We start from the raw sequence: 113,534 nt of genomic DNA, 5'->3' as shown, positions 1-113,534 counted from the left end.
AAAGGCAAAGTAAGCATAGCTGCAATGCAGCCAGGTGGAAAAATAACACCCAAACAGTGATCAATAGACTAACCATCAGAATCAAAACATGACAACATGACTACAACGATTACAACAATGGAACACACACACACACACACACACACACACACACACCATGCACACACACCACGCACATGCGCACGCCAGTAAGAGGAGGATACTGGTCAGTTTCCGGACGCTGGAAGCACTCTGGGAGGAAGGCTTCATACAGACGGCGGGCCTTGGCGTTCCCCATCTCCTGGACACACTGCGGGGCACACAGCCAGCACCATTACAGAGAAACCAGCCAATGAGCGCACAGACACCACACACATCCACACACTCACCACTAATTCACATTTAGTCTCCCCAAAACACCTATTTTAGAGTTGGAACACTCATAAATTTAAGGTGTTGGTCTTTCCCAGCTTGTGTCATTTGGGGCTTTCCTCAGCTAGTTTCATTAAAAAGTGAACGCCCTAAAACCCGAGTTTTCAACAGGGGGTCCTTGAAAATACTGTAGGGGGTCCCAGGCCAGACATAATATACAACGTCTATATATAGAGTTTTGAAAATATTTTTAAAAATATAAAATTCATTAAAAAAAAAAATATTACCCTTTGTAACTTATGATTGGGGTCCCAAGGACGCCTTAGAGCCTGAGTGGGGGGGGGGGGTTTGGATTGAAGCCCTAAAGGACTTTAGAGACCAGTCATCTGGAAACATGTGCAGAGCACAAGCTAGCCGAAACATTTTCGAATGGTTCGTTTACAATTCAACTAGAGGTCACTTGCTTCCTTTCGAACTGCAACAACCCAATTTGCAACCCGCCGGCAGTCAGCAGGTCTCATTTGCAACTTGGTGCCATTGTGTCTCATAGACAAGCCGAAGCAGACGTCCGCTCAAATCAAACAGTCAAACCAACTAGAGGGGCAAATGCCCTCAGCATCTAAGGTCACATGCTGTGTCTCTTTAACATTCGCATCACAGTGAGAGCCCCTCTGCAGTGCAGGTAGGAGAGTTGTCATGTAAGCATTTGCTGATCAGCCGAGCAGTGCCTGCTGAAGAGCTGCAGCTGTGCTCCTCAGACTCACCTCCTGTCTCCCGTCTCATGTACACACTGCATGTACGCAAGTCCTCTTACTGAGGAAAACAACACTGACCTGAACTCAATTACCTTCCTATTTTTTTTTTTTACATAATACTGATGTATAAATAAAAGCAAAGGTTGTTTTTTTTTTAGTTTATTTCAGGTTTGGCTGAAGTCAAGGACAAGTATTGATTAAACCAGGACACTGTCTTCTCCATACCATCCACAGGGTACTGCATAGACCCTCTGATAGGCCGAGTGGCAAGGGAGTCGCAATCCTATGGGTGGACAGGTGGCTAAGAAATTATTTATACAGGGACCACTAATTGACCTCTGACTGACGGTGCAGATTGACCTCTGACCTGGATCTGCTCATGGGTCCACTGGTCCAGGTTGACGGACTTGACCCGGGAGATGTGCACGCCCAGGTTGCGGTGGATTCCAGCACAGCGGATGCAGATGAATATTCCCAGATTCCAGGAAGCCCATCGAGGACCTGAGCAGAAGGGAGAGAGAGAGAAAGGAGGGTGAGGAAAAGAGACAGACAGAGAGGGAAAATGATAGAGGGAACGGGACAGGACAAAGAGAATGGTCAACAAGAGAGTGCAAGAAACCGAGACGGAGAGAAGGGCACAGAATGATTAAGTGTAGCTGCTTTTTATAGCAATTTGAGAGTTTAAATTCACTGTTTGATGAGGGTTGCATCTGGAAGAATCTGCAATTCCAGAGAGATCTTTAATCCCAAATAGGATAGCAGAACACACAAACACGTGCACACACAGACATGCACACACATGCACGAGACGCACAGGGAGACACACAATTAGAGAAAGATAATTAGGTTGCTTCTCCTTCCTGCTCCCAACAGATAAAAGAGCAATCAAATTCTGGGTTAATCTAAAGCGGGATCAGCCACGTGCCCTAACCGCAGGGGGCACTGAAACCGCCAAACTCCCTCTACAGAAAGACTTCCCAGAACTACCGGCCATAGAATACCCACTGCCCTGTTCAGCCCAGCGACAATGAGGCCAAACCACACAGCTGCAAGTCTTGCTCCTGAGCAACGCAGCTCAGGGCAGAGCTACTGGACAATGCAATACACTGTTTCTGAACAGAACACAGTGCAGTCACCATGTTTGTCAGGTGATAAGAAGTTGAGCTATGTTAGGCATGGATGGTAGACACAGATACTGGCAAACAGTGAAAAGGGCAAAAAACATGCAGCTAATTCACCTCAGAAATATGCAGGCTGCAAAGTGGTTTGGTTAGATCTGCCACACAATGCAGTGAGTCTGTTCTTCTGGTGAGTAAATATTTACACAATCTAGTGAAACTAAATCGAATAACTTGGCTAGAGGTTTAGTAAATCCAAGTTTTCTGTTTAAAACATTTGTTCGTTCTACGGGGTAATGATATTAATCTTTTGTTAACAAAAATGAGCACTGCGAACAGACTTTTAACTGAAAATTAAAATGACACAAATCAGAAATGGCCTTATCTCTGAATAGGCTCTAGTCCCTGGCAGAACAGCTGCCGTGTTGAAAAGTCTAAAACAAACACACATTTCAAACAATGTTGACTTGGTAACTGCGGCCTTGCCATTGACACAGGTGGTGCAATCAGTGCAGCTGCAATTAAAACAGGCTGTGTGATCACTGCTACAACAGTGCATGACACAGGCCTAAGTAAGCAGCAGCATTAACCAGGGATAAATACATTCTCTGCATAGTTTATTTCGGTTTCACCATCTAACATATTCTGGGGGGGGGGGGGGATAAGGTGTGGGTTTAACAAAGTTAAAACATTTGTCCTTGTCAGAAAGCTGGTCTGCTTTGCATGGATCCCTGCTCTGAACGAGAGACCTCCCTGGGAAACAAACATGAAATTCCTTCAATTTTTCTCATTTCTGCATAACCTTCTGTGACCTTGCAGGACTGGAATAACTGCCTGAATTTAAAGCGACTGTGAGCTCGCTCTGCGTCTTGCAATGAAAAACAGCAACCACTGGGTGGCAGCAGTATGAGGGAAGCAATGTTTACGGGGACTCCATCTCCAGCCTTCTACTCGGCTTACAGCTATTCCCTGCAGATTCAACCTCTCAGGACAGTCATGTTCAATATGTATAAATGGGGGGAGGGGAGAAAAAAAAATCACAAATCCTTATATTTAAAGTTATTTCAGTACTTCTGCGGGAACTGAGAAGAAGCGAAAGATTGTGATGTTGGTTTGCGGTAGGCTTTAAACAGGTGTGTATACCTTTGGTGTACCAGCTGCATGAAGTCTTTTTTGAAATGTGTAAATGACCATGTTAGTTACGTGCATACACTGTGGTGATTTGCTGGACACGACAACAACGAATGGCTAAAAGAGTTGACACTTAAACAAGGTGTGAGATGAGCACCACCGGTCAGTGCAGTCCGGACCATATAGGCCTACGCTAGCTCTGATTAATGATGACACACTTTTGGCCCTAAAGCACATGCACCTAGAGACTGATCTATGATGTCCCACCTGCCTGCCCTGCATGCGGCACTGGCCAGCACGTGCGCTAAGTATAGCAGCGTAACGCGGCAAAGCCTATTTCCTCATAAACGCCGCAGCCACCCCCGCCATCCTCATCCCTACGACCCCGCCTCTGTGACACGACCACAGTGGGACTGTAGTTATAAAAAGTATCCATCGCAATCACAGTTTTTAGACACATTTACTCATCTCGTTTTTTTGTCCCTATAGGTGGAGTTTTTGTGCTTTCGAGGTCCAATTAGTGAGCTACACATTTCCATCCCAGTTACACACCTCCTTCACTTCCTCTGCACTGCTGCCTTCTGTTCCCCCATCTTTCTCTCTCTCTCTCTCTCTCTCTCTCTCTCTATAATCAGCTTGCTGGGTCTTAGTGCTGGAGGGACAGGGCACATGTGTGTTTGACACTTCCCTTATGAGGAAGGGATAAACAGTAAACAGAGGGGGGGCAGATAGTCAGGGTCAGGCGAGTACAAGAACACAGCAAAGCATGCAGAAAACAGGTCAATGCACGCGGGGGTGCCGGCACGCAAACATGGAGATAATACCATTACATTTCTTTTTTTAATTTAGCAGATGCTTTTATACTGAGCCCATAAGTGCACTCACTTGATTTATACGAGCAATCACGCCAGACCTGGCTAACAACATTCCCAAACAAGTGAGTGTCAAAGCTGAAACACTACTGCAAATAAACCACAACACAATTCCAGAATACAAATGCAATTTTTATGGTTATGAAACAAACCAAAAACTGTCGAAGTGAACTGAATTACATCCCCAAACAGTGACTACATGATGGCAGAGTATCAAAGCAGGAGCACAAAGCTGAGACTATACTAACAGGGTACAGGCTGAGTGACCACACTGTGGCGACTGAAAATAATAAGTGCTAAATGTCATGGTTCCTCACAGTAAGAGAGGAGAGACAGGCATGCACCTTACTCTTTCACTGTGAACACACACATAATCACAAATATGAAAAGATTACTTCAGTAGGCTATATTTTCTGAGCAATGTCTTACAGCACAGCTAGTCACAACATGAGGGACAGTGAGTAACCAACAGCAAATATATTAAATATGACATTGTGTCATAAATATCCGATTCATTCATTTTAGTAAATCCTTTTTTCATTTTTAAATGTTAACGTTACACTTGATTGATAAGTTAAACATAGCCCATTGTTTATTTGCTTTTCTACACTATTAGCTGTAGGTTCTGCTTTGGCTATGTTCACCATTGGTATTTCACGTTTGCTGAAGGAGAACCGTAAAAATAATGAAAAAATAAAATAATTGGGAAAGACAACATGAGTCAGTCAGGCCAATCAGGCGACTGCATCTGTGCATCTCTCTCTGCCCCTCCCCATTCTCTGCAAAGTGAGGCCTCAGTGCCTTATCAGAGCCAGGCAAGGCAACTGTGACCACAGCAGAATCAAGCACCCAGCATGGGCTACCCCCCGTATGACCGTGCGTAACCCAGTTACCCGATCACCGCCCCGTTAGTGCTGCAGGACAGCGGCCGCCAGGCGCGCGTGGGTGGGCGGGCCCAGCGCTGGCCCCGCCCCTCTGCGTTTACTGCACCGCGCCGACTGTTTTACACAGGCGCTGCGGGGCCTTCCACCGCACAGCCTGTTCCGCCATGACGGACCCCTGGGGGACGCGCCGAGCGCCTGCCGCCGTTTTCAGCAAAACACCCCCCCCCCCCAGGGCCACCCCCCGAGCGTGTGTGCACCTGCCCGCCCCGCCCCTGCCCACCTCGGGCAGCGAACAGCCTGTCGCGGGGGAGGGCGAGGGGGGCTTGTTTTACTGAACAATGTGGTTGCTCAGCACTGTGGAACATGGCAGAGAATAGGGTTTGTAACCTGAATGTTGCGTTAAATCCTGTTTGGGATGCTGTGCGCGGTGCTTAACCTGAACCGCTTCTGCAAATCCAGTTGTATAAACGGATGAAATGAAGACCCTGCGTGTCGACCTGGCGGCATCTGCTGAACAGGTACATGACCCACTGTGATCCTCGCCCCCAGCAAAGCATCTGCGATGCGTCAGGAGTACAGATCAGGGCACCACTGACAGGACATTTCCCAGCCTGACACTTAGTCTATGACAAGCCCCTCCCCTGGCCATTCATTATAAGCAACACTTCACTTCACTTGCTGCAGCAACTGAATCCCCTGCCATTCTCACATTCACACTTTCCACCTCATAGACTGGATTATTTTTTAAATGCAGTACATACCCCTTTACTGCGATATTAACTGAAAATCACATCATAATGCTCATCTTCATTATCAGCCTACGCCTCCATTTAGACGCTAAGCCTGGGCAATATTTGCTATTAAGAAACCAATGTGTCTCCTAAACTGCAAAGCTCAGCTGTAATTTGGCACCATCTCATGATTTCCTCATTTAGGCCGAACCACTATCCAAACTACAAATCCCAGCGCTGTTTCTGTCTCTTCACCTCCTACAAGTATTAAATGTATGAGAGGAAAACTGGATGGACCAAAAACTAACTGACCATAAAAGATTTATAATAACGTGTGAGGAAATACTGGATGGACCAAACACATTTCAGTCAGGAAGTGAAGTACAGATGTCCATCCTTCCTGACACTAAATCAATGCTTATTGTACACTGTGTTGAGTGTTGACAGAAAGAGAGAGAGAGAAAGACCTTTCGCAAGTTCTGTGCATTGCTGTAAATTTGGGTGATGTTGCAATTAACTTCCTGTTTTTTTGAAATAATCATTGTGTATTTCCTCACAAAGGAAATTTACAAGATTGCAAAGAAAGGGGAAGGCCCATTATCTTTAATGGTGACACTGCACCATTTTAAATTTACCTGGACTTTTACCAATGTGCCCAAAGCAAAATAAGACAAAAGAAATTAAATGGCTGATTCACAATGCCAACTGACTGCTATAAAAGTGCATTAAATTGGTGGCACCTCCTAGAACTTCTGTGATTTGGGCGAGTGAAGCCAAAAGTGTGTCACCCTGGAGGTAAAAAAAAATGATATAATCAATGTATCCAAACACTGTGACTAAGATATGACTTGTTGGGCGGGCAAGGTGGCATAGTGGTTAGCACTGTCGCTTCACAGCAGGTCGTGGGTTTGAATCTCGGCGTGGGGCCTTTCTGTGCGGAGTTTGCATGCTCTCCCCGTGTTCGTGTGGGTTTACTCTGGGTACTCCACTTTCCTCCCACACTCAAAGGCATGCATGTTAGGTGTGCTCCTGCAGGTGCCCTTGACTAAGGCCCTTGCCTCAGAGCTGGAGTTGGTCCCCACGCGCAGCACAAGAGAGGCAGCTGCCCACTGCTCCCAGGTAACTAAGGATGGGTCAAACGCAAAAATTACCCCACGGGGTTCAATAAAATATATCTTCTTCTTCTTCTATCTTCAAACTCAAAATAATTGTGACTCCAATTCAGGGACATCAGTATACCTACTGTAGAATACCGAAAAATGAACAGTAAATGCTGACTTCCTGGCTAAAAACAGGAAAAGAAAATGTTTTTTTGTGATAACTAACAGCAGTCCTGTTGTTTTTACTCATTATAATGCCATTGTTTCGGCAATCATGCAATTCTGTGGTCATGCCAATAAAGTACATTTGCATTTGAAAGCAAATGTTCGTTTGAAGGTGGAGAGCAACAGCCTCGCTGGTCTGATGGTAGAGCTGTGTCAGGCACAGAGAAAGAACCCAACACGCAGGACAGAAAGAGGCCCATAAGCCTATTCACTCTGGAGCCTGGTTTACAAGCCCAACACGTCTGGGGACAGCTGTTCTCTAAACTGAGATAATGTATTCACAATGGGCAGGCAATCAAAACAAGTGGCTGATAACACTCACTCAATCAGAGCACAGTAGGTGCCCCTCATTGAAATTCAACGCGTGTCCAATTGAATCCCGCTCGGTTAAAAATACAGAACAGCTGGGCAACAAGCGAGACTCCTCCCTTGCAACTGGCTGCGGTCTGCGCAGCTCTCCCAGCTGATGTTACGCTGAGGGGAAGGGAGCGCCCAGGGACCAGACCAGCAGAACAGGCACATGATGACATAATGCTCTCATCACCTGTTGGGTGTTACTCAGACAGGGAACATAAGACTCAGTGGAAAGCAGTGTTTTCAGCTTCGGCTTCTCATTTACATTCAAACAACGGCTAAATAAATTACCCAATCTGCGGTAATGGAAATACCTCGCCAAAGTACATTTATTTGCTACAAGCAGACCTTCAGTCACTCACTCACACATTTTACACACACACACACACACACACTACATGCACACACACAAATCTTGTGCACACAAACATACACACACCTGCATACACATTGAATACGCACACGTGCATGCACACACACACACAAACACATACACCCACATACATATATCACGCGCACACACACGCCCACACACACACACACAGCTCAGCCTCTTACTGCACAGCTCACCGCTCAATAAAGACTACCTCCAGACACTGCGCCCTGCCCCTGAAGCCATGAATCATCTCACCAGACCAAAGCGCTCGATACCAGCCACGTAAAACAATCACCATCCCTCATCATCTCTGAGCGGTTATTGACAATTCTTCACCAGCGATGGAGATTAAGAGTGGGCCGGCCATCCACTTCCCTAGCCCGTGGTGTCATCGCTCACTGAGCTGAGCCAGTGAGCACTCTCAGGACCTGTACTGCTGCACTGTGATTGGGCCAGGGCCATGCCTGGCAGTCTCTGTCACCTTCTTGGTTTACTGTTGGAAAAACAGACTCTGAAAGCAGTAAACCCTCTCAGCCGAACAGATGGTGCATGATTGATTTATTGGATACAATCACAATTCCTCACCATTCCCATCCCTTTGACAAGGGCTTTACTTCACACATTTATCAGAGCAAAAGCCGGCATTTAGCTGGTTCTTTTGTCAAGCTCATAGAAATTTTTTCAGCAATAATGACAACCATAAAACTAACAACAATACTTAATAATCATATGGGTGCTGGCATACCCCTTCAGAGCATCAGGCCCGAGTGAGGAAAGCCAGCCATCAGCTCCAGCTTGTGAGGACATACACACTCATGACTCCTCTTAACAGGGACATGGTGAGACCGCCTGCACCGAAACACGGCTGAGCGAAGCGCCTAACAGGTGCCGCCCATCCCACGCAAGCAGACATTCCGGCACCATCCGCGCCACTAAATAATCACACTAACTACAGACACTGTGATCGCTTCTCAGAGTCCTGTGCAGAAACAGAACCCCCACCTCAACTACTGACACAAAGCACCCGTCTGGGTGATAAAAAAAACAGCCAATGGGTCCCAGGACACCTATCACAAATTGATTGAGTGGTGCAAATGTCCAGCGCCCAGACATGGATTTGCTGATTGGCTTTGAGAAGACAACCAATGTTCTCTTGGGATCTTCAAAAACCAAGGGAAGCTGGAACCTTGGTTTATCGTCTCAGCTCATAAATGTGGTGAAAAATCAGTCCACAGATTGAGTGTTTTACATAACTCTCCGTTGCAGCTACCCTCTTCTGCTTAGCATAACCCCCTCATCAGTCAAAGCAGAGATTCGGAGAGCGAGCTGCCTTCAAGAGGCACCACGTGACACACCAGCGACCATCGCTGTCCCCCTGGCCCACGGCCCGCCTTACCGTCCAGGTGCTGTCTCCATAGCAACCACAGAAACCAGTCACTGAACCGAAGAGGTCGTGGTGCCAACAGCTTCATTATAGCTTTTCTTTTCAACTCCTCTGACCCCTGCTCACACATTTCACTTGGTGGAGAGAGGACCTGACACTTAAGGGTCATAGGCTGGAACCCCAGTTAGCACACAGCAGATGCACCCTTAAATAAGGTTAGTTTAATGGTGACAGGTTATGGATTGTTTTGAATGCTCACTTGTAAGTACGGCAATAACAAATCTGTATTTATAATACAAGGAACTGCAGTATTATCTGTGAATCAATTGATGTAAGACAGCACACAGAGGAGCTTGTTCTGCATTTTTAAATACACCACAAACCAAAAGTCATCAGCCTGTTCATGTAAACATGAGCAGAACAAGCCTTCCAGCATGCAGAACAGGCTCTCGCATCATTTTATTCCCTTATATAACTTTGAAAGCATCTGACGCCTTGTCTGGTACATAAGTAGCATTGATAGTTATGTCATCTATCCAGTTATGAGTTACTAAAAGATAATATGAATGCATCAGTCAGCCACCAGTCCTTGTTTGAACTCATCCAAGTACTGCATTACTGCGTGTGACCACAGCTCAGTCACTCAGCATTCCCATAGTAGTTCCCACCTCCATTTGTGTGAATAGGCGAGAAGCTTTTTTTTGTAGTGATTCAACAGAGCTCTGTGCTGAAAATGAGAAAGAATAAGCTCACTAATTAAATGTCAGCGGTGAGATAGCCGACAGTCCATCTCGGACACCTTGTGTCAAGCCCTCCCAACAGGCCGCAGTCCGCTATTACCACCCCCGCCCCCCCTTTCCTGCTCACTTGTTTCAGGAACAGCGATGTGACTGCGGCTTCCAGCCTCTAGTTCCACATCCCTCCCTCACTCAGTCTTCCTGTAGGCTCGTTACGCAAGTCCAACAGCGGTGAGACTGAGTGCTACAGCACACTCGGAAACCAGGAAAGCATCCTGATACGTTAGCACAAAAAAAGGCTGGAGTTAGCCAGCGGGAACGCCTACGCAGAAGCAAGTACACTACTCAGCGTGAGTCACCGTCCAAGGTGAGGTAAGGAACAGAACCTGTAAGGGCTGCGGCAGAACCGGGGGCTCGGCCCACAGACCAGTGAGGGCACTGCAGCTCAAACGGAGGGAAAACATCCCTGTGTTTACTCAGTTAATGTTTAATGGATGCAGCACAGGACCTGCTGACAACACAGGACCTGCTGACAGCACAGGGAGCTTCCATCTTTTCAACACTCTGCCACTTTAGGGCGAAGGTGCAAAAACACTCAGTAGTAAAAGCTCAGGAAAGTTGTTATTTGAGAGAGTGAGGAAGTAAAAACAAGAGAAAAGTTTACTTATTTTCCCTCCAATAACCACATTTTGGCTGTCTAAAAATATCAACATTTTCAGGCTTAGTAGCATGTAATAATCTAGTTTAAGCAACAAGCAACTTTTACGTGAAATTCAATGATCCTGTTGTTAGTCCCAGACCTGACTAAGAAAGACTGGGGTTCTGGCTTTGGTCACTGGCCGAGCAGCACCAAAGGCTTTGAGAATGGAACCCACTGGCTCCCTGCTTGACACTCGGTGTTACAGAGACAACTGCCTTGAATGGCCCATATTGGGGTTGCATACGGTCCCAGCAGAGGGCAGGGATTTGGGGAGGGAGGTGTGCTTGTATGTCAAGCTGCTACGTACCGCAACATTTGAGTGTGAATCAAGAAGCCTCAGGTTTGGAAAAGGCTATCCTACATCCTTACAAACTACTGCAAGCATAGATTCTGCTTTTACTAAGGGAATAAGGTGCTAAGATGATATTTTCTCTCTTCAGTAAACATGAAGCAAATAAAATGGATAGCCTTTAAAATCATATACGCAAGACCTTGGTGCAACCCAGCTAACACGAAACGTTCTCACAATGTTGCCGCCGCATACTGGCAATATTATAACACTGACAAAACATTCCACTAACATTGTGAGAACATTTTGTGTCAGCTGGGTAGGGAATCCACTACATAATCACACCGTGCATTGTAAAATTGGGTTCTGATAGAACCTTTGACAATTGCACACCATGGTATAGCCATGCTATGAACACACACACATCAGGTCAGCACATAGCCTAGCGCACGGACCCCACACAGCCCTGCATGGTGGAAAACAAGCCTGGACCTCTTTCAAGGCCCGCATCTTCACCACCTCAGGGTCTGTTCCCGTTTCAGAGCCGGGCACAGGAAACCATCTGTTCCACAGCAAATGGACAGAGGGCATGTACCGCGGGCAAAAGGAGATGAGTATCTGGGGGACAGGCTGGCACAGTGAGAGCAGCGCTCGTTGCTAAGCACGACCTGGGGTATCTCTAAAGCACCCAGGAAACACAGAGAGCCGGGACACATGGAGGAGCCCACCGCACAACCCAGAGCCGCGCAACCGAGCCTCTGAACGGGCTCAGGTGAACGCTTCCCGCTTAACGTAGCGCCTGGCTAGGCCTCCTTAGGGGACAGCGCCTATTCCAGCTGCCTGCCAGACAAGGAGGGAGGGGTAGGGAAAGTCTGCATCCAGCCAATGGGGTGGCAGTGCCTTTTTTTGTTGTTGCAGAAAACAGGCTTGGCCAAGTCCGCCAGAGGGTGAAGGTCATATAAAGCAATCTTGCAAGCACAGGGTCAAGAGACCATTAGGGAACCAGGAGTTCCAAGCGCTTTTATGTGCGGTGAGCAAATCTGACCTGGAGTCAAAGTGTATCATCAAACACAAATACACACACAAATGGGAATAAACATTCCAGTCTTTGATAAAACCGTACTACAAATAAAAAGTTTATTTTCCATAGCATACACAAAGGCAATGTGTTAACCCTTTGGTTATGTACTGCATTTGCTACAGCCCCGTCAGACTGGTAACATAGGCCGGCGGCAGCAGCATTGCCGAAAGGAAGACGCGCTACAGAATCAGCGACAGTTTCGACACCTTATTATTAAGTGTATCAGTGGTGTTTCTATCGAACCTGGGAGCTAATATTATTTATTTGCCTACCTCTGTTTTATAATTATCAACATAACTTCAATACATTCGCAAATGTGATTGAAACGTCCTGTTGGTTTATGGAAACGGGCTTATCCACGATTCACACACCAGGCTATGGCGTCTTTGATGATGGATTTTGCTTTAAAACGTTGCACGTCAAATATAATATCGCTGGCCGGTAACGTTGCTTTTAACTTATAATGTTGCCCGTATAATTCATACGCAAGTAGTTATAACCGAATTAGGTTTCCATACTTCACAGAAAGCTCCGTCTCATCGCCTCCGAATCCATCACATCATCCAAATACTTCTATGTAATCAAGCAATTCAGCAAGATACCTTACGCATGATCTCCATACATCCCGCTCTAAATGTAAAATTTTGCATTTCTAGTAGACAGACTTGTTTAGTTAATGCAGCTAGAAAGCATCTCATGCAATTAATTGGTGTGCAGACAATGTAACATTTCTGGTACGAGAAAAAGTAACTTTTATCGACATTTGGCAAGAATAGGCTACTCGTCATAAGCATAATGATCAATGCAGGGGCGATAGAGTTGACGGTATAACATCATGTCGAGTGGAACGCGCTGGAGGAAAGGGGTGGTTGTGAGTCACCGAAGAATCCACAAACACCAATTTGTATCTGGCTTGCACAGTTCGGTGAAACATCACGATGCCTTAAACGCTTACCTTTGGCTTGACAATCAGCGCAGAATTTATTTTCCTCCTGCGAAAGGAGAGAGGTGAGCACAGTCTGGTATCTGTCGATGTCTTTCACTGATTTCCCCGTCATTTTCGGTTATTATACGTTTACCACTTTCCCTCCAATGGTCCTTATTTTTTTTTTTAGCAAACTTCGTTTCCGCAAATGATAAAATGGAAACAGGCAAACAAAAAAATATATAGCTAATGTAGCTACCTTACTTCCTCTTAAACTAGAGGGAAGTGTTTTGAACCAATGAAAAAGGACGAAACACACGAGCGTGTGAACCGCTGTTTTTGGTTATTTAGTACCCTGTCCCTTGTTGTATAAATAAAAGTGACTGATTCGGGCAACAAGCCACAAAGACTAAAATATTCTGGTCACAAGCGCACGTGTCGTTTTTCCTCGGAATTAATAGAAACGATGCATTAATTTTAAACAGCATCCGATCGTAGTTCCCGTCTGGCCGTTCTCATGACAAACCTGACTCTGGTTAAACTGCCGCACATCTCAAGTGGATTTCCTGTTTCCGGCGCCCCATCACCCTTTAAATTCATCATAATTATTTGGTAGGTTTGGTCCCTGTCAATCTTCCCTACGTTGGATTTAAGATCCCTCCCAGCCTCCTTCTTTTATCACTGAAAGCTTTCCCTAGTTTTCTTGGTGTGTAACATTCAAGCACAAATTTAAGCCGAGAATGGCTCTTCTTAAAACACCGCAATAAAGGTTTCACCGTATAATTTCAAATAAATGCGCACACCGAGAATAACCTGAACAAGATTATTTTGTGAAAATGTGCCATCTACCGGTCAAATTCAGTTGCGACAATTAATTAAAACTATTTTGTTGCATAATTATTACAAATCAAGCAGGTAGCCTCAACAAAGTCTAAAGTTACTTATTTGCTCAGCCTGCAATAGGTCCGTCCATATAGGACAACAGATGACAAAAGTAGACCAAGGCACCTGTTTGAGCCTTCAACTTCCTCTTCACATAACAGGTTCCTTATAAGTAGAGGTGTACAATCCAGGTTCAGAAAGTAAAAGTTCATCCCAGGATTTTGTTCCAGTCACCTGGATTTGCTAATGAGCACCATTCTTCAGCCAGGAGGTAGAGCTAAATCAGATCGCTGAGTTCAGGGGTGGATGATATACATGGCAGGACTTTTACCTTCTGACCCCTGGAATGTCCACCTCTACTTATAAGCTACAAATGTGTGCAATGTAGGCCTAAAACAATTGGTGGAAGTATATACAGTTCAAACTGTTTTCTTAAAGTATAGCGAGCTGTGTATTTTGCTGAGGAGTCGTGGTGCATGCATAGGGTAATAGACATAGCCTATACATAATCTGAAGAAAAACGCATTTTCAACATACAGAAATGCCAAGTTACTCACACATACAAAGTACTGTCTACAAGTCATTATTTCAAACTTCCCAAAATCTAGGCCTGAAATTTAAAGTATTGAAATCAAAATTACGCCAATTTACAAACAGTATTGGTTATTTTAGCTCACACAAATTTAAAAAAAAATAGATATGGTGAATTATTGAAAATCTCTACATTTTTTCATTTTAGGGGAACATTGGTGGGGATGCAAAGGTTGTGAATTTGATCCCCACCTGAGACTTACAGAAATCTGATTAGATGGATCATACAAACTCTTTCTCCTTTGTTATTTTATACTTTATTTTGTAATTTATTGAAAACTGACTAAAAATAAGAAATGTTTAATGTGTATTGTATAATAAAGTAGCCCTAATGTGTTCCCTTTGATTAAAAGTAAAGGTTATTTTAATAAACAATTAATATCTATCAACTATGTGAGAAGCTAAACAAGTTAACAAAGTTAAAAAACTTTGAAAAAATAAATTCGAAAACACAGTAGGCTATATCTATTAAACAAATTATAACCACAAATATATAACTATAGACAACAATATAGCATGGACAGATCTTATTAAATTACACAAAGTTTTCATAACAGGATTCATTTCAATCTATTCACAAGTTTGACTTAAAAAAATGCTATATACAAAGATTTCATACTAAATAATATAAAGTAACAATGTACCAATATTATTTACAAAATGGTACAAACAAGTTCAATTTTTTAAGTTTCTTTTTAATGTCCTCCATTCACTCTTTTTTAAACACAGTCTCTGTGTTTGGGCAGTATATCGTGCCTTTGTACTGGCTGTGCCCTGTTGCCTCAGTTCTGAATTGCTCACATTTTCTCCAGGAAATTTCAGGAAGTCTTTCTGGATGACAGGAGGATTACTCTGCAGCAAATGCACTTTAGGGTAAGCACAAGCTAGTACCGGCCGATGTCCTCTGTGCTCTGGTGTGGGACACTGATTGTGGATCAGGTGGTTCATACCACAGCTTCAGGTCACTTTGCAGCCCTGCTATTCCCACAGTGTATATGCAATCGTCTTCTGGTCTGCCAGCAGGATGCCTCGCCTTGTCTCTGCGGGCAATCAAAATGAATTGCTTCCAGAAGCCTGGAGAGGGGACTGAGCCAGAGGATCAGCTGAAGCCAGCAGGACAGCACAGAGAATGATCACATGCAGGATGGCACAGGGAATGATCACAGGCAGGGTGGCACAGGGAGTGATCACAGGCAGGGCAGCACAGGGAGTGATCACAGGCAGGGTGGCACAGGGAGTGATCACATGCAGGACAGCACAGGGAGTGACGACACGCAGAATGGCACAGAGAATGATCACAGGCAGGACAGTACAGGGAGTGACGACACACAGAATGGCACAGAGAATGATCACAGGCAGGACAGTACAGGGAGTGATCACAGGTAGGACAGCACGAGGAGTGATCACAGGCAGAGCAACACAGGGAGTGATCACAGTCAGGGCAACACAGGGAGTGATCACAGGCAGGACAGCACAGAGAGTGATCACAGTTAGGGCAACACAGGGAGTGATCACAGGCAGGACAGTACAGGGAGTGATCACAGGCAGGGCAACACAGGGAGTGACGACATGCATAACGGCACAGAGAATGATCACAGGCAGGATGGTACAGGGAGTGACGACATGCAGAACGGCACAGAGAATGATCATAGGCAGGACAGTATAGGGAGTGGTCACAGGCAGGACCGCACAGGGAGTGAGCATAGCAGGGCAGCATAAGGAGTGATCACAGGCAGAAAGGCACAGGGAGTGATCACAGGCAGGGCAACACAGGGAGTGATCACAGGCAAGACAGCACAGAGAATGATCACAGGCAGGACGGTACAGGGAGTGACGACACACGAAACGGCACAGAGACTGATCACAGGCAGGATAGTACAGGGAGTGATCACAGGCAGGATGGCACAGGGTGTGACTACAGTGCTGGGGAGAGCAGGTGCAGGACCAGCAGCAGCAGATCCACTCTGATAGTATAGGGCATACAGTGTGGGACAAACACACACATATGCATGCATGCATGCACACACAAGCACTGTCAGTTGAAAAATAATCCAGGTCTTCCATTTTACAGCTGCTTGAAAGGAGACTAAAGATAAACTTAGAGAACTGGAAGTGGCAGAGGTCAATCTTTTGGTCCTCACGGAGGCTGTAGAGGAGGGGGAGACGAAGAAATGGGAAATGGTCTGGATGAATTTTGCAGGACTAGACCAGAGCTTGTGTGCAGGAGTGGTTGAACAAGGTGCGGTAGTGGCAGTGCTATGGAAAATGCTATAAGTGAAAAGTTATACAAATGCAATCACACTGAAGTTAATGTGATTAACTTGTCTTGTTATGGTGGTTTCAATTATACTATATAAATGAATCAATATATGATCCAAAAATAAGTAACATTTAATACAACACCATTAAATTGAATCATGTGTACTAAAACAAACCTGAGCAGACTTCTTGGCCAAATTAAAGTTTGGATTTGCAACAGCACTACAGTATATGTCCCTCCAAATCAAGGTTTCACAAACTGGGAGAGAATGACATGTCAGTATAAGGGGAAAAAAACTGAAAAGCACCATTCCAAATAAAAAATAAAAAATTGTAGTTCAGTTTAGTGTCATGTTAAAAAAAGAAAAAAGTAAAGTGATCAGAAGTAGGAAAATGGTAGGCCAATATATTTACCATTCCTTAATTCAGTGTTGGCTGTGAGGAGGATGTGTGTGAGGCAACTACAGTGGAGACAGAAGGAGCAGGAGCTGCAGCAGGTAATCTGACTTGATTTATATTCAACTTATGTCAGTTTAACAGGGAATCACTGTCAGTCCAAGGAACTTAATTTTTATCAGTCTGTGTTTACTGTACTATGCAACTACTGTTTCTAGAACAAGACATTGCTTCACAAAACATCATAATAATAGCTAACACATTAATAGTTAATAACATAATTACATCATGGGGTTAAATGACCTGATCTTTCAGGTATATTTTCGTTAGCTACCTAGAGGTTAATATAATGTTAACTTCCTAGTCCAGCTAAATTATTATCAGAGACAACAGAAGAAGTAAGACATGGACCAGCTGAAGGAGACTTGATTCGTAAAAAATGGACAGCAGAGACCAGAGTACTTGATTGGAAAGAAATTGGATTTTCGGGCGCTAGACTCTCCTGCTCTGGGTAACACCAGCACCCAGTATTTAGAGGCCAGGGCCACAAAGTTTTTGTTTTTTTTGGAAAAAGTGCACTTCTATATATGTCCATTATGTGTGTGTATCCAATGTTTTTATAAGCTGATGTACCTAAGTGTCCAATCGGGAGACGTATTCTTTGTGGGCCTGGATCATTTGTGATGATGTAATCCGCAGGGGAAAAAAGAAGAAGAAGAAGAAGAAGAAAATCCATCCACAAAGTTTGGGGCTTTATTGTGTGGACATATGATGTTGTTTGTGAATTCTATTTGTTGAAATGAGCTCAAAATGTTGAGAAATTAATGTTTTAAGTGCTGAGAGTCTGTGGTAATTTCTGTAGGGTATGGGGGATGCTGCCCCGCCAAGATGTACCTTGGCTTGATGGCATACCTGCCATCCCAATTCGAATATTTTAAGTTGCTATTCAGATCTCCAATACAATATTTTTGAGTTGTGTAGTATCTTCTGTTTCGTTCGTTTTGTCGTTTTGTCATTGATTACATATAGGTTAGCCTGTACTGTATGCAATGTCCCCGAGTAATGGGGGCAATTCTGTTCCTCTTCGCAGATTTTGTTCACAAATGTTTCTGGTCAGCGCTTGTCATTTAAACACATTTTAAATCATAACCTGTCAATATATTTTGGAAACTGCATTTAAGGTTGCATCTGAGAGATATTTGCTCTGACAACTGATGGCTACTATACTGATGGGATTGTCCGATGTTGGTCGAATTCTTGAATATGAGATCGATCTATCATTAGGCCTGCAATAGACACAGCAACAGAAGAAGTATGAGAGGTTTTGGGTGCTAAAGGTTTTGGGTGAGCTAGTCATTACAGTGTACTAGTCATATCAGAAATCTACATTGCATGTTCAATGAGGATTTTGACTGTTGGCTAATTAATTTTTTGTCAAATATAATCTTTAAAATCAAACCGATGAACTAATGATTCTTGTTTGAAAATGCGCAGGGTTTGGCCAGTTTTTTACGACAACTCTATTGTTCGTGAAACAGGAATGCACCCAGGCACAAGTCCGGCAGAGGAAATACAAAAGATTCAGTTGCAAACTGTTTTCTTTATTACTGCAGAAAGACGATACATGATTGGCACGGTCTGTGCTGAACAACCACGGTGACCTGATTGTTAGCTTTTTGCGTGATGCGGTGAAAATGCTGTGACATTTTGTATGTCCGCACTGAATATTTGCACCGAGCAGACGGGCGGCTGGTAGTTTGCTCGCATTCCTGGTTCCCCCGAGAGAATTCAGCAAACTGCAACACCACAGTGTGAATTGATGGATGACAGAAGTAACACAGGTGTTAAGAGGAGCGACATCTTGAGTTTTTCATCTTGAGTCTTGCGTCAATGATAAAACGAAAATAGTTGAGATCAGCTGGCTTCTATCGGAAGGTCAAATTTAAAAAATTTACAGGATTGCAAGCAATCCGATTTCGCAAGGAACACAATCTAAGTTGTCATTTTATTTGGTGCTTTCCGGTTTTTTGATACAAGTTACATGCTCAGGGTCCCAGAATTCTGAGGTCCCAGAATTCTACATAGGAATGTTCATAAAATGTGACGCGCAATTTCGACAATTCTGAAATTCATGAAAAGGCGAGTAAATGCTACGGTCCAATGATTTTCGTCAGAACCGGTGTTCAGAGAATATTCATGAGGTACAGAGTGCTGGCCCCTCCCAATGTGCTAGTGAGAACTCCTTTGGTCTGTCAGGTCTTCAGTGCAGGGGACTGAGATCTCCCTGTGTGCTCAGGGGCTGGCTGTAGGGCTGGGTTACACTCTCGTCCTTTAATCTCTCCCCTGGTTTTTTTTCGGATAGCGCGCCTCATTGCCCCGGATCCCCCCGTCCCAGCACAGAGGCCAGGCAAGGAGAGGAGCAGCTTGTAGTTTGGAGACTCTTTTGGCCCTGGTCATGGCTGGACACTTTGCAATGCTCAGGGGGTTGGTCCTTCTCCCGATGGTGTGCCTGACGCTGGCCCAAGTGGTGAGTGAGGCGCGGGTCTCTCCCTCTTGTCCGGAGCCTGGGTGTGGGGACAGTGGGGTCCTGCGGTGGGAGCAGACAGGGGGCAGGAGGGACTCGGTTTCCCACCCCAGCCAGAGTCTGGAGTGTGAGGTGCTGTGGAAAGTGGCAATGGAAGGGCTACTGATGGTCTTGGTCACTGTGACTCCTGTCTGGAGATGGGCTGGTGTGCAGAAACATTGCTCGCTGTGTTGGTTTTCTGAGTATGAGATGCGAGGGGTTCTTTTCTTTTCTTGATGTGTTGTGCCAAGTGAATTATGTCATTTCTGTCTTATATATGTGAGCAGCGCCGTCTGCATCCAGAGAACATTGGACATAGTGTGCTTGCTTTAATTCAGAATTATGTGCCATGCACATTCAGCGCAGTCCTGCACTGCAGGAGGATGGGATTTTTTGTAACATAATTAGAATGAACTCTGCTCGTTTCATTAAAATAAATTGACTGATTTGAAAGTGACGGCTGTATGAATCCTTAAACAGGCAGCGAAAAGGAAACAATAAACGAGTTGGAAAGGGAATTAAGGATCAGAATTACAGAGTGGCCCAGAAAATGGGAGAATGGAGAGAGGGGAATGGAGAGAATCAGATGTTTGTGTTCAGCATTCTCAGGGTCTGGAGTGGAAACACAGCCACCCTACAGGTGGTGCTAGGTTGTGAGCCATTAGACGAGATAGCAGATTCCGGTTTTAATTACAGAGATATGTGTTACGATCATTTGCAGTAATACATGGGTGAACATGAAGAGCTCTGTTTCCTTTGTTTGTTTTCATTGGCTCATATTACAAAATATGGAATTGTGCTTTTGACTGGCATGTCTCTGCTCTGATCTTACAGATTTGATTCATCAATTAAATTTTACAGGACAGTTTATTGGTGAAAGAAGGCCCTGGTCAACACTACTGGCCTTTTGACCCCACCCCCTTTCCCCAACCTACCATTATTTAGTTTATTCTATTGTTTCATCAGCAACCAATCAATAGGCCTTGTAAATTAAATACATTTTAATATCTTTTCCCCTAAAACTATGGAACTTGGGACCTCCTAGCAATTTTATCCAGTTGTCTAACATGTATCTATACCAACTAAAGAATCTGTTTTTGTTTTAAGGTGAATCTGCACACAAATTTGGAACACAAATAGAACTGCACTTACATCTGAGTTTTCTGCCATGTCTGTTACTAGTGGATGAATAAACATTAAGATGCAGACACATTCTGTGCTATTATCTCTGATATTGAGAGCTCCATTGTTAAAATATGAAGAAAAAAAAATCTTTTGTACCCGTTTTCAATGTACCCGCTTTGAATGTTGTGCTTGTGGTTTTCTGCAATTGTGTTTGAGTGGTGCCTTTCAATTTTGTCATACTTATTTCGACATAATTATGCATTATGAAGACTGTTAAATAATTCAGAATAATTTGCAAAGAAATAGCATCTGTTTAATTGTCAGGATAATTGCAAATGGCATTTCTTTTAGGATATTCTTTCTTTCTCCCTACAAAAGCTTTTATACTGAAAATAACCCCATTCACTGGCGGTAATATAGACCCAATGAAGTGATAGTTTCTGAATAAACGTATTTTTCATATTAAAGTGAGATTTATTATATTTTATTTCAGAGCGGTCCACCAGGAGGTCTGGGTCCACTTGGTCTCCCAGGCCCACCTGGTCCATCCGGCGCCTCGGGCACGCCTGGGTCCGATGGCATCGATGTGAGTATCGCAGTCATTCCGTACACCAGTCGCGAAATGCGGGACAAAGACCAGCATTGTATACTCGGGGCTTCTAGTGGCTAACTGATGTAATATCGCAGTCATACCACCAGAGGGCGACCAAAATGAAAACATCGAAGTACAAAAAGAGCTCTGTTTCCTGCAGTGAGATTTTCTTTCATACGCTCTTCTCCAGGTTGAGACATCCTGCGACCTTTCATTAATTCAGTATGGCGGTAATTTGACGCCACTTATGTATATTAAGACTTGCTGGTAACTTTGTGAAAGAGCTTGGTCAAGCGTTCTGTGGTACTTTGGAAATAATTTGAAAGGTTGCATAATGTTAATATGCGGGAAATATTAGTTCAGTGTGTATATCAAATGAATGTCTATTTTTTTCATAAAAACGAAATGCGCATAGCATGTTTCACATTTTTTATTCAGTGTTGTGTCAAAAATAGACTTACATTGCTCAAAGTTGTGCCTTTGAAAACCTGAGTTCGGTGGCTGCTTTGTGAGTTTGGTCAGTATCCTTCTGTAATGGTGGTGTGGCAGGGCAGACATACCAGGGGAGAGAAAATGTAGTCGGGGATGGTTTGTTTGATGATGATGTGCTATGAACCCATTTAGGGGTGGAGCTTACAGGAGAGTCACAAGGTACTGCTATGTGTTACCTCCACCCCTTCTTCAACAGCAGGTACCATCAACCAATAAATAGGAAGTTCCCACAGTAATGCGTGTTATAACTAAGGCCATTATATCATTGCACATGCCTGCGCTTTCCCATAAGTATTGCTTGTTCATCCTGCTGGCAATATTTTACTAGCCTGTCATACTGTAATGCGCACATTTGAATGAGCTACAATAACTGGTATAGTATCACATGTCTATGCAAACATACACACATGCACACACAAACACAAACACAACACACACACACACTTGACAAAATTATTTTAGTCCGGCTTCAACACTAGTTAACAAGAGACTTGTTAAGGCTCTTTAATGTAGTCAGGCTGTTATGCCCCAGTGCCGAGTTACAACCAAGGTAACAGGATATTTCCTATATACTGCTTTATGATTTTACCCTGCTCGAACCCTGTCAGGTAACAAGTGCTGTTTCCCTTGTGATGCCGGAGAGCTTCAGCAGTCTATTTAGTGCAAAAGACTGTGTTACAAGTTCACTCTCATGAATAAACCAAGAGAACATGCTCCCTTCAAACCACATGGGGATGAATAGCAGTGCAGCTTCAAACAATAGACAATGTTTCTGTGATTCTTCAAGCACAGCAGTATGTTATTGTACTTTTAAAGAAAAAGGCCTTTGCCTTTAATTTTCTTCTTCTTCTTCTTCTATCCTAAAATAGGGAGACAAGGGGCCCCCAGGAACCCCTGGAACTCCAGTAAGTACCGTCTCCTCTACTGAAGATTTCCACCACTTTTCAGTGCTACTGTATGCTGTGTTATGTTTGCCATGTAAGTTTTGTATATGACCTCCAATTCCCAGGCAGTCTGTTTTTCAGTGTACTGTGTGCATTCACAGTATGTTTCACTGACCTGTCACTGAGTGCCTCTGCCCTGGTGTGTGTGTGTGTACCTGCCCCTTTTTCTCCAACTGCCCCTAGTGCCCAACATGGCCCTTTGATTTGATTTTTAAAAAATGAATATTTGCATTTATTTTTGTTTTCATTCAATCAATTTGGTGAAATAGATTCTGTACAATAACTGGGTGTCATAAAAGTTTTTCTTGCACCTGCCCCTCAAAAGGTCTCTGCACAGCCCTGTGTGTGTATATAGGTGTGTGTGTGTGTGTGTGTGTGTGTGGGTCTCTGCCCTTCATACGTGTGGCTCCTATTTCAGGGGGCCAAAGGAGAGCCAGGAGAGCCCGGTCCAGATGGGCCCCCGGGGGAGAATGGAATTGATGTAAGTCACTGTAGAGGATTCCTCAAAGTGCTCAGCTCAACTGAGCACAGTGTTCAGGGTTCTGTAGAGAAATCAGAGCATGGAGCTGCTGGGCTATTAGTGCGAGGCCTGTGGTAAACAAACCCCCCACTTCCTCATGTAAAAACATACATTCATGTTTACCGATGTCATTGTCGGGTTTGAATAAGCCTCGAAACGGAAAGGAAAAAAGAAAAATCCAATGTTGCTACTCATGTTTTTTGGGCAGTAATATGTAACAATTGTTGTTAAACTAGTAAGAAAGCTCAGTAATGTTGACCTTCCCGTGTGGCATTGCAGTTCTGTTGTATTTCCTGCTGTGGGTTCTCTTGAGCTGTATCACCACAAGTAATTTATTTAGCCTTTTGAATTCATAAAGCATGGCATTGCACATGGCATTACACATGGCGTCTGCTCTGGTTGTCTTGCGCTTTTGCTGGGGTGAATGGCACATGTGTGGGCGAAGTCTGGCCAGTGTGAGTTCAGTGCTGCTGTTAGTGGTGGAATGCCTCGGCTGGCCTTTGTGCCATGGCTGTGTGAGCAGAGAGAACGGTAGCCTCCTCTCAGTCACATGCAAAGGAAAAACACAAATTCCACAGGGATTTGTCGGCTAATCTGATTTGGAATTTCGGTCCGAGTTTTCTCATTACCCCGAAATGTCAACATGTGTTAGGGGCTTTACCCATCTCAATGTTTTTGCTAAAACAGTTACACTTTTTATGCAATGGCGTAGCCTGTATTTTTTTAATATGCCATCCGCAGAGAAATAAATGGGCAAAAACCATAACTGAATAGTCCAATGTTTTACTGCTCCGGCTAATTAGTTTTTGATGTAAAATAGAGGATAAGATCAAAGAGAGGAGAAGATGGCATGAAATGAGTGAAATGAGGGACCATAAATAAATGAAAAGCCAATGAGGCAAAAGAAGGGATTTATGGTCCAAAAGTGTATAAGAAAGCCAAGCCACAAAGAAGCAGTGTCCTCCAGAACAGCCTAGTCTGCTAGTGGAATAAACACATTTTCTGTAGGGTTTTCACTGTAGTATGTTTTATGAGGGCAATGACCTCTCAAGTTGATATATTCTTCCCTTTGGTTGTTTCAGATACGGCAGTAAGTGAATCACGACATAAGTTTTGCCCAAAGGACATTTTGTAGTTTACCTCTTTGTGTCTGAGGTGATCGCAGTGATAAAACATGATTTTATATTTGTCTCCTTGCATTTCATACATCATACAGTGGCTGTAATATTCTGATCTCTTCATACCTCTATCACTCTCCACTTAACTCTTTCTCTCTCTGTAGGGTCTAATTGGAGCAAAAGGAGACAGGGGGCCGATTGGAAATCCTGGACCTAAGGCAAGAGGACAAGAGAACCCCACTCAACCCACATCTCCCTTTCTGAAGCAGTCCTACAGTTTCTTACTGCATGGCACATGATGTAACTAACCAAGAATATCACCCCCTCCCCCACCTAAAACAAAAAAGAAAGGGGGAAAAACACACCAAGGGTTCTACTGTAGGACATTCCAATTCTCACTCATTCACCATTCCCAACCCTCTCAGCAAAAAAACGTCCTTCCTCAAATCAACAGTACTTAACAAATAACAGTGTCATGTGTAAACAGTACTGTCCCTGTCCCCCTGAAATAACCTCCCCTATTCCACAAAGTCCCCCCCTCCTCAAATGCCACTCTTGAGCAGAGCAACTCCCCCCTCCCCCCTGCTGATGGCCTGGGTTTGGTTTGTCTGACCACCCACATTTGTAATCAAAACAATTTTACATTTGTCATCAAATGATTTGCTTGTGGTTACAGTGCAGATTCCCAGCTTTTATTAAAATATATTTCTATACGTTTTAGTATCATGTAGAAATTACAACACTTTTTATACATAGCCTCCCCATTTCAGGCCACCATAATGTTTCAGAAATGGCTTCACAGGTGTTTCTGATTAGTCAGGTGTGTTCAGTTGCTTCCTTAGTACAGGTATATTTCAATATCTAGTCTTAATTCTAGGCTTTTGATTGAGTCTATTACTGGTGTTTGTCAACATGGGGACCAAAGTTGTACCAGTGAAAGTCACGGAAGCCATTATGTGGCTAGAGAAATAAAAATAAAAAACCCATCAGAGACATATGCAAAACCGTAGGCTCATCAAAATCAACAGCTTGGAACAACATTAAGAAGAAAGAGAGCACTGGTGAGCTCAGTAATCGCAAAGGGCCTGGTAGGCCAACGGAGACCTCTATAGTTGATGACAGAAGAATTCTCACCATAATGATGAAAACCCGCCAGACAGATCAGTGACTACTGTTCACTGAAGACTTAACAAACAGAACTACAGAGGTTAAACTGCAAGATGAAAAGCACTAGTTAGTTGCAAAAACTGGACGGGCAGGTTGCAGTTTGCTAAGAAGTACCTAAAAGACCCTGCAGAGTTCTGGAAAAAGGTCTTGTGGACAGATGAGAAATTTCATTTGTGAAACGTGGTGAGGGTGTTATGGTTTGGGCGTGTATGGCTGCCACAGATACTGGCTCACTTGTCTTCATTGATGATGTAACTGCTCATAGCAGCAGCAGAATTAATTCTGAAGTGTACAGAAGTATCTTATCTGGTCAGATCCAAGGAAATGCTTCCAAACTCTTTGGGCAGTGCTTTGTCCTATAGCTAGAGGATTCCAGTTTCAAAGCCAAAAACTGGAAATATTCTTGACTGGCCAAGTCATTCACTCAGTCTGAATCCAATTGAACCCGTGTTTCATATGCTGAAGAGAAAACTGTCAACTGGCCCCAAAACAGGCAGGAGTTGAAAGTGGCTGCAGTACAGGCCTGGCAGAGCATCACCAGAGAAGAGCCTCTTCATCTGGTGATGTCTGTGTGTCACAGACTTCAAGCAGTCATTGGATATGCAACAAAACAAAATGTGCAAAGTACAAAACATGACTAATTTCATTTACATAGCATTATTGTGTCCCAGACATTATAGTGCCCTGAAGTGGGGGGCTTGTGAAATGTAAAAATATGCTTACATAAAAGCTGAGAAACTGAACTTTAACCACATGTGAATTTGATCGATTACAAATGAAAAATAGTGGAGTATAGAGCCTAATGTGTAACTATACCTATCCTCTGTGGTCTTGCTTTTTAGGGTCAACCCGGACCAACTGGCATAGCTGGACCACCTGTAAGTATATCTATAGCTTATTGCTACAAACATTTGCCTTTGAATTGGTGTTCCCCTAAATAATCATTACCAAAGCACTAGAGGGCACTGTCTCACCATGCTCAGCAAACATCAAGCTGCTGCATACTGCTAGAGTAATGAATAAATGTTGGCCCTTTTTACTCTGTGGCTGATTTATACAGTGTGCAGTGGAATCATTTTGATAAATATGAATCGTTTTCCTCTATTAAGTTTCTTTGGTTTGTTTTTATAACCACCTATGCCTCATTTGCATTGCCGTGGCAATATTTAAATGCAATACACTACTTACTTGTGCAATAGCAGCGTTAGTAATGTCTATGTCTATGTCGTTTACCGCATTAGCATATTAGTATTAATAAGTCGCATCTGTCGACTAATTAATCTGTACAGTTGTGTCATGACTTTTGTGTGTTAATATCACATTATAACTGGACAACTCTTCTGCTCTTTCTTAGGGACCGGGTCTTCTTGGACTTCCTGTATGTATTGACCCAACCTGAGCTTTTGGTTATACTCTGCCAATTCTAAAACAGAACCAGGGTGATCATGTCACCTAACCAAACCAGAATCGGACTGAAACAAAACTAGTATGCGTTGATGACCTCAGCTTAGGGACAAAATAGAAATGAATAAAGATCAGGTCTATGTCCTTCCTGATACAAGTACACATGTTGGATTGTGGCCAACCCTGAAGTGGGACAAGGACAAATGTTTTTAGAAACACTTTCCTTCACTAGTAACAACAGTGTTTACGGGGTCATGGTTTTCAGATTTAACGGGTTCATCCGCAGACTCAGTCCATCTCACACTGATACGTACAAACCCACCATACTGCTGGAGCTGTACTCATCCTCATAAAAATGTGTTCACAAGGATTTAAGTAACAATACGCATGATAAAAAACACTTCTTGTCTTCAGATAAAGAGATAACATGCCAACTAGCCTTTTGCTAAATGCATGCTGGGATAGGCACCAGACCCCCCTCACCCCCTTTGCAACCCTGGCCAGGTATAATCAGGTTATAGAACGGATTGATGGATATTCCAGTTATGCTGAATCGCACAGGTGATGGAACGGCTTGTACTGTTATTTTGTTTTGCAGCATAGCCTTCAGCCTCCACCCTCGGGAAACATTAAATATATTTCTGGCACTTTCAAAACATCTTTTAATAGTATGTCTTCACATACAGCTTGATGTTTCTTCCCGTATAATAATTTGTGGAATTCATGTGTCAGCGTGTACCCATAAATGCAAATTCTTTAATGTAGTGAATGACTTTTCTTCGCTTGAAAATGGTTTTCAAGGTTGCAAAGCTCCTTGAAATGGTGATTGGTAACATTTTTGTTTTGACAGGTTTGTTAGTATAGTGAGGCAGATTCAGTTTTATGCACTCAAATAAATAAATAAATGTGTCCACATTTCATGTTAACTCAGGACTTTGTGAGTCTGTGATTCAGGTGGTGCTACACTACCCTTGGTTATAATAAGCATTCACCACACACAGGCGTTGTGCAACTTAAGGAGGTTTAATAATCCTGCTCTCTTTGTACTTCACCTGCAGGGGGCACCAGGTCCAATCGGACTCCCCGGTGAGCTGGGAAAATCCGGACCCAAGGTAGGACCATAGTTTCATCCTTGATTGAACCGAGCGTATCTGCCAGCACAGTGTTTCTCCATCCCGCAGGTCTATAAATCCATCTTCCTCTTCATCTTCCTCCTTTTTACCCCAGGGCATAATGGGACCACCAGGACCTCCAGGAATACCAGGGGCCCCAGGGAAACCAGTAAGCCTAGCCAGCTCGCCGAGAGAGACCATTACATGCTTTCATTTCTACATTAATGAAATGTTAAATTGCAATATACCATAAAGCATTATTGGTTTACAATGAATGGTCAATTAAATTTCCAAGCGATGGAAACCACTAAATGTCTAGAAAGCCTCCAGGCTTTCTGTAATGAACACGGTCCTAATAAACTGACAGAGGCAAGTAAGAGAGCTGATTATGTGAGACAGATATTAACACTAAAGAGCAGACGGCCACTGGGCCAGTACACAGTAGAACTTTATGAGGTCAGAGAACACTGAATTATAGCGCTAGACAGGGTAACCAAACTAAATGCAGTAGACCTGTCCTAGGTCACAGAACAGCATGCGGTTAAGTTGAGGTGTATCGAGTCGGAGAACATTAAATAACCGAACTGCACAAGGTGACAAAACTGAACATTATAGATTGCTTCATGGGACTGTAATTTATACTGCCATTATAGTGCCAGTTCACAGGACTATTAATTCTACAACATTAGCAGGTCACAGAGCAGACAGAACATTACAGAACTGTTCTGGGTCAGAGAACAGCATGCGCTGCACTAGTTATAAAGAGATAAGGCTATCAGGGGTCGTGGATGTAATACTACAGCTAGTGAGATCCTGTTTGCCCATACCTGAGTGGGACTTCTGGCAACATAATCTGCTTGTATCATCCCTGATGTCCTGATTGGGAATTCTAGCAACATCATGTGACCTGCTTCGGGTCTAAGGTCACTTGTTAGTGCTCCAGTTAGAAAGAGGTCTTATACATGTGCCATACAGGGCATATAAAGGGTCTGCACCTTCTCCTTCCAATAATAAATCATCCACCCCATTAAATTAGCATGCAGTTCACCTCATTTCATGTCTGATGACTGGCGTGGCTTCCCTCGGAGGTCACTTGACTTTTGACCTGTGACTGTGATGTCATGATAGCCCAGTCCCCAGGAACAGGATGGGTGGTAGCTCTTTCATGGAGCCTGATCCATATTCATGAACTATTTCAAGCAGCTTTACATAAAGCAATGATTGCAACACTGGGGAACATAGTTATTTGCTTGGTGGGTGTTATTGAGCAAATATGTTTGAACAAAATCCACTGTGCCCGTCTTATCTTACTGCCGGAGTCTGCAGTGCATTTGGAAGCGGAACTTATTTTATTCCATCTCAGCTTGAAAGCAGCAATAGTTTTGCTGCTACATCTCTATCGTACACCACAATCTCCCCTCATTTCCTCTCTCTTTCCCTTCCCTCCTCTAACTTTCTTCACCAGGGTCCTCCGGGAAAGTTTCTTGGGGAGGAGGGCAGTGCTGATTTCCAGGCAAGTGCACCTAATCACAGAGTGGACAACCAACCTTCTTTTCATATTTTTCACCTTATTCACAGAGGGGGGAAGAAGAGAGGGTAGCAGATAGAAAAGGGTGAAAGTATCATGGAGGGGACTGAATGTGGCTTGAGAGTCAGTCACCCTGTGAAATTATTCACCGTAATACGGCACCCATGGTTTTAGTGAAGGTCAATTTAAACTGTTAAATTTAAAATGTCATGTAAGAAGGTATATTACACTGAGAGAGCAAGGCATCAACGCAACATGTTATCCTACTTACTTTGGTCTTCCTCCCCTCTCTCTATGCAGTGTCCAACTAACTGTCCAGCAGGCCTGAAGGGACCCCAGGGTCTGCAGGGAGTAAAGGTGAGCCTTCCTGGTGAAAGCATAAACAAAACAACAGAAAAACAGTACTGTCTCACAGCAGTGTAGAGAAAATGCAGAGCTAATCGGTCTCCGTCTCTTCTGTTGATAAACAGTGTGCACACTCATTCTGTCATATTCCTTTTATCTCATAATTTGTATAGTACATTATTTTTATGTGTTGTTTCCTGATGGAATCCTTTTCTTACCAGCATACTGTGCTTGTGAAGTACTCCATTGCCATTCATTGGTGTTGTAAATGAGTTTTTGTGGGTTGATTAATATCTGAATGGACTTCTCCGTGTCTCAGGGACACAAGGGACGTGCTGGCATACTGGGAGATCCAGGCAGCCTGGGAAAATTGGTATGTACTGCGCTCTGTAGTGAAGTGTCTCTGTAGTGGAGACCCTGCCCTTGCTCTCATATGACACCACCACACATGTTTAGCCAGTGAAGTGTCATCCAATTACCTATAACCAGTTATCACACTAGAAAAAAGACAAACCCTCCGCAGCCAGTCGCCATACTGGACACTGGCTTTTCACCCAAAAACTGTACTCATGACCTGACAGAGTTCACTAAATATACATATATATGCATTCAGAGAATCTGTGAAGAATTTGTGTGCAAATGAAAGAGCTGCACCCATAAGTAATTCAGCAATACCTTATCATTTAATTCAACTGTCATTTGATCTAACCTATAAGCTGTGTCAAGATTGTAAGTCATATAAAAAAATGCACAAAAATATGAAAATTAGACTTACAAGGTTGGTGTTTTCATTTCAAATTTTGTTTTTATATTCAACGTGGTGAAATCTTTTTAAATCTTTTTTTACAAGTACTCTGCACATCCACTTTGAGTTTTTCTAAATGCATTGTATGTGTAAAAGTTTTATTTTTGCACAGAAAATCCTAAAGACAAGTTGGTCTAATAAAGATGTCAGCGCAAACTCTGCAACATGACAATTAGGAAGGGCTGTGCTCTGCGTGTGCCAGTCAGATGGATTATACATTCTGCTGCATAATGGGAAGCCATGCCCGCTAATATGACCAACACTAAGCAGCCCCCCTCAGCCCGCCTCTTCCCACTGTGTTCTAATGATGTCAACCAGCAGAACAGGATTAGTACTTAATGAAGTCCCCCGTGGCATGACTGGCACTAATCTGGGTGCGATTAGTCAGCCCTGAGCCCCGGCCCAGGCAGAACACGACGACCCACATGAAAGGAGACGAGAGTCTGCCAGGTACAGCGGGGGAGAGAGTGATCGCCACGGCGATGTGAATTAATCAGAGTTAACGAGCGCCCGGCAGACGCGGGCGCCGGCTCGATAGGGAAACTGGGCTGTGGCGTTCGCCCGCTGCATTGCGGCTGTCCGCGCTCAGAGAAAACGCGCCGCTGTGTCAAAGATAATAGAAATCACTATCCGAGAAAAGATCTGTCACGCGCCACCGCCGTCTGACCACTTCAACAGCTTTGTATAGAATGGTGTATATTTCATATCCTAAAGCAGGCACTGCTGCACTTAATAAAAGACAGCCAGGTACATGCCCTTCAGTGCTGCAGTCACTGTTTGTTACTGGGAAGAGCTTTCTTTTATAGAAGTGTCCAAGTTTAGCCTAACGGTGATCCATCATTAGTTCTATTAATGTCTGCGGCAACAATGCTCTGTACTGTCCATCAAATGTCTTTCAGTAATTGCCACATACAGTAAGTACAATGTAGCTTGTATTAACTGTAAAATGTTTCTGAACTCCCTCTATATTACAACGTATACAGGGGTAGGTGCACATGGATGCAAAATAGGTGTAATCCAAATTCTGCCCCCCCATTTTTAGATTTTTGTAGAGTATATACACATACCAAGTAAAATTCCTAGGAACAGAAAACTAAGCCATTGGGGATCTATCTAATTCGTGAAGCAAACGTCCACATCTCTCTCACCTCAGGGAGGCCAGGTGGTCACACATTGAGGCGGAATAGGTTTTGTCAGGGTGACATAGATCCTCAATTATCCTTCTTCCTCCTTCCTCTCCATCCCTCGCAGGGCACCAAAGGAGACGTGGGAATCTCCGGGGAGCAAGGCATTCCCGGTCCTTCGGTGAGTCATTCTTTCCTGTCTCATTTACCCCTGTCTCTCCGCGCCTTCCTTTAAATCAATGCAAGGGTGATGTGCATGCTGGGTAACTCTGGGTAATTATTGATGGGTGTGCTCTGCTTGTACAGCTACAGTATCATTATAGCTATTCGCTGTTATTAAAGGAAGTTTTACAATCATTTCAGTGAGTACACATAAAATAATGTATATTTAACATATATTTAAATGTGTATAAGCAGTTGCTCTCCCGTTTTTGGCTTCATGTGCATGCTGGGTAATAATGGCCATGGTGGCCTTATGACACATCCTCTCTTTATGTTTCCAGGGCCCCCGGGGGTTGAGGGGCTATCCAGGGATGGTGGGGCCCAAAGGGGAAGCAGTAAGTACCGCACCAAGGCACCGCCCCACACCCCCTGTCTGTACGTCTCATCACTCACTGTTCAGACCAATGTACGGAAACACGATCCTTCACAGACATAAGGAAGAGGAATGCGCTTACAAATCCTTTTAGTGAGAGGCGGCTGCTTAAGCCCGTCTTCGCGCCCTCTGCACCCTCAACCCCCCCCCCCCCCCCCGCCGCATCTGCAGTTAATGACCCCGAAGCACCATCCGTCTTAAAATGAGCGTGCTCACTGCGCACCGAGCTATCGCTGCGTAAATGTTATTAGCGTGGCTAACTGTGCGCCATCTTTTAAATCACAGCGTTTAGTGCGCCGCGGCTGTTCAGCCTCCTCACCTGCTCCGGTCTGCAGATCGCTGGCTCAGCGTTCCTGAGACGGGCTTATTGACTTTAAATCGGAATCAGAGCAGATCTTAAACGTCCTTTTGACTCAGCGAGGAGCTGGTACAGACTAATACTGCTATATCTGTGTATGGATCTTATTTGTATGCATTTGTGGCCTGGTTAGCTTCATCCCCACTAACTACTCTTTGGATTTTCTTGGTGGTAAATGTTTTTGGTTGTCACCCACCACAATGTCATGTTTCCCTCAGGGTCCCCGTGGTTACAAAGGTATTACCGGGCCTATCGGAATCCCTGGACTACCAGTAAGTGGCAGCTACAATTATCTCCAGCCCAACCACACAGTCCACTCACACTGCATGTTTACAGCACAGACTCCTTCACAATTATTTACCCTTTGAATCCGGTCTCATTGGAATCCACATTAAGCCGCATTTCTTCAGGGCTGAAAGCTTTCGGAGACGGCCTCCTTATCCTTGCACACATAATGCCATTTCTGAAAATTGCCTGCGAGCCTACAGCGAGCAAACCTGGTTAAAAAACAGCTGGGGTAATGTTGACACATTACGCTCCTTCGTGGTTAATTCCCTCAGTGCTTATGAAATGCAGCTCATGAAAAGTTTAACACTGGATTCCGGCTCTTAAGGTATTCACGGGAGCAATTATCGCCGCTTTTAGGCGCTGGCTGTCTGAGGAATAAGCCGAGGTGCGGTTGCAGCATGCGCGTGCCGATTTCCGTCAAGAGTCACTACATTCCAGCTACATTCAGGTTTAAACTGTAATGCGTTAAAAATTGCGGTTTAAATTGTAATCATCAGAACTGTTCCTTCTGAAGAACCTTTGTCAACTACTCGTAGATAAGGACCATATGCACATGACACTACTGACTAAGGGTGCATGATGCAGACAGCGTGAAGGTTATAATGGCATCGCTCTACATCAGGTGACCTGTATGTTTTGGAATTCCTCCATCCGCCCTCCCCCCCATTATTCTGATGGAAGATGTGCTTGTCTTTACCGTCCCTTAGGGGGAGGAGGGGCCCCGGGGTCCCCCGGGCATTGCGGGCGAGAAAGGGGACGTGGTGAGTATTTCACTCTCTCTCTCTCTCTCTCTCTCTCTCTCTTTCGCTCCCTGTCTGTCCCTCTGTTTCAGTATTGCCTCCTATGCACTTAATGGGTGACGACATTGTGGGAAACTGCTTTGGTTATTCAGACCCTGCTACGAATTAATCTCAGCCTCCTGGAGCTAAGACCATAGAGCTCTGTTGTGAAGCTGCCATGCAGATTCTTAAAGAGAAAGTGCAGTTTTATATGCAATAAACAATCAACTAAATGACTATTGCGTGCTGTTAAAGTCTCATTGAGCGGCATTAAGTAATATTCTGGTTTTCATCAACTTACTAAGGCAGGATATCATTGAGCATCTTCCTGTTCACAGATAACTAGATTTGTTGATTTATCCCAGCTCCTAAATCCACACAAATAGTAGAATTTGATTACTAGGGATTATAGAGGTTTATTAAGGAAAATCACATACTAACTGGTTTCACTGTTGTTTTGTTTAACGAGGCATGTATAAATGCATGAGCCCATTCTATTTCCACAGCATGATGACATGGTTTTTTTCTTGTAATTGGATGGTAGTGAGATTTTCTGACAGGTGATTGGCTTGTTCTCTTCAGGGTAGCGGAGGTATCAAGGGTCCACAGGGCGGAGTTGGCAAGAAGGGAGAGAATGTGAGTAAAAGTCACTTTTTTTTTTTACTTCTGAAATGTATATTCATGTAAGACCTGTGTATGTAATTACAATCTAAATGGGTATTTTCCTACAAAATAGCGTCTTCTTGTTGAGCGTTGCCTGGTGGCGTATCCAGCTAAAGCACAGGGATCGCAGTCATTTTCCCTATAGTCTAGAATGGGATCCTGGGACAGGAAGGGCTGGTTTTATTTGGCATGGTATGACCCACCTGCACATTTAAAACTCCTGTGGTCAATCAGGCGCCTGTTTGTCTGTCCGGCCCTCTGATGCAATGGGAAGAAAGGATTTATTTGTCTTTAAATGACAATCATTGTCACTGTAATAATGTTTTATTGGATTTTCAGGGCCTACCTGGAATTGATGGGAAAGATGGCACACCTGGCATTCCTGGAATGAAGGTAGAGATGAAAATGTCCACATCTGGAACCTGGATTTACACCTGATACCAGATTTCACAATACAAGCCTCAGTGTCTTTATCAGAGTCCTGAAGATACACTTTGTTTCCCTCTCTCTGTAGGGTGCTCCAGGGCAGGCTGGTATGCCTGGACCTCCCGGCCACCAGGGGACAGCAGTGAGTGTCTCCATCCTGTTGTACAGCTATAATTTACTCAGCCTTGTGCTTGTGCCGCCGTGCACGTCCATTCTCTTCCTGATCACGTAAAGCAATGACCCGCTCTCCTTTCTGCTTGACCTGCTGAAAACAAGGTGGTAAATTATGGGTGTTCTGGGCTCGGGTCCAGCCCGACCTTCTACCTCTACCTGGATCAAAATTTAAACCACCTTGAAAATTGCTCTTTCTCTCCCTATGAACAATTCTTCATCATCAAAAGTGACTCTTTGTCCTCCTACCTCTGGGTAATGGAGCGTGTGAGATATGATGCACCATCAGAGCACGTTCATTGCAGCCGTTATTATCAGCATAAACTGCATTGTGAGTTACTGGGCAGACAGATTCCAGGCCATGCCAGGCAACGGAATAACCTGACTGGGCCAGCGCTGACCTGTCTGACCTTTCACTTCCTGTCTCTTTTAGGGTTTGCCGGGCAGCCCTGGCACCAAGGGTGGAGCTGGGCAAAAGGTGAGTCCCCTTAGCTCAACTGCCGCCTATCAGTGATGTGTCTTCAACCTTTTCCGGATGATACAACGTCTGCTTTTCTGTCTGGGAAATATGTTTCCAATTCCTCGTTTGTCAGGTTATCTAATTGGCAGCCTATATATTTTTATTCTGTTCTACGCTCTTTCAGGCTGTCAGACTGCCTCGCTTGCCAGCCTTGTCACCAGTCATACAGGGCTGATTCCTTACGTCCTGTCATCTTAAAAATGCCAGTGTTTTTCATGTTCACAGCAACAGGCGATGTAGAGCCTCACGCATGGAGGACTAAATAGAATAACGCACACTGAACTGTGAAAGTCTACCTTGCCCAGCTGTGTCATGCCATGCATCAGGACTGTACGGTGCCTTTGGCTGTGACAAATTGCATGGTTGTGGCTACAGTGGAGAACATCTGTAGAAATCTATGTAGCACCTCACGTATATTAACGGGTTCACACCATAAAACTGTAATGTTTGTATTCATAATTTATAAGCTTAGATTGTGGGACAGAATAGCAATGACAGGACCAGTGCCTGTGTCATTCAGATGACAACTTCTTTCTCTCTCCTTAGGGTGAGCCTGGGCCCAGGGGCATGGTGGGAATGTCCGGTCCTCCAGGACCTCAGGTAGGTCCCCTGACAGACACAATATATGTCTGTTCCACCAAAGGACATCCTTTAGTTCACCTCTCTGCGTTTGAAAGTGTTGACAATGACAAATGCTTTTAAATTTATCTACTTATTTATATGTAAACACTCGCTAGAACACCTTGTTCTCTCTCTCTCCCTCTGCCTCGCCCTCCCTTTTCCATTCTCTCTCGTCCTTTTTCTCTCCCTCTCTCATAGGGGGAGCCTGGTCCTCCTGGTGAGGCTGGAATGGAGGGGGTACCAGGACCAAAGGTGACATGCACACACCTCAACTTAGACTTAAATCATAGGAAAGGTGCAATCCTGCTTAAGCACACAAAAAATACAACCCATGCTAGCTTTGTGACTCCTCAGCTGCCATTTTCTTCATGATTCCTGTTCTCTCTTTTTCCCTCCTTCTACAGGGAGACAGGGGTGAGAGAGGGGCTGTTGGGCCCCAAGGAATTGTTGGCGAAGCAGTAAGTTGCTCTTATGTTGCATGTTTGTGTTTGTCTTTCTGATTGAAAAAGCTTGAAATGTCGTTATGAATGTTTACTGCTATGTGAATCTGTCTGAAATGTAAAAGGGTATTATTTGGGGGGAATACATGATTGGACCATTTGGTTGAATGCATCTGACATTGTTCTCTGTCCGCAGGGTATCAAAGGTGAGAGAGGGCCAATGGGCATTCCTGGGGCTCAGGGCATTTCAGGAACCAAGGGCGATAAGGTGGGTAGCCTGGTTAGAGTGTGCTTATCTGGGATCTGTAACACTGTAATTTGTGGAATAGTGCAGTACTGTGTTGTAGCCACCTGATGGCACTGTGTATCTTCAGCTCTTTGGCATTCTTTGCTGTAAAGCTGCTGCAGTGAATATTTCTGTAGAATTCTTAAGGGTAAAGCTTTGTGATGGCCACTCATATCGCTGGTTTTATCTGCAAATTGGTGTGTGTGCATGTGAGTGTGTAGGTGCCTGTGTGTGCTTGTGTGTGTACGGTAGTGTCAGTATGTATGTCATTTTATGCCAAATGGGAATTCAAAATTGAGGTGTAACAAGCACATCCAGAGGTCTGTGTTTCGCACATTGAGCCTTTGAAAGGTGAAAAGCATTAACAAACCATTCATGGTATTATTGACATTTTGTTTTTATCTTTGACCATGCTAGAATGCTGCTTTTTTGTTGTGTTGCAGGGTATTTTCTCACTTTTTGTTCTTTTTATCCTGTATTGATATTTTGTTGTGGTATATGTATACATTTTACCACACCATTATTATTGTTGATGTATTATTATCTCTAAAGTCAACAATCTTTGTTTTACCAGGGATTCCAAGGAAAACCCGGGATGAAGGGAGACTTTGTGAGTATGCAGCATTAATGGACTGATTTATATTCACAGTATGGTAGAATAGTATTTGTCTACTGTTATAATGCAATTGTTTTTGTGCTTACCTGTGCTTACCTGGACACCCCACATGTCTTTTCCAGGGGGACCCAGGTGTGGAGGGTTTGGCTGGAGAGAAAGGAGAGAAGGTGAGGAGGACTTGGATGTTTGGGAGATTTTAAAAAAGCACCAGAAAGAGGAGGCCTTATAGTATTATGTGACATAGCCCGCTGTTAGCAACGTGTACTGCTTAAAGCTACTGGTAGAAAACTTGGAGAAAGTCTGAAATGCAGAACGATGCTTCCTGTGTGCTGGTGCAACTCTTAATTGAGTACTGTGGCGATTTATGCCTTATTGCCTCTGTGAGATTTGTCATTAGTTCAAAAGGGTATCAGTAAGTCACAATGTCCCAAAATGGCTTCGTAAACACAGCCATATATTCAGGTTCAATTTGTACCCTGTGAGAGGGCTGTATTTCAGGAGTTGAACCTGCTGCTGCCTGAAGGTTATGTGTTTGCATCCCAGACAACACTGCTGCCCCTGCGAGGAATTTATAAATGGACTCATTTTTTCTGCTTCCTTTAACAGGGGTTGTCTGGTGAGCCGGGACCAAAAGGACAGGTATAAAACCAGCTGTCACTCTTGTAACATAAGCCACTGCTCCACTGCCTATGCTGTACAGTTGAGTACTGTATGATGAAAAGTAGCAGTATTGGCATGCATTGTTTTGTAGTTTGACAAAAAAAAGCAAAACTTCATCTTGAATACCAAGACCTTGCAGCACCATTGTTTGTTGGTTGGTTAGATCTATGTTGATTTCCCCTGCAGAAGACAAGCAGTGATAATGATTTGCCATGGTGTGCCTTGGTGCCTATGTGGAGTCTAAGTAATGGCCAGCTACCATGGCCCTGTGGAAAACTAATCTCCTTAAGGCGTACTTGTATGTGAAGCTACTTCTCAGAAGAGCTAACAAAATAAGATCAGACACCAGAGCTCTTAAGTATGTCTGGCTGGAAAGAACCCTATTTGTTTCACAAACTCGAACAACTTGAACTGTATGAGGAATTTCAGGGTTTTGGTTTGGGCTGAATATGGAATGTCTTTCTTCCATTTCATCCCCCCCCCCCCATACAGCAAGGAGTGAGGGGTGATCTGGGTTTCAATGGGCTTGCGGGAGACCCAGGCAAACCAGGAGACCAGGGCCCTCCAGGACTTCCCGGGCCCCGGGGCCTCAATGGAGAACGAGGGGTACCTGGCATGCCTGGGAGACAAGGAATTGCTGTGAGTCACACACACACACACACCGTATACGCACACACACACATACACACGCATCATCACCAGCCAAACCAAACACAGTACAGTTAAGGGAGAGGGACCAGCACATGTCCCCCTAGGTCATATTTGCTAACAGCAAGAAAATACAGAGTGCCATGAAGACAAGCAGTAAAAAACGCCCTCCCTGTCGCACTACAAGATGGAGATGTGCTGGGGAAGCTGAGCCTCTGCTAGCACACCGTGGCACTGCAGTAATACCCGCCCTGAACATGTATATGCCCTGCCCAGACCTATATGAGAGCACCTCTGTGTGGCATCCATTTTATCCTCCACTTGTCTCATATTGACCCTTCTGTCTGTTCCCATTATTTTGCCTCTTCTGTTCCTCCTGTCCCCTTATTTCTATCATTCCTCTCCTCCTCTCTTCGCCTCTCTTTACCTCAGGGCCGAGATGCTTCAGATCAGCATATTATTGAGGTGGTGTTGAAAATGCTGCAAGGTGAGTTGTGCTGTTTTTGAGGCAGATGCTCCACTGGGTCAATGTTCAAATGCACTGAGGGCGTTTTTCCCGATAATATAAAACCCAGAGAAGTATGTTTTGAAGTATCTGGCGTACAGGCCTCGTAAAGACAACTGAACCGGCGAGTTCAGAGCTCAGCACTTACTTTCTGATACGTTGGCAAATTCTTATGTTTCTTTTTTGTTTTTGCCTGGAAAACATGTTTGTTTTGTTATCGCTTTCCATATTCATGTGGAATAATTGTAAACTGTAAGATTTTTTGTGCTGCCTGGCCTCGGTTGCCCTCTTCATCTCGAGAGTCATTATGTCAGGAAAGCAGATGTCGAAGAATGTTTGGCAGGCTCAGGCTGAATCAGCTCTTTTTTTCTCGAAGCGCATTAGAGATCCAACCCCGTTCAGTCAATTGTAATGCAGAGCTGCATGCCGGAAAACATGCTGGCTAACAAAATATAAACACAAGGCCTACCTTTTCTGCATGCTGAACTAGTGCCAGCTGCAACCCCCTCAGGAAAAGATCGGATTTTCAAAAGAACCGATCAACAGATTTTGCCGAAGTGATACGGAGGGTACAAACGCCCAATTGAATAGAAATGTTTGTGTCCTTCTTGTGGTGTGATTTCAATAAATATTAACTGGAGAACATTCTTTATACAGATGCTGATGTTTTTACGACAGCATAATAGATAGCATTTTTTGTGCGCAATTGTTGAAGACAACAAACATTTCCTTCATTAAAAAAGCATGGCTGAAGAAAATACACTGCATAAAAACGAAATTAATATCGCAACTAACTTCAGACTCCATTTGTGTGCTGTCATTTGTAAACCTTGAGCAACCTCCTCCACCTGCATTAATCCCCATTGTACGCATCCAACTTCATTTGTTTTCATTTATGTACGACAAAAATCTGTGACACAAGTCGATCTGGATGAAGATAACTGGGAAGCGTCTTTTGTTTCTAGAGCGGTTGGCGGAAGTGGCGGTGAGCGCTAAGAGGGCGGCTCTGGGCGGAGCCGGTGTCATGGGCCCGCCTGGCCCACCTGGACCACCAGGAGCACCAGGACCACAAGGGGCACATGGGCTCACCGGGGCTCGAGGAATTCCTGGCATGATGGGCGCCTCTGGACAGATCGGCAACACTGGACTCAAAGGTAGATGAGATATGTGGAATGAGGATCAGACCATACTAGGCGATCACTGATTGCACAGATGAATTCCACCACACATCTCTCGTTCACAATTAGCATTGTATCCATGTGTCTTCCAGGCAATGTCAGTCAGGCTCAAATATAGCTTGCATTCAGTTGATAACAGCCAAGCACTGCTAAAAAACTAAATTTCACTTGCTGAAATTTCAGGGCTCACTTACTGATAAACTATTCAGCTCAATGCATGCTGGCTAATATTTCTCCATTAAACTTTGCTGCAGTTATACTTGTACTACTGCAGCTTGGTTGGTGATTATACATTAGCATTAGCATCAGATGCTAATCCATCTGAGCAGGGACAGCCAGCCCATCACTAATCTGCATGTAACAATATTTTTTTTGCATTAAAGGTTGTTTTTCCCGAGGTTTCACGTTTATGCAGGAGTCCCTATATTAATTCTGCTGGGAACGTGGTCAATTTTGCCCAGACATGATCGATTCTGTCTGGTTATTCAAATGCACCAGCAACTCCAAAAATTCAATCATTCTTCTCCTCTCGCAGGGTAGGAGATTGGAAAGCCTGATGAGATAATAAGGCGCAATCGGACTGAGGGTCCGCCTGCTGTCTGGTGATAGCTCTCTGTGTCTCTCCTGTGGATATTGAAAACGGCGCCGCGTCCTTTGTGTGGATGATGCTGTTTTTTTCTACCATTGGTGAAGTCATGCTCATTGCTCTCATCTTCATCTCTCCTCCAGGAAAGAGGGGTGCGAAGGGTGATAGAGGGGATCCTGGCCGCCCACACGCCGGCCAGCCCGGACCACCTGGAATCCCAGGTGAGATCACATCTCCACATCAACTTACAGCAAGTGGCTATCTTTAACCACACAGACCTCTGCGGTCATACTGTTATTTACTCCCCTGGAAATCACAGGAGCATGGGCCGTTGGAGGCATGAAATCATAATGTACTACAACTCCCAACAGACATTGCCGCTTGGCCCAAGCACCAGTCAGCTAGCTAATTCGGTGGTCACTGATCTGCTCTGTTCCCCACTCCACCTTTATCCACAGGTCCGCCGGGTATCGATGGGGTCGGCCGGGACGGGAAGCCAGGCGAGAGGGGACCACAGGGCATCGCGGGTGATGCGGGGCGTCCTGGTAAACCCGGTCCTGCCGGCCTGCCAGGGTTCTGTGAACTAGCCGCATGCCTGGCTGCCTCAGCTTACACCTCCCCCAGGCTGCAGCAGGCTGGAACCATCAAGGGGCCCTCCTTTTAAGGCTAGTGCTGTAGGGGTTCGTCAACCCCCAGGGAGAGAGTCAGTAAAAAGAGCAAGAGAGAGAGAGACTGGTGCACACTCCTTCCCTCTAATGGTCACCACCTACGAGTGGGAGGGGAAGTCCACCGTGACTGACGTTAGACCCTGAAACCAATGCCTAGTCTGGTGAAAGAGCACAGCATTGTTTTAACCCTTCAGCATGAACACCATCTGCTTCTTGTGAGACTTTAAGAGCTGTGGTTGATAGTTTGTGACGCCAGTCACTGTGAACCTGTCCCCTCCCCTTACTTCAGAAAGACAACATCATCAGTGACATCATTGATGACATCATCAACACGAGCCCTATGAGAACAGAAGAGACTATGCTTCCAACTATTGGTGCTTTTCATTCATATTGTGGTGACTGTACATTTTTATTTTAGTTTTTGCCTTAAGGGTTAAAATGATTTTTATATCAGGAAAGTCAAACTTACCCCCACCTCGAGACAAATCATTTGCATGTATGACAGCAATACGACCAATAAAATTTTAAGTATGAATCCCTAGTCCACACCTTGTAAGATCTATGGTTAATTATCCAAGAGGTAATAGACATAGCTCTTGGGAAAGACTTCTTTATTTTATGTTTTGTTTGTACATTGCCACCCCTTTTTACAATGTTTAAATTTATGAACAAATGAACTCCTTTAATGCGTCCTCTTGTTGCCAAGCAAACCCATGTGTTCTGACATTCTCATTTCTCATAATTCAGTGCTGTAAATCTTTGTAAATGTGTGTTGATTTTATATTAAATGAGTTTTTAAGCTGAAAAAAATGAACAGGAAACCCATAGTGTTAATGAACCTAATCAGCTATCATTCTCTGAGCCCACAATACAGAGCAGACTGCCTCACAACCAATCAGAAAGCCAAGCAAAGCCACTTTCGTACTAAGTGTCATCCGACATCGCAAACTAAAGAGGAAAACTGATTTCTTTCATTAACAGAAACTATTTATTGACCTTTTTTGGGTTCAACTGTAAAGACCTTATTTTTCTGGTTGTTCAGTGCAGCCTATTTCAATAAAGAGGATCGTTTTGTAAAAGTGAATGTTCTTCTGTATCATCTGGGAAATCTCAGTCAAAAAAAAAAAGAATCATTTCACTTTTTCCGCCCATACACCGTTTCTTACATAATTCTCTCTGTGTAATAAAATTTCTTTGTGTACCCGTATAGATGCTCCATATTTATTGGACATTTTTTGATCAGACAAATACAGAAATGGGACCTGTGTGCACACAGAAATCTAGAACTGCTAGTTTTTAAAAAAAATTTTTAAATCCTCCACAGACTTGCTGATAATTAACCCACTGAAGGTCTTTTGGAAATCTTTTTTTTCCATATTCTAAATCATTGTTCTAGAACTCCATCGCTTCCGGTTACCGGAATTTAGATCCTTACGGTTCAATTTAGATCATTCTAATCACATATTTGTGATCTTACATCTTAATGGGTTAAATCATGCTATTAGCTTATTGTGATCACTAAGTCTACAACATCAGTCACATCAACATACTATAGAGATCAATGAGTCTGCACTGTATCTGGAAGGAATATCAGTGCTACTGCACAACTACAAGGAAAACTGAACTTTTTCTTTCAGTCTAATCATCCATTGCACACCCTTTATGTCGACTTTACTCTTATGATGGTAGTAATATGGTTGTTATGGAATCCCACCCTCCTTGTTCTGACTTTACATGTCCAGCCATTGAGAGGAATGACCTTGTCTACATTTTTATATTTCATTTTACTGAAGATCTGACCCATTTTTAAAGTTGCGAAATAAAAATTACTGTCAGTGCCCAGAGTCATCTAGAACATCTGCACAAATATCAGGTGGCAATAGCAATTGGCATGTTTACCATGGATTCAAGAACCCCAGTGGCATTTTTGTCATTTCCAAACCAATGCATTTTAGTAGATATCCTGCTTGGTCTTTGGTACCTGATTTCATGAACCTGCAACTAGCAGAGTCAAAATAAAAACCACTGGGTGTCCTGGTCCTCAGGGTAGCCATTTTGTCAGGGCCATGGTTAGCATTGAGGAAGGTGAAGGAGTGCTATGGCAATGAGCTAATGGGATCTCTTCTCCACAACAAGGAACTGAAGTACAGGTCTGCAAAGCCTACAGTGCAGTACTGTTAAGAACAATAGACTGTAAAGTAGACCAGTGGCACCGATACCAGTGCTGAGATGTGCCTCCTTATCCTTCCAGACAGCTGCCTCCATCTCCACACGCCTCTCTCTGCACGGCACTGTGGGAGAGCAACGGCAGGCCTTTCATCGCATAATGAGACACGGACCCGACGCTGCTTCAAAATGTTTATTTGCTTTTTTTTTTTTTTTGGTTTCCATAAAAAAAAAAAAAATCTCTTTGGCGCACGATGGCTTTAACGTGACTGACAAACAAAGACACGCTGAAAGAAAGGAGGGAGTGCGGGGCGTCGTGTCTCAGAGACGGCTCCACGCAGAGAGGGAGCTGGGGGGATGCGTGGCGGTCCGAAGGAGCGGTAAAATATAGCGCTTTAGGACGGGGGGGGGGGGCTGATGACTGGCTGTGCGGCGCAAATGAGGAGGAGAAATTGCTCCCTTTTTGAAAATAACGCGGAAGCGAGATGCAGAGATTACAGTGACACGGGGTTACAGTACATCAAAAAAAAAAGCACCAGGCCTAATAGAGAATAGATAAAGTGCTGATAAAATACACTGAGCCGCAAAAGCACGGTCATAACGGAATGATCATTAACAACATCGCTGACTCCACAGGCAGCATATTTCAGGAGATGAAAGCAACAAAGCGCTCTTACAACATTCCTAATGTGTGCAGGTAGGAACGACGTAGCACTTTTATGAGCCGGCCACCGAAAGGCACACAAAGAAACTGCACTTCTGTCGGCTGAAAGAGACGGTAGCGAAGACTCTGCAAGATGGAAGCTTTTTTGGTTTGTGTGTTCTGTGCATGCAAGGCGCAAGCGAAACGAAGCATTTCAAGTTTAAATATTGCTTAGAGATGCAAATAGAAAATAAGAGCTTAACACCAAGGTATCTGAATTCAGACACCCCCAGATAGAAATCACTGTAATGTCTGTAAAAATATCTGTTCAAGCTTGATTTTCAAAAATAAAACTCCCAAAAACAATAAATGACAAATGAAAAGTTTCCTCTCCCTTTTGGAACTGAATATTTGTTTAAAGTGAAGCCATAGTACAAAATGCACAGTTCTATCCAAAACACTGAAATATTATATATGTTTTTACAGACAAATCAATCAGAATTTGAAATCTTAAACATTTTCTTGAATGATTTTGGGGTAAAACAAGAAAGACATTAATGAACATAAAGACTGCCATGCTGTTGCTGATTAAAATCATATAAAAAGCAGTAATATATAAATATAAATATGTACAACACAAACCCTAAAATAAATGGGCCAATTCAAATATTCAATATGGTTGTATTTAAACCCAAATGTAACACTTGCATCAGTGGGAATTTCTATGACTATAACAACTGTGGCCATGACAGGAAGTAAAAGTCCCCTTCCCCTCTGAAAGTGGTTCTGAAAAGCTAATAAGGTACATTTGGCCTGCTTTTTAGGAATGACTAATTTATTTAGTAGGGGGAGGGGCACCTGAGATTAAAAATTGAGCCCAAGAAGCTATTGCTAACAGTACAAGGTGAGCTGCCTAACGGGACAGGGAAAGGCTTCAACATTCTCCACCTTTTTACAACCCAGGAGTGGTAAACCTACAATAAAAAAATTTTAAAGACAAGGTTTTTTTCCCTTTCTTTTTCTGGGACAGAAACGAGGGCTGTCAAGTCCCGGTGGAAAAATAAACAAAAAAGATTGTAAAAGCAAGAGAACACAAAAACAAGAACTTTAGGGAGGCAGGATTACCGGGGGTAAAGAAAGTGGAGGAAAGAGAGAGGGTTCGCTCAGGGAGCCGAACCATTTCTCAGGATATAACACCCCCCTGGTCCTCCACAGCATCCAGTGCAGGGGCTTAGGAATCGGGGGACTGACCGTCTCCAGGAACCAACCTTGCGGGGTAAAAAAGCAGCATGCGCGTCCTTTTTACTCCTCACACAACGTGACTCCAGGCCTTTCAGACACCCTGTACATTGGGCAGCAGATCCAGGAACAGGACGGGGACGAGAGTATAGGAGCCATTTGGAATGGGAGAGTCAGTTTCCAACTATGCCTTCGTTTCTGAGAGTGTGTCTGTGTGGGTATGTGTGTGCGTGAGGGACAAATGGATTATGATATCTGGGGTAAAGCAGAGGCCAGTTCAGGTTTTTGTAATCAGGCTGCTTTCAGCCTTGGAAGGGTGCCGATCCTTGCGTCCCTCCCGTCCCCTTTCTCTCTCTCCCTCTCTAGTACATGGGGCCCTTCATAGGGGGGCCCTTGGGGTTGTACTCAGCGGGCATACCGCTGAAGCAGTCTGAGGGGTTACAATGACCCTGCTTCCCAGGTGATCCTGGGGTACCAGGAGGGCCTGGGATCCCTGGTACTCCCTGCTGTCCTACGGATCCAGGTGGGCCCATCTTCCCATAGCCTGGAGATCCAGGGAGACCTGAGGTTGTGGAAAAAATAGAGAGAGAGAGATGGGGGGATGAAGAGGGGATGGAATTTGAGAGTAGGAATCAGGAGTCCACAAGAAGATTTGGAATGGATTTGAGGAAAAATGGTAAGAATTAAGTGTGAGGAAGAGGAAACAAAGAGAGGGATGCACAGTAGGAAGAGATGAAGGGAAGAATGAGGATAAACAGAGAACAATTGAGATGGGGGATGAAAAAAGAAAGAGAAGGGGAGGAGAGGTGAGTGATTATCCACCATCTTTCTGGATCATTAATGATCGTCTTTATGAAACTATGGACGTTCTACAGCCCTTACCTGGAGATCCTGGTGGGCCACTGTCACCCATCTCACCAATGCCCTTATCCCCCTTATCTCCCTTAGCACCAGGGGCACCTGATGGGAGAATCATAAGCATTACTGAGGTGTCGCACAGCCAACAGAAGCCACGGCAAGTTAGTGAAATCAGACCAGTCATTTCCCAATCCTGGGCACAGGCCACAGAACAGGTTTTAGCTTTCTCGCTTGCAGTTAAACAGGCGTTGCCCTTTTCTTGGGGCAACAGGAACTGGAATGACGCTCTGAGAGAAAGAGTGGCCTAACTTGATTACTTACCCGGTGGCCCCATGGGTCCCTGTCGCCCCTCTCTACCGATCTGTCCCGGCATGCCAGGCATCCCTGGAGTCCCTTGCCTCCCAGGGGTTCCGTCCTTGCCGGGGGGACCGGGTCGCCCGGGAGCTGAAACCTCCACGGGCGTCTGCACGCGGGACATGTAGTACGCCATGCGCTCTGAGGGAACACAGACCAAGTCACGTCATTGGCTCACTTCACAAGAGAATGGGTAAAAATAAGGAGAGCCAAAGAGTCTGCTGGTTTTTAATAATTACATCTGAGTTAACTAACCTCACCTGGTTCATTAGTACTAAACTGGCTCTGATAAAGGTGTGATGCTCTCATTTAAGCCACCCATAACATAACTGCTAATAGGTTATTGGATTTCTTACAGGATGCTGCAAGAATAAGACCAGCACATCTACTGAAGCATCCAACAGGACAATAAGCCACATACATCTGTTTTATGAGGAGAGGCAAATCTGCAGAAATATACTGCGCATTCATATTCAGTTTATATTCTGCATGAAAGAGATAACAGGTCATATGTGGCAGAGCATAAACGAGGCAGTTCTAGTGATACCAACGGATTGAGAGTGAGGAATGCCCACCATCAAAGATCTTTATGACCTGCTGCCGGATGAAGCTCTTGATTTCATCATAGTTGACCACTGCCTGTGGAAAGAAGTGGGATGACAAGATCACTACTGTTCAAATAGACTTGACATACATGTATATGTACCAGAGAGAAGGTTATTAATTAAGCATGCAATGGTTCTGAAACTGAAACACAAATTGCTTTCTATTTATAAGCTGGTCTTGTAACCTAAAGGGCATGGGTTTGATTCCCAGGTAAAACACTGCCCTTGTACCCTTGAGCAAGGTACTTAACCTGCATTGCTTCTGTATACAGTATATCCGGCTGTATAAATAGATGCAATGTAAATGCCATGTAAAAAAAAAGTTCTGCAAGTCGCTCTGGATAAGAGCGTCTGATAAATGCCAGTAATATAATGTAATGTAATGGGGGAGAGTTGGTAAAGCAATGTCATGTTTTCATCACATGCTTTTCTCTCTAAGCAGACCCAGCTGAGGAAAACCTCGCTCCTCCTTTCATTTATCACTGCCGTCAATATTGTGTGCACCTTTCTGTAAATCGTCTACATCAGACTCCATCTCATAAGCAATGGGAATACAATAAGGAGTTGATTAACACACATCCCGATGTGATGTCACTCAAAAATGCTAATTTACCGATGATGTCATTTAGCAACACGTCTGAAGCTATTTCCTGTGCTTTCAGTTAGAGTTTGCAATGCTGTCTTCATTTCTCTAAGATGCCTAATAAAAATGTCCACAGCTGGGGATATTGATACCTCACAGAGAGCAACCCTGAGCTTCTCATTGTTCTGAAAAAGAGCTTTAAACTCAGTTGAAGCCATTCATAAATGCATGGGTTTGTAATAGAACACACCATCACATCTCAGCTCATTTTCCGTGTGTCCTCAGTGAGAATTTCTTTTTTTGTTCTTAATCTCTATTTTATTCATTTTCTGTTTTCTTGAAATAATATATATCGTTATCCTTAAAGTAATAATCTCGAAGATTTTCATTAAGATAAATGTCTGTTAAGTCACTGTCTATCGCTGAATTAGGTAACACAATGGTGATTGAGCCTATTATTATATTAATTAATATTATTATTATTATTATAATTTATGATTAAAGAACTGGGTGTCTGTGGCGACATTCCCGGGAAAAAAATCACAAGCGGCGTGTAGATAGTGACGCGTTTTCCATCACCCATCAGTGGTTGGTCCGCCAGAGAGGGTAGGCGGAGCTAACGCAACAGGCTTGCTCTTCAGCTCACTTGTGTGTGAGCGGCGTACTATTTTTTCCGGTGTCTGCATGCGTTAAAGGTGGGGGGGTTATGGAACCCTAATAGGTTTTTGTGTAACATGAGAGGTCATATTATTTGTTGATGTAGATTTCGTATTACATTTGATGACAATGTAACGTTACTATATTACATAGCTATTTGCACAGCTAACGCTAGCTACCGGACCATGTCAATAAAGGCAACATTAGTTTAGACAAAGTTGCGCACAGTATCCATCTCTCATATCAAGTAACGTTGCGTTAGCTAGCTAGCTAATGTAATTAACACAATCTAATGTCAGCTAACAATTAGAAAAAACGCTAGCTAACGCTACCGACCGGTACCGACCTCGCAAACCGTCTCTCAAATGCAATGCTACCTTGTTGCAGCGTTGCAATGTAGCTAACTAAAGGCCAGTTCAGATCAATGATTCGCAACGAGACTGGATGCAACTTGCAAAATTCCAAGACGTCTGATTGTAAACGTTCTAAAACTGCACTTGGCGATTTGACGAGGTGGGTCTTTTGAGACCCTAGGCAACGGCTTCAGAGGCTCTGCAACTAACCAGTTCACACTGCTGCAATTTTCTCTGCAACATTCTAAAACCGTTTCGCCTCGTTGCGAATCATTGATCTTAACTGGCCTTAACGTTACTGTTATTTACATTGCCATCAAGTTCATCAATATATAAGCCGGGCTATAGGTGGAGCAGAGCCGGGTCTGATTTCTGTGTAAAGATGTCAAGCCGGAGAGAACTAAATAAAATAATACAGCAGTATGGATTAGCGTTGTTATTATTTTATTACGCTTCCTCATATGTTCCTTCAGCCTTGATGCCCTTTTTTGATGAAATCTCCTTTGTTTTAGTTTTAGTCTTCTTATTCTGATTGCTAATTTAACACCCAGCTCAGCTTTATTCTAGAACAGTTTAGCTAGCAAAACCAGAAACAATTGTTTCAGAAATATCACACAACAATCATTCACGATGATGCACGAGATACATAATTGCACGAGCCACAGCGAAACCCGCAAATTCTTCTCTGCACTGTAAAGATGTTCATACTGAGCAAAAGGTGGATAAAGAACATTTGTGGAAATTGATCATCACTAATTCTACCCCAGGTCTTCTACAGCATTTTAAGCCGGCTCAGCAGTGTAAAGACAGCTTAAGTTAGCCTAATGTTAGACAATGAATGAGTATGTACATAACGTTACTTGTATAACAACCATTTTTTATTCAGTAAATAATAAGTGTAATAGTTGGCGTGGCCCAGGTGCCAACTGACTGACGTCACACAGGCGACACTGGTTGGATCCGGTTGGATCTATGGGAAGTGAGGTCCAAAAACACACCTGCAATTACCGCTTCTCGCCATTGGTACCGCCAGAGAGAAAGAAAACTGAAAACTTTTTACATTGTAACTTTAAGTAATCTTAAATAAGATACATAAATGTACTTTATGTTTTCAATTATAGCTGATTTCAGAAACACATTTATGTAAATTAATTTGTAAATTGGTATAATTGGTAAAGAAACTTTTTTTTTTTTTACTTTTCCTTCTTTCAAAAAAAAAGTAAAGATACATTTTTGTATTTTTGTAAACCTCAAAAAATGATGTTAAAATCTGTGGAATTGGAAAACCGTTGCACCCCTATTATTAGCAATATCAATTAACCTATTTTAAAAGCACAAACAAAAAACATTCATACACACTGATTTTAAAATAAATGTGACATTCAGTTTCAAACCAGTTTCTACATGATTTACATTTGAAACTGCGCACACCCACACAACTTTCACACAGAGTGGATGTGTCCATACAATTTGCTCGGTGGGAGTAATTTTATGCAGCATTACACCATCCTCGGTAAGAGCCTGATTAGAGAGAGAGCCACACTCACATCATTCCCAGGTGTTCCTGGCGATCCCGGGGATCCGGACTGGCCAGGCAGTCCTGCGGGCCCTCTCTCCCCACGGGGCCCGGCTGGCCCCATCATTCCCACGCCCGAGTCCTTTGAGGAGTACCCGCCGCCCGGAGGGCCAGGGCGTCCGCGCTCCCCTGGGGAGCCCCTCTGTCCCGGGGCCCCTGCCTCGCCCTGCACGTGAACAACACTTTCACCACACCTTCAACCACGACGTGCTGTTGTGTATCCTATCATCCGAGGCTGTGACACCTGGCTGTTCTCACTGCAGTACTCAGTTCCTTTAGAGCACATAACCAATCTGGGATCGCCATGTTACCTCTTACACTTTGTTTTCAAGGTCCACATCTTGAAGGAGTGCCCAAAATGTCTGAATGGCACAACTGGTGTTACTCTTAGATCGGACGAACGAAGGGCACCTGGTGCCACTTACCTTCTGTCCTGCCTGCCCACTGTCTCCAGGCAGCCCAGCGGCTCCCTATACACAAACAGACAGACAGCAAGAAAGAGACAGATGGAAAGAGAGACAACGGTGGGAGACAGAGGGATTGGGGAGGAGGGGAATGAGATTGATCAGAGAGAGAGGGGGGAGAAGAGAGAGAGAGAGAGAGAGAGAGAGAGAGAGAGATTCATTATGTGGGTGTATTGTACACAGTGGTACTAGCAGAAAGCAGAATTACACACTATATTTTTCTGGTTCTTGGAGTCGGTTTGGTTCAGCATCAGCATTCATTCACAGCTGCCCATGCCAGTCCGTCATTCACATATTACCTCTTGCTGAGATGTTATTAATCCATTTGCTAATAACAGAAGGTCTCAAAATAAGCATCAACTGTAATTTGTCAGGCATCAACTGATAATTTGTCCTCGCTTTTCACCTGTTACAAAAAACATCAGTGCCTTTAATCTTGGCTGGTGTGTGGGGTCGGGGGGGGGGCTGACAGTACTGAGCTAGCAGTGCGGGGTGGGCACTATGTGAAGCCGGACCTCCACTCCTGGCAGGGATACACACATAACCATTCATCCCCACGCCCAGACGAGACTGATACTCACATCTTTCCCCGGGGCTCCATCCGTGCCTGGTTCTCCCTAGAAGACAGAGGAGAGAGTTCACCCTCGTGCGCTTTATCACCTCCCACATGCTGTGCAGCTGCTCAGGAGACTTCCCAGTGTCACCACAGCTCAGGACTACGATTACTGCGCCGTCTACATGAAGGCAGAGCTACAACGTGCCCACAGGAGAATGCTGAACCCTATACGCATCACTGATTATGTTCCACTAAATACGGTGCCCATTTGTGGTCTAGTAGTACTGTGTATGGTCCTGTGAATCTCCCATGACACAAGGCCAAACCAGAAGTAAATGTGATCCTGTGGCCCTCTCTAATGTGGTACAGCCGCATGCGGCCTGCTGAATAGGATTTCAGGTTAGGGGACTGACCAGTGGTCCTGGGTGCCCTGGAGCCCCAGGTAGGCCGGCCATCCCCGGCAGTCCTCTGTCTCCAGCCTGACCCTTGTCCCCCTTCACGCCCTACGGACAAACAGGCAGACCGCCGATTAGCAGGAGTCACACAGGCCAGCCTCGCTCACGGCAGTTGTGCGCCGGCAGCTACTTCTTACCACTCCCGGAGGTCCCGCAGGGCCTGGAGACCCAGGAGGTCCTGTAGCGCCCTAAAGCAAAAAGACAAAAATGCATTTACAGTGACCAAGACAATGTTAACACTGAGCTATTGTGTGCATGTTGGTATGGATGGAGATGCCAAACACATAGATACTGAGGCAGACACTGTACTCACAAGGTGTCCTGGGGGCCCAGGTCGGCCCTGAGGCCCAGGGGTACCAGGGTCTCCCTAAAAACATTGGTCAGAGAGTGAGTGAGGTCAAGTAATCAGGAGAGCAAGAGTCCTATCCCAGAGCAGATTCAGGGTCCCTGCCCAATGGTGCAACATGTCCACGGCCCAATATCCAATCAAAATGCAGAAGTGAACAAGAACTTACATCCATTCCAGGTCGGCCGATCTTCCCTTGTGGGCCCTGAGGACCAATATCTCCCTAGAGGGGTTGGGGGGGGGGGTGTGGAACAAAAAGATGGACCATTTGACTGCAAGTACTTTATCAATATAAAGATTATTATGGAGTATGATTTAGAATATTGCTACAACACAGATCTGAATGCCACATCTGCATTCTGTGTATGTGTGTATTCTATTTACGTTGTTTAAATTTGTGATTGAACTCAAGCAGTTTGGTTGATTGACTAACCTTCTGTCCGGGGAAGCCAACGTGTCCTGATTTTCCTTTGAAACCCTAAGGAGACAGTACGACAGCATTATTCACACAAAAGCACTGCTGAGTCAGATCAGAAGGTGGCACATATAGTGGGCATGTGCGCTCAGATGAAGCTGAACAGGGGTGAGGTCTGCATACCGGGATTCCTCTGGGTCCGGCTGGGCCTGGTGGACCAAGTTCTCCCTAGAAGAGAAGATGTGTGAGAACAGGTCTGCTCCATATTAGTAACAGAAAGAATGATCGCTGTACGTTTTCACCAGGCACTGTTCTTACCCGGAGTCCTGGCTTTCCATCTTTTCCATCCAATCCCTCCATCCCAGGAGGTCCCTGCGCACACACACACACACACACACACGTGAAAATAAATACATATTTGAACTCCAATAACAATAATAAGTGTTCCAACGGAAAACACGGCCCAAATCATCCAGAATCTTTCCAAAAGAATCAACCATTACTGCAAAAAATTACCCCTGAAGAAATGACTCCAGGACAATTCTTTTGAGGCTCAACTCTTACCGGCATGCCAGGAGAACCAGGCGATCCGGGGGGTCCCGTGGGCCCCTGGGAGCCCCGCTGGCCCTCAGTGCCCTAGAGCAGGACAGAGACAAAGCAGAAACACTCCCAGCTCATTCAGACGTAACACAAAGGCAACAAATCAGCGATGGACTTCAGCACTTGACATGAATGTGGCAACCAAAGCACATAAGAGTATACTCTGCACTGTCCATCAATCTTTGTATTTTATCTACTGCTAGTGCACTTTCAGTGTTTAAGCAGACAAGCAGATGGGTATGGGGTGGACTTACCTTCTCAGCTTTCGGTCCTGGGGGCCCCGGGGAGCCTGCCTTGCCTGGGAAACCAGGGGGACCCTGTAAACACATCCCACTAATTACACAACCCAGGAAACAACAAAGACTGCGAGAGACACCAGCGGCAATGCCACAGATGGAAGACGAACTTGTCTTTGATTACTCACTTGTTGTCCTGGAAATCCTGGTTGTCCTTGGAAACCCTAAATGCACAAGATGACATGTTGCACGTCAAAAGCACCCTGCTTTGCAACAGCAGGGAGAAATGATATCAAAGCACCAGAGGAAGAAAGAGACAAGCAATCGTGCCCCTTCTGGGATTCACAGGTGTGCATGTGTGTGATGTTACATCAGCCACATCTTCACATATTCCGCTTGCCAATGTACGCTTCAGAGCGCTTTGAGGTTACTGTGAACAGTGTTCTACTGAATAATTAAGCTTTGGTTGGGGAACGAGAAATTAAATATATACAGATACAGTAGCGCGTTCAGTCCAATGGTATTAAATTAAGTGTATGGCAACAACTAGAAGTAAAAGTCACTCTATATAGTATGTTATAGTTATATGTTATGCAGACTAAAAAAGGCTTCAACCAATTATAGTTTGACCGACAGAATTTTTCATTTCAATCTAACTTGCAAATAGTCAGACTCCTCATACCTGTTCACCCTTTGGTCCAGCGGGTCCTGACAAGCCTATTTCACCTTTGGAACCCTGGGTACAGATGAAGCAATGTTTTTAACCAGGAACTCTTGAACAACACCAGAGTGGGGGCAGGGAAATAGGACACATTGATGGCTGTGTGACGCCTACAGAAAGTATATAATGCATTCCCACTGAGGAAGGTTTGCACTGAAATAGAATATGGATAATGACTGCAGAGACTGAGTTCTTTAGCTTACCAAGGCAATTATCCTGCATGTAATACTGAGAATGTGATTGTATGGAATGCAAGCAGAAATGCACACTCACTGCCGCGCCTGGAGAACCCTGATATCCAGGGGTGCCCGGAGGTCCCTGCAGATCAAAGAGTGAGAAAAAGTGAAGTTCCATAGATTGGACAGTTATCATCAGCATAATGACTGCATACACACACAGACACACACCTACACTAATGCAACAAAAACAGCATAAACGTCCTCCAGAAACAATACACTGACATTGGGATGGCAGCGACAAACCATTAACTTAAAATAGAAAAGATGCCAATTTGTAACATTACTATTACTAGAACTGCAGCACAACATATTATCATGGAACCCTTTGCAGTCAAATTCCAAACTTTGTGGCACATCTGGTTCTGTGGTTCTGTGAATGTGGCCCTTACCGATTCTCCTTTCAGCCCAGCACCACCCGGATGACCTCTCTCACCCTTAAGGCCCTGTCAGAGGGAATCAACCCAACAATCAATTATCCAATCAGTCAATCAATCAAACAATTCATCAACCAATACATTGGTCAATCAGTAAATAGTGAATCAACTGTCCAACACTCACATCAATGCATCCTAACCTATTCACTCATCTTCCTTCGTTCAAATGTTGGAAAACATCAAAGACAATCAGACAGCGAAGGAATTTTGAAGTCAAACAGTAGTGTATCATATGGCATAGAAGAAAACAGGAAGTGGCAGGTTCTCACAGGAAGTCCGGGGGGTCCCATAGATCCAGGGTATCCAGGAGTTCCTGGAGGACCCTAGAAAAGAAACATTGTGAGACTAGGTCAAATCACAGACAAAATGTGATATACATATAATATAAACAGGCTTAACAGATTCTTGCTTTTTACTTGATTTCTGACTATAAAAGCAAATCAATAAATAAATGTAAATTGCTTTCTACGAGAAATGTACAATTTAATTAGGAGATGTACTGCTCACATCAATGTTTACAGTGGTAATGGTGTCAATGGTGTGAATATGGTGTCATTATACAGAATGATTATGAATGGATGGATGGTTTATTGACTCTGATTAAAATAATGGATTGACATATCATTTGCTTATAAATTCACCAATTTATAAGAAAATATGGCAGCAATAATTCACTGTGAATAAAATTAAAAGAGACCCATAGTGTCATATAATAAACAATCTCTCTTGACAATGTTAAGGATGGATAAACGTAACTTACACTTTCCCCCTTCAACCCTGGTGGTCCAGGCTGCCCCCTCTCCCCCGGTTGACCCTTGTGAGAGAGGGAGAAGGGGAGCGAGAAAGAGAGAAAGAGAGCAAGAGAGTGTGAGAGAGAGAGAGGGGGAGAGAAAGGGAGTGGAGAGAGAGAGAGAGAGAGAGAGAGGGAGACAGACAGAGTGTATTAATGTTGTGTGGTGAGTCAACAGCCAGATCACTCATCTGGTCTGTATCTGATTACCTCGCTACCCTTGTTCTTCTCGAGGCTGTTTTGAGTCTGATCTGGGCTGCCGCAGACGTTATCTCCCGAGTGTGAAAAGGTGAGACAGCAATGCACCCTGGAGTACACTCATCACTGTGCTATTGTTTGCGAGAGAACAGCTATGCCACATATCGACACCTTCTGGTAATTGACTTCCTCGGTGGAGGAGGATTTTAAGGTAAACTATCGATTCCCCATCCCCTCGTCCGTATTCACAGTAAATAAACACAGGATGCAGTTACAGATATTACCTCTATCATCTCGGGATGAAAAAAAAACACTGCAATCATCTATTCAATATAAATGATTAAAATAACACCACATGCTGTGATTGCAACACACAAACACAAACTCAATGTAATTAGTATCTTTCCCAGTAAAAATCAATTAGATTATTAAATATCACTTCATCATAATCCTCGCATTTATGAGCCATCTTTGTGAAATCAATGTGTCTCCATTTAAGGATGCTTTTAAAATACACACTAACAAAATCACTGTTGTAGAGACATACCATTTGCTAATCAGAAATCACAAATAATATACAATGAAATGTAATCTGCACTTCAGGTATGTCTTTATGTCTTTTATAGCACCTACTGTTATATGAGAAAACAAAACGCAGTGAAAAGTTTTTGTTTGGAACTACTATAAAAAATGATTTAACATCCTTGTAAATGCGTTTGATTAGTACACCCTGCTAAGCCCATTGTCTGGGATTCACTTTAAAATATACATCGACTTTTTACAAACAGCTTAAAATCAATCTAAAAGTCCAATTAGAAAGCTGTATAAAGAGACAATTATGTAGAACGTGAACTAATTCTTTTTCACAATGTCTCCAGAAATGCCCTTCAATATATTCATGCTCAAAGGTTAACACAAAGATACATAAAGCTCCCCCAACCCCCCACACACACACGCACATGCATGCACACAAACACACACATGCATGCACACCCACACACACACACACACTCATTTCTTATATCCACAGTTTACAGGCTGGCTACTGGGTTACTTTCATTGTGAAAATTATTGACATTAGTATTGAATTTTTTCATGCATGTTTGGCACAGATTCTCTCATTGTATGAGTTTATTGACTGAAGCAATGCTTCAGATGGGTTGTATATCATGGTAATTATAGGATCAATGCTAAATTTCAGCTGAGAAGATTCCGTTGATCTGACAGTCGTATGTTGTGATTCTATTAGGCTATGGAAAATGAAACGAAACAAAATATATACATAGATTAAGCAGTCAGATTCAAAATGAAAGAACAAGACCAATGCTGTGCATCAAGCGTAAACTGCAGCCAATTTCAAAATAATCCATACAAAGTCGTTGTGAAGTTATTACTGGATCAAAATCTGCTGAAAGTGTGAATTAATGGCAGCAAGGTAGATTTTGTCCGCGCAGCAAATTAAACATTCTCTGTCACTTTGATAAATGCAAAGGAATAATATAATTGGTTGGCAAATGGATTCATTTCTTGCCGAGAAAGGTTTTTCATTAAAGGAGGCAGTAAGACGAAGATTGCAGAGACAAGTTTCTGCCTTTCGTAATGTGTCTAACTGGCTAGTTGGGGAAAAAAAATAATAATACAATTTTCAGAAAAATATGACTCCTTAATGATTCAGAGTGAGACAGTGGCATGCTGACAGTAAAAACTCCTGGTTACGCTTTACGCGCAGATAACCTGTAATATCCTAACACGCGATTTCCTGCCAATTTTTTTTTTGCAAGATTATCACAATTTGAAAATCCGTGAATGTGAAGGTCACCTATCAGCTCTCAGACACTGGTTCCATCGCAATTTTATCAACGAGGGCCAAAACGCTGGGAGAATTGCTTGGTAGTGTTTTTTCAGGGCACATTCATTGTACATAATGAGCAGATTTGCTCTGAAACACAGTAATCTGTTGTTGCAGTGAAGGAGCTTTCTGACTATGGCGATACTGATGTGTATTAATATTCATTACATTCAGTAAATACCAGACTAGAGTTGATAATACAGTATAGCAGATATGTATGGATATGCTTTGGGTATGTCATCTTTGATTAAGGGCATCTACCAATAGCATTGCTATTTTGTATTATTAAATCGTTATTAGTAAGTAGAGACTTACAGCTAATCCAGGTGGGCCTGCAGGACCTGGAAACCCAGGAGGACCCTGCGAAATGAAGCAGGCAGTGTGAGGGACAGCCCAGAAATCAGAAATACCAGCAGGGGGCAATAGCAATAACCAAACAACATCCAGGAACTGTCTGCATTTGCCCTTTTATATGTAAAGGTGTGACAGTAGGAACATAATAAAACAAGACAGCCAACTGTACTAAACAATATAAATTATATTTTTACACAATATAATACATATGCAAGTACATTTGGAAGGACTCAAGTAATTTTGGAAAAACTCCTCTTGAAAATTTACATCAAAATATATCACATCAAGCAACAGACAGTACAATAGTTCTGAATCATTACACTAGAGGGCTCTATGGCTTCACTCAAAGTGTTTTTTTCCCGCCACAGTCCCTCTACTGATCCATGCTAATTGAAAACACTGATCAGGGGAAAAAACAGCTGATATAATCTAATTATAACCAGCAAACAAACCAACCAACCATATGGCCAAATATGGTAAAGCAGAATGTCTAACCTGTGCTCAACTTCAGCAACTCAGAAAGCATTTTCATTTACATAATGGTGTAGAGCACCATGCAGTTGGCATTCAGTATTGAAGACAGTTATATAAATCTGGGGTAGATAAGTGTTGAACTTTTCAAGGCCTCAACAAGAATTATGCTCCGGAAAATACTATATTCTGTGGTCATTTTATTTGAAGGTTAACAGCTTTCTTATTTGTAAACATGTAACCCTATTTAAGAACATTTGAACCCTTGAAGATTTCTGAACAACTTACTATGCTTCCAGGAGAGCCAGCAAATCCCCTTTGACCTGGAGGACCCTAAAGGAAAGAACACATGGCACTTCCTGTTAGAGAGGAGGCGGAGCTACCAGCAGGATTACAGCCAACCACAGCTTAATAAATGAGATAAAGCAGTGTTCCACTGGTTGCTGTGCAGAATGCAGAGAACCCTCAGAGGGGAAGGGACCATGCTGGGAACACTGCTGGATTTCTCTGCTTCTACAGTGTAAAATAACACTCAGATGGCAAACCATCTAGAAAGAAACCAGCTCTTTCCAAAAAAGCCAGGGGGTACAAGAGATGTAAGAAGGCATCCCAGGCCAGGTCACCCTGAGGATACGCACATGCAGCTCCCACATGCAGTTCTCAAGCTTTCCAGGCCTCACCTGCTCGCCTTTGAGTCCTGGTTCACCCGGGCTCCCTGGTAACCCTGGCACACCATGCCCAGCACTGTCAGCACTCTAAAACGCAGGGGTGACAAGGATATAACATTACTGCATTAAATCTGAAGCAGCAGGTAGCAGGCAGCGATTACGAACAATTTAAACAACAGGCAGGTCTGGCATAGAGCCGAGAAACGAAAAAGGTTCCGAGTCAGTGAATGCATCACATTTTAAGAGCTGGAAGTAAGGCACAAAATCAAACACAGCCCCAAAATCCCCTGATCCTGAATATACTTTGGGGATTTGGAACTACAGAACACACTCAGGAGCATTAAACAACATGGAAACTGGGTCAGTCAACCAGTCTTTTTAAATTGTGAAAATCCTGCAACTGTGCTTAGGACAAATTATTTGAAGCACAATGTGCTTTGGTCTCGGAATGTTCTACAAAAACAACTCAAGTGACAATTACTTTGAATGTCTGATAATGACTTATTATGCCTCTGTAAGACATACTGTATTACAGCAATACATTCTTTTAATATGCAAATATGACATTCTTTTCCCATCTCTTTTTATGTTTTCTTTGAACTATTGCAGAGTTGTACTAGCTCTGACACTGCAGTGTATTGTCTATGAAGGCGGAACCTATGCCATGTCTGTGCTTTAAGCCAGGTCTGACATGGACAAAATATTCTGAACCTTGGTGGGGCCGGATAAAAGATGTTGGTGGTTTGGTTGGGTGACTGAGCTGCTGGGAGGAAGTAAAGCCTGCTGACAGCCTGGTGTGCAACAACCTGGGGCTGCTCAGCTCTGTGTGACATCACTGCTGATCAAACGACCCTCCCCTCATCCCCAGAACACTTCAGAGAAAATCTGCTCCGTCTCCACCAAACAGTGGAGGTTAACTCACCTCCTGCCTGTGCACCTTCTGGAAGCACTGAAAAAGCACAGAAAGCCATAAATTAAAGGCACAGGCATTAAATCTGTGTAACCACATCCTTGCTATCATAAAGGGTCACACACCTAATTGAACCTTGAGGTACTGTTCAGTGGTGCAAGTGAAACACAACACTCTGATCCCAAAATTTTCAAATTTCAAAATCTCCTTCCTCAAGTCTTAGCCATACACACTCCATCCAAGTGGGGACTTTTTCCAGCAACATAGTTCCTCGCCACTTCTCAGACCCCCCTAACCATTTTTGGTCTCCCACACCCATCCATCCCATGGCAATCCCGATGCTCCTGCTCCAAGTCCACAATCTTCTTACCCTTTCACAGCCATCACTGGGACCTGCCCCAGGTGTGCCCTGCTCTCCCTTCTCGCCCTTGACACCTGTCACACCTGGAACGCCCGGACTACCGTGCGAGCAGTCCCCACAGACAACCTGCAGGTGAAAAAAACATGCTTCAGAGACATAAGGAGATGCAACCATGGTACATTCATATGGCTCATTTATTTCTATTCTGAGGGCTCACCGTTTCATCCCCGGAGTCTTGAATTGGGCGGGGCAGCTGTTGGGTAGGGGTGGAGAAGAGAGTCAGTGTGGGATGGGAAGAAAGAGGGCAGGACGCTCATTGCATAATAAACTGTGACAGGTTTGATTCACTGGGTGGAAGCAGTACCACAATTAAACTTGACAAATTCTCTACAATAAACATCACAAAAATTCTGGGACCCAGGAAAGATAGTTCCATGGGCTGCAGTAATGCAGTCTGTGGTTTAGCCATGCATGCAAGAATGCAAATATCTTCCTGACGTCAATAATAATGGCCAATCAATTAATTGAGCAAAGACCATAAAAGAGTTTATAGCGAGTGGATGCTTTAGCATACCATCCTTTACCCTGCTTTGGCTTGTTCCATCTCCAAATGGACTAAATAAGCCACATTGATCACCCAGGGAATAAATGGCAAGAGAGAAGTGTATTTAAAACAAAGCTTCCCCCTGCAGGGCTAACTATAAACAACCTGTCTAGATGTCTGGAGCAAATATTACGGGAATGGAGGGACCCGTAAGGAGCTTTGAAATACCACTAAATAAATAAGATAAACAAATCAAAACAGACCTTAACTCAGAAAAATCTTTCAGGATGTTTAAAGGAGTTTAAACAATGTTTTGAGCAAACTCTTTTAACTTTCGTAAGTAATTAAATAGTGCAATCAATCCTTGCTTATCTGCATGCAAGAACAGCACGATGAGGAAGAACTGTATTTAATTTCAGGATGCTAATGTTCATGTTTTGCACAAATGCATATTAATGTATCTGTCCCATTATCGCATTGAGGTTTGTTCAGCCTTACAGAGAACAGGAGCGAGGTAAAAAAAAATACATCTCTAAATCTCAACCAGGTGACTACGGCTTTGGTCAACCGCTCTTATTGGCCGAGATTCTGGGCACCCAATCATTTGGTCAGAGTCTGTAAATCAATTGGTTACGAAGGACAGAACACTTCTGTGGTATGAACGGATCACAGGACACAAACTCTCTTTTTTATCACTTACTCTCAATGGCTAAAAGGCACTGTTGGCGAATACTCTTATTGACTGAGATGGACAAATATGTGTTCCTAATTGTTGGAACACTGACTTGAAATGACAGAGAGAAACACTGAGTGCCTACTCCCACTGGATGAGTTAAAACTAAAACAGTATTGGCTGAGACAGATATGGGGTTTTTAGTTGAAAGGAATTGATATGTTAATGGTGCAAGCTGAACACAGTGTTGGGAAACAGGGAGCAGAAAAACACTCACAGACTGAGACACACACACACAAACACACACACGAATGCAATCACACACACAAGCAAGCACGCACACACACACACGTACACACCAAACAATGAATGAGCTGAGCAGCTCTCCACATACCCTGGTATTCTACAACATCTATAGCTCTCTAAAACAGCAAAGTTTAACATCTTTTAAAAATTTAAGCAGCAGGACCATTCACTTTGAGAGAACCTATGAATTTTAACTGGCCTGGTAAATTTTTAATAAAAAGAGTTATTTAATCTGCTGTTGTTTCTATCATTGAATATCACAAACACACCTATATAATTTTTTTGTCATGGGAAAAATGTAACTTCTTTTTATTGGTTTAATACTGTATAAACAACCAAAGGAACTCTCAAAGGAAATGGTCTCCATGTCAATATGGAATCATCTGTTTAAACTTAACTCTAGTACATTTAGTACATTTCTCCTTTTAATTTTAAAGACATTGAAATGCTTTTTTACATAAAAACGGTTTGCATAAACATCTGCTTATTTTGTAACAAATATTTAGCTATAATTTGAGAATTTGGCTTAGATATTTAGCTATGAAAGTATATAAATAAATAATATAAATTTCTCAGGTCTGAGGGTTGTATTCATTGACACATAACAGATGCAGTGGTTCTCCGTTGTTTCAGAGGAGCTGGTGATCTCTGTCTGCAGACGTTGGGAGTGGAGCACCAGGGCCTCTGAACGTGTTGGAGTGCTTACTGTACAACAGCTGGGCCAAATTTCCACTGCAGGAAAAGCTCCTGTTCAGAATCTCACAAGCCCAGGCAGTTCGCCAAGGATGGAAAACAACAGAGGGCACTCACAGAGGAGCCACACAGATCGTTTGCCAAAGTGCCGCCTTAAACTTGAAAGCTAATGGATCTTGTTCTGCGTGCCGTTAAATAAAAGCAATATAAAAACGAATCAGAAGACATATTACAGACACTTATGGCTTTCGACAAAACGCACTCTGTGCTTTTAAGAGATTATGCCTGATACAAAGGGATCAAATGTTCATTTGAGATGCACTTGCTAGTCTTTACACAGTTGGAGATAAACGGTGAACATTTTCATCGGGTTCCATCTTGGATGCAGAAAGTTTAACCAACAGTCACCAGTTTGCAAATGTGCTCCACTCCTAACACAGACTCCCGCCTGACTCCTCTTTGATTCTGATTCTGTCCAATCAGAAAGCTGCACCACATCACTAACTCCTCCCTCTTTCTGGTTACTTACTAAGTTGCCGGGCGGACCCGGTTTCCCTGGTTCGCCATCATTGCCAGGGTGGCCCTGAAAGAAGGAACTGAGGTTGAATTGGTTTATCCGGCAGGTACATTCTTGGTATAGCCTTCTCTAATTGAGATGGGGGTGAAGACAGCCCTATTCTGTGTCTCTCCTGGTATTTGTTTGGGATTTTGTTCATAAGGTCGCATTATGTTTTAAGTTTTCTTATATTATAATTCAATATGAACCCAATACCAGGTTAAGGATCAAACAGTGCTCATTGTGCAAGAAGCACTTCGCCATAGAAGAGCTCCTTCGCCTTCACAGAAAATACCTTACCCAGAATGCCTCACACAGACTTCAGATCAAATAACTGACTTCTCTCAGCAATTTGAAATCAAGTGAGCTCTGCTCTGTGCAAACATGTTTTGTTCAAATGATTGCAAATCCAGGTTCTCAATTTAATATTGATTCAGTGATTTTCCATCATTGCCTTATTTCAAATCCGCATTATGCAAGTGACCTCTTTATGCTGACCCCCTATATTGTGAGGCTGCTACCATATCTCATTTGAAGACTGAAGGGAAAAGAGGCTCTAAGCTTATAAACTAGGTCTTTTTTCAGAATGCACTGCATCTTTCACAGTAAGCTCTGTCTGTTCTTTAAAGACAGAAATATCAGAGTCTCTCCCCCAACACGTTGCCTCGTGATACTGTTGTTTCTCTAGTCTTTACTGGTTTTATGATCTGAACTGAGAGCTTTCATTTCATGCCTTACTTGTTTGCTGTAAAAAAAACATTTTTTAAATATTAAAAAATGAAAATAAATATTTTATCACAGCAATGAATACACTCAGATTAAATTCAAAACACAATGTTGTTGGAGTCCTTTTTTTTCTAAATTCCATAATTATTTTATTTTCAGGTTTTGTTTTGGTCTTTTTTAGTCAAGGAACACAGTGATGTCCCGCAGTAGAGTAAACTACAGCACTTTCACAAAACCACAGTACTGGAAAATGCTGGCATCATATTTAATGGCAACAGTTGGACAAGCGCTGCACCAACTGTCGACAACTTCCATTCCTCATGACCAAAACAGGACATAAAACCAAGGTGAAACTTTCAGAATATGAACACAAATGAGAACTCTGGAGGTTGAGGCAGTTATCGCGAGCGGAATTTTCAAGCGAAGCTTCAGTCTGAATTAGCACCAGGTGTGACAGCCTGGCCGAGAAAGATACCAACTGTGGGAAAATTCCATGAAATGGGGCAGTCCCCTGAAATGGGTCTGCTCACTGCAGCGTGCACCATGCTGTTCCAGCCGTCCCATCACCAAGTCCCCAGTGTATATTCTACGCTCCCAAGAGAGCCCCACACGTGTTAGTGCCATCTTGTAAGCAGCGGTATTATTTTAAAAGATCCTCATTAATTGAATAAATCAGCAGACCTGACATTACATTACAAGCTCCTTAAAACAATCGATATATTGTTACATATGTGTTCTTTTTTAGAGGTTACATTTGATTTTTTTTTTTTTTTTTTGTAGGAGGTATTATTATTTGTTACATATTAAGATATAATTTCTAATTTTAAGCATTGTTTTGAGATTATTACTTGATAGTACATTTAGTTTGGCTTTAGACAGAACCTATTGCTGCCCATGCAGACACAACAAGAAGCTGGATAAAGAAGAATGGCGGGGTGAGGGAGATAAAGGGAAAGAGGGAGGGAGTAGAGAAAGCCAAAAGAAGGGTATGAGAATGGAAGCAGAAGGATCAGTGGAGGTTGACAGAATCAAAGTGTCCGAGCCCCAGATTAGGGAAACCTAGGTATGGCCCAGCCCCAATGCCACGCCCAGCCAGAGCAGGACTTACCTGCGGTCCTGTAACCCCTGCGGACCCCTCTGGCCCTGGTGGGCCTGGGGGTCCTGGAGGTCCAGGGGGACCCTGAAACATACATAGTAAACTGTCAGAACCAAGAGGACTGCATATCACTGCAACTCGCTGTCTGTACAGTAATAACAATAGCCACAGATGCTCCATTTTAAATCTATGTTCCCTGTTTGAGTGTATGTGCACTCAAACAGGGAACACAGATTGAAACTGTAGCATCTGTGACTATTGCTGTATGGCTGTCCTCATCCCTTTATCTAGAAAGTTCTGGTTGGCTGTAGGAACTATACACTGTGTGTTGTCATGCTGGCTAAGGGTAAATTGTCTTTGATTGCACCCTGTCATGAATATTCATATTACAACTACAAATTAGCACACTGTTAGTCAGACAAGGACAGAGACAATGCTTTCAATGTTAAGCACACTGTGTTGAATAACTGGAAAATATTAATGTAACAACAAAGAACAAGAGAGGTCCTAGATATAAGGTCATAATGCATAATCTTTCTATAATGGTCTTTGGTAAATCAAAACATTAGATCATTTTGATGTCTCTTAGAATACGAGATGAAGAAAATAAAAAGTAACCACAGAAAGAACAGATACGAACTTGTATAGCAATTATACAGTTGGAAGTTAAATACTTTCCAGTGGCTCATGCATTCATAGAACAGACAGCTGCAGTGCTCAGGAAATAGAGAAAAACAAGAAAAAATAAAGCAAGAGCGACGGAAAATGAAAATGGAAAACAAGAAAGAGAAAGAGACAGATTTAAGTACAAGTTTGCTGAAGTCAGACCTGTGGACCAGGCTGCCACAAGGGAAGGCCAGCAGTTCCTGGAGCTCCCTGCAAGGGGAGACCAATCAACTTTAGAGCAATCAATCACACACCTCTGACCGCCGAGAGAGAGGCAGAGCAGCTGTGCAGCCTGGAATAGTCACTAAGCCCTCTGCAGACAAAGAGCATACCGGATAAAGCCAAACCCATCTGAGGAAAGCCCCTGAATCTCACAAGATGCCCTGGGAAGGGAATGGAAACCCCCAGGCTAACACATATCATTCCCCCAATGTTGCTTTAAAGGTTGTGGAAACGTTACAGAATGGTTGCGAGACGCACGTTACATCGTGTGCTGGCTTGGCTGTGGTTAGGGGTTGTTAGGGAATAAGCCTGACTAAACCCACTCTAGAGGAAAGGCTCTTACAAGTCCCAAGATGAGCAAAGGTTTCCTTCACCCTGAACTCTGCTGGTGCCGATCCAAGTCACAGATGTGTGATGAGAATCAGAATTTCCCAAATTTGTGAGTATGTGCATGAGTACGTCTGAGTATTGTAGTGTGTGTACATGCAGGAGTGTGAGCACAGGTTTGTGTGTGTGTGAGGGCAGGAGTGCTTGTGTGTGTGTGTGTGTGTATGAGAGACAGACAGACACTATATGCAACACACAGCATATGTGGCACTCACAGGTCCTCCAGTTCCAGTGAAGTTCGGAACCTGACAACTGCACTCCCCAGGGTCACCCTGCAAAATCACAGAAATATCATGAAGTCACTTTGCACTGTCATGCTAAACCCCCAAACCTGACAGCATACGCCTGAGGGAATGCAGCTCATGCACTTCAAAACAGCAGACATGCGCAACGTTTACCAAGGGCTAAATGATGCACAAAAATGCTTGGAGATGCTAATTTCATATAGGAGTAATGCTGAAAGGGAAAGTCTACGCAGTGCATCAGTGGGATTCTAAGAGCACTTCATCATACTTAATGAGCATTTACACCACCAGCTATAACGCTCTGTTTACCCCCAACTTCCACTTGTGCGTGGATAAATTAGCCAAAGAGAGAATTACTCGGATATTCAGCACTTCAGAGCCCAAACTCTCTCAGAGAGAAGTTTAAAGCTGACAGGCAGAGGTACACAAACCAATTTATAGGCCCTCCTCTTCCTCTTAAGGCAGTTATAACTCTGGAGCATAGCTGTCAAACTGCTCTCTGCCATCTGTTCCCCCCCACTTTTAAACTCCTCCTTGCCTCTTCATCCCTTTAGAGGGCAGGCTTACCTTGTCCCCCTTGGCGCCGTTAGGTCCCTGAAACACAGAAGACACACTCTGTGAGCATCATGGCATTGGCAAGGATATGGAAAGTCCCGGGTGAGCCCAAGAGGGGAGGAGACAAGATGAAAGCAGACAGCGCATTTCCCGTATTGGACCTAGATGGGGGTTCGTTAGAGGGCCCCTCGCACGCAAAATCTTTTCTGGGTCCTTCCGTAGGCTCCTCCCACAATGAATGGTGCCCATTATACGGGGAAACATGCTGGGTGCCGCCTTTTTTACAACTCTTGGCCAAAACGTGATGGTTTCATTTTTCTTTGACATCCTCAGTGAGTTCACCAAGTTAATGTTACTGACAATGCTGTGAGAATACTGCACACCAGCACTGAATAATGAGTATCTGACAAATCTGGCGCCTGGGTCCACAGGCTTTCTGTTTAATTGTCAGAAAGTTAAAATGGTGGCATCTTCTCAGGAGGTCAAATAAACTTTCACCAAATCCGGTGTTTAGGCACTAATCAGGCTCTGTCGATCTGTAGCTCCGAGTATCAGTATAGATAGAGATCGCGTTATTTCATTAGCGGTCAGTTGATGAAAGAAGGTACAATGGAGAATGAGCTCAGGATAATCATTATCTTCCAGAGAACAGGTATCCCCTGACAATGTCATTAAAGCAAGGTGCAAAAGCCTCCGCTTCAAACATTAATCAGGCTTTGTTCATCTACGTCTGTGTTACTACAGAACCATTCATTTAATTAACAGCCGTCAATGTAAAACGGAACTCGGCAGAATGTGCTGAAAACGGGCCGTTCGCCGGCCTTCACCAGAGCAAATGTACCGTTGACCGTGCGTCAGACACTACTGTCACCACAGAAAGGCACACTCACTAAGTTGCTTGGACACTTTGAGTGGTTATGGTTTCTCCAAATGTTATGCCAGGATAGTTCAATCAGGGATTCAGCTGCTTAATTTTAACCCTTTGTGTGTCTGCTGCTGTTACGAGTGCTATTTTATTCAGTGAAAGGGTAAGATGGTTTTAAAAGGAAACCAAAGGTTCTTGATTTAAAAAAAAGACTGAAGCTAGGGGAAGTGCCAGGATGGATGTTCTAACTGCCAATCAATCAGTCATCTATGGGCTATGCTGGTCTGCATTTTGCGCATCTGAGAGGACAGTAGAGAGAGGGAGGAGGATAAAGAAAAAGCGGAAACAGAAAGAAGGGGCACTGGCTACGCTCACTCACAGGACGTCCGTCCTCGCCCGGAATCCCGTGCCGCCCAGGGGTACCATCCTTGCCCTACAACGCCCGGGGCACACATAGCAATGGTCAGAAACACTTACCCACACACCTCAGTGACAAGTTCTCAATTTAGTGTTAGCTAAAGTCATCTACACCTTCCATAACTTCCATTTGTATGTGTTTTTGTGTATACAGTATTCTCTGTGAGGGCTTATCAACCCAGGGGTCTGATTCTATTTGGTTAACAAAATTATTATAGTTTCATAAACTGAGATCATCTATATTTTCATGAAGTTGGTGTGGGCTGATTGGGATCAAAAAGGTCTACAGTTTTTCATTAATCCTCTTTGAACACATCTGCTGATATGTGGAACACCTGGTTGTGTACTGTTTTTATTGAAGACCAACTGTTCAGCCGGACAAAAATCATATGAGGAATGGAACCAGCGACTTCAATTTTCAAATTTCAAACAGAAATTTAACTTAAAGAACACTCTGCCCCGGCCATTCATTTTTCAAAGTCTAAAGCCCTGGGTAAGTGTGGATTTGCCAATGGTGAAAGACCACAGTATAATTAATATTCTCTGAAGTGCAAATGCATTGGCATGCATTCTATTAACAAATACAACACTGTGCTGTACCCTTAGGTGCACACTCAGTCACACATTGTTTTAAACAGGTATACTCAGACGCACTCAATACCTATGCCCACACACATGCACAGCCTGCACTTACCGAGGGCCCCGGCACCCCTTCAACCGCGGGCCCCTGAGGCCCTGGAGGCCCCGTCTCCCCTTTAGAGCCCTACGGAGACACAGAGACAGTCAGAAGAGAGCAGTCACGCAGATGAAGATAAAATAAAATGAACAGGAATTAGAATAAGGCCACATAATTTGGTACATATTCAGTCATTATTTTTTCCATGCTGTATGCACAAAAATCCCTGAAAAACAAAATCAGTAATTTCCTTTTTCTCTGCAGTTTTGAATTAGTAGTTGTGCTACTTGAGCCAACACTGTCACCAAAACCCATGCAAGGAACAAGGTTGCTCTTTGACTGCCTACAGGCCACACGGTGCAGTGCACGAGGGAAAAAGGCCTCTCACGCTCATGACAGCTGGAAGCCAGAGGCATTCTGACAAGAAGCAGTCAGGAACTAATTCAATGTCAGCCCGAGAAACTCTGACCATTAAAACTTCCCTCCAACTCCGAAAGGACAAGCCTGACTGTCCAACTGCAGCAAACTCCTGAGTCCTAATCACGGAGGGATTATGACTCAGCCACGGCTGGGCCCGGCCACCGCAGAGGCCGCGCTCCACTGGTGGGGAACACCTTCATGTGCTGAGTCACTCAAATTAATTAATTTTTTTCAGATTCCAAATAATCTTTATTTACACAATATGTTAAAAATGCAAAACCTGGAACTTTTAACACAGCAATAAAGTACAATTTCAGACTAAAACACTGACATAAAACACTAGCACCTGACATATTTTCTGACTTTCATGTTTTTACTGCATAAAAAAAGAACATTACTATAAAGAATAGTTTTTGCATCCTTGACAATCCATTCCTGAAGACTTCTGGCCAGCTTTGCTTATTTGTTTAACCCTGGGGCACATTTTGCAATGTGATAATTTATTTATCTCCAAAACTGTCTGTTGCGTGTACTTTGCTTGTGAAGATACATAAAAAGTGGTTCTGCCGAAGCTGCTTCTTTCTTTGTAAGCTCTTCCATGAATATCTATTTTTCCATTGTGAAGACTGTTTACTCAACTTCATTTTATTTGAAAACATTGTTTTTCCTGTGGTTTTGTATTTTTCACTTTTACAGCAAAGAGTTTATTTTTCACTGTGGACAAATTTCATGTTTCATCTGGCTTACCTTCTCCCCATTCTGTCCTGCAGCACCCGGAATACCGTCTTTCCCTGGAAGTCCCTAACATTCCAGGAAAGATCCATACACAATCAGTACATAACCACTGCATGGCTCTCAGACTCAGACTCTTTGGTTGAGCAACCATCTGATTATATTACCACTGGAACAGTGGTAAACACGATGCTACAGTGCATAACTCCTCTGTGAAAGGGTGGACAGAGACAGGATGGCTTACAACAACTCCATGCTTGCCCCTGGGTCCTTGCTCGCCCTGAGAGAGAGAGAGAGCGAGAGACAGAGAGAGCCAAGCCTCCCTTTAGAATACTTCTCAGCAGTTTCAGGGCATGTCTTACAGTTCATATACTGTATCATATAAAATCTGATTGTTCAAGAAAATGCTAAATCAATGCAAAATCGTTAATTATTAAGTACAATGTGGAATGAGAGTGGAGAGTCAATGTACAGATACACCTCAGCACTGTCTGTTCTCACTTTGCGGTGCTACGCATAGTATAGGAAGTCCCGTATAAAAAAGACACTTACCTTGGGTCCTGGAAGACCCACGCCTGCAATTCCTGGTTCACCCTATAGGGAGCACCAAAACACAGATAACAAATCAGTAACAGTGAAGATGGGTCATCTTCAGTCATTTACCATTAACATAATACATAGATATTAATTACATGGATCTAATTAAGATCCATGTAATCCCTTATGCTGTGGATCTCACCGTAACAATATAGTCTTTTGTAAATCCCATGAATGGTTACATGCAACTAAAGCCCCAAAGGTCTTATTAATATGCACATAGTCTCAAAGACAAATCATGTATACCCACGCAGTCTACTGCAAGTCAAACAACAACGCCTGAAAAAGGTAATCCACTGTTGACCTTTTTCAAACAAGAGATGATGAAAAGTGCTTGCTTCTGAGCTGCTAACTGGCACTGGCTCATCCGCTCTCTAAAGATAAATCACAGCCGTGCAAGTAAAGGGCAACAATGACGCCTCTCCGGGGGTTTAATGTTGCCTTGAAAAGGGTCAGTTCTGGGCACTGTTCCTGAATGTAATTTTAAAAATAAACAGAATGAAATGTACTTGGATAATGTCACCACAAATAAAGCGTCTTTGATGCCGTACTTATGACTGCTTTTGTGTGATATGGAGACTTTGAGAATACCTATTGAGTCAAATTGTTGTTCAGTTGAATCCTTTTTTAGACAGATACAAATTATGTAGAAATATCTGTCCACAAGTATCCCACAGTCCCACAGTTTCAAGCTCCTAAAAAATACATATTTGTGTGTGTGCATTATTAGTTTGATGAAAATATCTGTGAGCAGAATCCTAGTTATGCTGCTATCATTCTCTGCATATTTTCATTATGAATGCGCCTCACTGCTGATGTCATCAAACCAAACACACTCCTAACCACCTCACCTGACTGCCTTTGGGTCCCTGAGGTCCCTGGACACCTGGGAGACCTGGATGACCCTATGAGGGTGGGAGAGAGGACAGGTCACAGACATATCAACGACCTGCATCAATGACAGCAGGAAATATTTAGCAAAGTAGACAAAGGTTAGCAACACCATCTTGGCTGGAAGACACCTATTCATTGTAGGTCACTACTAGTGACGGCTCAGGTTTGGGGAGCACTGCATAGACAGACTCACGTGTTTGCCTGGTTGACCAAGTCCCGGGGGGCCAGGGTCCCCTCTCTCGCCCTTCAGTCCCGGCAAACCCCCCACCCCCGACGATCCCTCTGGGAGCGAAGGACAGCTGTCACAGGCGTCTCCCTGGCGACAAACAGACATAAGGAATAAAGGTCAGACTGGGACAATGTAATACTGACAAATGGTTGAAATGTGAAGACACGGGCAGAAACACCATTAGAAACCTCAGACCAAGCTAGAGATACATAGACGTAAACAATTTGGACAGACATTGGTTCTCACACCTTCTCTCCCTTCAGTCCACGGAAGCCATCCCTCCCGGGTTCTCCTGGTAATCCTGGGGTTCCGGGGGTCCCCCCATTTCCTGGGTCACCCTGTGCACCTGGGTCACCCTGTAAAGAGTCACCCATCTCTCACATATCCACTTACAGCTTCTCTCTCTCTCTTGGTATGCATATACCATATTTGGAATATTCCATCTGGAGAGCTTATTTTGCTTACTACTGCTTTCTGCTAGAACCACTGTAGTAGTGCAGCCCTCTCTCGCTCTCTCTCTGATTGAATTACCGCACACACAAATTAAGAGCTGCACCTAAAGCAATTGTGTCTGATGCTTCAGTTTTTAAACGCTTTAAATAGCAAAATTAATTACTTCAATCATTAACAGCAAGGGTTCCTTCTTCATTTAAATCTGTTTTTAATTGCGTGCACTTAATTTCAAATTAAGTCCAAATGATGTTTTATTTAATTTTATATTTCCTTTTCATGTATAATACAGCCCTCAATTCGATTTATTTTTTCTGTTTCTAAATTCAATTTTCTATTCAAGTTCCTGTTTACTCTGTCCCAGTCTGTGTACTTCAGCCAGAGGCAACAAATATGCACCCTCAACGCATTACAGTCCATGAGTGCAGGACCTTCACTTTATTAACAACAGCCTTCATGCACAGACACGTGAGCCTGGCAGCCAAAGCCTACACAGCACCTTACCTTTTCTCCCTTTGAACCCATGACTCCTGGATCCCCCTGAAGAGGCAGGCAGTCGGGCAGCCAGACAGGCAGACAGACAGACAGACAGACGCAGACAGAGTGAGACACAGGTACAGACACGGCCCGAGCATTTAGGCCTCCACGCACAACCTCGCCAGGTGTCCGGGTCTGCATTCCTTTCCACATCAGTAAGCTCCCATCTGCAGGCCAGGATCCGTTTAAACCAGGCCCGATTCAGGGCTTACTAACACGCCTATGAACATGCCATCGCGTCCCCACACAAACGTCTGCGCACACAGTCAATGTCACATTTCATGCGTATTGGGCAATTCTATTAAATTAACAGAGGGCTCAGAAATACTGAAAATATGCTGCAAAGAAGATGGATTTGCCCAGATAAGCTGTACGCCTACCAACGCCTTTCAACAAAAACCAACTCTTGGAGGGCAATTTGTTGAGCTGTCAAAACATCCTTGTAATGATGAATGACAGGTACTGAAACGTGTCGGTGCTAAAGGTCTCCTATACCTTTAAAATGATAATCATTTTTTCGTAAACTATCTATGAACCTAAATCCTTGTGTTTCTGTGTCCTCCGCACATGAATCTCGTCTGATCACTATGACAACCGCGTATTGTAAATCTCACCGGTTTCCCCACCACATCATCGCCTGGTTTCCCTTGGGGTCCTGGAGGCCCGGGAGGTCCTGGCTCCCCAGGCGCATTTGGCCATTTGACAAAGGATGGTCCCCCACCCGCCTCAGAGGGAGGTACACAAGAACCACACGAATCACCCTGAGGGGCACAATACCACCGTATTTCAGACAAGTGTACACGCACATACACACAAAAACACACACGCACACGCACGCATGCACACGCACGCACACGCACACACACACACACACACCAACACAATCACACACACACACACAGACACACACACACACACAGACACACACACACACACAACACACATCACACACACACACACACAGACACACACACACACACAGACACGCACACATACACACACACACACACACACACACTACCAACACAATCACACACACACACACACACAGACACACACACACACACAGACACGCACACATACACACACACACACACACACACATACCAACACAATCACACACATATGTGCAGCATTTATCTGTTACCTTCTCCCCTTGCGGTCCTGTCTCGCCCTTCGCCCCATTGTCACCCTGAAAAACACATTTAATCAGAATCAGCAGAAGGCACAGAACAACCTGGAACCAGCCAACCCAAAGGGAAACAGCGTCCAGTTCAGTCTGCCATCTACACGCAACCACCTCTCTCACCTTCGATCCTTTCGGCCCGTCACGACCCAGCGGCCCCCTCGGTCCTGTCTTGCCCTACAAAGATCCAAAGCCACAATCCTATCACGTTTTCTCTCCCTTAATTGTGTCACATGTAACATATCCCAAAATGAAACCATCAGCTCTATACCATTAAAAAGTAAAAGATAAAATCAACTGACCGGTTTCCCATCAGATCCCTTGTCACCACGGCTACCCTGGAGATCAGAGAAGGGAAGAGTTAACACGGAGAGTTCCTGCGTTTCCGCAGCAAACAACAGGAAGCGCAAACAAGAGGCACTTCCTGGTACCAGGGCTGCTGACAGAGCTGAAAGGGAGGTCTCTGTTTCACTGCTGGTCCAGGTTAGGCTGCGCTGACGCCTGCGTTTAGGGTCCCAAGCTTGGGAGAGAGGCAGGACCTCGGCCTCAGCCCCCCTCTGCATCGTGCTGTTTAGTCTCCATTCCCATCTCTTATCACACGGGTTCCATCAGTTCCACATTCACGCACCCTGCCCCGGTCTCTTCACTGTATCTGAGCATTCGGTCCAGACAACCAGCTCCACCTTAAATGAAGCTGGGCGTTCGGTCCAGATAATCGTGTCTACCTTAAGCGAAGCCGTAAGGTAAGCAGTTCTATTTTAGCAGTGCTTGATAAGACCGAGGTCATTCTTTACTGCGCTAGCTATAATCAAGTCTTCGTTTCCACACAACATTAATCCCTCTGGCTGACATTTTCTCGCAAGCACATACAAGTGCCACCATCTCTAAAAGAAACCATGTTTACTCTCTCTGAAAGCATATGTTATAGTACAATAAATTTAGTGTCTCAGACAAATCACGTGTTCAGCATCTTTAAGGTAATATTTGTACAGTGCATTACTGAAAGCTTGTAGGTTCAATCCCTAGGTGGAGCACTGTTGTAAGGTGACCCTGTCTAAGGATGTTCACCTGAATTGCTTCTTTGGCCATCCAGCTGTGTAAATATATATTAAGCAGGAGTGGAGGAATGTATGAGAATAAATGGCAAATTATAATGCATTTACTCGAAAAAATAATCAATATCTTTAAAATACAATGTGTGAGCATGACTTCAATCAATATCAATGCAATTCAAGCAATCAACAAAACTGTCTAAAATGTGTTAATGAAAAAGCAATGCTTGCATTTATTTGTAAGTCAAAGCTAAGGACATTAGAAAGGATTGCTGTCTTCTATGCAGTCTTATGAAATCTAATTTTTAAATTGTTAAATAAATTCATTAATTCATTCATTCATTAACATTACACAAATACACGTTGAAGAACAGCTTATGCTTGGTGCATATTGAGGACTCACCTTCTCTCCTGTCATTCCAGAAAGTCCAACAGCCCCTACTTCCCCCTGTATCAGAAGATTAGGATTGTAAATGGTGACTTATAACAGAACAGGCTCGGATGGAATATGCATGCATACCACCCAATGTCAAAGCCATAGAAACTCACCTTTTCCCCCTTCTCTCCAGTTCCAGCCTCTCCCTTCTCGCCCTTCACCCCAGGTTTCAGATTGGATTCCAGGACCACGGAGTTCAGGTTAGCAGGGAGCTCTCCCAATGTGGGGCAGACGGCGCACGGCTCTCCCTGCAGGGCACGAGGGTGAGTGCAAGGATACGTCTCGCTAAAAGTCATTGGGCCTGATTCACTATGACCGTCGGCATGTGCAAAACGTTTTAGCACACGCAAAACTAATAACACAAGCAATGATAGGTGCAAAACAAATAACAAAACCGATCATTGGGTCATGGTATTGGTTTTGCATGTGCTAAAAGATTTTTCACAAGCCAAAGGTCTTAGTAAACCAGGCCCACCAAAGTGCCAGCAAAGAAGCTTCACAAGCAGAGAATCTAATCTTTCCTGAGTCTCAGGATGAACAAAGCTGACCACTGCAAGTCTGGCAACTTTGCTGTCTATCTTCCTACTCCCTCAACAGCCTTTCATTTAATTTGATAAGAAACCATCTCACCTTTTCACCTTTCACACCAGACCCTGGTTCTCCCTTCAAAACAAGAAACAGGGCCAGAGGTAAACACAAGATTTAAACAGTGTGCCAAAGGATTTTGCTTGGGACATGTCCAGCTTGGCAATCTCTCTCTAATCTTCTGTCGCAATAGGATCTAGCCTCTTTGTGCGGCCCTTCCAGAACTCATTAGACATTTGGCAAAAGCTGTGGGGTGGGGGGGGGTGGGGGGAATGCATCTCAGTGTGCCCAAGTAAACACCCCTGACTTTGCCAAGGAGAAGGAGAGTGATGCAAATTGAAGGCGGACCCTGGTACTGTACCTTCTCGCCAGGCTTCCCGTCCGAGCCAGGGAGGCCCTTGAGGAAAGGAGGAGAAGTGCAGCATTAGTCTTCCCGGTCCCCTCGTTCGGGACGGTTTTATGACCGGGTGAAGCATATTTCGTTTCTCGCACATCCTCTAACCCCTCGGTCTTCTGTAACTAGGTATGACGGATGGACTCTGACATTATTGGAAATCGTTACGGAGAAAAGCACACAGGCGCTTTATGGAGAGCCTCAGACAGCCTTATTCGTCAGAATTTATTCTTTTTGCGCGGAAAAGGGACAATGTAATTCTAAATGGATGAAATGATCAAGGAGTGAGATGCGCAGATTATGCTGTGAAGATTCCACTTGTGCCTTTCGGGAGAGTGGGGGGAAAAACGCGCTGAAATTGACAGAGGAAAATGGACCTCATTCAGACACAGGAATCTGAGCTTCATTTCCCTGTTCAGGCTAATGTGGGAGGTCGAATAGGAGCAGGGTGATAAAGAGGGTGTGAACACAGAAAACCATTGTCCGAAGCAAGAGTACAGAGACCGACAGACTTTCAGCAGCAACAATTTTCCGTAGGCCATTTTTAAACAGGATGAGAGGAAATGATGTTCGATCTGACGCTGAATTGGCTGAAGATTACGACAGCTAAAATACGTTGACATAATACCGGAACATAACTGAGAAATGCTGGTCGCTATTTGCAGGCTTCTGTACTGTGAAAATTACAATGCGGTGTTCCTGATAAGATTCCTCATTTCCAGAATACTCACCGCCAGACCTGGCACCCCTATCCCTGGGGCCCCCGGGTCTCCTTTGGGCCCCGGCTTCCCTGGGAGGGCCACGGTATTCCCCCCGTCTGTGGGCAAAACAGGGCAGACTTCGCAGGGGTCTCCCTGGGATGGACAGAAATATAAAATAAGAGTACAATAGACCTTATTGAACATTTCTGTAGAAATTTGGCTTTGGCTTCAGCCAAGGAGCAAAATGAACAGGATATACGTCTTAACAATACTGCAAATTGTCAAGAGTTGGACCTGTGTGTTTGCCCCGTGCGTAATTTAGGACATGTCATCAGTGCCGATCATTATACATGGGCCTGCAGATCCACAGCGCTCGGCTCACATTGCTGCAGAAAGCAGAGCGTGTGTGTGCGTGTGTGTGTGTGTGCGCGCGTGCATGTGTGTGCGCGCAAGATTGTATCTGTATGTGTGTCCGTGTGCTTGTGTATGTGTTGGGGGAGCAGGTAGATTTGCTCCAGCATGGCAGTGCTGCAGCTAATAAGACATGACTTTCATTTCGATCTAAAGATTTAACTCAAACCTCCTTTTGAGTGGGGACCTATGGTGTTACATGAAACTCCTGTAAAGATTCATCTGAGCAAAACTTTTCAAACGAGTCCAACTTGCTTAAGAACTGAAATCAAAAACGCTGGATTCTGAAAACTTTTGACACAAAGTGCTTGGGTTGGTGGGCGGTTGAGGGGGTGGGTACAGGTTTTTCAACACCCCAAAAGCTTCTGGTCTTTCAATGGAAGCACAAATGAGCAAAAGTAAAGCTTATTAAAGCATTGATTTGTTTTGTTTATCTTACGGACATCCCAAGGGCCCCCTGGAATAGTAAGACACAGGATTAGAACCCCACCACACCCAGTTTTAGGGGACTAAAACTCACCTTCGCTCCCTTCAGACCCACAGGACCTCTAGGTCCCTGTAAACAGAAAAAATGAAGAATTCATCTTGGTATTTAAAATAGCTAAATTGGGTCAGGTCAGCTGATCAACAATGTCATAGCACTCACAGGATCTCCAGGCTCGGCATCCTTGCCAGGTATCCCAGAATCCCCCTGGGGAAAGAACCTTCTTAGATGGACATGTTCACTCATCCAGAACAAAACACCTTCCGTTACACTTAATTTCAGAGCGCATATGATCCTATAATCTTGTCAGTTAACAGCTCAAAAAATGAATATATAGCAAACTGACAGTTATAATTTTAACAGACATAAAATTATAGCTATTAATTATATGTTAAATGCAGTGCTGCTAATATGGGTGTGTTCATTAGTTACATGCTTGATTTGCTGACACAGTTATGATTGCAATGAGAAGTAGTATACAAAATTACTCAATAAGCTGCCAGACAGCATTACAAATAATACTGTATCTTTGCAAAAAAAAAAAAAAAAACACAGACACAAAGGTCTGAGAGATCTCTACTCAAAGAGCCAACTTTGTCCTTAAAACCAGATACTGGAACACTTTATCAGCACTGTCAACACTGGACTGTATGGACTGGCCTGTTCTGTCACTTCTGCGGTTAAAACTGCCCACTCCCTCTCACCTTGTCCCCCTTCGAACCAGGAGGTCCGCCTGGCCTCCCCTAGAAGCAGAACATGCCATAGTTAATAAGGTATCTCATTACACCCCAGCAAGAGAAATATCACTCCCTATCTCACTGGGGAAAGAAAATCTCTCTCTCTCTCTCTTTCTCTCTCTCTCTCTCATATGCATGCAAGCACACACACACACACACATACACACACTGCTAAATCCTGTTTTTTGCTTCTTGGAAATAGATAAAATAAAACCGCAAGGTCATTAATTCCCTCAGTATTTGCCAAGCCCCACCCACAGGAAAGCCATCCGACCACAGATGCATTCTGAACAGTAATAAGCCAGGTTGGGTAATGTGAGGTATTCTGTTCTCCCTACATTAACAAGAACCACACAGTCACAACTTATTAAGGAATCTAACTTTAGTTCTACATGAATTATGGGTTTTTTCAGGCAGTAAATGATTAATAGGAAACATTCTTTTACTTCTAGAACTAGAAGGGTTTTCTCAAACACATTAGTGTAAGTTACAATACAATGCTCATTTTATGGACTTCCACAGACACATGTTTTTGTCAGCGGATGTTCAGCCTGCCTGGGTCAAATAATTAGTTGCTAAACTCTGAGGCTAGGTAAACCAAGTGAGCCCCATTGCAGATTGACATTGAATACAACCTCAGAGCAATTAACACGTGAAACTATCATTAAAATTTGTGATGACAGGCTGAGCCACAACAGTTAACAACCATGAGTCATAAGGGAAACCAATCGATAATCAATAATTCTAATTTCACATTTTCATGATATATGATGTATTTACAGACACAAGTATTCTGAACACATCCTTAAATCCTTTTGAAAATCCTTGAATCAAGAAAGGAGTTTTGAGGTTTCATAGCCAAGACCAAAACATCTGGGACATTGTGCCAGTACCCTTGTGTGCACTGGATGCTCCCTGGATTTTGGAATTTTATGTGTTCGCAAAAAAAAAAAGGGTCAACTTGACCCTGCTGGTTCATGCGACCCGTGCCCCGTGCTCACCGGTGGTCCAGGTTTGCCGATACCCGGCTCTCCAGGGGGGCCTGGGCGACCCGGTTCTCCTGCCAGGCCCTCTGGTCCCACCAGCCCTGGGGTGCCCTGTGAGAATGAATGAGGTTATGGACATACAGTGATTACTCAGCTATGGACACCTTAGATACCAGAGCAGGCAGTCACACACATAAAAAGACCCTGAATACAGGCCTGGACACAGTCACACAGGAAAAGACACCTTAGATACAGCAATGGATACAGTCACACAGACACCTTGGGTACAAGCATGGATGTCATCACACAGACAGACACACTAGGTACAGGTATGGATATAGTGACATACATTTTAAACAGACTAGGATACAGTTACACATGCAAGATACCTGGCTGCAAGTTTGGATACAGATACATGGGCAAAGGCGGTACAGTCACACAGGGCTGCCCAGCTACACTAAGACTCCTGGATTCATGCACAGCATTCCGGCAAGCTTCTGACAGACATTCACTCCAGCTTTCCTGGAGTTATACCTCACTGTTCACTATTCTACGGATGGTGCATTATTTTCCAATTAATTTAATTTTCATTATTTAAACAGACTTGCCTTCTGTCCTTTGGGGCCCACCACACATATCGACCCAGCTCTACCCTGCGGCGAGAGAGAGAGGTAGAGAAGAGAGAGAGAGAGAGAGAGAGAGAGAGAGAGAGAGAGAGAGAGAGAGCTCAATATCATGCCATCACATACACCCACACGAGGGGGTTTGTTCCAGAATCAATCAGCACCCAACAGAACACTGAATGCTTCACAAATTCAGGGGCACAACCCTTGTAAAATGACTCAGCTTTAATTACCAACTTTAAGAACCAATCCGGGAAAGAAAATTAATGTAGAAACGAGTTAATTAGACAATTTAACAACCGCTTTGGAAATGCAATCAATAAAAAATCAGGTCTATGACAATAAAGTGAAGGAAGAAAAGGGTGATGCTTTTCAAAAACTGCTAACCGTGAAAAAATACCACGCATACTTCAGACACGTTACAAATGTTATAATGCCGCACTCCTTTGCTATCCTTGTTATCATCACTCGCTGTGAGGGGGCGATTAAAGGCCTGAAATGTGCTTTAATAAGCTCTCTTCTTTCCATTTGAAGCAATCAATGTGGTTGCATTGATTCCCTGTGCTTTGTTAGTCTACCATAATCCATAGGGCATTAAGCAGACTTAGTGCCGTGAGAGATAACTTTCAAAGAATAGGCATCAATGACTATCTGGGCTAGAGACTTATTATAATTCATTTTAAAAGCCTCTGTCATGAGGGAATGGTGCTATCTATCATTTGTGTGTGTGTGTGTGTGTGTGTGTGTACGTGCGTGTGTGTGTTTGTGTGTGTGTGCGTGTGTGTGTGACACACACTCACTTCTCTCACTCACATCTTTTCCCGGGAACCCAGAGAGACCCTGCATACCAGTCTCACCCTTTTGACCCTTCTCCCCCTGCCGAGAGAGAGAGAGAGAGAGAGAGAGAGAGAGAGAGAATGACAGTGTGATCTCAAGTGGCAAAATCTTGCACAACCCAGGTAGATGGATAGGCATATGACCTCTCACTCCCCACCTTCTGCCTAGCTCCATCTCCCCAGTTTCCAGAGCCCCCCTGAAATGAAAGAGACAAGAGAGCAGAAATCAATGGGATATTCTATTAAGATGTTCATTCTGCTCCATCGAAGCGGGTTAAACAATGCATCGATCAGAGCAGGCCGAGTTGCCCATCGATCACAATGCAGCCCCCCCCCCCCCCTTGCATTAGGGCCTGGGGTACACACTCACCGGCTCACCCTTCACCCCCTTCTCTCCTTTGGGCCCCGTCGAGCACTGAAACAAAGATGTCCATCAGAGCACCGCTCAACAGAGACACCCCACCAAAACATGCTAAGACTAGCTGCATTAGGCTAGCACCCTCCACTGGTCTTTCACAAATTATTTTGAGTTTATTGTAGTAATAAATCTAAACGCACTTGCTCTCTCAAGAGGTCTCCTGAGACTATCATGTCAGTGGAGTTAATTGGCTGTTTATTGGAGTAAAAACACTGCAGACCAGGTACCAGCTAGAGCAACCAATGAAAAATCGTTTTGATCTAACTGAAGTCAATGGGATATTTGATGGTTACGATAACACTCACCTGACATTAGCATATAAACTTAAACTTAGAGTTTAAAGCCAAATTGTGCTTTACTGGTAAATTTTAATATGAATTAGATGAAGTATGTGACAGAAACGTCTGCATTATTCATACAATTTAATTATGCATTTGTTTCCCTTCGCCTAGAATTACCTTTATGAAACAATCTCTCTCTACCTTCCCACCTCCGCAGAACTCCGTAATGTCACAGAGTTTCCCAAACACAAGGACTGAACCAGATACTTACCAGGCCTGAGGATTCAGAACCAGAGCAGTCCAAACCCTGGAAGAAGCGTGCCAAATGTTGTCACTGACAGACTGACACAGCACAGCAACATTTCCTCAACAGCTGTTCACATTAAAACACCAAGAGGTTATAAGATACAATGCTAGCATCACAGATTTCTGTCTGCTTCATTTTATTTTCTTTGTAAATAACTTGTTTGGCTCTTTTTTTTGGGCGAGAGAAGCACAGTGGGTGATTCTAAATTTGAGGAGGGGGGCTGTCTAAAAGCTTTCATGTCAGAAAAGCCAAGCACGAGCGATGACAAAACTGATACGAGCAGGGGCGGCATGGCTCCCAGAGTCCTCATTTTGATTGGCAAGCGCACGGCCCCCCTGGTAGCTCTACGTGAGTTGGGACAGGGCTGTGGGGAAGCGACTCAGGGTGCTGTGCTCCTCGTGGTTGGGTCACAGCTCACCTCAACCACAGGGGGTGACTACTGCTGTGTTCCTGGCGCAGCAACAAAGGAATGCAAACTGCCACCCTGCTGCTGTTCTGAACAGCAATGTAATATCTGGCTGAAATTCTACCTACACTCATTCCCCCGCCTCCTCAGTGGTCATCACCTAACCCCTGGCCCCCATCTTCCTTACCCGATCTCCCTTCTCTCCTTTTATTCCATGCAGCAATCCATCAATAATGTGTCCTCTTTCAACCTGAAACACACACACACACACACACACACACACACACACACAATTCAAGTTGTCAATTGCAACAGCAGTAAATGGACGCAACAAAAAAAAATCTGCTTGCGGGGCGGGGTTAATGCTGGGGGTGTCAGTTGAGTAAAACCATGACAAGATTTCTATCATGACCGTATATAAACTAGGATTTTGAATGTACATACAACAATTGCATCACACAAGTAAAATGAAGAAATAAATGTTGTGCAGAGTGCCAAGAGGACATGAATCCATAGTGACAACTGATACCTGTTTCTATTAGAATGTGACAGAACATATAGCAAAGAAGAAGGACCAAGCAGTTGTGAAAAATTTGTGCACAAAGCACTACAAAATGAGTGTTTCCAAGTTCATCGGTGAAAGTATTTTTTATAAATAAAACAACTCACAAGTTGTTCCTCGTTGAGCAGGGCACACCCAGCACACTAAACGAAAAGGGGGAGGGACACGCATATTAAGGATCACTGTATAAACAGGGGAATGAAACCATTCATTCCTGTCTTTGCAGTTTATTAGCAAACTTTGCTTCACAGCCAAGCCAGTGCATGCTGTAGGATTTACATGTCAAATTCCTTTACAATGAAGGCTGACTAAGGCAACAGTGAAGTCGATAAAACAATTGTTATTGTCATGTTTGTTGTCCACAGATAATATGAGTATGACAAGTGTTTCTCTAAAACGAGCTTTAAAAGAAGAGATCCACTAAATGCGTTTTCGTACGAAAACCACAAATATTTCCCCATATATTTTTTGGGAGGTATTTCCATTGCACAACGCAGCCAGCGGATGGCGGTAAGACACAAGTTCGAGTTGGCAGCAGAACTCAAGAATTGGCCGAACGGAAGGTTGTGAAACGGTATAAGCGGTGTGCTTGAATCATGAACTACGGTTCTGTCTCTTTAGCGCGCCGCATCTCTTGATCTCAAAGATCAATAAGAATACTGCGCTCAACTACAGATGATTGCATGGAGACTGGGAATTTGGAATAACTTATACATAACTGATGCTTTTAAATAAGGGTATAATTAAAACAGAATCCAATACCCACCGCTTCAGTAAGCCTACCATTACCAGCTGACAGTTAACAATATATTTATGCAGCGAACAAACGGAAAGTAAAATAAAAAAAATCGCTTTCGTCACTTGCGTGCTGGTGCACCCCATCAATGGCTGGCGCGAACGCAGAGTTGGCTCATTATTTCCTACAGAGCCAGACTGTACGCAGTAGTAGGCGCAGCCAGAAGAATGGAATATATTGTACTCTCGCTGTTCGTCTCCTGCGACCAAATTTTCCTTTAGACAGCACTTTTTTTGTGGGAATTCGATTATACAGCCGACGCGATATAGCTATTCTCCAAAGCCGTACCCGTTTGAACAAGTTCTGATTTCCATCCGCACCGTTGCAGCAAAGACATGCCACAAAACCTTCCAAGGGTCAGTAGTGCAGACGTGCTGAGTGCGCACAGCATATCTGGACCATGACGACACCATTTATTAGTTATTATAACTGCGTTCTGTTTACACACACTGAAAAAACGATACCCTCTCCCCTAGGATTCAGTCATATCATGTACTCAGTTGTCCCTTTAAAATGACATAGGCAAGCGATTTTGTTCAAAAAGTGAAACACAAGCAAGCTGCTTCCATTCAAATATTTTACTCTTGGGAAGATGGTAAAATATGAGGAGAATGATTTCATGGATGAACAGACATGTACAAAAAAATGACTTTTCATGACTCCAGAGCATCAAGGAATTCAATTTCCCTTGGCATGTCATTTCAACTACAGAATGGAAACATCTCTGCCTCTTGAACATACTGCAAATCAACATAAACTGTATGGCTACATCCCAACTCATAGCACTATCGTGTTTCTGTAAGGACCACTGTAATGTTTGCTTGAGGTGAATATGTACGTACATTATATAAGTGTGAACAGCACAATTGATTTCTCAGATGTGGGGTTGTTTGAATTGTATTAATGTTTTCAGTGAGTGTAAAAAAGACTAATATTTGGATTAAGGCTATCTTTGCAGCTGTGCCATATTCCCTTATGTGAGCAGCATAAGCAACAGTTGACTGAGAAGGATATGGAAAGTGACTAGCTGAGAAATAAATCATGCAGTAGAGGCAAAGGCGAACCAGTTTAATTTAGTTGTTAAATGCAGTGGGAAAATGAAAGTCAACACCTCATTCATACCCCCTGCACAAAAACCAGAAGTTCTTTAAATGTATCCATTGTGATTCAATAGTTAAATCATGTCTCTTTCGGCAAGAGACTTGTTTTGATTGAGATGTGGGTTACTTACTTTGTCTGCTAGGTCTTGAGGTCCCAGGATTCCCTGAAAATGAGATAAAATTCAAGACAATATAATTGCAGTGACAGGATGTCGGCTTTTGTTTCAACAGAATTCTCGGGACCTCTTGGCCTGTATTTAGTCTCTAGTAATTTGATTTCATGTGAACCCCTTTTAAAGCAGTGATGGTGCCTATTCTTCAAATATTATGTATATCTGTCCCTTTGGGATAGCTGTATCAATGCAGCTTACCTACTTCTGCAATTTCTATTGGTCCAGGAAGGTATTCTTTTTTTTTCTTTTTTTTTACAACTAATCAATTAAAATGAATGTTATTTCTGTTATTAATTTGTTTAATGGGGCAATCAAGAACAAAAATAAAAAAATTGAACAAATAACTGAAAGCTCTCTCTAAAATCAACAACCAATTTATTTCACAAAGGGCTTCACAAACAGAAGATGCCAAAGCAAGATACACATTCAATTAGAAGGTCAATCGAAAACCTGACTAGTTCAGAACTCAGTTGCAATGCCGAACAAAAAAAAAAAAAAATCACAATCTTGATCCCCAAAGCAGCGTTAGAAAAACAGGTACAGGATGAATACACAAACACCCAAGACTGCATGTGAGCAACCTTTGTTCCCTCTTCATGTGCCTACATCATTACAGGAGATTGCATCAGCATACGAGACCTTCCTTCTGATATACAGTAAGAGGACCGGCATGCTGAAAACAGGGAGGAAGGAGGATAGGAAGAAGAGAGACAAGAAAAGAGGAGGGATCACAGTAATGAGGAGAGGAGAGTCAGAGAAGTTGGGCTTGGGTATGTGCGGGGGAAGAGTGAAAAGTTTATAAACTTCAAATTCTTTAAAAAAGGTGTTTTATTCAAACAATTCAGAGCACTTCCTCTCCTCTGCCATCAACCTAAAATTTGTCAAATACAAGTGCCTTATGGGCACCTTACGTAAGAGATAAAAAAAATAAAAAAATAAAAACAAAACAATCAAGCATAAGAAATCTTGCACATCATAACAACATGCTGAAATATTCGATGCCAATTGTCCTTCACACACAGAGCACAGGCTGTTGTTTATACACCACCTACATCAAAGGCTCAGAAAGTAATTTGTCAGGGAACAAAAACAAAAATCCATTTTAATCCTGGAAATAATCAAAAAGCGCAGCGACACTGCTATGCCTGGCATACATCTCCCGTTCATTTCGCGCTCGCTTACCACGCGGCCAATCAGACTCGATGCAGCACAGATACGTAGAAACCAGGCATAAATCATGATTTACACATGCATTTTGACAAAGGTATAAAAACCTCAAACACAACATTAAATCAGGTAGAAATTAGTCTGTCAAAGCTAAAAAAAAAAAAACAATATGTGATCACAGTCACTTACAAGCCTCAGAAAATCACAGCCGATGCTTGGACCGGCCCGGTGTAGCAATCTCCCAGTGGGGGACGTGCAATTTCAAATCTCCCCACCTTTTTTTTGGCAGCGGGGGCCTGAGAATTGTTCCCTGTGCAGGGATCGGTTTAACTGCCCGGCTAAAATTTCTCGAACCACCTGGGTCTCGGCAGTGATCCGCACGCATCACCCCCACACCGGTGGGTGCAGCGGCTTCTCCTCTTTTATGATTGAGCGCTCGCTGGGGGCTCCTTCCTTTAAGGAGAGGATGCGGAAGAGCAGGGCCGCGGGTCTCATTGTAAAACAGGGGCACACGGTGTCCTGAACTGTCCCGCACCCCCTGCCTTTACTCAATCATCTCTAACGCACGCTGGGGAAGGGGTGGGGAGGGGGGTGCCAGGGCGCTTGTGTAACCACATCATGAAACATTTTGAATTCCCGACAAAACGAACTGTCAGAATCGTGACCAGGTTAGACTGAGACAGACAGATAAATTGAAATTATCTGAAAAAAAATTAAAACCTTCAGTATCTTGTCCGGGCATGTGTAAAGCCAGAAATGACTGGGAGAGAGGTGAGTTGGAATAACAAGGAGGGAGACTGTGAATAGGGTAAGGACGAGGAAAGAGTGAATTAAGCCATCATTCTGTGGCAGGATACAGAAAGGAGTCTGCCTTGAATTTTATGTCCAACTTCACTGATCACACGGTTGCAGAAGTCACAAATCAGAAATTGCAGTATCTCTTACTCCTCCAACCCTCATAAAATGCACAAGGCCATGTAGACAAGGAGAATGTGATAACAGACAAGCAGAGAGAGAACAACAACATTTTTAAGTGGAATATTCTGCAACGTGGAACTGCAGAAGGACGAAAAGACACAGGCAGCAATAGAAGGGATTTCACAATGGCACCACACTCTGAGTACACACACACACACACACACATACATACACATACACACAGTGAGACATTGTTTTCCTACATACAACCGTACAGCAAGCTCCATATTGTCCATGGAAGACTCACTAACAGAAATGCGGAGGTTACACTGCAAGATATAAAACCACTAGTTAGCCGCAAAAACAGGATGGCCAGGTTACAGTTTGCTAAGACGTACCTAAAAGACTCCACAGAGTTCAGGAAAATGGTCTAATGGACAGATGAGACCAAGATTCACTTATATCAGAGTGATGAAGAGCAATGTGAGGAGGCCAAAAAGAACTTCTCAAGATCCAAAGAAATCCCCCCCCCCCCCCCATTGTGGTGGGGGTATTATGTTTTGGGCATGTATGGCTGTGACAGATACTGAGTCACTTCTCTTCAATGATGATGTAACTGCTGACAGCAGCAGCAGAATGAATTCTGAAGTGAACAGAAGCATCTTATCTCTTCAAGTTTGACCAAATGCCTCCAAACTCATTTAACGTCACTTCATCCTACAGCAAGGAAATGATCCTAAACATACTGCTAAAGCAAAGTTTTTCAAAGCTAAAAACTGGAAAATTCTAGACTGGCCAAGTCATTCACCCGATCTGAATCCAATTGAGCATGCTTTTCATATGCTGAAGACAAAATCTAAGGCAAATATCTCCCAAAACAAGCAGAAGCTAAAAACGAAGCATCTGGTGATGACTGTGTGTCACAAACTTCAAGCAGTCATTGCATGCAAAGGCGATAAAGTACTAAACATTACTACTCTTGTTTACAGAACATTAATATGTCCCAATCATTAAGATGCCCTGAAATGTAGGGACCGTGTATATTCTAGGTTGTAGGTTCTACATGGTTCAACTGCAAATTTAAAATTGTGGAGTACAGAGCCAATTCAAGGGAAAAAGATGCCTTTGCCCCAACCATTATGGAGCTCACTGTATTTGCTGAAGGTATTACTCAGTGAAGAGTATAAGAGCATAAGACAAAGAGGAGTTCCAATCCATGAATTAAAGTGTAGTCACTGTCTTGGCAGAAAAATACAGATGGTTTTCGGCACGGTTTAGGTGACGTAGCTCTTGGGCAGGAAGCTGGTTTCCTGAGGTTTACTGCTGAACAAAATAAAAACAATTCTGGAGTTGGCGAATGTTTTATAGGTCTGTGTTTAAGAGTTAAATGAGTGTGTGTGTGTGTGTGTGTGTGTGTGTATGACTATTCCTATTTTATGAAGGTGTCACAATTAGAACACACACACACATACACACAGACCCACATGCGCACCACCTTAGGCCACTTCCTTTGTTCTTGTTGGGACTAACTGAGCAATTTACTGGAATTGATTTCTTCTCTCAGTAGTCTGCCAAAGCCAGACTCAGAGCTGCCAAATCCAAAGGCAAACAGCACACTTAATAAATGGATAACTGAAAACATTAATGAATTAATATAAATCATAAAATTGAAAATCTGGGAATATGTATTTCAACTTAATGAGAGAGCACTTAGCACTATGTGGCTATTTAGTAGCAATATAAATAAAAAAACAAGGGTTCATCGCTCAAGTCAGACAACAGGATTAAGCACTTGTGCTACTGCTGACATTTGTCTCAAGAATGTGCATATTAGCAATTATAACAGTTATGCTTCCCAAAAGAAGAGAAAAACCTAGTTTATTCTACATGGTTCTTAAGAGTAACCTGCAGTATAATATGACACAAGCATAACCAGAAATTCAATAGTAAATGTATAGAACCAATATTACAGCAGCAGTAGTAAAGATAGGCTGGAATGATCCCAGAAACCCTCCCCAGTGCTCTGTAGATCCATGACTCCATGTGCTCACGGGTGAGACACAAAGGCGCATCTTCTGGAAGAGATTAAGCTGCAGATCATCTGACTGTGCGCGTGCCAAAGGTATTTGCTGCACAGAATAAACACCATGGCATCCGGTCAACTTCACGGATTGCCAAGGCCATTGCCACGGTGGCTGAGCAAAGTGCACATGCACACACACACACACACACACACACACACTCACACGCACACTTACACACACACACTCACACACACTTACACACAAACACGTGTACAGACAGACACGCAAACATTCAAAGACCCTCTGAAGCAGTTCAAAGCAGTTCCAGGAAAATCTTGTTAACGTAACTATTGAGTCGCTGCCATTTAAAATGATGGAAACGTTAGAGGGTGACGTGAAAAAGACTGGCTCTGTGCCCTAATGCGGTTATTATTGGAGGAGCAGAGGGTGGAGTGGGGAGAGACTGGGGCTACAGCCATTATGTTCAACTGAACTGAAACTGATGGATCAGCCTGTTTACTAGCTTTAGTAAATTTTCAATCAAACGCTTACAGCACAAGATTAACAAACGGCCTAGCACACCTTGACAGCAGGGTCTTTGTTGAACAAGTAAAGTTTGGTGAGAGGGGAAACAACCTGCAGGTTGAGTCAATTTCTGATTACGAAAAACTACCCATGCAGATTCCTTATCAAAAAAAAACAGAAAAAGGCGAGTAACTAATTATGAAAAAATATAAAGCGGAAAGGTCAAGAACGGAGGAGGTAAGAATTTCCAGGACACTACGGAGAAAAGATGGTTCGTTTTATGGAAAGCAGTTCCCTGAAGCCAAACGGGATATCTTTCTCTGACGGATGTAGGGCAGCCCTGAGCACTGGGGCCCGGGGAGACTGCCAGATGTGCGCCCTGTCAACACGTCCCATCAAATATGTCACATGAACCACCGTGCACTGACAAGCACATCACTCGTAAAAACCCACCATTATACCACCCCATCAAAGACAGGCAACCCAAAGTTAACGTGCTGCATTACATTACATTACATTCATTTGGCAGACGCTTTTATCCAAAGCGACGTACAAAAAGTGCATTTCATGGTCATAGACAACTGCTAAACACAGGTTCAGTAAGGTACAATACTTATTTTGTACAGCTATTTCTAGCCAAGAACACAGTTCACACAGTGAACACTATTCTGACCTAACCTCTGCAAAGCCAACTAGGCAGAAGAATAAGCTACAGGTGCTGCAGTGTGGTCTACAACTTACAGGCCAGACTAAAGAGACCAACGTCTTTGTTGGCCAGACCCTGGGGACGATTCAGCTAGGCACCAGCCATACTGAAACAGGCAAGAACACAATAACCAATTCAGCTGTAGCAGAACCTAATGCATTCAAAATCTCGGTTCATAAATTAAGCTGCAGAAAGGACTCCCACAGTGTCTTTCAATTTTATTCCAAGAGAGATTTTGTACCATTTCTCAATTACAAGAACATCAAGATGATTTTATTAGACCTTTCCTTAAATACTGGTTTGCAGTACATTTCCCCATCTGCAGACCTCCCACTGCATATGATGGAAGTGTGAGAAACTTAACAAAGAGCAGCTTTAAAATACAGCTTTTAGAGGAAGCAATGGACTGTGGGTAATGGAAATGTTGGATGTGGGTGTAATTCTTTCAGGAATATGAGGAATATAATATAAGCATAAAACAGGTCTCAAGCTTTCCTGTGCTGTAAAATACATTCTCAGAAGCATATCTGGAGGTGGGGCAGCTGTGTCCCTGGGGGTTTCATGCATTGTCTGAGGGTCCAGGGGGGAAAGGGTATTCTAGACATATTTGGCACCTTCAAAACCGCAATTCCTTTACTCCTCTGCCTTCTTCCTTCCTGGTCTATTCTCCTGGTCTTCACATGAAACTATGCGGTGCACGTCTCCAGTGTGTGGAACTAAGTGATACTGAGAAGTACTACAACAAAACAAAATAATGTATGCGCTACCTGAGATATCGCGGCATGAATAATAAAAAAGTTACCTAACCATAATATTAGTAATTTACTATAATGCAAATGTAGACTAACAACATTTAATGCAGCCTATACATCAATAAAGTACCGTTTATAAATATGCAACACAGCAAGCGCATTTGTGAAAGCACCGGCAGCAATCATCGGAGAGTCTTTGCAAAGATTTAGTCACGCAAAATCAGCGTTTAATTAGCCTCCAGTTGACGGTCAACACGACCTTTGCTGCACTGACAAGCACACCGCCTGCAATTTGCATCACAAAGGTGCGCTTAATTTTGAACGAGCAACGAACGCTAACAATACCCCGAAGCGCCGCGGCTACTGAACGCGCGCGTGACGTAGAGCGCTCGGCCGTCGGGGCATGCGGGGCGGGCGGGGTGGGGCGCGGGGGCGGGCGCACCGGGGCCTTACCTTGCCGTCGGGGCGTGGCAGCAGCTCCACCAGGTTGGCGCGGGGGCTGCTTTCGGCGGCGCGGCGGCTCTTGGGCGCGTCGGGAGGGCACTGCGTCAGAAGAACAGGGGAATGAGACCGTGTCGCACGCGCTCAAAAGAGGAAGCGTCACAGAGAGGGATCGGAAGGCCGACATTACACCTTCGGGCCGTTCGCAAGCTTTTCTGGATGCTCTGACTGGTCGATAAGATCCATTTTTGAAGCGCCGCTTGCTCAGATGTGAAGGTTTTTCACTGGACTCGCTAAACTCAAACACCCTGGTAAAACTACTGATATTAAAAGCTGTGACTGGTGTATTTTAAGGGTTAGTATTGATGTGCAATACATTATTTGTCAAAAGAGGAGCAGTATCAACAAAAGAGACTCCCATACTTGTAGTGCATCGTTGTGGGATGCACTCAGTGTTCCAAAGTTGGGCCTGTAAAACCATAAAGCAATCAGATTAGCCCCTGGATAAAATGTCTGGTTATGACAGCAATGCTACTGTACTGTCCTAAAACATGTCCCCACAGCCCTTCAGGTCACTCACACCCGAATTACCCTGTGTATTTCAGAGACTGGCGCATCCTATTGTATTCTCAGGCAAAGACAACCCTGAGTTCCGCTTCCTTTTGAGACGATGCTCGCGGGGGCAGCATCACACAGACACGGAGTCTCCGTTTACTGCGAGCAAATTCGTCGGCTTAGCTCGTTAAAACCTTCTATTGAATTCTCGCCGTGCTGAAGAGTTCGAGACAGCACCGACTGCGCCGTCTCGCACTCAAAGAGAGTTCACTTCTTTTTGCCGTTTCCCTGCCTCTCTCCCTCTTCAATTCCACTTTCATTCCCCTCTCAAGTTTTTCCAGTGCAAGACCCTTCTTTCTTTTGCACGCTCACACGGAAGCCTGCGGCTCTTCTCCGACTTCATTCGGTTCTCAGTCTATCACAGGGCCCTTATTTTACCTCTCATTTCTTTCTCCCTCCCTCCCTCCCTCCCACTTTGCTCAGATTTGACTCACCCACTTACACCTGATATGAAATGCAGGAGTTTGACACCTGTTAGCACATCTTAAAACACTCTGCCTCCATCGTGCAGGAACTGTCTGCACTGTACCCAACTACTGCAGATGAATAGAAATTGTCCTAGCCTCCAACTTACTGCATACTTCTTGCTCAAATGGTAAGATGAGCAGAAGGATATATACTATACTATACTGCTGTGACATTAAAGACCGCATCATTTTTTGGTGCCACACTGGACAACACCAACAGACACTTGATTTCTCCTGTCACGTTTCAAATAGCACTTTCACTTGCACTTATCGTGTATCTCCACATTCCAGATTGTTTGTCTGAAGCCTTTGAACACTTCACACTTAACCAGCAGCTTTCAGAAATCAACATATTTTCGAGTAACCACACTTAACTAGCAGCCTTCTGAAATGAAAGAGTTTTCAAGTACTTGTGCTATTGAACAACTAAAGGGGCCAAAAGCTATCCGAACTGAAATCAATATGATAAGGCAAGAGACCCTGCTCCAAGCTGCCATTTTAAAATTTAGAATCCATGCATATAACTTTGAGCACATTCTGAGGCAGTGTAGAACAGGATATATGGGGTCCTGAGAGAGAAGGAGGAGACTCCAGCCAGACTGATGCTCACCCGTGCTCCTGGGATCTCACAGCAGGCTTCCTGGATGGCCAGCTCAGGGTCACAGTACACCGTCGCCTGCTGGACATCCATCTGCGGGCGGGGCAGAGAAGAATCAAGAAGGTCAGGCTCAGTGACTGCTTGCAAGTTAGGGCAAACATTCCAGAAATATACATTTTGTCCTGCTCATTGGACAAGGTTTTGGTCTTCTGCTGACTGAAGTGTTATTTTTTTTCATCTGAATCACACATTCAAAGAGGATGGATCAAAACAGCCCTATCCAGATGGTTTTCCCCAAAAAATAAATAAATGCGCAAGCTTCATTTTTCAACATTATCTCTCCTGCTTTCAATTTGTTCACTGTGGCATAAATGTCCTGGCTTCAAAAATCCCCTAATTATAGACCTTTTTCATCTCGGACTGCCAATTCAAACTGGAATAATCTCATTATTATCGTTGAAAAAAACTCTTTGCTCTATGCAAATCTTCAATTAGAGGAAAGATAAAAGTCAGCCAGAAGTCTTGGGGCATGGGGAGAGCAGTGCTTCAGCAGGTATTCACCTTTTTCATTTTTCTCCATTTTATGTGTCATATTTGTGCAATGCATATAGTTTTAAAATTCAGTAAAATATATGAATTGTTTTATTTTTTTAAAGTTTGCATATTTTCAATATATTGCAGTGTATTCCATTGACATAAGGAGTTTTGGTTTCTAAGCACCACAGGTAAACTTAAGGTGGAGGGAAAAATCAGTTGAGACGCAACATGCATATTTCAGTGCACTGTTTTGTTGACATGCTTGTCTGGAATGCTACTCCTCACCACACAACGAAACCCCACCCAGCGCCCCCCCCCCCTTCACCTCTACGGTGGCTCCGTCGGAGGCCTGGATGGCCAGTAAGGTGTGTCCCTGCGTGGACAGCTGCGCTCTGGGCTCCACTGGCTTGGTCTCGATGGAGCCGCAGTCCACGTGCAGGGAGGCCGCGCCCGCCTGGAGGCTCATCGCCACCTTGTGCCAGCGGAAGTCGAAGAGAGACTCCACCCCCTCCCCGCCGAACACGCATCCCACAAAGTCGTCCTCGCCGCCTCCCCCACCACGGGCCCGCAGGGCAAGCGTCCGCTCCGGCCCGTTCAGGTCCAGGGAGAACTGAGAACATGGGGGGAACGGGGGGATTTTTAAAATGGAGGAACTTGTGTCTATCTTCTCACCCAAATAAGCAGGAGGGGAAAATGGACTGTGGTTGCTATGGAAATATCTGGTGTGAAACAAAAGGAGATGAGAACAAGCCATTTGACAATGAGTGAGATAGATGAGGCTGAATGTGCATGCTGTATGAGAGAGAGAGAAGACAGAAAGAGATGAAAGAAAGAAAGAAAGAAAGAGATAAACCTGAGGGTAGCCCTGCTCATCTGAGATCTGGAAGAGGTAGATGTTGTCCTTGACAGTCTTTTTCTTCAGCAGCAGAGTGAAGACCACAGTGAACTCTTCTGGCAGCCCATGGGGGAACACCTGACTGAAAAACACATGCATGTAAGTAACAGATTCCTCCACCAGGGGCACTCCACCTATCGCAGAAATGCATACACTGCTGAGAAACAGGTCATAACCATATACACACACGCACATACACACGCGTGCGTGCACAAACACGCACGCACACACACACACACACACTATGTGATCCCACACCCTGAACTGCCCCCCCCCCCAATACTGCAGTTCCTCCCATGATTTCTTATTTCTTCCGACATGCCATCCAGAGAGTTCTACCTAGCCAGGTCAGGGTATAATGTGAAGCAGTTAAAATTTGATTGATTGGCAGGTGCATATATATATATATATATATATATATATATATATATATATATATATATATATGCATATGCATGGTGGGATTTGGAAGCAAGCACACCTTATTATCGAAGTGTGTAACAAGAGACATACCAAGGGAGAATGAGAGCAAAACAAACAGCTCAAAAATAAGATTCATGAATTCAGGTCCAGGAATCTTAAGCCGTATTGGCTCATAGCTTTCACAGTGGAAAGAAAATGGATAAAACAATAATCCTGGACATTCATCTTCTTTGAAATATGGGTGTCAACATCACATGGTCTCAGGCTTAAGTCCAGTGGTTCACACTCGAAGATTTTTTGTAATATTCTAATTATTAAAGCATAAGGAATAAGCAAAAATGCACTTCAGACTGCCCGAAGGACTGGCCCAATGCACAAACATACCAACAAATGCGCATATGTACACACACAAACACACACACGCGCACGCATACTCACACACACACACGCACACACACACACACAGACACACACACATGCACACATGCGCACACACACATGCACACGCACATATGCGCATGTGCACACACACACACAGTCAGGCAGAGACTCAGCATCTGGCTTCCCTCTCAAAGCAAAGCCAGATGACACTGATTTATGAAGGAGAAGGGAGAATCCAAGGGAAATAGCAGCAGTTTGAAACCCATATGTAAACACAGTCAGCCCCCCCCCCCCCCCCCAAAAAAAAAGAACCAAAATCACACAGAGGGAGGGAGTGAATGTATGCCACTTTGGCAATAGAAGCTATTTTATATTTAATGTTTTAGCAGGAGGGAGGGTGAGAGAATGAGAGAGAGGGAGAGAGAGAGAGAGAGAGAGAAAGGGAAAAGAGTGAAAGAGAGAGGGGGGTGGCGGGGAGAGACTTTTCACTTTTGAAGTTTTAAAGTGCTTCATTTAATGAAGAACTATTTTTGGCCCTGTTTGAACATTTATCGCATAGATGGCACAGGCTATTTTCATAACAACCGCCTTTGTCTGTTCTTTCTTATTTTTCTCTCCAAGAGCCAGCAATTTCTCTGACAACCTTTTTAATTTTGCAATTTGATGTATGTCAAAAGGATGAAAGTATTCCGTGTCGTAAGCTTTAAGTTTACATTAATCAAACTGCACAGGAAAATTAGATTTGAGTGCTGAAACTGCATAAGGTAGAACAGGTAAGAGAAGAAGGGACAGAACAGGGAGTTCTCAGACAGAAAAAGAGCAGTAGGTAAGAATAAATTAATGGTTTTATTGGATTATGGATGTATAAATCTCTCTACCCCTCCTTCCTTCCTTTGTTTATATATAACTGTTTATGACTGCGTATTAATATCATAGCGGTTATTGTCTACAATTTACTCCTGAGCTTTAAGATGAAACGTCTGCTGTGTCATATTTAAGCCCACTGGATAATTTATTTTCTCTGATGCCGCGGTACCAAAGACATTTTCTGATAATGATCATAACAACCAGAGTTAAATTTATTATGGTCATAACAAAAAGCTTGTGTCCCATGCGCATTACTCAAACGGCCTGACAAGGAAGCTGGGGCCTATCAGTCGAATCGGTGAGTCACCACCACATCCATCACAGGCTCAGTTTGGGAGAAAGGAAAAAGAACCATCTCAGGGGGTGGGATGACATCTTTTCAGAGAATTAACTATTAAACTTGGAGAATGCAGTGGTGAAGAAAGAGAGAGAAAGAGGTGAAGAGAGAGAGAAAAAACAGCAAGACATAGGGATAGGGCAGAAAAGGAGAAAAAAGAACAGCAGAGGGAAAACAAAAAACAGAAGGAGGCTGAGGATGTAACTAAAGGAAATGAGAGAGAAGAGCAAAAGGTAGTGAGAGAGACAGGAAGCTACTGATAGAGGGAGGGAGGTAATGGAGGGTGTGTGCGCAGATGTAAAAGTAACAGGTGGAAACACTAAAGGTCCCCAACAGCAAACTCTGCTGGTGTTCTCATTTGCATCACTGAAATCACAGCACAGCTGCGCCGGAGCGGAAAAGGGGAGGGGGGCGTGTGTGGGCGGGGTTAAAATAACTGCAGCTCGCGCTTCCGATGAGGAAAACACCTGGAGCTCTGGAAAACACATGCAGAGAGGAAGACTTTTGAGGGCAGGTTGATGAGCAAAGCTTTCAAAACTTTCAGATAGAACTTCAGTCGCCATTGAATTTCCACATCTGTCTCCTCCTATCAGTTCTCTTCATCTTTCTCACCCGTTTCACATACCGTGAATAAATCACCTCTCTCTTCCTGTTTAACTTAATCTTTTTCCTCATCCATTCCCGTCTCTCTCAATTCAATGAACCTCAGTAGAAGCACTCGGCAGGACACACAGAAGCAGTGCTATCAAAGCAGCCATGCAGTATATGATATACACAACATGTAAGTAAGAAAGAAGGCAAGAAAGTACGATGCAAAGCATCGGGCTGAAACAACACCCTTAAGCTGTGATGTAATAACAATATACCACTGTTTTCCAGATGCTCAGACAGAGATTTTGCATCTGGAAATCAAGACTAGGAGGAACTTGTCTGCACAGTTTCATATGAAGTAATTAAGTAATTTGTGTATTCATCATTTTGATGCATACATGATATACTCCATTGGCAACACATAATAAGTGGCAGTAGGAGAATTTAAAATCTGTGGGGCGGAAAACTTTTCCTTAAACTGATCATTGGTCTCGATCTGCTTCAGTCATTTTCCTTGATTATCAATACAGTGATTAATTAAAATACTCAACTCCATCAGATATAGCCAGCTCTCGTCTATTAAGCCATTTAGCAAGTAATAAAATTAATTTTATTTGTATTGCAAAATTATGCACATTTTATAAACATCATTTGTGGAGACCTCCTCCTTTGTCACACTCACACTCAGAGAATATTCATGGTAAAGATGTGCAGATTTAAAACTTTAAGATTTAAAATCTTGAAGCGCAGGTTTTATTATTACTGGGGAAATGCTGAATGCGGACACAGTAGTTAACAGAGTGGTGTATCTTTTTTGCTGGTGATTAAGACAAATTTTTCTAAATTTAATTTATCATTTAATCTCCCTAACACGATGTGAAGAAGCTGTGTGTTGCTTGCCAGCTGATTAGTCAGATGTGCCGATGGTTGTTGCTTGTTAATCAAGGAAAATGAATGAAAACAGCCCCAGTTTTTAGTTTTCAGCCCCCAGATTTCCAGCTCACCAACCACCACTGTGCATAAATATTGTTCAATCACAGTCAGGGAAACTGCAGTTGAACCTCTTTCACTCTTGCTTGTGCGCATGATGATCTCTGCAAACTTGCATTCCTCTGAGACGATTAATGTTGTGCTCCTTCCTGTGTGCTGAAGAGGAGGCAATGTTCCACACACACACACATTCCACACACACACACACACACGCACACATACACACACACGCACACACGCACACGCACACATACACACACACACACACACACACACACACACAACAACACACAACACACACCCAAGCCAAAACAGACACCCAAGAACACCTACTCACACACAATACACAACCACACACACACACACACACGCCAAAAAATACACAACACACAACACACACAGCACCAATCCCACCCACACACACACAAAGCACACATTCATACACACAAGCAACAAAGCAACCCTCACAACAATTCAGCACACATACACACAACACACCGAAGACAACAACAGTCAACTCAAACAGACACACACAGACGCACACATACACACACACACACACACACACACACACACACACACACAGTAGAAATCTAAATATAAAAAAAGCGCACAGCAAATGTTCAGACCCTTTAATGACTTTAAAAAGATTTATTCTCTCATTAGAACACCTTTTGTGCTTTCTTTTATTACAGAATGTATATGGAAGTGTCTCTTTAAGTTATCTCTTGACATTTCCAGTCCACTGCCAGAAATGGAATTGAATGCAACAGGAGCATTCCGTTCCAACAGAAACATGGGCCTTACTCAAATCCTCTCTTTTTGCCTCTGAGAAAGACTCAATTTTCAACTGCATTCTGTGAAGCAGGGGATTGCATTGACTTTGTTTATTCTTCTGTTTTTCTCGCTTTGAGAGATACAAGAGTGCAAGCCCTCTGTTCTGTGAGTCTTGAAGACAATTTCTCCTGAAGTAAGAATTCCTCACAAGTGATGGAACTGCAGTTGAAACAATCCGATTAGAGATCAACAGATCAGTTGTTCAACTGGCGGATTAAGGACTTTTTTTATTCATCCAGGAGAACACTCCAGTATCTGGATATTTTCCACCCTGCCGGACAAAAAAACTGACACACTGGAATGAGGCATTCTTACTTCCCTGTCGTTAATATTGCTTGTACTGAAACACAAAAACTCAAACTCTACACTGTGAGTTTACTAAAGGTGAGTAGCTATTGTTTGCAATATTATGCCATTTTACACTTAAATAAGCTTACATTCTCAAATGCATGGTGTGTACATTCATGGTTCTTATATTACAAACAAAATAATCAGATATTATAATATTATTATATATTTGTCCAATACATAGTTTATAGACTGTGCAGGAAAAAGGTAATGTTTTCCTTTCCTGAAGGACTTACAATTCAAACTACAATTCAGTTAATTATTTCAGTTAGCTAATTATGTACTTGCAGTGATTTAAGATTTCAGAAGTACCTGGTGTAATTCTGGAGCTAACTGACAAAATCAGTCAAAACTTGGCACAACTGAGTTTAGAAATGCTCCAAGCTTCTCTGAGCTTCTACAGAATATTTCCCAGGGGTGTTGGGGGCATGTCCTCCAAAGGCACTCTTTCCTAGTGGCAGACACCAAGGTTTGGAAAGGAATCCAGCCTGTGACAGTACCAACTGTGGCCAGGAGCCTTGTAGGGTAGCACATAATTGGTTGCAGTGTCACAGGGGGAGGGATGATTTCAGTTGACAGGGTTCTACACGCATATTTTCACAACAGCTGGCTAACTGGGACCCTGCAGTCCACCTACAGCAAGACAATGACTACAGCTCGGCTGCTGAACTATTGAGGGAAAAGTAATGCTGTTTGGTAACATGAGAAACACGCTTGTACTGTACGTTCTCTACAGAATTGAAAAAGAGAGAGACAGGATGAGCCTCCAAATATAACCGGGCATCCCAAAATGGGAGAAAAAATAAAAAATATTATTTCTGTAAGTTTTACAATTTCTGAAATGAATTTGTACTCTGAATGCAAGGGATGGCATGAGAGCAAGTTTGATTTCAAAAACCACTCATCATACGGACCTCTAAATCATTCTAATCATTCATAACACATGCCTTTGCAGGGCTATGAAAAGCCTATGGAAGGCAGTACAATTTCAGGCTGACCTAGTTGGCAAAATTACAAGTCATTTATTCAGTTGGCCAGTGGGAGAACACAATGACAGCACAGTAGTGCTGATACAATGGAATGACCTACAGTACTGAGCACACAAAGTAAGCTTATTCAAACACCTGGGCATTCCAGCGGGTTCGAAATACAGTAAGTACTGCATGCAAATTACGGCATTTTTTGAAGAAGAAATTGTTTGAGAAATGAGAAATTTTCAGCAAATCATACTACTGTAGCCTCTGAGTTTGGGGTTCTGGGAGAATACTCAGTACCCAATATTGAAAACAAAAACTCAGGGATCTTCTTTGGGGACAATGTAAATCATATCAGCTGTATTCTCCATTCCATCACTCTGACCTTAAATGCAAACCTTGTCACATTACATGACCCCATCCACAGATTGGCAGCAGACAAACAATAATAATAACATAATAACATCAGCAGTGGCTGTTCTGCCCTGCTACATAATCAACATTTGCACCAAATTAAAATCAACTAGTTAAAAGCACTCTTCACATACCGTAACTGTTTTGCCACACATTTAAAACCATATTTATATGTAACCATAGATAGTGATCTACATTTTGTAATCTTTTAGTAGCCTACACTGCACACGTTAGTCCACACTTTGGTTTAATATAGTCCACACTGAATTTAACTTCACTCATGAAGCAGGTCATGGGCGCAGTGGGGATTTAAGAACCACAGGGATAAAAGAGATCACTTCCTCAGAACATAAACACAGGTTGGGGTAGAGCCTCTTACTCAGTGGGCTGGGTGAGTGGCACCTTCCCAAGTCTCAGGATCACAGGCCCGTTGGGGTTCCGGATCTTCTTCACCCCCGTGAGCTTCAACAAGCCAAACCTCCGCACCAGATTGAAACCTGGGGATCAATTGGATTTGCAGCAAATCAAGCAGTCAACCAGTCATATGGCTCACTAATCAATACTGATGTCAGAAAGCACCTCATTCATCAGCCCTAGCTGACACAAGTTTGGCATTCTTCAAACAAAAGAATGACAAGATATTTGATCTTACGTTCTTTTTATTGCTCTTACATAAAGATACCTGTGAGACAGTTTGTCAAATGGTAAATTAGATTTGTGTAATGAAAACTATTAACGTGTTGTAACAGCTTTGACAGGCCTTTTGATGGAGGTCAGTTATATGCCATTTGAACATAAGGTGAAAAATGACTTCAGCAGCAAATCAAATGGGGGGGTTTTGCACCTGTGATGTTGTGTCTGGCTGTCTGGGGAAACCTCCATTCATCCACCTGTAGGGAGGGGCATCGGACGGCTGTGGAGAGACAGACGGAACAGATATGACCACAAGCCAAGATCCCTAACCATTAATTGGAATTTGAATCCATCCCTTTGTTTAGGGACCAAAAGCCTTTTTGATGCAGAGGCCAGCTCAACCTGAGACAGACACGTAAGACTGTGCAGCTATTCTGACAAGACAAGACAATGATGTTTCCAGCAGAGACATTCAGAAGGGGGAACCAAAAGATTTTTCTATAAGGGATCTGTGCAAGAACCCTTGCACACTAAAAAATACAATTTCGATCAAGATTTTTGGATTTGGCTGAATATTCAAGTAAACCCAGATAAAATACAATTAAAAATACATATTTTAAGATCCAAGCACCCTTTTATTCTGTTGTTTAGATTCAGCCAATCTTTTTTTCATCTTCTAGAATGTCTGTTTCATAAATGATAAAGCTTTTCAGACTGCAGCTCTGAAGACTGAGAGCCTTGGGTACAGTAATGACATGTGTCATCTGGATGTATGATGCACTAGAGAGCTGACATTTCATCTTCAAAAAAGGCAACCAAATGTCTTAAATATAAATTGGTTCAAAACTGTACATTTCAATGTCAACTCTAGTAGACTTCAGCAAGAGGAAAAGAGATCAAAGCAGGACTCAGAAAGATGAACGTCATCACACATTTGGAGCCAAGAATAAAATCTGGAGGTGCAAGACCCAAAGTCAGCTTGTCTGAAAACCATTTAAATGCTATGACAGTCTTCGCCTGCATGAGAATGAGGGGAATGACAGTTCATCTTGCGTGACTGACATGCGCGACAGGTGACACTTGATGGAAACGTTTTCTCTCAGCCTCTGAGGTTAATGCTAAAAAGAACTGGCTGTCAGACCAGAGATTTCAGCTTTGTTTTTTTTTGTTCTGGAAAAGTTCAGGTATGAGGATCACCTTGTAAGTGGGGAGCAGGTAAACTTTCTGTAATGTCCATTACCATGCTAAACTGTCACATTAACACTGTGTTGTCACATTAACATCTTTGATAGCCATATAAACATACTGAATTGACACATTTAACATGCTAAATGTGATTAAAACAACATGATGAGCAGCCACATTACCATGATCCTTCACCACAGAAACATACTGAGGCACCAGGTTAATATGCTATATCACCTCATTAACATATTTAGTTTCATATTAGCATGAGTCACAACTACAAGAGTTTAAATAATCCGATTAGCATGCCGAGTCACAAATTAAACATTTCGAGTCACCATATTAACATTCTGAGTCCTCACATTAACATGCTCCATCACCACACTGAGACACTCAATTAGCACAGATGATGAGTCAGCACTTTCTACTAAAAGCAAACCTTGCTTGAAAAATATGATCTCTTCAAGAGCAAGTCGAGTGAATAAGTAGGAGCCACCAGAGCCAATCACCTAATGGGTAGAGTACCGGTCAGATATGGTAAATAAGACGTGGATGAGCGATTTGCGTTGGGAGGGTTGCAGAAGATTCACGATCAATTACATTTTCATCATCCATCACCAAGCAATAGACACACAGTCCTGTGCAGACTGTAATGGCAAATAAGGAGTTCATTGTGTGCTAGGATTTTTTCCTCTTCTTTGCAACAACATAAAGTAGGATTTCATCTGCACCCTGCAAAAATATTTTTTATTCCTCCTGGATATACCAACAAAAATGTAATTGTCAAAGTTGAAATGTCTGAAAAGGGATCGGGGGGGAAACAGAAAGTCTCACTGCATTTCTGACTCTGACGTCAAGTCTGTGTTCTTTGGCAGGCAACTGCCTTCCCGGAGAAATGTCAGATGTAGTCTTGCCGGGAGAGACAGGTCACAATGAAGGTCATCAGGCAGACAGCTAAGCTAAGTGGCCAGGGGGACTAGCACCGAGAAAAGCAGGCTAATCGTATTTACCACAAGACATCCTGTGACAATTATACTGGGTTGTTTAACAGATAGAGATCGCATTTACATTGCAGATCACAGCACAATCTGCCACAAGGTTTGGCATTAAGAGCTTCAGTAATGGGAACAGCAGTGGTACATGCTGGGAAAAAGTGTTCTTTCAAAGGAAAATTCAAGGGCAGAAGGGCTTTGTAACAATTTTGTGGGAACACCTGCAGCTTTAGCAAACTGACGCTAAGCCAGCAGCGATAACCAGGAATTATCTTTATAAACTACGAGCATTCCTCTGGACAGATCCCAAAAGTGTTTGAGAAAAATAAGCGCTGTGGTCAGTACGCACTGAAACGGGCCTGATCTCATCAACAGAAAAACCTGTTCTCTCCTTACAGCAAAATCTTCACACCTAAAACATAATGCAATGCCCCATCGCCCTTCTCCTCTCCCTCCTCCTGGCCCCCTCTAACACGCTCCTTATCCGTAGAGTCAGCGGAAACAGACAATGCCTGGGCAGTGCCTGGGCTACAAGAACTAGGCCTACGCTGCAATTTAACCAACTCCCATTTCCAACTCAGCTCATGTACAATACTGGGGCATAGTTTCAACGGCAGTATTAAAAAGAGGCACCTGGATGTTAAAATTTACAATGGCAGTGGGATTGAACTGTAAAACAGGAATAACCACAAATGTATATTTTAATTAAACAGTGTATAATTCATGAATTATACAATTAGGGGAAATACTGGGTTCTGTCAATCACTAGCTTCTATGAACTAATAAAACTATTTCTCTCCATAGCAAAACAATGACTGGTTCAAATCAGCAAGTAACAAATTTGTTTTCCCAGATTCAGTGTTAACCAGTGATAAAATGAGATGAAGGACTTCTTGATTCAGTTTGATTATTCAATCTACTAACAGGGTAACTTGAAAAGTGCAGAACTACATTAAGACCAGTGTTTCTCCTGTAATGACAGGCAAAAATTTCCTTGGATCAATTTTAATTATGAATTAAACAGGATTTCATAGATCACACTCCTTGTCAGGATTACTTTTCAATTTTGTAGTTGCATGCAGGATGCTTTGACAGCACATGATTACTCCTCTTAATCCTAACTGAAGGTAACCTAACAAAGTCAAATCTGAAGCTCTGAACTGACAAAGGCCCGGGATAATTACAAGATGTGGGAAAGAAGAGCACTTCATAACTTTGCTGGAGGTGTTTCAAACAGAAACTGAACAGAAAGCAATGTCCTCTTAAAGGCGAGGGTTAGAAATGACTATGAACATTTGATGTATGTGCCCCTGATTACAAATGATGGCTAGACCAATTTGGAGCTTATGAATCCTCACTCTCCCATCTGTGGTGCACGCCAGGATGAGAAAAATGATGTTATTAACTCAAATATTACTTTTCATACTCATAAATGTGATTATAATCCATCACCTGAGAATTCCACTGACATGTCCCTGTAAATATGGGTTAACGTGAATGCTAACACACGCTTGATGAAGACCGCAGTAGAGGAAACGTCATTGATTGCGCTCTACATACATGGAAAAGTGCTGCTGGGAGCATAAGACAGCGTCCTATTTTCACCTTGATTCTGACACTTAACACTACCTTCTAGGTGCCTGTGCATAACATGGATAAGCATGTTCAAAATTTTAAGGCGTGAAGACAAGCTGCATTTTTCTGAGATTTTCCAGACCTTGTTCTTCAGCAACAAGATCTGAATGTGTTCAGAAGGCGCTGTGCATGTGAAGACATGACAACTCAGCAGGAAGCTATAAATTTCAGAAGGCTGGAGACTGTGGTGTACTACGTTTCTTTGAATCAAAAGCTCTCTTTCACATTCGACTAGAGCTCGGGAGGCAAAGGGAGGTTGGCTCAGGTAATGACAATCTCAGAGAAGGGAAACCCAAGCAGGTTTGTCCAAGGTTTATGTTCCATACAGACACTGGTACGGGTCTCATTGTATGTTGGCCTTTTGCAGATAGTTAGGGAGGCCAGAACCTCAGACCACAGACCGAAGTAATAAGGAACAACTGCATATTCAAAGCACACACATAGCTTGGAGCATAACTTTACCATAGTGATCAAGAGATGGACCAGAACCTTACCACAAAGACATAGACTCCATAAACTAAGCCTAAGCATGAAGTTGCATTTAAGAAATTACTTTTCCTTAGCTAATGTAATCATATAAAAGCATTGTATAAAACATGTTTAACATTTGCCTCAAAAGTACTAGTAGCTCTTTAGTGTTGCTGTAGTTTTATTTTGCAATGGCACAGTTAAACACAAAAGACTTCCAGTTACCATGGAAATGGAGAGTGTGATTCCCATTAGAGTGAGGCAAGCGAACATGAAATTTAAGGTAATTGAAGAGATACTGTAAAAACCATTTTCTATGTTAGCACTTGTGTTACAGTACCCTGTTAAATGCATGCAACGTATTTAGCAGCAAGTGTTGTCTAGACATGTTGTAAGGATGTCTCTCACAGTGAGGGAACAACCTCTGAAAAGCCTCAGATGACACTAAAGCTTTCTTGTCTTATAAAATAATTTTTAAAAAACTGTCCCTGATCCACCAGGGACATCAACAGCAGCCAATGCTGCATACAGGAACAAATGTGGGCATGCTTTTTCATGTATTTTCATTTCCTGTGAACAACTGCCACCTACTTTATTAGTCCACCATTTTAGAAACTGCTCTGCAGATAGTTTGTTTTGTTCACTCACTGAAAATCTATTTTTATTCAACATATTTGCTACAATGGTGCAATACAACACACTGAGGGTTTCTATAGGTTTCATGGAAGATATCACCCACCACAACTTGGAAACTGCCACATGTCAAACAAAAGTGGCCCACAATGAAAAATTGCATTTAGGCAGTAATGAATGGTTTCATCTTAGTCTGAAGCTTTGATGAGGTACTTGCATTCAAGAACATCAAAGACACACTCCAGCAACGCTTAACTCATTTGCAGACACTTTTCTCTTCTTCATCTGAACATGCAAAAAATAAGTTAATATTTTGGAAAATCTTCTACTACAATATCTTCAGCTGTTCACTCAAAATACCCCCTTAAGGTGTTTTTCTTTTTTGTAATGGTCAGAATAGAATAATGCAGTCTTGTGCAACACTGAAGGTAACATTAATCATCCGAGTCCTTTCTGGGAAGGTGTGTGGGAAATTCAGACATTTGTGACATTTGTGCCTTTGGGCACTGAACCAAAAACTCACAAGCATAACATGGATCCCAAACACAATATTTTGAACTCTGAGTAGAACCATGCCTAATTACACAAAACCATGACAGGACCTTGTTATGGAGCTCTGTTAGAGCATAATTAGAACCAAGTCAGCATAAACAGTTGAGTGTATGAACCAAACCAGAAGTGGAACAAAATTCTTATAATTTAAGAGAATACCCTGAACAGGGACACAGATTTGCCAGGTACCAGCAGCTAAGAACTAAAAATACCCTGACCACTGCTCTGAGCACTGCTCCACACTGCTGCCCTGACTACTGCTCTACACTACTGCTCTGAGCACTGCTCCATACTGCTTCTCTGACCACTGTCCACACTGCTTCTCTGACCACTGCTCCACACTACTGCTCTGACCACTGCTCCACACTACTTCTCTGAGCACTGCTCCACACTACTGCTCTGACCACTGCTCCGCACTATTGCTCTGAGCACTGCTCCATGCAGCAAAGTGACCACTGCTCGGCATGACTGTTGCACCCGCCTATACTTCTACCCTAACCACTGTCACTTCACTGATTACACTACTGTCCAGACAACTGATGCAGCAGGTTGAATGTTGCCTTTATACGGGCAGGCAAGGGCTGTGTGACAAAATGTTACCTTCATCAGTCACAAGTCGGCCTCCCTCACACGGACAGGAGATGATGGACAGCCACACCAGGGTGAACAGCACAGATGACCATACGACCCACATGGCTTCCTCCTCAGGTAAGAGAGACGCTTGACTCCTACCTGTGGGTGAGGGAGAGAGAGAGATTCATCATGGGGCTATACTGTATAGTGGTACTAGCAGAAAGCCAAATTAAAAAGTAGTAAGTATAAGTGCCACAGATGGAGTATTCAAAAGTATGTGCACACTGCACACCAAATTCAAAAAGAAATCGAGGCATGAGAAAGAACCTTAGTACAACATTGAACCCAAAGTGAAGATGTTATAGGAGAAAGTGAATTATATTATCAGAATCTGCCTGTGTTTAGCAGTGCAGTCACAAAAGAAGAAGACCAGAAGCCTGTCATATGAAAAAATAAATACATTTAGGAAAAACCTAAGATCTGGAGTCAGGACTAATGTCAACATAAATCAATGATCAATGCCCTGTACTATATATGGATTTATCATGCTACAGATGAAAGGAATCAACACCAAAAATAAAAATCCAAAAGGCCAAAAGAAATATTGTCTTTATGAAGGACGACCACACAAGTCACCTTGAAACAAGAACCAAGACCTAGTTTTAAGATTCCACTGCTGATAAAAGGCAGTACTTTCTCTTCAGAATCATCCCACAGCTCTCTTTAAAACTCTTGCACAGCACATCCAATTCCCCGAATTTACACAATTTCATTGAATATTTATCTAAAATGACTTGTTTGGGTTCTGTTTAATGACCCTATCAATCATCTGAGTTTGGTTTGTCAGTATAGTTTCAGATAGGGAATGACAAGAATCGAGATAAATGTGCTATCGGGGAAAATGTTTTTCATCCTCTAAAAATGCATAACTGCATACACAGAAGTCTATCTGACTCCTAATCATTGCTTTCAAATCAACATTTCTGGTGACAAACATTTGGTAGGTGCTGTGCATGAGCATTACATACACTCATACAGAAGAATGTACTGTTTTGTCTCTCAATATATTTTTTTACCCATGTGTTTCTCTTTAAGTAAGTGTGCAACACGCATTCACACCATGTGTCTACAGGAGTGCATGCAACAATGCATACATTATGTGCTGTACAACTAAAATGATTTATTCAAGCAAATTGTCCAATGCCATTCCCTTCACCATAAGACAGGTGGGCAACTTGAATGCCGAACAAGGTGCATTCCCCTGCTTTTGCAGGCTCCTTTTTTTAAAAAATCAGTGTTTCTGTATGAATGTCCCCATGGTTCTACACCTTAGCATAGAGTGATAAATATATCTTGATAAGAATCTATGATTTCCTTTATTCTCACTTTTGCTACACAGAACTAGTAATATTCCTGGACTTCTCTGATAAAGGTATAACTGATAACTTGGCTCTCTGCCTAGAATCCTGAAGTGACATCACTTTCATAGCTGTAAGCACACAGGAAAATACCTCATATTCATAAGTTACACATAGACAGAGGCTCTGGTGAAGGCTGTACTGACATCCAAGAAAAACAGTAATTTGCGTAAGACATTACAAATTTGCAAACATTGAATTAAACACAAAATTCATTTTTTGCAAAAATTTAATTTCAGCCGAAGGGAAACAACCTGTTTACATTCATAAGGATGCTCAGCTCTAAAAGCTGTACAGCTGAGAAATACGAGCGTCTCTGGTTTTCACTTTGTTGTAGAGCTTATAGCATTTCACTGATAATGCACATGCCCAGACTGTGGCCTTTCCCACACTGACCACGATACGGATTTGGCACAGCATGAAAAACACCACAAAACCAGTTCCTGAGACTGGTTCTGTCATTTTTTACCAAGGGTTTAAAACATGAAGGTGATGTGGGATGCATGCACACACGCACACACACACACACACACACACACACACACCGCTACTAATGAATGAAGAGTTGTATACAAGCAAATGATACACAATAGAACATAATAAAACAACTTTAACAAATCCCTCAAAGGCATCCTCTGGTTTTCTCAAAAACCTGCCAAGCCAAACCAAGCTACTGTGTACTGATGAATAGAGCATCAATCTGTCATTAAATAAGATGTGATGAAAAGACTTGTCCAGATACTATTGCATAGAAACCAACAATATTTGATATGAAGAAGAGCTAGAATGAAATTAACCTATTAGCAAAAGAAGCCAAAGTGGTACCAGTACTTTGGAGACAGGGTCAGGATTTCCCAATCAATGATGTTTCTCCATTGTTCATGACTGGCCCTTTGCAACCAATTGGGTTTTCACCTTGGCCAATTTAGGGCTTTTCTCAAAAAAGCAGAAATAGTGTCCCACCATCAGTTTGAACCTAAGGCTGTCTGTTAACAGGCCCAAGCCACAATCTTCACAGTTTTACCAGTCATTGGAACATTCTGTGGTACACTGATCCTAACTCTGAGCCAGCTTGCTTTCCTTTTCCTCTGGACCCAACACCTGATGGAGGTCCTCTTCCATTTGCCACAGCTGTGTAACTGAATGTTTTTTTTGTGTGCTGTTTTTCCCATCAAAGCACCTTTCCTCATGGGGTTGTTTAGTTACTTTAAAGTATGGCCATTGGCAATACTTTATGAGCAAACCAGTAACAGGCCACAAATGAGACAGTGAGTTACCAGATCATATACGACTTCAAGTTCATCAAAATATTACATTGATTTTTCAGTGATGCAATACTAACAAATTAACTAATAAATTAACTTTTACTAAATGGCCCATACAAAGAAGTCTTGCCAATGCTTTAGAGCAGGAAATCACCAACAGATTTGCCCATGCCTTTCGTAGACAGAAATGGCCAGGGATAGACCTGATGGATGGGTTTTTATTTTCTGGAATGATTCCTCCATTTGCGGTCAACTTAGTATGACAAAGCAGTGTTGGATTGTTTGATGACTTGTCAAAGAAAAATATCAAGAACTGTCTTGTCACTTTGGTCTAGATCTGGGGCATAAAATAATTATATTTGGAATCACAGCATCAGGAATAAGACTGAATGAAAAAAATCTACCAGTCATTTCTTGGGAAAAACTCGCGCACATAACTTTATTGTAGAGCAGCTGCGTTCTCTTTATTTATTTATTTTATTTTATTTTCGGTGAGCTAGCATTTCACCAAATAGTATAACCACAGTGACATAACAGCCAAATATTCCACAGCTGTTCCAGAAACATTGCTATGGACATTTTCCACCCCCGTACACTAAAGATCCTCACGTTGTGAGCGTCAACGAGAATCACAGCTGTGGATAAACAGGAAACCGTCTAATTCCCGCAGTACTTCATCTAAGCACATCTGCGCCAACTATCAAATGCTTCACCGCTCAAGGCCACAGGAGGGCTCTAGCCTACCTAACAACCATGGGGGCAAGGAGGTGGGCACGTTTAACGAGAAAAGATGCGCCCGCGAACGCGGTACAAATACACGCATTACACAAAGCATGGGTTTTATTCATATTTGAGTTTTTTTATTTATTCCTATGACGTAAAAATATGAAACGGCTATAGGCCTATTTGCTGCCCATTATTTGAATGCGTGGCGCCCCCCCACCCCCACCCCCCAATTGAAATGGTGGGCTAAACATACTGCAATATAGCCTGTTAGACATTTCAGAGTTTAATCTGTTCAAGTTTAGAAATTTGTGGATAAACTGCAGCATCAAGCGCAATGGCTAGTTTTCCAGTTTATCGGATAATGTCTGACTGGTACAAAGGGGCACTTCATAATTGCACTGATGAAACTAGTTAAAAAATAAGTAATAAAAATAAGTAATCAGCACTCAGCATGTTCGAGTAAGTGAAAGCATAAACAAAACGACGGAAGGACAACAACTAGCAAAACTTTAAGAAACATAAAAATTTTGAAATACTGTAAGCATCTGGGTTTTCTTTAAGATACGAAGAATGTATGCAGCTTCCAGCGGCGCGTGCAATTAATGAAAGCGTTGTCCATACCTACAAGAATTGATTAATCCAAGGAGTAAAACGTCCACATTAATCCACAATATTTCTCACAGCAGAGGCGATCCGATTATTTCATTGCAAATTGTAATCCACCGTGTTTGTAATTACTTTCCTTGAGTGAAAATGCCTTTCCTGGGGGAGAAGTTAAAGACAACGTTCTTTCGCCCTGCTCAACTTTCCCCTCCCCACACTCTTTTAGAAAAAAAAGTTCTCCAACTCTCTTCGCCTCTGTCTCCAAATGTTTTCCATTTGTGCGGAGGGGGAGGGGGGGGGGCAATGGAGAGGGAATCCAGTTAAACGTGTAGTGACATCACCTAGTCCGGTAATGGAAAATACGCTGCGGGCGTCACTTTCTTTCCTCTAAAAAGTTGCAGTTTTCCACAAATCCACAAATCGTGTTAAATCTGATTCATGAGTTTTGGATTCCAGGGAAGAGGACCTTACTTGTAGAGTACATGGCGGGAAGTAGTGACTGTTCGAAATGGAATGAGCACTCTGAAGCTCCATAGATGCTCAAACTGTCGTTTCTTTCTTGCAGATCCTATATCTTTATTCATTTTCTTGGAGGACATACTGTAGGAAAAAGTTGTTCAATTACAGCACCGTTCAACAATTAGCCAGCAAGTTGATTTAATTCTAACAGCAATGTTACTGTAGTTTTAATTACAATAGCCTTCATCATGCTGTATTTATGAAATACAGAGCTGCATTGTTATTGGCAGTGTTACTGTTATCCATAGTGCAGCTAAAAAAAAAAACAGTATTATGGTAAAAACTAAAAAAAAAAAAAAAAAAATGTACCAAACTGTCAAAAAAAGTACACTTTGCACCTTAAATGTGTTAAAAGCAGCTATATTTTCATCGATCAATTGACACAGTGAATATGCAACATATATAGGCCGATAATGTTACAGTAGGGATATGTCGAGGATCAAACTCGGGTCTGCAGGAGGAGAGGCAGCTGCAAT

General features: G+C 43.2%; 3 protein-coding genes and 1 long non-coding RNA gene across 8 annotated transcripts in view; 2 read left to right on the top strand and 2 right to left on the bottom strand.

Moving 5' to 3' along the window:
- The window catches only part of smap2 (small ArfGAP2), a 22,513-nt gene extending 8,847 nt beyond the window's left edge, over positions 1–13,666 (bottom strand). The window contains exons 1-3 of one of the 2 annotated variants that reach the window (XM_064347679.1): positions 13,044–13,666; positions 1,474–1,607; positions 204–289 (exon numbers count right to left, since the gene is read on the bottom strand). In XM_064347679.1, the coding sequence (XP_064203749.1) occupies positions 204–289; positions 1,474–1,607; positions 13,044–13,146 (323 nt within the window). In that variant the 5' untranslated portion in view covers positions 13,147–13,666. The remainder of the gene's footprint in view (positions 1–203; positions 290–1,473; positions 1,608–13,043) is intronic. The other variant, XM_064347678.1, reaches the window with a different exon arrangement.
- A 5,731-nt stretch (positions 13,667–19,397) lies between these two features.
- col9a2 (procollagen, type IX, alpha 2) lies at positions 19,398–43,195 on the top strand. Its single transcript, XM_064347676.1, has 32 exons — positions 19,398–19,668; positions 21,323–21,415; positions 22,783–22,818; positions 23,276–23,338; positions 24,660–24,713; positions 26,505–26,540; positions 27,017–27,040; positions 28,125–28,178; positions 28,294–28,347; positions 29,644–29,691; positions 30,007–30,063; positions 30,371–30,424; positions 32,108–32,161; positions 32,484–32,537; positions 33,152–33,205; positions 33,929–33,982; positions 34,583–34,636; positions 35,003–35,056; positions 35,178–35,231; positions 35,694–35,738; positions 36,327–36,380; positions 36,600–36,653; positions 36,806–36,859; positions 37,038–37,109; positions 37,702–37,737; positions 37,866–37,910; positions 38,350–38,382; positions 38,896–39,042; positions 39,484–39,538; positions 40,522–40,710; positions 41,464–41,541; positions 41,779–43,195. The coding sequence occupies exons 1-32, from the start codon at positions 19,597–19,599 to the stop codon at positions 41,982–41,984; spliced, it is 2,091 nt and encodes a 696-aa protein (XP_064203746.1). The 5' UTR covers positions 19,398–19,596; the 3' UTR covers positions 41,985–43,195.
- Positions 43,196–44,333: 1,138 nt separating this feature from the next.
- On the bottom strand, positions 44,334–112,815 carry col16a1 (collagen, type XVI, alpha 1). Of its 4 annotated transcripts, none has more exons than XM_064347672.1 (71): positions 112,558–112,815; positions 108,555–108,686; positions 102,701–102,769; positions 102,236–102,353; positions 95,653–95,776; positions 95,125–95,409; positions 94,275–94,355; positions 92,595–92,684; positions 86,008–86,040; positions 84,088–84,123; positions 83,606–83,668; positions 82,977–83,012; positions 82,377–82,421; positions 82,165–82,203; positions 81,984–82,046; positions 81,156–81,200; positions 80,563–80,658; positions 79,529–79,567; positions 78,987–79,031; positions 78,861–78,896; positions 77,960–78,082; positions 77,196–77,231; positions 76,880–76,912; positions 76,363–76,497; positions 76,217–76,261; positions 75,064–75,099; positions 74,885–74,938; positions 74,723–74,767; positions 74,190–74,336; positions 73,543–73,578; positions 72,837–72,944; positions 72,553–72,675; positions 72,317–72,370; positions 71,421–71,462; positions 71,113–71,148; positions 70,884–70,937; positions 69,735–69,803; positions 69,003–69,056; positions 67,771–67,797; positions 67,174–67,230; positions 66,512–66,559; positions 65,696–65,767; positions 63,835–63,888; positions 61,307–61,342; positions 61,099–61,215; positions 60,741–60,767; positions 59,831–59,905; positions 59,439–59,483; positions 58,641–58,685; positions 56,249–56,302; positions 55,758–55,811; positions 55,444–55,497; positions 55,089–55,133; positions 54,777–54,830; positions 54,283–54,318; positions 54,113–54,175; positions 53,823–53,894; positions 53,577–53,630; positions 53,442–53,486; positions 53,277–53,321; positions 53,013–53,066; positions 52,811–52,864; positions 52,635–52,685; positions 52,456–52,545; positions 52,068–52,103; positions 51,448–51,492; positions 50,994–51,188; positions 47,824–47,887; positions 47,216–47,389; positions 46,919–46,996; positions 44,334–46,598 (listed from the first exon to the last, which is right to left on the bottom strand). In XM_064347672.1, exons 2-71 carry the CDS (start codon positions 108,646–108,648, stop codon positions 46,399–46,401), a joined length of 4,887 nt encoding a protein of 1,628 aa, XP_064203742.1. In that variant the 5' UTR covers positions 108,649–108,686; positions 112,558–112,815; the 3' UTR covers positions 44,334–46,398. The 4 variants fall into 4 exon arrangements, with proteins under 4 accessions (XP_064203742.1, XP_064203743.1, XP_064203745.1 ...); XM_064347673.1 differs by having other exon boundaries at positions 112,562–112,815; XM_064347675.1 differs by lacking the exon at positions 63,835–63,888.
- LOC135261403 (uncharacterized) lies at positions 75,175–83,817 on the top strand. Its single transcript, XR_010331921.1, has 3 exons — positions 75,175–75,504; positions 76,383–76,512; positions 82,923–83,817. It is a non-coding gene; the product is annotated as an uncharacterized LOC135261403 (long non-coding RNA).
- Positions 112,816–113,534: the final 719 nt, after the last annotated feature.

Source organism: Anguilla rostrata, chromosome 8, assembly GCF_018555375.3.
Source record: "Anguilla rostrata isolate EN2019 chromosome 8, ASM1855537v3, whole genome shotgun sequence".
NCBI lineage: Eukaryota > Metazoa > Chordata > Actinopteri > Anguilliformes > Anguillidae > Anguilla > Anguilla rostrata.
Note: the sequence above shows the minus strand (reverse complement) of the source record. Positions and strands in the feature narration are given on the sequence as shown.

What these genes read in the sequence shown, in the direction of transcription:
- col9a2 (XM_064347676.1), top strand. Translation starts at nt 19,597, where the DNA reads ATGGCTGGACACTTTGCAATGCTCAGGGGGTTGGTCCTTCTCCCGATG. An exon ending in CGGGGGAGAATGGAATTGAT is followed by an intron (nt 23,339 to 24,659) that starts GTAAGTCACTGT and finishes CTCTCTCTGTAG; the next exon opens with GGTCTAATTGGAGCAAAAGG. An exon ending in CAGGAACCAAGGGCGATAAG is followed by an intron (nt 37,110 to 37,701) that starts GTGGGTAGCCTG and finishes TTGTTTTACCAG; the next exon opens with GGATTCCAAGGAAAACCCGG.
- col16a1 (XM_064347672.1), bottom strand. Translation starts at nt 108,648, where the DNA reads ATGTGGGTCGTATGGTCATCTGTGCTGTTCACCCTGGTGTGGCTGTCC. An exon ending in GAGATGGAGCTAGGCAGAAG is followed by an intron (nt 82,047 to 82,164) that starts GTGGGGAGTGAG and finishes CTCTCTCGGCAG; the next exon opens with GGGGAGAAGGGTCAAAAGGG. An exon ending in TTGGTCAACCAGGCAAACAC is followed by an intron (nt 72,371 to 72,552) that starts GTGAGTCTGTCT and finishes CCACCCTCATAG; the next exon opens with GGTCATCCAGGTCTCCCAGG.